General features: G+C 49.6%; 5 protein-coding genes and 1 long non-coding RNA gene across 23 annotated transcripts in view; 4 read left to right on the top strand and 2 right to left on the bottom strand.

The window, feature by feature from the left end:
- The first annotated feature begins 18,630 nt into the window (after nt 1-18,630).
- On the top strand, nt 18,631-57,637 carry AP1B1 (adaptor related protein complex 1 subunit beta 1). Of its 5 annotated transcripts, XM_007490509.2 has the most exons (23): nt 18,631-19,008; nt 37,135-37,198; nt 38,619-38,724; nt 40,805-40,940; nt 41,321-41,566; nt 43,056-43,246; nt 43,536-43,757; nt 44,353-44,473; nt 44,710-44,805; nt 45,858-45,973; nt 46,508-46,673; nt 48,843-48,941; nt 49,500-49,759; nt 50,345-50,546; nt 51,141-51,161; nt 51,662-51,691; nt 51,793-51,936; nt 52,806-52,951; nt 54,018-54,147; nt 54,380-54,464; nt 54,901-54,987; nt 55,200-55,354; nt 56,598-57,637. In XM_007490509.2, exons 2-23 carry the CDS (start codon nt 37,162-37,164, stop codon nt 56,670-56,672), a joined length of 2,871 nt encoding a protein of 956 aa, XP_007490571.1. In that variant the 5' UTR covers nt 18,631-19,008; nt 37,135-37,161; the 3' UTR covers nt 56,673-57,637. The 5 variants fall into 5 exon arrangements, with proteins under 5 accessions (XP_007490571.1, XP_056677514.1, XP_001364640.1 ...); XM_056821536.1 differs by having other exon boundaries at nt 18,823-19,008; nt 55,200-57,637; XM_001364603.4 differs by lacking the exon at nt 51,662-51,691 and having other exon boundaries at nt 18,846-19,008.
- A 5,739-nt stretch (nt 57,638-63,376) lies between these two features.
- Nucleotides 63,377-75,376, top strand: RASL10A (RAS like family 10 member A). Its single transcript, XM_056821537.1, has 3 exons — nt 63,377-64,905; nt 69,972-70,096; nt 74,228-75,376. Exons 1-3 carry the CDS (start codon nt 64,555-64,557, stop codon nt 74,496-74,498), a joined length of 747 nt encoding a protein of 248 aa, XP_056677515.1. The 5' UTR covers nt 63,377-64,554; the 3' UTR covers nt 74,499-75,376.
- GAS2L1 (growth arrest specific 2 like 1) lies at nt 75,371-82,372 on the bottom strand. 4 transcript variants are annotated; one of them, XM_007490505.3, is made up of 6 exons: nt 81,956-82,372; nt 80,129-80,827; nt 77,837-77,944; nt 77,669-77,765; nt 77,147-77,405; nt 75,371-76,848 (listed from the first exon to the last, which is right to left on the bottom strand). In XM_007490505.3, exons 2-6 carry the CDS (start codon nt 80,807-80,809, stop codon nt 75,690-75,692), a joined length of 2,304 nt encoding a protein of 767 aa, XP_007490567.2. In that variant the 5' UTR covers nt 80,810-80,827; nt 81,956-82,372; the 3' UTR covers nt 75,371-75,689. The 4 variants fall into 4 exon arrangements, with proteins under 4 accessions (XP_007490567.2, XP_007490565.2, XP_007490566.2 ...); XM_007490503.3 differs by having other exon boundaries at nt 80,129-80,830; XM_007490504.3 differs by lacking the exon at nt 81,956-82,372 and adding an exon at nt 81,453-81,778.
- A 1,390-nt stretch (nt 82,373-83,762) lies between these two features.
- LOC130458193 (uncharacterized) lies at nt 83,763-85,640 on the top strand. Its single transcript, XR_008917279.1, has 2 exons — nt 83,763-83,863; nt 84,073-85,640. It is a non-coding gene; the product is annotated as an uncharacterized LOC130458193 (long non-coding RNA).
- A 5,855-nt stretch (nt 85,641-91,495) lies between these two features.
- On the bottom strand, nt 91,496-119,274 carry EWSR1 (EWS RNA binding protein 1). Of its 4 annotated transcripts, none has more exons than XM_007490500.3 (17): nt 118,898-119,274; nt 114,033-114,069; nt 113,848-113,899; nt 111,301-111,424; nt 105,426-105,612; nt 102,982-103,149; nt 101,466-101,677; nt 100,304-100,493; nt 97,418-97,452; nt 96,873-96,905; nt 96,414-96,532; nt 95,569-95,698; nt 94,572-94,694; nt 93,853-94,015; nt 92,644-92,741; nt 92,139-92,391; nt 91,496-91,898 (listed from the first exon to the last, which is right to left on the bottom strand). In XM_007490500.3, exons 1-17 carry the CDS (start codon nt 118,908-118,910, stop codon nt 91,859-91,861), a joined length of 1,977 nt encoding a protein of 658 aa, XP_007490562.2. In that variant the 5' UTR covers nt 118,911-119,274; the 3' UTR covers nt 91,496-91,858. The 4 variants fall into 4 exon arrangements, 3 of the variants coding, with proteins under 3 accessions (XP_007490562.2, XP_001364505.2, XP_007490563.1); XM_001364468.5 differs by having other exon boundaries at nt 97,418-97,455; nt 118,898-119,243; XR_008917278.1 differs by lacking the exons at nt 91,496-91,898; nt 92,139-92,391; nt 92,644-92,741; ... (1 more) ...; nt 94,572-94,694; nt 97,418-97,452 and having other exon boundaries at nt 95,680-95,698; nt 118,898-119,243.
- Nucleotides 119,275-127,945: 8,671 nt separating this feature from the next.
- Nucleotides 127,946-138,668, top strand: part of RHBDD3 (rhomboid domain containing 3) — a 19,818-nt gene continuing 9,095 nt past the window's right edge. Inside the window, exons 1-2 of one of the 8 annotated variants that reach the window (XM_056821540.1) lie at nt 127,946-128,063; nt 130,080-130,333. In XM_056821540.1, coding sequence (XP_056677518.1) covers nt 130,174-130,333 — 160 coding nt within the window. In that variant the 5' untranslated portion in view covers nt 127,946-128,063; nt 130,080-130,173. Of the gene's footprint in view, nt 128,064-128,496; nt 128,748-130,079; nt 130,334-138,668 lie in introns of those variants that run through there. The other 7 variants (XM_056821541.1, XM_056821542.1, XM_056821539.1 and 4 more) reach the window with 7 other exon arrangements.

The following is a 138,668-nucleotide window of genomic DNA, read 5'->3' on the forward strand; positions in this document are numbered from 1 at the left end:
TCTTGACCCTTAGGCTCCCATGTGACTCTTTGTCACATGCCCCTGTCAATCACTTGAAAGTTTGCATTGCACAGTCCTTTTGTGCATTCCCCCCTTTTGCACAAAACAAAAATCGTGTTGGAAACCTGATTTTTGTATTTGTGCATGATCTAAAATACTTACCAATTACCTAAACTAAGAAATCTACCCAAAATAAAAAACAACCTACACTCAATTATCTTACTCTAACCAATGCTAACCTATTCTAGGGAATTTAACAAGGAAAAAGGAAAAGGATTAAATAATGAACAAGTACAAATGTCAAACAGAAGCAAAAACAAAACAGCAAATAACATCAAACAAAAGATGAACATAACTTCCCTGCAAACATCAAACTCAAAATTCTCTTATCAGCTAATACAGAAAATTGTACTATTATTACAGTGCATTAACATTAAACTTAGAGGAAAAAAATGTTTTAAATCCTTACCTTCCGTCTTGGAGTCAATATTGTGTATTGGCTCCAAGGCAGAAGAGTGGTAAGGGCTAGGCAATGGGGGTCAAGTGACATGCCCAGGGTCACACAGCTAGAAAGTGGCTGAGGCCAGATTTGAACCTAGGACCTCCCGTCTCTAGGCCTGGTTCTCAATCCACTGAGCTACCCAGCTGCCCCCAAGGATTTTTTTAAATTACAATAAACACAGCATTGCATAAGTTTTACACTGAAAATCAAATCAAACATTAAACTCACTTATGCAAATACATGTAACAATAGATGTAAGTGAGCTAATTACATAATTTATATATATGTGTGCAGTACATACATATACTACATACATGTATGTTATACATGTGCACACTTAATTCACACACATTTTACATGTCTATATACACTATAATACAATTAATTTACAATCCTATTTACACATATTTACATATTTGTTTACAATTTTGTTTGATATGTCATGTCATATGTTGTTTGTGTTGTGTAATGTATGATGTAGTGCAAGTCAGTATCTGATTTTCTTATCTTATTTTCCTTAATCCTACCTAACTAATCCCTATCTTTAAATACTTCTGTCTAACTAGATTTCTATACTTAAACTAAATCTAAGTATCTAACTATATTTTGTTAGTAACTAACTTATCTATACCTAATTATAACACTGTTAGTACCTAACTATACATTGTTTCACTCATTTAGGTAGTGATTCAATGTAACCTAACCATGTTTCTGTTTTGTTATGTTGTTATTTTTCTATGTCATGTTGTTTTGCTATTTTAATGTCAGTGTTACTGTTATATTAGTTTTATGTTACTGTTACTTGCAACATACTTACCCCTACTTCTGATCTTTCTTTCTCTTCTCTCTCCTCCTTCTTGAGTACTTATTCTTCTGCAATTCCATAATAGTAAATAAATTTGTGTTTGTATGTAAATAAATACTATGTTATTTTGTACTATAATATTACCCCAAAGTATTAATTCATTAGTCCATTTATCCTGTAATCCTCTTCATTGTAAATTTCTCAAAGTCTTTTAAACTTATAAATTTTCAGTCTTTTAACACTGTCCATTAATTCCTGAATTCTTCTTTTCTCCTGCATTGTCCTCTTCTATCCTCTTCCACAGGAATGGTCCTCTCCTTACTGATCTTTTTGACTGCAGTCTCAATTTGACTGATGATTCAAATTTTCTGCAATCTCATCTTCATTTTCTTTATCTTCAATGAATTTGTACATTTTCATTATTAATACCATGTGCTAATTTTATGTGAACAATGATACTCTACCCAAAACTTTTACTAAAGATAGAGAGACTAACACAATAGTGTAAGGACCTAACCAACTTTCTTGTGTTGCTGGTGTTTTAGCAAAATTTTTGACATATTTTATATCTCCTGGTTTGTAATTATGAAGAGAATAATCCAAAGGACCAGTTTGAATTAATACTCTCATATCATATAATTCTTTTAGTCTTTGTTGTAAATCACTTAAGAAAGAAGCAAGTTGACAATCTCTTCCTAAGAGAGAGATATAGATAGTCTTACAAGTTTTGTCTGTAGTGAAGCATGTCCAAAGAGCATTTCATAGGATGATATATGTAAATATGCTCTTGGTCTCATATGTAGGCAAAACAAAGCTATGAGAAGAATCTCTAGCCATTTGAAATGAGTTTCAGCACGGATCTTCCCCCATCATAGTCTTTTGTTCCTTATTTACATGCTCCACTTGCCCTGAACTTTGTGGATGATAAGGAACATGATATTTTGGTGTTATTCCTAGATTCTCATAGACTCTTTTCAGGATGTCTTGAGTAAAATGCAATCCCTTATCAAAGTCTATGGTTAGTGGTACTCCAAATGGAAAAGCTTCAGGCCATTTGGTTAATCTGTCAACAATTATCAAGCAAAACTTGTATCTTCCAGCTTTTGGCATGCTGATGTAATCAATCTGCAGACTCTCAAATGGACTCCCAAATGGCTAAAGGTCTATCACCTAAACCTTTCTGTCTGAATGCCCCTTGATTGAATTTTTAGCAAACAGAACAGCTTGAGCAGATGTTATTTGCTACAGTACTTATTTTAGGAGCTACCCATTGTCTCTTTACAGTGTCAATTACAGCTTGAGTACCAAAATGACCTTTTGTGTGAATGGCTTGACACAAATAAGTATACAGGTCTTTTGGTAACAGTGGCTTTCCAGTATCTGCTAGCCATATGCCATGTTCTTTTCTTGCTCCAAACTTCTCCTTTCATTTTTGTATTTCTGAGTCTACATAAGCTTTTTCTAGATCATCAGATTCTATAGTTGATAAGTTCATGACATACACCAGAGCATTTCTGGATGCAAATTTCACAGTTATATCAGTTCTATGATTTGCTTTAGCAATTGAGTCTCTGCCATAAGTATCTACAATGTAGAATCTACAATTCTACAATGGATTGCCACTAGCCATTTCGACTTCTGTTAACTTGGTTATTATTTCTGCATGAGCAATTGGTTTTCCTGATGCAGTAACAAAACCTCGTTGTTTTCAGATCTTTCCTATAGCATGACAAACTGAAAAAGCTTAACGGGAGTCTGTATACACATTTGCCCTTTTATCACCAGCCAGAAGACATGCTTGTTTTAAAGCAACCAACTGTGCATATTGAGCACTAATGTTACTAGGCAATGATCCATAACACAGTGTCTCAAATTCTATGACAACTACAGCACCTGTACATCAAATTCCATTACACAAATATGAATAACCATCTGTGAATAAAACCAAATCTGGATTTTCGATTGGAGTGTCTTTTAAATCCATTCTCAGCATATTCACTAGATCTACTACTTCTACACATTCATGTGATGGTTCATTGTTCTTTGACAAATCAGGAAGAAGTGTAGCTGGATTTAATACATCTTTTCAACTCAGTGTTTTCATTACCTAGAAGTATAATCTCATACGTAGATATTCGTTGGTCAGAATAAGTTTGAGTACAAAATTTCCTTATTAGTGCTTCTATTTGATGTGAACAGTATACAGTCAATGGACATCCCAAAATTAAATCTGATGACTTCTGAACTAACATCTGCAGCAGCTACACCCCTTAAACAAGGAACTTTACCTCAGAAATTGGATCTAGTATAGTATCCAATTGGAAGATAACTTTGTGCTAAAGTCTGTGTCAGTACACCAGATGCAATTCCTTTGGTCTCATTCACAAATAATTGAAAAGGTTTAGTATAGTTTGGGATTCCAAGAGCTGGTGGCGATAAAATCACTTCTGTAAGCTTACTTAAGGCTTGCAAATGTTCAGGTTTGAGTTTCAGAGGTTCTGGTTCTGTATTCCTGGTTAGGTCTATTAAACATTTAGTAATTTCACTGTACCCAGATATCCATTGCCTACAGAAACCAGTTTTTCCAAGAACAGATCTGAGTTGCTAGTTGGACTTAGGTGCACTCAGTTTCTGGATATCAGCTATTTTTTTCTGAACCTCTAATAACACAAAACCAAGATATTCGACGAGAGGCAATACCCACTGAAGTTTTGCCTTAGAGATTTTATGTCCACATTTATATAATTCAATCCAAAGAATCTTGTATCTCTTAAACACACTTTAGCAGATGGAGACGCTAGGAGGATATCATCAACAAAATATACTATTTTACTCTCTTTGAATGTTATTGTTTTAAGGTCTCTATTCAAAATTTTTGAGAATCGATTCAGAATATCGCAATACCCTTGTGAAAGACGAGTCCAGGTCCATTGTGTTTTCTTCCATATGAAAGCAAAGATCTTTTGAGAATCCTCACGAATTGGAATCAAAAAAGACGCTGAACAAAAATCTACCACAGTGAAATACCTTGCTTGACTTGGAATGGATGAGATTATAGCAGCTGGGCTTGGTACTATAGGATGTGTCTTTATTACATAATCATTTACAGCTCTCAAATCCTAGATGAATCTGTAGACAATTCTGCCATCTTGATCGAGCTTTTGCTTTTTTATTGGAAGTATGGGCTTATTGTATTCTGAGAAGCACAGTATTGTGATCCCTTGTTGAATTAGGGACTCAATGATAGGTCTTATCCCATCTATAACTTCTTTACTCAAAGGGTATTGAGGAACACAAGGAACTGGTCCTTCCTTGGTTCTCACTGTTATTGGAGTAGCTAATTCCAATAGGCCTACATCTGTGGAAGACTTTGACCATAAGTCTTCTGGTATATCCTCAGGTATAGGATAGATGGAATCCAACTCATTCTCTACACTGACTAAATCTAAGAACAGCAGTGGTTTAGAGATTCTTCTGGGAGTTCTAATGATATATCCCCAGTGTCAGTACATTGAATCATTGCTCATAATTTACAAAGCAAGTCCCTCCCGAGAAGGTTCATTGGACATTCTGGCATACAAAGAAATGCATGTTCCATAGATAAAGGTCCTAAAGTTATAATTTTAGGTTGTAATTTTGCTGTTCTCTCTGGTTTTCCAGGAGCTCCAATCACTTCCATAGTACCAACAGCTTTACAATCTTTAGGAAGACTTTGCAAAACTGATTTACTGGCTCCAGTATCCACCAAAAGATCATATATCTGATCTTCTATAGTTAAAGAAACATAGGGTTCAGTGCTACTTGGAGGTTGGAAGGTTTCAAGAATGATGCAAGCACAGTAACATCAGTACACAGCTCAGTCATTTCCTATCCATTCAAGTCAACATCTGTTTGAATTACATGACTTTCCCAGGATTTTGTATCATCAGCTTTTATATAACTCCCATTGGCCCTTAAATTCTCCATCTTAGTATCATTGTTCTCATTTATAATTTCATTATTATTATTTAGTTTATAGTCTTCATTAATTTCTCTTATTCTATATTCATTAGGATTTTCTATTAAATTTATATTACAATGTTCTTTCTCTGTACAATTATTCATACCAATTATATCCTCCTTTAATTCAATTAATTCATGTGTATCAACATCTATTTTATTTTTATTACTCCCAATTTCATTTATCCTCAACTCATTTTCATTTATACCACACTCATTTCTTGATTCATTTTCATATGTCTTAGGGGAAACCTTCATAAGGCACTTGCACTCTTGTTCTGATCATCTTTTACTACTTGGCTGTACTTTGGTCTAGCTCCAGAATTTACCCATGATTGCATAGTATCTAGATTTGGTGCTTGCTAGCCCTGGCAACAGACATTTTGGCATTAATTAACATATCTAGTTTGATTATTATTATTGTTATTACATATGTTGTTATTATTCCAATTATTGTATTGTCTATTAAAACCATTATTCCTATTAATTTGCCTTCTGACTTGATTTCTGGATCTGCAGTCTCTGTATAGATGTTCAACCTGATCACAAAGGAAACAGCGCCTAGGACCTGATCTCTTTTCACTAGGCCTATAGGTATTATTATATTTTGGCTGCACAGATCTCAAAGCAGCCACTGCCTTTACTTCCTTAATTTCACTTTGCTTTCAATTCAGTTTCCCTTAATTTTCTTTTCAAATATTCAACAATGGAATCTCTATCATCAGCTTTTTCTTCTGGATCATTTGTTAAATAAGTAGCCTTTCTCGTCAAGCTCTTCAAAATCTGGGTAATTTGACTTAAAGAATTGTCTGATCCCTGGAACTGCATTTTTCACAAATATACGCTTGATGTGGGCAATGGTGCCTTCTTCAAGTGTGTCCATTCACAATAGTTTCAGCTGCCTCGGTTATCCTTTCCAGGAAAACTGCAGGTGCTTCAGACACTTTTTGCTTTATGGCCTCAAATTTGGACCAAGCATTGGACCTCTTTGTATATCTCCCCATAACCTCCAGTATTGTGTCCCTCACTTTAATAAACATATCATATACCCCGTTGTCTGTAGTATCCAGCTTCAAATTCTCTGGCCATGATTGTAACAGAGGGTCTGATCTTGTATCTTCTATAAACTTATTTCTCTCTCTCTTAGTTAGGACCTCTTTTATTAGGAGAGCAAAATCATTAAAATCAGTATCACATAATTCAATTGCCCTACTCATCTCCTTAATAACTATTGGGCTCATCACTAAAATTTGGGGTTCTCCTTTTAATAGACTCAAGGTCCTCTGGGGAAAATCTTTTGTGTGTTCTAACTTTATGCACCTCATTCTTTGTAACCACTGGCAAATCTCTGAGGTGACAAAAATTCACTATTTCTGCTGCTTCTTCCTGCTCCAACCTATTTAACATTTTCCCATTATTGCTTATATTGCTATTATCATTTCCACATCCCAGGTTTATAATAATGCTATTCATAAAGTGTTCCATTGTATCCAATTGTTGTTCCATGTGCATGACCATAATTTTCAAATCAGAATCCCTTTTAAACCAAGCAACTAGATCTTTTAGCCGATTTCCACAAACATACAAAGAAACACAAAACATGCCCACAAATAACAATTAGGAGAACATAGGCCATTACATCACATAACTTAATGCCCATTACAGGCTTCATACAGTCCATTTGAAATAAAGAAAGACAAAAATTAGGGGAAATTATAAATATAGCATAAGGGATACACATTATATAATCACAGAACAAAATTAACATATTACTTAACATGCCTGATGACATGTTAGCATCTATTGGTACAGTAGAATTGAAAACAATATTATTACAATGTTCTTTATACATACAATGAATAAGATGTTACAATTTTTCAAATTAAAAAAACTTTTTCTAAGATGGCTGCTCCAAGATGGCTGCCATAAGTATGTGATGAAGTCCAAATAACCCCCCCCCCCCCCCGGGAAAGCCAAGCCCTCAGAATTCTATTTGGCAGCTCAGAGATGGTTTGGAATGTTGGCTCAAACTGAACTCCCTATGGCTACTTTACTAGAGTTAGTCAATATTATAAACATACAATGAACATACAATAAACCTGGCTGGCTTGCCAAAACTGTACTAATGAGATTTTGTTAGGGGAAAGAACAAGAACAAAGGAAACATATAAAAATCAGGTTTGTTTTTGGGAAAGGGAGGAGGGAAAGGATAAGGAAATTTATTACAATTAATCTTAAACCCTAATTTCTATAAACCTGTCTTAACCTAACTTTCTAAGCGAAAAAACATTAAGTTTCCCCAACACAAAATCTCACAAATGGAGTCCAGTCAATGGGCCAGAATCTTCAGATGAAAACTGTCCAAATCAGGTCCAGTGGGGAAGTGAGTCTTTAGTCCTCTCTTCTAGCTGCTAGCAGCCAGTCCAAGCAGGATTCTTCTCTCTTCACCTGGTATCACAAAAAGCCACAAACCTGATGTCAAACTTCCAATCCAAGGTCCTTCAGAAGAGAAGTGAAGTTTCTGTTGGGACCTTAGAATCTTTACCCAGATCTTGACCCTTAGGCTCCCATGTGACTCTCTGTCACATGTTCCTGTCAATCACTTGAAAGTTTGCATTGCACAGTCCTTTTGCAAATGTCCTTTTCCTATTACAGTGGGACAAATTGGGGATGGTCCCAGAGGGAAGGCCCTCAGGTTAAGGAGGACTAGGTATCCCCAGGGCCCAACACAGAGCTTGGCATATTTTGGATTTGGGAATGGAGATGAGATTTCCCTGGGATCGGGAATTCTGAGTGAGGAAGTATTAGCTACCAATAGAGATGAACATCTGCCCTACAATTTTAAACACTGAACATCAATTACTTGTCTAAGGTGACTCAGAGGCAGGAGGTCTTGAATTCAGGTCTTCCTGACTCCCAGCCTACATCTCCATCCATTACAACACTACTTCTTCTCCCCTAGCATACAGAAGACACTTAATAAATGTTTGGTTATGGATCACCTGATGGATTGATGCATTAAACGTGAATGTGGGGGGCAGCTTGGTGGTGCAGCAGGTTTGATGGGTGAAATGAGGGTCTCCTCCAAAGAACTGACTGCTCAGACTGACAATGCTAAGGGAACAAGCTTTATTAGGAGAGAATAGAGTGATAGCATAGCTACACAAAGCCCATTCCTGTTTAAAATATTAGAAGGGGGCAGCTAGATGGTTCAGTGGATTGAGAACCAGACCCAGAGACAGAAGGTCCTGGGTTCAAATTTGACATCAGATACTTCCTAAGCGTGTGACCCTGAGCAAGTCACTTAACCCCATTGCCTTGTCCTTACTGTTCTTCTGCCTTAGAATCAATACACAGTAAGGCAGAAGGTAAGAGTTTTAATTTTAAAAAATTAAAGAAAGTAAAGCAATAGGGGAAGCAATCACAGTTTAAATCTAGCCTTAGATACTTGCTACCTGTATGACCCTGGGCAAGTCACTTAACCTTGCCTTGCCATTAATGTTTTTCTGTTTTAGAATTGGCACTAGGGCAGAAGATAAGGAATTTTTTTTAAGTATAGGAATAAATGGAAGTTTCCTTAAAATGATAACTATCTATCTAAAAGCAAGAGCCAGCATTATCTGTAATGGAAATAAGCTAAAAGCCTTTCTGATAAGATCAAAGGTGAAGCAAGGATGTGCATTATCACCATTACTATTCAATATAGTGCTAAAAATGCTAACTATAGCAATAGTACTAGAGAAAGCAATTGAATAAGTGTAGATAAAGAGGAAACATGATTCTCGTCATTCTTGAGTCTTCTCTCCTCCCTCTAGACTACTCCACTTGATGATACCATCAGCTTGCACATATTTAACCCTCATGTCTGTTCTGATGATTCCCAATTCTACATCTCTTGCCCTAACTTCTCTTTTTTCCTCTCATCTCACATCTCCAGCTACCTTTCAAATATCTTCAAGTGGATGTCCAGTAGACATTTTACCCTCACTATGTCTAAACCAGAGCTCATTATCTTTCCCCTAAACCTCCTACCTCCTACCTTCCCTATTACTGTGTTAAAGGGATTTTCTTAATCTCTTCCTCTGTCTCTTTAAGAGGCAGGAGAGGGGGATTTCTAGGTAGAGCAGAGCTAACAGGAATCTGTGTGCCAGAGCTGAAGATTCCATTACCTAAGAGACAGGGGGATAAGGAAGGAATCAGGTGAAAGTCGGGGTCTTTTGCCTCTGGATCTTTTGAGCACAGGAGGTCTGTCTCTTAGTCTCTACTATTGGCAGTTAAATACTAACAGTTGGAGGACAAACCTGATTTAAGGAGTTTGTGGTGATGAATGTCTGTTTAATTAGGAAGATAGGTAGTTAGTGATTTTAGGTAGTGTAGGTTAGATAGGCCAGGTCTGGCTAAGCAAGAAGCACCTGTCCTCAGAAGACAGTTAGAAGTGGGGTTTTAGAAATTTTAGTTAGTATTAGGAATTTAGTCATAGGGTATTAGAATAATCTCTCTTTCCTCCTTTCTATTCCTATTTGTACTACTCAAATTAAACAAAGTGTTTTATCAAACTGTTCTCCTCACTTTTGTCAAACTCCTACCATTTAACCCTTACAACTGTCAAGGATGGCACTGCCCTTCTCTTAACCCCTCATGCTTCCAACCTAGGAGCCATCTGGGATTCCTCACTCTGTCTCACCCCTTGTTGCCAATGTCTTTCAGTTCCATCTCTCTCTGCATGTCTGGGAGTGGGAAGTGGGATTTGAGCTGGATCTTGAACAAAGCCAGGGAAGCAATGAGGTACAAGTGAGGGGGGAGAAAGAAACCAGGCATGGGAAACATACAGTGCAAAGGCAGGAAGATGAGAATTAGAAGATTGAGTTTGAGGAACAGCAATGAGGTCAGTATGGCTTGAATGTAGTCTGTGGAATGGAGTGTTATGTAAGAAGCTTAGAAAGGAAACTAGGTATAGGCCAACATCATACCACATTCCAAGATAAGTTCCAAATGGGTACATGATTTAGATATAATGGGTGACATCAGAAGCAAATTATGGAAGCATGGAAGAAACTACCTGTTAGATATATGGATCAGGAAAGAGTTCATGACCAAATAAAAGACAGAGAGGCTCACAGAGTACAAAATAGATCATTTTGATTACATAAAATTGAAAAGATTTTGCACAAACAAAACCAATGCAGCTAAAATTAGGAGAAAAGTAGGAACTAGTAAAAAATCTTTGTAGTAAGTTTTTCTTTGCCATCATTTCTTTTTTAAAACCTTTTTCTTCTGTCTTAGTATCTGTTCCAAGACAGAAGAGTGGTAAGGACTAGCCCAGGGTCACATAGCTAGGAAGTATCTGAGGATAGATTTGAACCCAGAACCTCCCATCTCCAAGTCTGGCAGTTTATCCACTGAGCCACTTAGCTTCCCCCTTTACTATAATTTCTAAGACATATAGGAAACTGAATCAAATTTATAAGAGAAACATCCATCCCCTAGTTAACAAATGGTCTACAGATATGAACAGGCAGTTTGAAGAGGAAGAAATCCAAGCAATTAATGGTGATATAAAGTTGCTCTACATCACTAATAATTGGAGAAATACAAATTAGAACAACTCTGTGGTTCCACCTGACACACATTAGGTTGACCGAGATGAAAAAATATAAAAGGAAAATGAGAAACTCTGGAGAAAGTGTAGGAAAATAGTTACAACAAAATGCCATTGGTGGGGTTATGAAATGGTCTAGCCATTTTGGAGAATTTGTTTATTTATTAGATTTGACACATTTTATTTAATTAATTAATTTAGAATATTTTTCCATGGCTACATGATTCATGTTTTTTCCATCCCCTCCTCCTGCACCCTTCCCATAGCCAATGCACAGTTCCACTGGGTTTTACATGTGTCACTGATCAAGACCTATTTCCATATTATTAATATTTGCATTAGGATGTTTAGAGTCTAAATCCCCAGTCATATCCCTATCGAACCATGTGATCAAGCAGTTGTTTTTCTTCTGTGTTTCTACTCCCACAGTTCTTTCTCTGAATGGGAATAGTATCCCTTCTCATAAGTCCCTCAGAATTGTCCTGGGTCATTTCATTGCTGCTAGTAGAGAAGTCCATTACATTCGGTTGTACCACAATTTATCAGTGTCTCTGTACAATGTTTTCCTGGTTCTGCTCCTTTCACTCTGCATCAGTTCATTGAGGTCATTCCAGTTCACATGGAGTTCTTCCAGTTCATTATTCCTTACAGCACAATAGTATTCCATCACCAACAGATACCACAATTTGTTCAGTCATTCTCCAATCAAAGGGCAGCCCCTTGTTTTTGGAGGACAATTTAGAACCATGTCCGCAAAAACTATTAAACTATGAATATCCTTTGACCCAACAATGCCACTTATAAGTCCACACCCCCAAGGAAATCAAAGAAAGAGGGAAAGGACCTATATATACCAAAATATTTATTGTTGTTCTTTTTATGATGGCAAAGAATTAGAAACTAAGGGCAGGTTGCCCATCATTCAGGGAATGGCTAAACAAGTTATTGCATATGAATGTGATGGAGTACTACTGTGCTATAAGAAATGATGAAGGAGATGGTTTCAGGGGAAACCTGGGAGAACCAATAAAAATGGATGCAAAATAAAATTTAAAAGGATTAAAAGACTAATTTATACAATAAAAAGCAGTGTTGTAAAGACAACTTTAAAGTCCTCAGAGTTCTGATCTAGACAATGAGTATCTATAATTCCAGAGGACTCATGATGATTCCACCTACTTCCAGATAGTGAGCCAATGGATTTAGAGGAGAATTTTTTTTGGTATGACCAATGGAAGAATTTCTTTTGCTTGTCTGTATGTGCTTGTAATGAGTTTTGTTTTTCTTGCTTTCTCAATACAAAAGAGACAGGTGAGAAAAAGGGAAGTGAGAAGGAGAGAATTCAGAAGTGAAAATAAATTTAAGTTGAATTTTATTATTAAAAATTATATTATTGTACAAGTGTTAATTTCCAGTCTTAATACCATTTTCATTGTCATTCTTTGCTTAGTATCTCAGATGTTTCTGGGGGGAAAAACAACTTCAAGTAAATCTGAAAATCATCTGCATAAGGATGGTTGTCAAAACTATGGAACTAACAGGATTACCAAGAAAAATAGTCTAGAGGGAGTAGAGAAGAGGGCCCAGGACAAAGTGTTGTGGAACCCACACTGTTAGAAGGTATGACATTAATCCCCCAAAGGAGACAGAGAAGAAGCTGTCAGAAAGGAAGACAATCAGGAGAGAGTGATGTCATGAAAGCCTAGAGAGAAGAGAGTGTTAGGGAGAAGGTGATAAGCAATGCCAAATGCTGCAGAGAGGTAGAGAAGAACAAGGACTGAGAAAAGGCCATTAGATTTGGCAATTAAGAAGAGATCACTGGAAACCTAGGAGACAGCCATTTCACTTGAATGATGAGAAGTCAGGCTAGAGTGAGAAAGCAGGCTGCAGAGTTAAGAAGGAAAGAAGAGAAAAGGAAGTGGAGGCACCTACCTGCCTTCTCAAGAAGTTTAACCACAAATAGGAAAAGAAGTATTAGATAAGAGCTATCAGGGATGGACAGATGGAACAAGGGAGGCTTTCTGAGGACGGAGGAGAAGTAGACATGTTTGTAAGCAGGAGGGAAACAGTCTGGAGACAAGAAGAGACAGGAGATGAGTGAGACTATGGGGATGGAAGAGAGGTCAATGTTCTGGAGAAGATGAGATGGAATGGAATTGCTTGTACAGTAGAAGGGTTAACCTAGGCAAGTAGAATGCCCACCTTATTACTTGCCTCAGTGATGAAGGAGGAACTAGCAGCAGAGGGCATGTGGATGAAGTGAGGAGAGGAGGAAGAAAGAAGAAAGTATTTAAATGGAGCCTACTTTGTACCAGGCATTTTACCAAGTATTTTTGCCAATATGATCTTATTTGTTCCTAACAACCACCCTGCAAGGTAGGTGCCCTTATTTACAGTTGAGGAAACTGAGGTTAAGTGACTTTCTCAGAGTTACACATATATTAAGTTCTTGAGGCAGGTTTTGAACTCAGAACTCCATGACTTGGAGCCTCGTGTTCTATCTACTGGGCTATCTCCTCTAAGGAGAGGTAGCTCTTAATGAATGACTTCAATCTTTTCAGTGAAATATTAAGCAAAGATCTCAGTTGAGAGAGTAAAGAGAAGAAAAGCCATGGGAGGTTGAGAAAGGATGAAAAATTTGGAAAAGTCGATGTAATGAATGGAACAACAATAGTAATAATAATAACTGTCACATAGTAGGTTTGTAGGGAATTTTACATGTTATGCCATATGTTCTTCATATGGCATAACAACCCTGAGTCTTATGCTCTAGCTGAAGCTTCTTGAAAAGAGAAGAGATGAAGTCAGACCCATGCAAAATTCTAAAATGACAGAGATCTTGAGAGAGAGAAAGGGAAAGGGAAAAAGGAAGGTAGGAAAGAAAGAAAGAAAGAAAGAAAGAAAGAAAGAAAGAAAGAAAGAAAGAAAGAAAGAAAGAAAGAAAGAAAGAAAGAAAGAAAGAAAGAAAGAAAGAAAGAAAGAAAGAAAGAAAGAAAGAAAGAAAGAAAGAAAGAAAGAAAGAAAGAAAGAAAGGAAGGAAGGAAGGAAGGAAGGAAGGAAGGAAGGAAGGAAGGAAGAAAGGAAGAAAGGAAGAAAGGAAGAAAGGAAGAAAGGAAGAAAGGAAGAAAGGAAGAAAGAAAGAAAGAAAGAAAGAAAGAAAGAAAGAAAGAAAGAAAGAAAGAAAGAAAGAAAGAAAGAAAGAAAGAAAGAAAGAAAGAAAGAAAGAAAGAAAGGAAGGAAGGAAGGAAGGAAGGAAGGAAGGAAGGAAGGAAGGAAGGAAGGAAGGAAGGAAGGAAGGAAGGAAGGAAGGAAGAAGAAGAAGAAGAAGAAGAAGAAGGAAGGAAGGAAGGAAGGAAGGAAGGAAGTGAAGAGATATCTTTTTTTTAACTTTTCTGTAATGTTTTGTTCTTTCCCAATTATATGTAAAAACAATTTGGGGTATTTCTTTCCTAACATTTTGAGTTCCAAATTCTCTCTCCCCCCACCCTTTCCTCCTTCCTGAGACAGCAATTTAATATTGGTTATACATTTGCTATCATATAAGCATATTTCCAGAATATCTGCTTTTTAAAAAGAAATAATCTGGTTATAATAGGGATTTGTAGTTTCATATTTTATCCTTTTAAAAAATGTTCTTTATATGTTTGAAATATTCATATTTGTTGATATTTGTCAAATTCATAATTAAAAGAAGAAAATTGGGAGAAAAAAAGGAAAAAAAGACCACCTGAGTTACTTTGGGCAAGTCGTTTATCTTTTCTGGCCTCAATTTCCTCCCTGAAAAATGGAAGAGTTGGACTAGAGGGCCTCTTAAGATACTAGCTCTAAAACTCTGGTCCTGTATGTAAAAGACCAATTTGTTGGTTATATGGATGAATTGAAAAGGGAAAAGAGTTGAGCCAGAGAGCCCAATTAGGTTATTGCAATCATCTGGGATCTATGGGCTGTGTGTGGGCAACTAACACCTCCAGTATGAGGGCTTCCTGAGCTCTTTTCCAGGCTGCTTATCCACTACTGGTGTCCACCTATCACCCAGATCTCACCTGTGGCTCCAAGAAGCTGTAGCATGTGCAGTGGCCACATCCCAGGAAAACTGCTCAGTCAGATGGACAAGTCTTCTTTTTGAGAGTAACTGACAAGTCTCAAACCCATCAGCCATCTGGGGGCAAATATCCCAAGCATGTGAAGACTTTCCCCAGTGGAATAAGTAGCTGAGAACAATTTGTTCCAATGGCCATAAAGGAGACGGAAGCAAGAGCTGTGGAGGACTTAGAACTTGGTCAGACACTGAAGGGGCAAAGTCATCCACTGCATCCCAGGTCATCACCAGTCCATGTAGACTTTTGTCTTGCTGTGGGACTTCAATGACTTGAAGAGAGAGGGAGGAGGATGACTTTGTGCAACTCTGCCTCACTTAAATCCAGTTCATAGCAAGTCAAGACATCATCCACAATGTCATTGGTCCTCTTGGAAAAGAAAGGACAGGGGGCAAGTAGGTGGCTCAGTGGAGAGTCGAGCCTAGAGACAAGAGGTTCTGGATTCAAATCTAGCCTGAGACACTTCCTAGCTGTATGACTCTAGACAAGTTACTTAACCCCCATTGCCTGGCCCTTACTGCTCTTATGTCTTAAGAGTTGTTACTAGGGGATCAGCTAGGTGGTTCAGTAGATTGAGAGTCAAACTTGGAGATAGACGGTTCTGGGTTCAAATCTGAACTCCGATACTTCCTAGCTGTGTGACCCTGGGCAAGTCACTGAACCCCCACTGCCTAGCCCTTATCACTCTTCTGCCTTGGAACCAATACACAGTATTGAGTTTAAGACAGAAGGGTAGGGTTTTTAACAAAATTTTTTAAAATATTCATTGACTCAGTTGATGAGTCCTCTGAGAGACAAACAGGCAGACACAGAGAGAATGTGTATGTATGGAAAGAAAAGAGCAGAGGGCTCAGGACAGAGAGAATTAGTATTATCTGTTAGTTTTTTCTGTAATGAGTGGCTATTAGATGATTGAATGAATGCACCCATATTTAGTCCCGTTGTCAAAATAATAAAACTAACATTTATAAAGAGTTTTGCAGCCCTTAAAGCACTATATAAATGCTAGCTATTATTATTACAATTATTTTTCTGACCCCCAACAGTTGGATTTATCTCTTAAGCAAGGGCTTATCCCTGTCATCATATGTATGTTGCCTGGAAGACAAGGTTAGGTCAAGTTCATGATCATCCCTGCCCAGTGTTGTCAAGAGTTTGAGGAACGTACATTTAAGGTAGGGAGATGTTGGGGGCTGTTATTGCAGGCTGACTTCCAGGGCATCTGGGTGGGGGGAGGATACAATTTAGGGAGAAAAGAGACTGAAGCCCCTCTGCTTCCTCCTCTCGCCTTTGCAAGCTATAATTACCAGCTGATGGGATTAGTATCAGCTCCCTCTTATTATCCCCTTATTTTTAGATTTCCTGCTCTGCTGAGCTTACAAGGAGAAAAGGAGGCTCAGTCCTAGAAGGGGTCTGAAAGCATTGAGAAGGAGGTGCTGCCAGGGCAGTGCTCACGTTTGGCGTTGGCCTGTTCTTTGTCCTTGGGCAAATTATTTATCTTTGGATTTTTATTTCCTCATCTATAAAACAAGAACCTAAAAGCAGCTTTCCATCCATCACAGGGTTATTGAGCTCATCAGGAGCACTGCTAACATGGACATAGTATAATAAAGTTTACCTGTTAAAAGTGCTTTCCATACACCAGCTTCTAAGTCACTAATAATTAGAGAAATAAAAAATAAACAACGTTGAGTTTCTGCCTCAAACCCATCTGATTAGCTGAGATGACAATAATGGAAAATGAAAGATGCTGGAGGGGCTGTAGAAAAACAGGTCAAGCCTATGAACTGGTCCAACCATTCTGGAAAGCATTTTGGAAACATACCCCCAAAGCTATTAAATTTTGCATATACTTGAATACAGCAATATGGCTACTACATCTAGACCCCAAAGAGATCAAAACTTTCTTTGAATTTCAAAATTTGAATTTCAAAAAAAATTTCAAAAAATTGTATACAAATGTATACAAAAATATTTATAGCAGCTCTTTTTGTGGTAACAAAGAATTGGAAATTAGATGTCAATCAGTTGGGGAATGACTGAACAAGTTGTGATACATGATTGTTGATGGAATACTATTGTGTAGGAGGATGGTTTCAGAAAAACCTGGGAAGACTTATATAAACTGATGCAAAGTGTCAGGAATGTTAGGGCAGAATCAGAGAATGCTGTACACAGCAACAGGCATCTCATACTATGATCAACCATGAATTAGCTATTAATCCAATGAACCAAGATAATTTATTTAAAAAAATAACAACCTTTACCTTCCATCTTAGAATCACTACTGTATATTGGTTCCAAGACAGTAGGGTCATGAACCCAAGACTTCCCATACCCAGGCCTGGCTCTCAATTCACTGAGCCTCTTAACTGCCCTGATCCAAGATAATTTCAAAGGACTCATGATGAAAAATGCTACTTACTTCCAGAGAAGGAGCTAATGAACTCAGGAGGAAACTGAAGATATCTTTTCTTTCTTTCTTCCTTCCTTCCTTCCTTCCTTTCTTTCTTTCTTTCTTTCTTTCTTTCTTTCTTTCTTTCTTTCTTTCTTTCTTTCTTTCTTCCTTTCCTTCTTTCTTTCTTTCTTTCTTCCTTTCTTTCTCTTCCTTCCTTCTTTCTTTCTTCCTTTCTTTCTCTTCCTTTCTTCTTTCTTTCTTTCTTTCTTTCTTTCTTTCTTTCTTTCTTTCTTTCTTTCTTTCTTTCTTTCTTTCTTTCTTTCTTTCTTTCTTTTCTTCCTTCCTTCCTTTCTTCCTTCCTTCCGTTTTATTTTATTTTTGTTTTGGACAGGCTAATGATGAAATTTGTTTTGTATAATGACATACAGAAATATATCTGTAATAGATATTGTTTTTCTTCCCTTCTCAATGAGCGAGAAAGGAAGAGAGAAGGGAAGAAACTTTGGAATGGAAAATAAAAATAAAACTGAAAAAAAAATGCAACTATCCAGTCCAGGAAAAATACATGCAAGAGCTCATTTTATTTTCACAAAAACCCTGTGATGTAGAGAGGGAAGTATGATATGGGGACGGGGGACGGGGAGATTCAATGAGACATCGTTGGAGTAAGGAACTGGAGAGAAACTTCTGTAACTATAAGCCAATTGTCAGTCGGAAGTCAAACTTGAACTCAGGTCTCCTCGACTCCAAAGCTAGCCCTCTAATTCGCTGTGACATACTGCCCTCATTAGGTAGGTATTATAGGTACTACCAAGCACATTTTATAGATAAGGAAACCAAGGTTCAGAGATCCAGGTCCACATAGCCAGCATCGGAAGCAGGATTTAAATCCAGTTCTTTCTCACTCCGAATCCAGCGCCCCACCCATTAGCCCACGTTCCCTGACTACTTAATTCTGGTCTTTATGTCCCCAGACCCTAGCCTTCCCTGCCCTTACTCTTGACACCTTCCTTCCCTAAGTATCCAGTTTATTCTGCGTCTTGCTTGCTTATGGCCGTTTGCTCGTAGTTTCCCTCTAAACTGGAAGCCTCTTGAAGGCGGGTCTTTCTCTTGCCTTTCTTTGCCACCCCTAGCACTTAGCACACACAGTAGGAGCTTGTTGATTGGATCCGAGAACCTGTCATCTGAAGGTGTACATGCTCCTGGAGGGCAAGAAGGCTTGTGATTTTTGTCCTAGGACTTCCGGCGCCCCACCTCACCCAGCCGGGTGGCTTGGCACCTTGCTGGGGGTGGAAGACAGCACCATCTAGACGCACGCCCTGCCCCTCCCCTCCTTTCCTCCCCTCCACTTTTGGCTCCGCCCTTCCGCCTCTGCAGTTCCTCCCTCCCTCTTTTTCGCCTCCTCTCTGACTCCACCCCCTTATCTCCGCCCCGCCCCGCGTCCAGCGTCCACCGGAAGTGTCCACGGCGCAGGCTCACTTCCGCCCGGCAGGTGACAGCCACGGTTCCCTGAGAGCAGCCGGCGTCGGAGCGGGTGGACTGACGGACCGAGCGGCCAGCTGAGCGGGCGCGGAGCCGAGACCGTGGACGTCGTGCAGCCTAGCCGAGGCAAGCCGAGAGGGAAACCCCCGGGGCCCCGCGGATCAGGAGCCGGATCCCGGGGTGGGGGGGCGGGAACCAACGGCCGTCTATGCCCGGGAGGAGCCGCGGAGCCGAGGAGCGAGGGTCACAGGTCACGGCGAGAGCGAGGCGGGCAGTGAGAGGCGAGGGAAGCGGAGTGCGGCCCCCCTCCTCCTTCCCTTCTTTTCTCTCCCCTTTCCCCCCATGCGAGGGGGGCGGCTCCTGCACCCCTCCATTCCTTCTCTGGCTTGGGCACAAGGGTAGGCCCTCAAAGGTCATCCAGCCCCCTGGAGAGGAAGTGCCTGCCCAGCGGGGTTACCCCGATAACACGGGACAGGTCGGGCGGCAGAACCCCATTTTACAGATGGTAAAACTGAGGCCTATAGAAGGAAGGAGCATGCCCCAGTCAGGCGGGTCCTAAGGCTAAGGGGCCATCCTCCCTCCCTCCCCCCACAAAGGAGAGCTGGATTTGGGGGATGCTCAGGCTCAGACCCTGCCTCTACCCCTTACTCCTTGGGTGACCTTGGCCAAGTCTCAAGCCCCAAAGTCTGCTTGTCTGCAGAATGACCTCTACTATCCCTTCCAGTTGTAATCCTGGTACTGGGGTATGACCCAGGTGAAGTGGCCTTCAGCACTGTCCTGGTTCAGAGGCGCTGGGGTAGAACACCCCCTGTCTAGGGATTTACATGAACTTTAGCCCCCACCCCCATAACAGAAAAGAACCAAGAAGGAAACTCCTGGAAGGCAAGATCTCCCTCCAGTCTGGTCTTTCTTTCCCCAGGACTTAGCTCAGTGCCTGACCCATACAGTCACTTAATCAGTGTTTATCAGATTTTGTTGTCGTGGAGTGGATGAAGGACTGAACCTGGAGTCAGGAGATCTGGGTTTCCATCCTCTCCTCTGAGGCTCCTTGTGGTCTTTGTGACCTTGGACAGGTAGCCACACATCCCTGGGACTCTCTTTCCTCATTTATAAAATGGGGATAATTAAACACCAGAAAGTGCTTTGTCAACTTTAAAACGCTGGAGAAATAGGCCTTTGTGGTTCAGAGCCTGGCAGATGAGGAGAGGACTTGGGGCTGGCCAGGCCAAGCACTGCTTGTTGGTTGGCTTCCCTTTTTTAAAATGTCCCGGCTCCTGACTGTGGCTCTCTATGGATGTTCTGGGCCTGTCGTTGACTCTCTGTAGAGGTAGATGTTTGCTCTTCAGAGATTGCCATATGCCACATGCTGGCTTACATAAAGTGCAGAGACAGGTAAAAACAGAGGAGAGCATCCTGTTAAGGTAACTGGGTTAGGTGTTGTGGCGGTTAGGAGTTTGGTGGAAGATACTAAGTAATCCCTGTTCTTGTACCTCCCTGGATCTGAGCACTATCAACTCAGGTTTTTATAATGCTTTAACACGTGCAGAGAATGTTTCTCATTTGTTGTTCAGTCATGTCCAACTCTTAATGACTCTGTGGGCCTTACTGGCCATGGAGTTTTCTTGGCAAAGATACCAGAGTGATTTGCCATTTCCTTCTCTGGCTTATTTGACAGATGAGGCTAACAGGGTGAAGTGACTTGCCCAGGATCACACAGCTAGTAAGTGTCTAAAGCTGCACTTGAACTCAGGTTTTCCTGACTCCTAGCTCTCTCACCACTGAGCTGACTAGCTTGCAGATTCTGAAATTGAGGCTTTGCAAGGTTAAGTGATTAGCTTATATTCACTTCTCTTGGGAAGTTCTGAGATGAGACTTGAGTGTACATCCCTTGGTTCCAAGGGCCTTACTTTAATCCACTCCCTTGAAGCTCTCATGAGTCTGCAGTCATCTGCCTGGACAAGATGAATATAAACCAAAGGACTTGGGCTCTAGCGCCCAATTCCACTCTGTCTGAATGAATTCTTTGACTTCCTTGGCAAGAGGGGAAAATAGGAAATGTGTCTTGTCTGCTGAGGGCTGGGAAGGTGTAGAAAAGGGTGTCAGCAAAGGTATTTCTAAGAATAGAAAGTAAGTGTGAGAGTAAGTGTGAGAAGGGATGCTGATTGGGGAGGCAGGAGATCTGAGTTCTTGGCCTGATTCTGCCAGGTGACCCTGGGTCAGTTATTTCACTCTCTGGCTTCAGTTTGCTCATCTATAAAAAAGAAGAAATCATAGATTCACCAATTTAATGATGAGCCATTGATTCTACGGCTTTGCAAAATGCCCTTCATGCTATGTCAGGAGTCACAGGACTCCATGGTACTACCCAGCCATTCTATGTCCATTTACAGATGAAGTCACTGACGTAGACAAGTTATTTATCTCTCCATGGTTATACAACTAGTGAATGTCAGAGGTAACCATCGAGCCTAAATCTTTGTGCCTCCAAATTCAGCATTTCTTCTATGCCTGACTACCTGCTCATTTTACAGATCAGGCCCCACCTCCAAAGCCGATTTCAGTTCTAGAAGAGGCCAGGGTTTTGCTCACACTCTTCTGTCTGGGGGTGATTGAGGTGCATAGGGAGTGGACTAGATGACCTCCGCAAGGCCTTCCACAGCTGCATCCTTTGATGTCTCACTTGTACAAAGGAGGGTCAGCATGACCTACTATAAGATGTCTGAGGGTCTTGTTTGTCTGAGGAATCACACTCCTTTTCTCCCTATGCTGTTAATGTGCAGTTTGCCTTGGAGGTCAGAAGGCCTTCATTTGAGCCTTGATGCTATGGCTGATATTCTCACTTTCTCCAACCGTGACTCGGTTTCTCACTTGGTGATATGGGGAATATCTGCCACCAGCTTCCCCCTTTGGGTGTTGTAAGCATTAATGAGTGTATGGGTGTTTCCACCTGCTCGTTAAGAAAGCTGTGATATAAATATTACCATAGTGCCTTTTTTTCCTAGGGATCTTTATTCCAAGTTACAACCAATTAACAAAAACTTGCTAATCATTAGGCATCCCCATTTGACAAGGGAGCATTTAAGATGAGGCAGCTTGGCCATGGGTGGCAGAAACCAGGTGAAACTCAGAGCTTCTGCCTCTTAAGCCTGTGGGGCATCCACCAGACCCCTCTGGCCTCTATTTGGCATTTGGACTAATCTCACCAGTGGCCCCAGAGTTGCTTCTTCCAGAGGGCACACATCTGTTGATAGAAGCTTCCTGTGGAGGGAAATGTCTATTTCTGCTCTGCCCCTAGGCCCAGCCGATACCTAGCATTTAAGGGAAGTTCATTCAGGCATTGCTGTTTGCCTTCTTCCTTCTTTCTTCAGAAAACTTTGTTTTGGGGGTTTTCTGAGATTCCCTGGGGCTTTCCAGTCACTATTTAATTCCCTTCTTATGGGTCTTCCAGAGATATACCACCCAGTTAGCCCTGCCAACACTTCTACTCTTGCTAACTCCCCAGGCCTACGGCTTAGAGGGTTTGTTTTCTGCTGTCATTCTCCATAGGACAGACACTTCACTTCTAAAACTGTTGGGCGGTTTGGCCTTTTGGCTTCTTAGGAAGACACCAAATTCATTCAGAAATGCTTGAGGTGCAGCCAGGGAGTAGATCTGATTCGTATTCATGTCTTGATCTTCAGTGTTCTTGTTAAAGCTGAATGGGCATCTGATTTCCTCAAACATCCATGGGCTGTTTAATTGCCCAGATCATACTTTGTGTCACAGAGAGATCATTTGGAGGGGAGGATGTTGACATGGTCTTTTTAATTATCAGTTCCCAGCTTCCTTCCTGTCACCTCCTTTATTCACAGAAGGGCACATTTTCCTCCGAGAATTGGCCATGCAAGGAAATAAGGGAATGTTGCCTAAACATAGGCATCTCATAAATATTTGCTGAGTGATTGAGTTGACATAGGGCCTGTCTCTTGGGGAGTTTAAAACAGTTAATAAACGTTCTATCACCTACCCTCGTGCCATTCCTGGCACAAGTAGATAGTCTGCCTTTAAAGCTATCTGGTGCCTTGGCCCTCATGCCACAGTGCTGCTGATGCCCCAGCACCAGAGGGGCAGAGAAGGACTGTCACTTGTGGTTCCTGATAAGGAGGAGGTGAGAAGATTCGTGGCTGCGCCATGATGTGGCACATGCAGCCTTCTTTGTGCCAAGGGGTGGCCTGGGTGACAGAGACCAGGATACCCAGGAAGCGGTACTAGCATATACTTGCCAGGCTCCCCTCTCCAAAGTCCAGGACTTGGCTTCCCTACTGAGCCAGAGAAGTGGCCCAAGTCATCATAACAGCTGGTCTTCTGACCCCCAACTTGCTTTCTTCACCTCTCCTCATCGCTGGATTCCTTTAGGGCTCTGGGCATTCTGCATCAGCACTTTCCCTGAAATTAGGAAGTGGGGGGTTGGGGGGAACAGTGTCCGTTCAGCTTCTACCAAACTGCAGCTGGCCGACTGCTGGGCAGGCCCTTGCAGTCACAGAGCCTGGAGTCACATTTGGCCTCTGGGCTCTTCTACAGGGGGTAATGGTGATTTGGTCTGGGACTAGGGTAGGCCCTTTGCAGGCTTCAGTATCTTCTGCAAAACGAGGCAACTAGCCTAGATAAGCTCTATGGGTGATAGGTACAAGCTAGACCCCTAGGCCCGAAGGCATGAAGATCTGCGTCAAATCCTGCCTCTGAAACTTAATAACTGTGTAGCCTCCTGTCTACCTCGGATCCTCATGGGGATAAGAATAGTGATGAAAAGAATATTGGCTAACATTTCTATAGCGCCTACTGTGTGCCAGGCAGTGTGCTCAGTACTTGATCCTTACAGCAATGCTGGGGGCCTGCAGCTGCTGATATTAGCTCCATTTTATAGATGAAGAAAGTAGGGGGTGACTTACCAAGTCACATAACTTGTCAGTGTCTGAGGCCAGATTTGAATTTGTGATGAGTCTGCCTGATTCCAGGCCCAGAGGTCGATCCACTCTGCCACCTGGCTGCCCCATAGCACCTACCACCAGATCGAATGTGTTAACATATAGAAAGTACTACGGAAACGCTGGCACCATTCATGCTGTATATTTATTAAGCGCCTACAGTGCACTGTTAAGCACTGGAAGAAGGCCTACTCCCAGGGAGCTTACCTTCTGATGAGGCAGTCAGGCAAGGAAATCCAGCATCAATATGAAGGGAATACCTATAAATAGACACAAAATACTATTCGGGGAGAACACTAGTAGTTGGGGGAAATCCAGAAATGTGTCATTGCAAGATAATAGCATTTATATAGCACTTTAAGGTTTGGAAATATCATTTTACCTTCTCAGCAATCACGGGAAGTAGATGCTATTATTATCCCCATTTTGCAGATGAGGAAACTGAGGCAAATAGGGATGAAGTGGCTTGCCAGGGGACAGACAGCTAAGACGGATTTGAGCTCAACTCTTCTGCCTACAGGTCATTCACTCCATCCACTGTGCATCCAACTTAAAAGAGGGAAGGACTCGGAGTCAGAAGGAAGGAGGGAGCTCAGTCCAGACCTGGGAGATGGGAGGTAGATGGAATGTCATATCTCAGCCTGTTCAAAAGCCTCACGTGTGAATTTCTAACCTCTTCAGCAGGTTGACCCTATTGGTTTGGGAAGGGATCTTACATACCTTGGCTTCAAAGATTTAAATGTAGTCAGGATGGTCAAAGCAGGCTTTAGCTGTAGCAGGTCATTAACCTCCTAGGCTTGGCTAAGCTGGGTGGCCTGACACTTTAGAGGAGAAATGGCAGGAATCTTGAGAGAGAGGAAGGCATCAAGGCCAGGGTGGCCTGTGCTCCTCTCTTCTGTGAAGCTTTTATTGAGGCAGAAAGGGCGGAGCAGCTGCCTCTGCTGGACTTTCAGGCCCATCCACCCTTTCGTCCTTCCTTCTTTTGTCCCTTTTATCACTTATTTACTTAGCTGCTGTCATTGATCAAAAAACTTGCTTGGGCACTGATATACTCAGTTTTAGTATCCTAAGAACTAGTCAGCAGTCCAAAGCAAAGGTGTCTTTGGACCTGCCTGAGTCCCTTTTGTTCCTTTTGGTGAATCTGGGAGTGGAAAGCCTGGACAGTTGCCCTCCCTCGAAGTTAGTTCACAAAATCCTGAGAGATGATTTTTATCTCTAGCTATCTGGTAGAAGCACTCTTTCCTAAGAAAACTGCCTACAGGAGAAAATGCAGATCCCTCCACTGCACATTCCAGGCCCTCCTGGAGCAGGCCTCTCCTGCCATGACGCTCTTATCTCCCACTGCTTCCCACTGTGAATCCTTTATGCCAGCAGGGTTAGGTTTCAGTTTTCCATGAACACAAGCATGCTTGCTTCCATCCTTTTTCTTTTTTTTCCCTTAAATCCTCACCTTCCATCTTAGAATCAATGGCTTAGATTGGTTCCAAGGCAGAAGAGCAGTAAGGGCTAAGCAATGGGGGTTAAATGACTGGCCCAGGATCACTCAACTAGGAAATGTCTGAGGCCAAATTTGAGCCCAGGACCTCCTTGGCTCTAGGCCTGGCTCTCCATCCACTGAGCTACCTAGCTTTGGCTGTTTGTTTCCATCCTGATGCCATGGTTTTACTCCAGCTGGGGTGCCCTCCATATAGCTAAATCCTACTCATCCTTCAAGGGCCAACCAAATTACTTCTCAGCTTCTAGCATCAGCATCATTGCAGTCAGCCAACCTTCCTTAACCTTTAATGACTCAAGCCCTTTACACTTTTGGTTGCTTTGCCTTAATAGCCTCCTAATTGGTCTTTGTGCCTCCTTTCCATTCTCCTCAGCAGCACCCTTAATGCCTGGCTCTGATCACCTCACTCTTCAGTTTCAAACCCCTCACTCTCAAGTGCCCACCTGGAGCCAAGGCCCTCCAGCCTGCTTCCAGCCTAATTCTATTCCCCATTCGAGCCTCAACTCATCAACCTTTGATCTGGCTCTACCCTGTCCAGTCTCCTGGCCCTTGCTCATACCTTCCACAGGACCTATGGTGAATTCCCCTCTCCCCTCACTGCTGCCTCATCCTATGAAAATGCCAATTTTAGAAGCGGGTAGGTGATTCAGTGATTGAGAGGTAGGTCCTAGGCTCAGATTTGGCCTAGCTCTGTGACCCTGGCCAAGTCACTTGACCCCCATTGCCTAGCCCTTACTACCCTTCTGCCTTGGAACCAATATACAGTATTAATTCTAGGACAGAAAGTAAGGGTTTAAAAAGAAAAAAGTAAAGGTCCCTTTCCTTCAAGTTATAACTCAAATCCTGCAACCTCCATGAAATTTCTCCGCCTCTCCTAGAACAGAACATGATCTTTCCTTCTCCAATTTCTCCTGGCACTCTGGGCACCTTCTTGGACCTTCCTTGGGTCCTAATTATCTGTGGATAGCTCAGCTGGATCTTATTTCATCTGTGTAGCAGTGGCCCCAAAACAGGGCTGCCACACAGGCATAAGAAATGTCCGTTCAGTTGGCTGCATGGTGATCATCACCATTTTTAACTTTGCTTGTTCACTGAGGCGCTTATACACAACAGCCCGGTGTGTGGGGTTAGCTGTATCACCTATGTGTGTGCCTGGTCATCCCAGGCAGGGTGTGAGAACTTAGAGGGCAAGGGCTGTCTTCCATCTCTTTTGTGTCCCCCTCAGTGCCTGGCAGGTAGCAGCACACAGAGTGGACGCTCCATACTTGTGGTTCACAAAACTTTACAAGAATCTGACAGAAATACCCCCAACTTCGGGTTGAGAAGTCTGGAAGCTAACTGGGATGTCAGTATTTGTTGGTGCCTTCTGTTATGTCCTGAGAAAGGGCAAAGGAAATGGGAACTAGGACATGGAGTCATAGGATCATAGTCCAACCTGCACATTTTCCAGATGAAAAAACTGAGGCTTAGAGTGGTTCGGTGATTTACTCCAAGTTGCAGAGATCATTTCAGAAGCGCCATTTGAACCTGGTTCTGCTGTTGTGCCCCTTTCCATTGCAGTGACCAGGTGGTTGGCACAGAGGCCCCGTAGGAAGTACAATTGACTGCTCGTTCTATTTCTAGGCTGCTGAGATGTTGCTCACTGATTAGACCATAAGGGATGCTTCAGTTCCCAGCATTTTTTTAACCCTTACTTTCTGTCTTAGTATCAGTTCTAAGCCAGAAGAGCAGCAAGGGCTAGGCCGTCAGGGGTAAGTGACTTTCCCCAAGTCACTCAGCTGGGAAGTGGCCGTTCAGTTGGCTGCATGGTGATCATCACCATTTTTTAACTTTGCTTGTTCACTGAGGCGCTTATACCCAACAGCCCTGTGGGGGGGTTAGCTGTATCACCTATGTGTGTGCTAGCTCTTACTACCCTTCTGCCTTGGAACCAATATGCAGTATTAATTCTAAGACGGAAAGTAAGGGTTTAAAAAAAACCAGATCTGTTTGACACATTTGAACCCAGGTCTTCCAGACTCCAGGCCTGGTGCTCTATCCACTGTGCTACCTGTAAACTGCCCTAGTTCCCAGTGTTGGTGGCCCTTTCCCCAAAATTGGTCTCCTTCCTTCTCTTTGCTCTGATTTTTTAGACATTTCTCATTCAAAGAGCAGTTAGGAGCTACAGTGTACTCCAGAAATGGAAATAGTTGCTGTTCTCATAAACAGTTTCTCCTTATCTTTTTACTTATAAGTATGTGAGAGTTCATGTATAGACTAGAATTTTAGAATCAAAGGAACCTTGTGGGTAATGTAACCCAACCTCTGCCCCACAGGATAAGCAACCTCCTCTCTTGCCTGCAGACTGGCTACTCCCCAATCCTGGATTCAACCCTAGAACCTCGGGGTTTTGTCAGAAACAAAAACAAGTCCAGAGAGCGTCTCCGTCCTCTTGCCTTTGACTTTTGACTTGTCATTTTGAAGCCTTTAGCTGCTCCTGTGCCTCAAGAGATCGATTTTAGGAGTAATCAGTTTTCATCCGCTCCCAGGAGGGACCAATAACTTGATAAACTGGCACAGATCTAGCACTTACCAGGTGTTACTAAATTTGGATTTTCCTTCGTTCAGACTAGATGGTCCGCCACCAAAATGAGGCTTCTTGAGGGGTTTCTTGCAAGCCTTGATAGCAATGCCTTGTAACAAGGAAGAGAGGAGATCGGAGTCCTCATTTCCGAACGGCATTCTCTGCTTGGGGAGTTCCTTGTTTGATAAAGAGGCATATTTGCGGCCTCAGCAGCCTCATCACCTGACTGACTGCCTTCTTACCCAGGGGGTGCTGGAGAAAGTTCACAGCCCAGTCCAAGGCCACTAGTTTCTACTGAGTTTCCTTGAAAGAGTCACCATTTTTCTTTTGCCTTTCTCCCACTTTTTGTTGTTGTTGTTACAAGGGATGGCTCCCTGGAGCTCAGGAGAGGGAAGGAGACTGCTAGAAGTAAAACATCAGTAACAAGAAGATTAAAAAAAAAAGATCCTTGTTTAAAGGCCAGAGAAGTGGAGACCACATCTTGGCCAGAGAATGGGCTTTTGCCAGCCAAGTGCATCGTCCCTCCCACTTTGAGGGGGGGGGGGATCTATATGGTCATGTCCAAGGTTCCACACAGGCCAGGCCAGCTGCTGAGCATCGCTGGCATGAGGGGAAGGGCAGTATGCCCGCCTCAGATCCCACAGAAGCAGGACCAAAAGTCTGGGACAAAGATTCAGGGTTCCCATTCCAGGGAATACTTTAGCCTTGTCCCCAGATGAGGCCTAGCCTTTTTTTTTTTTAAGAGCAAGCCTCAGCACCAGTTCCCCCAAATTAAAATTTTAAGTTAACACCTTTAGGGTTCCAAAGCATTCGATTTCGTTATCTGATTGGCCAGGATATAGAGCAAGAATGATTCTCCTCCCTCCCCCATTTTGCAGATGAGAAAATTGAGGCTCAGGTTATAACTTGCCCAAGAATTACACACAATCCAGGCCTTTGGATTCCATTCTCTGTGATCTCGTCTTCCAGGTCATAGTGACTGTAGATTTTGTGTCCCTATACCAACCCCAGGGCAGGGTTTAGGGAAAGAAGTAACCAGCTGGCAGCACCCAAGCAGCCTGGGGATTTCCAGTCTGACTGGAGGGCTGGATTGCCCCTGAGTCCCTCCTGCTTGGCCTCTTCTCAGACTTTTCATCTTCATAGATCCTCGTTGCCATTCATTTATTCAGCAAATTTCCTGGGGTGACTGCTGTATACTTTGGCATGAATAGCTAGGCATTTGTCATCTGACTGAGTTTTCCTAGATGTTGTGACATAAATCACTTCCTGAGACAGTCAATTCTCCCAATTGCTATTTGAGGAACTACCCACTGCACTTTTAATACCGCTGGGCACTGCCCTAGTCCCAGTGTTTTCTCCCTAGCAAAGAGCTTAAGTAGCATCCATTGTCATTGGGCACTTCAGAAGGGGGCCTCTTTCTCGTTTCCCTCTGCTACCAGAGATTCAGAAGATGCCAGGTGGCTCTGTTTCCTGTTGTTTGAAACCCCGGAGTAAAATCCCTTTGGGGGAAGGAGGAGAGAGGGGAAAGAGAAACAGACACACAGAGTGTGAGAGACAGACAAACCATTTACATTTTCTCTGCCTTTTCTCCTTGGGTCTCAAAAATAGGGAAAGTTGTACAGCCATAATGTTTACCCCTCAGGACCCTTGTGAGGAAGGTATGGGAAGTAATCTGGACAACATCCATGCCCAGCAATGCAAAGATAAAGTACTTGCTGAGCCTCAGAGCTGGACCTTCACCATTTGGGGGTCCTGCACCCCTTGGGCAGTCTGGTTGGTCAGCCAGTTTAAATGCCTACTATGGGCCAGGCACTGTGCTGAAAGGCAAAAACAAACCCTGCCCACCAGGAACTTCCAATCTAATAACACAACATGCCAACAGCCATAACTGAACTATAGCCTCAACGAAGGGAAGGCACTTGTATTAAAGGGGACTGGGCAGGATGACAGCTGAGACCTGAAGGAAGCCCAGAAATTGGGGATATCCAGAGGAACAGGGAGAGCATTCCAGGCAGGAGGGAAGCCTGTGGACTCCATCTCATAATCATGTCTCTGGATTCTTAAAAGAAAACGTACAGGGTCAGGAAGGAAACTAATTAAACTGAAATAGTCATCAAATATATATATTTTGTAATCCCTAAGTTCACAGCCCCCCCACCCCCAGGCTGAGACCCCTGCCCTGTAGAGATTTGGATGGTCAGTTTTTATTGCTAAAGAGTGCCTAGGCCCTGGAATTGGCACACACATCCATTAGCAGATGTGTGGCAGGCAGGTGGGCCTTGCAGGCCTGTGCACCATCCCTTGAGCCGTATGTAAAAGGGCTCTCTCTCACCTAGGTTATCGCTACCACAGCTACCTTCTCAAGAAGCTTTAGGTCCAAAAGAGCTTTCCATATCCTCTCACAAGAGGTACAGAGAGCTGGTATAACACCCCTCTTATAAATGTGGTAACTGAGCCAAGGGCCCGAATAGGGCTAGGGCAGTGCCCTCTCCACTGAGGCTCTTCCCTAAAACATTCTGGAAACATGTGCTCCTTAGAGAGAATGATAGTGGACTCCGGGCTTTTCTACTTGCTTTGGCCTGTGCTCGTACCCTTATGATGGTTGATTTAGAGCCCTGAGATTTAAGCAGTTTGCTCAGTCACACAGATAGTCAAAAGCAGAGCTGGGATTCTGCCTCCAAAGCCAGCTGGGCCAGGATACCTCTTTAGAGAGCTAAAGTCACTTTTAGAGAACATTAAAAAGAACCACCCTGACTCGCTCACAAACCTTGCCATTTTATGGGCTTTAGATCAGCAAGAAAAGATTTTCAGTTCCAGTTTTCCAGGAGTCTCCCCCCTTCCCCTTCCAAAGTTCCCAAATTAGGAGAAAACTGTTTCCCCATCCGTCCCATTTCTGGCCCCTGTGTCACTGTTTCCAGCACGTTGTGCTGCCCTTTGTCCCTTGCATACTGCTCCATGATTCTCTGAAGCCTTCCTTGACATTGAGAAATAGCTAGTAGAAATGATTCCATGCCTGTCTTCCTTGCCCAACTGGAAAGGGCTGCTATTTCCACAAGAGAAAAGCAGGACCAGGTGAGGTTTTCCCCTTTCTTTTCAGTCAGACAAGACTAGGCCTAAGGTTTGGGCAGCAAAGGTCAAGAGTCTTTGTCTAGACCTTCTGTGTGGGCTCGTGAAGCTCAGGACCAAGGCGGGCTCCAGGAGTGAGCGCAGCAATGAGGTCTTTCTCCTGTTTGATATTTTGTCTGCACCTTTCCCTTTGGGCAGTCCCAGGCACCCATTTGCCAAGATTCAGGTCCTTTCAACGGTAGTCACCTGGACCAGATCTGTACTACCACCCCACACACAGAGAGCTCTAATTGGCAGAGCCCCAGTCCCAGGGCATCTGCAGCCCTGAGCCTCAAGCCTCACACATTTTCCCATGGCCCTGCCAGGACCCCTTTAAAATATATATACATATCAGGGGACAGCAGAGCAAGGCAATGATCCCTCTGAGTTCTGCAGAGTAGAAGTGAAATCTGACAGGCTGCAGCCATGCCAGCCAAACAGCAGCGCTTCCTTTGGTCTCATTAACTTTCTAGGTTTCCTCTTCTCTGGGGAGGAAAAGGGAAAGTGTTCTCCACTGGTATCCAGGAGGCAGCATTGGGCCAGTTCCCCTCCTGCAACCAACAGAAATAATCACAATACTAGCTTATACTTTCCCTAAAATACCTCTTTTGATCTTCTTGGCAGTGCCAAGTGTTTTTCTGCAGAGGAAACTGAGACTCAGGGTTAGCCGTTTGCTTGAGCTTCCAGAGTAGCAAAGCCAGATTCAGGCCCCAGGTCTTCTTGGAGCAAGTCTGGGCTCTTTCCATGTTCGACTCCAACACACAAGGAAGGCTTACACGGTTCAGAATTCTCACAGAGGATGGTTTGGTGGTTACGTCTTGACTCACTGCTGCATGACAGGTTTCAGAAAGGGTGTCACTTTCTCTCTTTAAAAATGACTCTGTAATCTGACTTCAAAGGCCTAAGACTTCTGCAGCTGCTCCCTTTGGGATCTCTGCAGCAGTGATGGGGAAGAGTCTGCAGAATAGCAGGAAGACAGCCTCGGGTTGATTCTGTCACTAGCAGCTTAGCAGCCGTGAGAAAGGAGGATGAGATCTAAAGATAAATACTGCAGAAAGAAACATCAGGGGCCAGTGATGCTTTAATAACAGGCCCCTGAGCCTCTCTTTATAGTCCCCAAAGTGAAGCTGCTCTTTCCTTCCTCATGGTTGGGTGGGTACAAGACACTTGGAGGCCTGAGAAAATCTGGCAGCTGACTCATGTATCCAGAGCAGCACATTTCAGCTCAGCATAAAGGAAGCTTCTGATTGAAAATGAAAGGGGACCTTCCACTGTGAGGTAGGGAGTGAGTTCTCGGTCACTGGACTCCATATGTCCCCCTACTCCCCACACAAACCCAGACACACTGGCCTGCTTCTCCCTGACTCCTGGCCACACGTGGTAGGCATGTTCGCCCTTCTGCCCACGACGTTCCCCCTTACTAGGGCGCAGAGGTGGTTTTTGCCCCAGTATCGAGCAATCACCTCCTGTGTGCCTGGCACTGGGGATGCAAAGACAAGAGCAAGAAAGAATCTGTCCTCAAGGAGCTTATGGTCTTTCCATTGGGGGAGACTGCATGTACATATTAGAGTAGATACAAATGAGGCTGCTGAGTGGTGCCCTAGTGTGTGGAGCACCCAGCCTGGAGTCAGGAAGACCCAAGTTCAAATCCAGCCTCAGACACTCACTAGTTGTGTGTCCTTGAATAAAACCCTTAGCCTCCTTCAGCCTCGGTTTCCTCATCTGTAAAATGAGGATAATAGTGTCCACTTCCTAGGGTTATAGTGAGGATAAGTAGGACAATATTCAGGAAGTTCTTTGCAAACTCAAAAGTGTTGCCTAATTCCACTATTTTATTTACAAAACAAATACAAGTTAATGGGTGTGAGGACACCACTGGTTGTTAGGAAAGTAGCTCTCCTTTCCAACTGTTCTACCAGCCACCTACATCTAATAGGACTTGTGTCTGGTTTTAAGAAGCCATTTATGTATGTACTGGATCTTTTCCTAATGTACTTCCTGTTAGATTTATTTTTTTTTTAACCCAAAATGAAGTGGGTTGTAAAACCAGGAGGCAGGAGGTTCTAAGAGGAACTCAGATCCAAAAAAGTGTATTGGCCCTTGCAGACATGGGAAGGTTGAATTGCCTTCCTACTAACTTGGGGAAGTTGGCTTCTCTGCTGATTCTGGCATCATCATGACTTTGTGATTCCAGCCTTGGCTCTGTTTTACCTGTGGGACTTTGGGCAGGTCATTTCCCTTTCCTTGGGCCTCAGCTTCCTCACATGTAAAATGAGAGGGTGCACTAGAGACCTCCCTGAGGTGATGTTCCTATGGTAACTAGCTTAGTCACCTCTAGCAGCATTTGCTTCCTTCTAGCTTCAGCAGGGCAAAGTGGCCTTGGTTAAGGTGGTTTTCTTTTCTTGGGGTGGTCATCTGGACCTGTTGAGCACCAGAGGTTCCCCTTTGAGAAGCAGCGTTTCAGTAGTTGTCCTTTGGGTTCTCTTTGAGGTTTATATCTTGATGTCTCCCCATCCCACCTGGGCAGCAAGTCTAGGCCTCCTCCTAGGAAAGAAGAGCCTTTGGGTTTATCCATTGTGCTCTCAATTCAGTTAAATGCAGATAACACTGATGAATTGGTTGCCCTGGCCTAGCCTCCAGAGGATACAGAAATAAACAAGACCCAGAGTTGCTGGCTTTAAAGCATCTCTAATCTAGTTAGAGGTATCTAGGTAGTACAGTGGCTGGAGCTCCAGGCCTGGAGTCTGGAAGATCAGAGTTCACACGTGTCCTGAGACACTAGCTCTGTGACCCTGTTAGTCTCAGTTTCCTCATCTGTCAAATAAGCTAGAGAAGGAAACAGCCAATCACTCCAGTATCTCTACCAAGAAAACGCTAAATGGAGTCAGAGAGTTCTCGGGATATGACTAAACAACGACAGTTGCCACATTGTTGTCCCATCTGAAGTTGGGCTCTTCCTTCTTTGGTCCTATTCAGATTCTTTAGGAAAGGCCAGCAGGGAATGGGTGAGATAGAAAGCCTCCTTACGTAAGTCACTGAAATAGCCTGATGAGCACTTGACCAATAACAGTTTAAGAAGCATGGTCCCAATACTAAGACAAGCTGCATCCCTCACTTTTCACCTCCTAAAAATATCCTGTACTTCCCTGACTCTGTGCTGGAATTGACCCCCTGCTGCGCACAAAGGATAACCTCCCTTTCCCTCCATCATTCAGATGCCAGCCACAGGCCAGGATTCATCCAGCTCTGATGCCATCTCTTCCAGGCAGGCTCAAAAGCAGGTCCCAAAGGAGATCTCCTTCCTCAGGTTTTGCCTGTAGCACTGTTTCTGCTTAATTCAAGTTTCATTACCTCTTTTTGCCCCTGCTAGGTTAGAGGATTAGGACTTGGGTCTGCGTAGGATTTCACTAGTAGTAGAGGGACTTCCCAAAAGAGGACATTCCCCCCTCTGGGCAGGTCTGTGATGACAGGATCATCGTAGAGCTTGATCTAGACCAGATCTAGAGGTGTCAGATTGACTAGCCCACAGAACAGCGAAACAAGAGCAGTGTGTTTGGGAAATGTTTAACAAAGTAAATAAAAATACTACGCAACATAGGTAATGCTCATTTGTGGTTTTCAAGGCCAATATGCACCCCTCCCCTCAGCCATTTCTTTTTGAGTTTAGCCTGCCCTGGTCCAATGCACTGTGAGGTGAAGGAACTTGAGGGTCCCATGGCCAGGACTTGTTAGAAATGGGCCCTGACCCAGGTCTCCCTGCTTGGAGGTCAACTCTCCCCCACACACTCTGCTTCTCCTCTACTAAATCCTTGTTGTTTAGTCGAGTCTGACCCCTTGTGACCCCATTGAGAATTTTTTTGACAGGGATACTAGAGTGCCATTTCCTTTTCTAGCTCATTTTACAGATGAGAAAACTGGGGCAAACAGCTAAGAAGTGTCTGAAAACAGATTTGACTTCAAGTCTTCCTAACTTCAAGCCAGACGTGTTCTCTCTCTCTCTCTCTCTCTCTCTCCCTCCCTCCCCCCCATAGCACTATACTAGCTGGCCCTGTCAAATGGAGATTTGAACCCCACACTTCAATCCCCAGAAGTCCTTGGTACTTCCCAGAATTCCCTATAATCTCACCTGAGTCTCCACCTGGGCGAAATCAGCTCTCTAACAGGCTCGCTGCCTCCCAAGGACCTTTCTCTCTCTCTCTCTCTCTGCCTCTATTTGGTGATTAAAAGATGTAGTGAATAAAATCTGAATGGGCTAATCAGCCCTAGGCACATGGTTTATTATTTTGTATCCTTGATTTCTAATAATCTTTAATAAACCTCATAAAATATAATATTTTTATCAGTAGAGACTAATTTAATTTTTACAGCCCACAATGAGGCATTGCCTGATTTTTCTTACATAGAAGTAGTTTGTCAAAAACAAACCTAAAAATTTATGGCTTATAATCATGCAGTAAGAAACTAAGAGTTTCAGTCTGGAGAAGAAAGGCCTGTTGGGGAGGGGTGACGGTTGTCTTTGCATATTTGAAAGGCTGTCAAAGGAGGGGGCAGGGGCTTATTCTGCTCAGCTTCAGAAGAGAAGCAGATTTGGGATCAATAAAAGAAAAGGAAAACCTTCTCAACATTAGTGTCAAAGATGGAAAGGGCGGCCTCATAGCCTCAAAAATGTCTCAATAGAAGTCTAAGCAGAGATTAGATGAGCAGCTATTATGGTTATCAAAAGGTAATTTGTCAGGGAGCAGTAAATAGAGCACCAGACCTGGAGTCCAGAGGACCTGCATTCAAATCTGGTCTCAAGCACTGCCTAACTGTGTGACCCTGAACAAGTCAATTTAGCCCCCCTCGCCTAGCCCTAAGACAGGAGTTGTTTGTTTTTGTTTGGTTTGGTTTTTTTTTTTTTAAGGGGAATTTGGACACTTAGAACAAGGGTTCGCCTAGATGGCCTCCAAGCACCTTCCAGCACTCAAGAGTCTCTGATGATATGACAGTTAGTTCTGCCACATGGTATGCAAGAGCCTCGCCTGCCTTGGTAGACCTCATAGTGACCATCCCAGAGCCATAGGGGAACCCGCTTTTTGAGGATTGTTCTTAAGCTGTACCCATTGCCATTCAAACCAAGGACTGTTGTCTCTTCTGCATTGTGTTTCTAAGGAAATGCCACATCCCATTTTAGTTTTGCAAAGTTAAAAAGGAAGTCAGGGTTGTTTTGGTTTTTTCCCTTCTCTATATCATGGAACTGGGCGGATGTTTTCTGCCTTTTCCAGCAACAATGACTAAATAGCTACTGAGATGTACACAATGTGGATGTTGTTCAACTCTGAGACAGTCTCCGAACCATCTTCTTCCTCCTAGAAATCTAAAGAAAAACTCCCTTCTAATGGAGGGTAGGAGAAGGCTTCCCTTCTCAAGGCTTGTGCCATGATGTCTCCTAGCCATCGTTCTCCAAACCTAACCTCTCCATCCGGAAGTAATGGATTGAAAGATAGGAGCAGCAGCTGAGTCTTCTCTCCTCTTTCTTCCCTGAAAGTTTATGGAGAATGATAGAGACCCCAGGAAGACTTCCTCAAATTAGCCGTGTTCTAATGCTAACTCTATTTTCATCTGTCCAGTTAGGATCATAGGTTCATAGACTTAGAGCTGGCAGGACCCTTAGAGACCTCCCCTGCCCATTTTACAGATGAGGAGATTGACGCTCAGGAAGGTTAAGGGATTCTGGGGTCAGGCTTCTCCCGTCTGAGTCAGTGCCCTTTCCATCTGATTGCCTCTCAGTTGTTTGGGGGTCTTCCCTATTCCGGAAAGGCAGGGAGACTTTGATTCAAATCAATTGGAGTTATTCCTTACTTGTACTCCTGGTAGTGCTTCTGCCTCAGAGAGATGACTGAGGAAAGGAGCGAGGACATGTCTGAGGAGGTGTGTGCAATGGTTCTGTTAGGGGAGGGCAGTGGACAGTCTCTGTCTGTCTCACCTATTAGACCCCAGCCCTCTACAGACCACCTGCTGCGCTGCAGGAAGGGACGCCTCATCTCCAAAATTCTTGTCCCTTGTATGTCTTCCCAAGACTTCTTTCTCGTGGCTTTAATTAAAAGTTGCTGGAGATAAAGCCCTTCTTCTTGTTGTTCTTGCAGAGCTCTGCCCCCGATCCAGGGACCAAAATGACTGACTCCAAGTATTTCACCACTACCAAGAAAGGTACTGCCCTGGCACGGGGCCTTTGGGCCTGTTTTCACCCTGTGTAGTATGGGAGGAGGGGGGCCCCCAGAAAAGATGAATGTGTCTACAGCTGGAATTCTTTGGCAAACCTTGGGCACTCACATTTCATGAGTCCCAACACCGAAGTGGTGGAGAGGATGGGCAGGAAGAGTGCTCCTCTCTGGAAATTGGGCTCACTCCAGATAACGGGCCACCTGGGCAAAGTACCCGCCAAATAAGTTGGCTTCAGAGGTATCTGTTCAGCCAGATCGCCCCCTTCCTGCTAAGAGAGATGTGCAGAGTGTATGCCAAGCATAAGGGGGAAAGGGTCTGGTTAAAGCAACTGGTGACTGGGTCTGTCTCCCTTCTGGTCATGTGGTGATCTGGCCCATCCTCCTTTCACCTTCTCAGCTACCTTGGGGTGCAGAAAGCCAGGCATAACCCTAGTGAAGCAGCCTTTGCTGGCTACCTCAGAACCCCCTGGGGCTGCAAGGCATTATGGGAAAGGAGAGCAAGGCTGAGTGGTGAAGTGAGCCAGAGGCCTTGCTCACCAGGACAGGCTGGATTCTCACAGCAAGGGCTAGGCTTGGCCAGACCTGGATCATGTGGCTCTCTGGGCTCATTCTTCCTGACTGCCTTATGTAGTTCCCTCAGGCCTAGCTGAGCCACCTCGCTTGCTGTGTCCCCTTGGGTTTGTCCCCCCATTTGTTGTGTGTCAATCTCAAGTCTCACTGAAATACCCCCACTTCCCAGGGTCAATCTCAGCAGGAGACATTTCCTTTTCCTGCCTACCCCCTCCCACCAGAGTGCTGAGAGCCCCGCCTTTTGCCATCAGGGCATAGCACCCTTCCTTAGGAGCTTAGCACATAGCAACTGAGAATTCTCATGGCACAGATGGGAAACTGAGGTACAACAGCCCTGACTCCCCTACAGCCACACTGTGGCTACTCTCAGAGGAGAAGCCAGGAGTCCTGCTCAGCCCCACTGGTTAGCTTCCCCATTCCTTTGGGGTTCAAGGTGTCAATTCCCATATTCAGCACAAATAGCCGGATGGAGATTAGGAAGTGAAACCCTGACCAGGGCATTTAAGGAGCTATTCCAGGAAAAGCCCATCTGCAGAGATTGCCCAATGTATGTCAGATCTAGAAGCCATTATTCCTTAGCTCTGTATCTTGCAAATTGCTTAGGAAGAATTCCTGTAATGAGCCCTCATCATCTTTTCTTCCTTCATCCTCTACCTGGTCCTCAGCCTTCTCAGTCCTCCCAGCAAAGGCCTGGAAGTGAAAGGGCCCTCTTCCAGGATTATGGGAAATCCCTCCAGCTCTCCCTCCCCAGACCATGCCACATCTCTGCTCTTTGGAAGAAGTGAACCTGGCCATCCCTGATGGGACTAGCTTCACTGTTGCCCATTCTTTTTCAGGGGAGATCTTTGAGCTAAAGGCAGAGCTCAATAGCGACAAGAAGGAAAAGAAGAAGGAGGCTGTGAAGAAAGTGATTGCGTCCATGACCGTGGGCAAAGATGTCAGGTGAGAGAGGCCTCAGAGCCAGAGTGGGTAGGCGGGCAGAGGCCCAGGGACCTGTTAGTTTATTTCCCACCCAGCTGGACGAGCCAAGCACCCCCAAGCCCAGGACACACGTAGGGCTTTTGGCCTCCTTCTTTGCTCCTGGTATCACCCTCACTTCCCTTCTTCTCCTCACTTCTTATAATCCCAGGCCTTGCAAAGTGTGAAGATTAAATTTTCACACTGAATCTGCGTGAATCACACTTCCCTGAACTCTCATCCACCCTTCTTTATAGCACTCTGGTTATCTCTGCCATGCATTGACTTCTTATCCCTCTTGCATTGTCCATTTAATATTTTTGTATGTACGCCTCGTCTTTCCAACTAGATCATAAGCTCCTTGAGGGTAGTAACTATATTTCTACTCTGTTTTCTCTTAGGGCAAGACTTCTTCACCTTTCTTTCTTTCAAACCTTTACCTTCCATCTCAGAATCAATACTGTGGCTTGGTTCCAAGGTAGAAGAGCAAAAAAAGCTAGACAATGGGGGTGAAGTGACTTGCCCAGGGTCACACAGCTAGGAAGTGTCTGAGGCCAAATTAGAGCCCAGAACTTCCCTTCTCTAGTCCTGGCACTCTTTCTACTGAGCCCGCTTATCAAAATATTTTTTTAAAACCAGCTCACAAACCCCAGAATCTCTGCCCTGTGTTAACAGGCCTATGACAGATGGTTTCTGATTTGCTGACACAGACCAGTCAGTCCCCATGCACATACAAACACACACGCTTGCTTTTCCCTCCTCCCTGGGGATCTAGTGACTGGGCCAGCCGTGTCCTTGATGCCAACAGAGCAAGTCACCCCACAGAGGAAGGGCCCTGATCACCAATTAGGAGGAGCAGGGATTGTTCCCAAGCCCTCTGCCCACTCGTCAGCCAAGAGAATCGGCTGGACCTGCTTTGGGCCTTGCCCAGCTCTGCTGGGCCGCCTTCCAAATCAGCCTGCCTCTGTCTGAAGCAACATCACTTTCCTTAAACTGAATCTCCAGTGTCACCTCTTGGTGGAGGAAACAACTTTGTTATTTCATTTCAAATGATCTTGCTTTTGCTTCTGAGACAGGAGCAGAAGATTAAGTCAGGCCCATCAGCGTTTCCTCCTGCCTCCAGACCCTTTTTTCTCCATTAATGCAGGAGCTTCAGGATGATCTATCTGCTCCAGGCAGACCCTATCCCTGCAGTGGAAAGCTTGGCTCCCACCACCCCTCAGAGATGGATCATTTCAAGCCACAAAGCTCAGCATTCCCTTCCCCTCCCTGTATTTACCTTAAGAATTTGAGGGACATGAAAGTGAAGTGAAGGCTGCCTATGGAATCTTTGGGCAGCTCTTAGATAGCCTAGAGAACATTGAGCTCCCCATGTAGGCCTGAGGATAGCTAGGTGGCCTAGAGATGGGGAGAGTCCTGGGTTCAAAAGTGGCCTCGGATACTTCTTAGCTGTGTGACCCTAGACAAGTCACTTAACCTCCATTGCCTAGCTCTTAGCACTCCTCTACCTTGGAACCCTGGGACTGATACTTTGTATTGATTCTAAGACAGAAGTTAATAAGAAGGCATTCCTAAAAGGAAAAGAAAGAGGTCCCAAGCTGTAAGCCAGAAGGCATAGGGACCAGGAGCCAAGACTAAGACCAAGACTCTCCTTAGTGAGGACCCCTGGGCGTCCACACTCTTCCCATCTATTCTCATTTTCTCATCTTACCTCCTGAATCCAAGTTAGTGGGCATTTGTTCACAAAACAAAAACAGCCATCTTAGAAGGACCTTTGGACCCACAGGCTGCTTGGACGTCATGGCAGCCACAGAAATCAGAGTCCCTCCCTCCCCATCAGTGGGAATGTCTCTATCTGTCTGTCTTGTTTTCTCTTCTTCCTACTGTGCTCTCTCTCTTCCTCTCCTTTCTTCCCCTGATGGCCCCCCCCCCAACTTTCTTACGTGAACTTTCATCCTCTTGCACTCCCTGCCCAAGCCCAGGCAGCCCATTACTGAGGCTGCCTTCTTTGCCTTCTCCCCAGAAGGTCAAACCTATTGCTGATTGGTTTGCTTTGGCTCCCCAGTGCCCTCTTCCCTGATGTAGTGAACTGTATGCAGACCGATAACCTGGAATTGAAGAAACTGGTGTACTTATACCTGATGAATTATGCCAAGAGCCAGCCAGACATGGCCATCATGGCGGTCAACACCTTCGTTAAGGTGAGCAAGGCCCAGGCCCCAGTGGGTGGGAGGGGCTCAGGAGCCTCTCGACTCAAGGGGGCAGGGGGCTTCCCTCCTTTGCAGCCATGCTGATGCAACACATTTCAGCAGGAATCTTAAGGGGCTCCTTCTCTTTGTCTCTTACTTTCTCACACTCTACGTGTGTTGTGTGCAAGCTTTGGGGGTACCAGGACCCCCAAGATCCAAGTGGGAGCAGCTAAGAAAGAGTTCTGTTAAGCCAGTTAAGCTTTCTTACTCCTGGCAGTTGAATCCGAGGCTAGTAGGCTTAGTGGTGTCAGCTTGAACCCCACGATATAGTCTTTGGGCTCTCTGGAGGGAATTCTGAAAATGAGACGAGCGTCTGTGTTTAACGCCTTCAGGACTGCGAGGATCCCAATCCCCTGATCCGGGCCCTGGCCGTGCGGACCATGGGCTGCATTCGAGTGGATAAGATCACGGAGTACCTGTGTGAGCCCCTCCGCAAGTGCCTGAAGGACGAGGACCCTTACGTGCGCAAGACGGCTGCCGTGTGCGTGGCCAAGCTGCATGACATCAATGCGCAGCTGGTGGAGGATCAGGGCTTCCTGGATACCCTCAAGGACCTCATTTCAGACTCCAACCCCATGGTGAGTCTCACCCTCCCACGTTGGCCCAGCCCCCTCATCTAAGAGCTGGGCTCTTCCAGGCAGGCCAGCCACGATTAAACGTTGTTTAAACACCCCTGATGTTCCCTGCTGCTGCTTTCTCAGCTACAGGCCCCTCCAGTGTTTGTGGGAATCCGCTCTGGCACCCTTTGGTACAGTGGAACCTATTTGGGTCCACACCCGGGTTTCACTGATGGAGGGAAGTCCCAGTGTGGAAACCCCTTCCACCGATGCAGAGTAGCATCCTAACCAAGCTCGCTTGTAGAGAAGTGGTTCCTGGGCCCAGGGGTGGAGTCACTTGCCCAGGACTGCACAGCATGGGGCAAGGGCGAGGACTTAACGGCCCAGTCTTCCAGACTCCCAGGCTGGCCTCTGAGTGGTTATCTCCCTGGAACAGGAACTAGGACCCTGACTTTTTCTCCCCAGCGCTATCTGCCCTTCATTAGCCAGGAGAGTCGGGCCTGTTCCCTTGGGCCCTCCACTCCCTTTCAGTTTCCCAGAAGTGGAGAGACGTTCCCTGCCCCCTGTCCATCATAGGGTTGTTACGAGGAACATGTGGCGTAGTGTGTGTGAGTGTGTGTGTGCACGCACGTGTGCACGCGGGCTTTGGAATTGAGAAGATGCGAGATCACTCCTACGAGGTGGGCTTCAAAGCTAACCGAGCTCCTTTGTCACAACCACCCCGTGAGGCAAGCCGAACAAGAAGCATCCTCAATGATAGCCAGCGGACGGACGGACAGACGGAAAGGTGTCCCGACGCTGCTGTAGCCGAGCCAGCATAGGAAGACTCTTCTGATTCCAAGCCCAGGGGCCCCTCATTGCGCCACGCTGGTCTCTGTCAGCAGAGAGCCCCAGTCCTGCCCACGTGGGTGCCTCACGAGAAGCCCCATTCAAGAGAGCACACGCCTGTCCAGATGCCCTGGGAGGCAGCCTCTGGCGCTGAGATGGGGAGAGCAGGAAGGAGATTGTGGCCTTCCCCAGGCTCGGCCCAAGCATGGTGGCCAAGGTCTGCTGGGGCCTGGCTTACCCGGGACTGCTTGGAGACAGGGTCAGCCTGTGGCGGTGGGCAGGGGCTCTTGCCCAGGCACCACTTCCTCAAGAGAGCCCATTCAAGATTCATGACCCTCTCTTCCCCGGAGCTTTGCATGCCAGAGACATTTCTGTGACCATCCTGGTCTTGTGCTTATCTGATGGAGGGTTTGTGGGCCCATTTTACAGATGAAGGGGAATCGGTAGAGTCCAAGATCCCAAATGCTGCTCCCCAGATGAAGCTCCATGCAGTCAGCCAAGCTTACAGTATGTAATAAGCACTGCTATGTGCCTGGCACTGTGCTGATGGAGATGGAGCAATCCCTGCTGTCCGGGAGGTCACAGGGGAGAATGATAGGTGGGGTGCCTTCGGATCCCACAGATGTGATCTGGCGCCTGTGTCCCTGGAGGCCCCACTTTGATAAGAGCCCTTACCTTCCAGGTGGTGGCCAATGCTGTGGCCGCCCTCTCGGAGATAGCTGAGTCTCACCCGAGCAGCAACCTCTTGGACCTGAACCCACAGTCAATCAACAAACTGCTGACAGCCTTGAATGAGTGCACAGAGTGGGGGCAGATCTTTATCTTGGACTGCCTGGCAAACTACATGCCCAAGGATGACCGGGAAGCGCAGAGGTGAGAAGGAGAGGGCGGGGCTGCACCTCGTCCTGGCGGGTTCCCAAGCCTCCCATCCTACGGGCCTGCCTTCTAAGTTAAGTGGCTCCCCTGCACGTAAGGCTGAAGGGGGGCCTCGGGAGAGGACTAGTATGCTGGCCTCCTCGCCCGCGGGCTCTGGTGGAGTCTCCGTGGGCTCTGGGGCAGCCCACAGGCCCTGAAGCGCAGTGATTCTCTTCTCTGGCATGGAGGGTCACGTCTCCCCTTCTCTCTTGTTTGTTGTGGAATGGGGAACTCCGCTTGTCCTCAGCATCTGTGAGCGCGTGACCCCTCGGCTCTCTCATGCCAACTCGGCTGTCGTGCTGTCAGCGGTGAAGGTGCTGATGAAGTTCATGGAGATGCTCTCCAAGGACCTCGACTACTACGGCACTCTCCTGAAGAAGCTGGCACCACCACTGGTCACTCTGCTGTCGGCCGAGCCAGAGCTGCAGTACGTGGCCCTGCGGAACATCAACCTCATCGTGCAGAAGAGGTGACCGCCAGCCTGCTCCTATGAGGGCACCTCGGGAGGGAGGGGGTCAGGGACTGGGTCACAGCTGGCGAGGGCTCAGCTAATCAGAGATCCCTCTGGTGCCATCTCTGCCCTTCTCCCCAAGGGCTGGAGGAGCAGGCAGGGAAGGTTCTCCCTAAGTTGCTGCTGGAGGGGCTAGGGTTGGGGTTGGCCTCCGCATCAGGCTGCCTGCCCGTACTTGGATTTTGAGGTCCCTCTGGTTATGTCCAGCCCTCCTGACCACACCAATGATCAGGACCAGAAAGATAGCCATCGGTGTTACTTCAAGTCCCCCGAGGAATTCTGTAGACTTGTTTTCCCTCTTCTTCCCTTCCCTCCTGTGCCTCAGGCCTCGTGCCCAACTGCCCCCATGGATGTGGGTTCATCTCCTTGGCATTCAGGATAAACCTGCCGTGTTTGGTACTTTGTGGCACTCAGTTGTTACTAGACGATCTGAATGCAAAGACCCCGAGCCAGTTGCTTCGGTAGGACGAGAAAGACCCAGGAGAATATCTGCCTTTGTCCTGGCCGGAGTTTGCCTCCTGGGTCATTCTCAGGATTGCCTTCTCCCTTCTAGGCCGGAGATCCTGAAGCATGAGATGAAGGTCTTTTTTGTCAAGTACAATGATCCCATCTATGTGAAGCTAGAAAAACTGGACATCATGATCCGCCTGGCCTCCCAAGCCAACATTGCCCAGGTCAGCCAGCCCTGGCACTGGGGCACCCTGGGCTGCCTCGTGGGGAGTCTCAGGCTCCATTCCCAGGGCATTCTGGAAGGCACCCCAGCCCTTAAGCCCCTTCCTTTCCACAACCCCCAGGGGACCCTGGGTCCCTGCTCCCAGATTGCCCCCTACGGTCTCCACCTTTGTAAAGCCACCAGGCTGATCTCCTGCTCCTCTGACCAGCTGCGTCTCACTACATGGTTCTGTGGCAGGTGCTGGCAGAATTGAAGGAGTACGCCACAGAAGTGGATGTGGACTTTGTACGCAAGGCCGTCCGTGCCATTGGCCGCTGTGCCATCAAGGTGGAGGTGAGCATGCCCAGAACCAGCCCCAGGAAGCTGAACTCGTCATCCCAGACAATATCTGGCCCTATCCCGGGGAGTAGGAACCCTTGGGAGCCCAAACCCCTCATCTCCCTCAGGGCTCCCAGGTCCTGGTGGTGGGATTCACCTGTCCCTTGATGGCTCATCTTTCTTCCTGTTCCTTTGGGCACTCAGGTCATGGGTTTGGAGGTCACTCATGACTGTGTAGAGGAGCCGGACCCCCCTCAGATCACTAGAAACTGGGGGTTGCACTGCAGGAGCTCAGGCCAAGGGAACCTAGACAGCCAGACAGATGTGCCTGGCCAGCTTGCCTAGTGAGGCAGACCTTTCTGGGGCAAACTTCCTTTGTGGAAAACTCTCAGCAGCATGCCTGCTCACAGGTGACATCCCACCCTGGGCTTGCATCTCTCCAGGTTCTGTCATCCTCTTCAGGCTACTGCCTTCACTCTGTGGCCTCCTGGACCTAATCTACATCTGGAAAGGAAATTGGAGGCTGGCTACCTAGCTTAGTGTTCTCATCTTATAGTTGGGGAAACTGAGGGCCAGGGAAAGGAGGTCATTTGTCCAAGGCCACACACACAGGCAGCCCCAAGTGTGAGTCCAGGCCCTCTGACTGCAGGGTTAGTGCTCTGCCCCCACCACCTGCTCTGTCCTCATGCCAAGCCCTCTTCCTGACCCATGGCCTGCCAATGTGACACCCAAGCCTCTGATGAGTTGTCCTGGGGAGGGCTGGGCTCAGGCTGAAGGAGCCCTTGGGTATCTCCTCTTCCCTAGCTCCAAAAGTGTGGTGCTCTTTAGGGTTGACCTTTCCTTGAACCCGTCCCTTTTGTTTGAGTGCCCAGGGTGGCAGTTTTTAGCCACAAAGGTAGAGGACAGCCTGGGCTGTGGGGTGTGGTCCATCTTCCCCTCCCTGTGGGACTTTCTTTGAGTTATTCCCATTATCTGTTCCTGGGGAGGACATCCCCACAGCCCTGCCTCACTTCTCCCAGCGGTGCCTCATTCCTCTCTGACCCCTGATGCGGGCTCTGTTCTTGCAGCAATCCGCTGAGCGCTGTGTGAGCACACTGCTAGACCTGATCCAGACCAAGGTCAACTACGTAGTACAGGAGGCCATTGTGGTGATCAAGGACATCTTCCGCAAGTACCCCAACAAGTATGCACCCGACAGACCCAGAACCACCCCCCTCCCATCTCTGCCACCCTCACCTCCTGTGCCCTGCCCCATGCGGAGGCTATGGTGCCCAGGGAACATGACTGAGTTTTTATACTGTCTCCAGCTTCAGGCCTCAGGGACTCAGGAGGGCATTTGCCAGCAGCAAATAATCAGGGCCTTGTGCTATGGACACTGCTGTGTCACCAGAGGTGACCTTGAGAGCAGAGGAGTGTTGGGCACAGTTCAGCCGCCATGGCAACAGCTCCTGTTCCCCTGCTCATTTCTACACTCCTCCTTCCTGCTGTGAGGAGGCTCAGGGAAGTCCTGGGGCCTCCTTTGGGCACAGAGTGACCTCTCACATGCCACAAGCCCCTCTGTGCTGAGCTTCATGTTTCCCTTGTGACAATGCTGGGGCTGAAGATCCTTTCCAGTTCCGAGATCCTGGGGTTCTGCACTGCTGCAGAGCCAGCTCCTGGGAGGCTCCAGCAGCCTTCTCCATTGGCCCTGCTCACTCTGCTCCCCTATGGCCCACAGGTATGAGAGTGTGATCGCCACCCTATGTGAGAACCTGGACTCCTTGGATGAGCCCGAGGCACGCGCAGCCATGATCTGGATTGTGGGGGAGTACGCTGAGAGGATCGACAATGCCGATGAGCTCCTAGAAAGTTTCCTGGAGGGCTTCCACGATGAAAGCACCCAGGTAAGGGGAGCACCTGGGAGGGAGGAGTACTCAGGAGGAGAGAAGGACTCAGGGGAGGGCCATGTCCTATCCTCCCAGCACCTTACAGTGCCAGGGGCATGGGTGTGGTGGTGGTACTGTGGCCAGGGGGAGTTGCCCAAGGTGCCCTGAAAGTGTACTCCCTCTGAAGGCAAGTCTCCCTGGGCCCTCTGAGAGTCAAGATGAAAGAGGGACTGAGCAGCCTTACCCTGGTCTGAGCCTAGCTGGCTCGCCTGCAGGTGCACAACAGCTCCTCCTCCTGCTCCTGCTCCTGCTCCTACTCCTGCTCCACAGACTCACACACACAGAAAGAATTGGGGAGATCAAAGGAGGAGGCAGCTGGGAGACTCTTACACTTACATCAGCAGAGCTGATCATTGCTGTTCACACACCCAGGAAAAACCCAAGTAGAATTTGAGGGTTGGTATCGGGTAAAGGGAAATAGTGGCCAACAGCCCTGGGATTCTGGAGTCCCAGCCCAAGCTGATGTCATGGAGCAGCCTGTCTCGTGGAGAGAGAGGAGGGGCCTGTGTGGGGAGAGTCTCCTCTCTCACCCCACTAACTCTTAGCAGGCCATGGGATTGATATGGCCCCTTAGGACAGAGAGTCATTCTTCGGGGAACTGGGATCCAGAAGAGCCCAGGCCTAGGGGTCACCTAAGCCAGAGAAGGAGACCAGCCTTTGTGCAGGCAGCCCTGGCTCTCACCAGCCTCTTTGGGATCTGTCAGTCACAGCTTTAGTGAGCACCTACCATGGGCCAGACACGGGGGAGACCAGGATAAGAGATGGACGCCGTGTGCGCTCTAGAGGAGCTGGTCATCCTAGAAGCTAAGACTTTTGTCTCAAGCCAGGCCATGGTCTCCCTTCATAGCTGCAGCCCCCTCTAACAGCCTTTCAGGGTAGGCATCAGTACACATGGTGGTCCCAGGGACAGTCACAGAGGCTGGTCCATTCCCCACTTGCCCTTCTCGCTGCCTCCTAAGAGTGACCAACTCCAACTCCTGGACTTACATCCTCCACTCCTCATTAGCCAGCCATGTGGGCTGGGATAATTAAGCAGCTTATTTCTATAGGCATGATGGGGCTGACAGGCCCCTGGAGATGGCTGCACAGCTGCCTCTGCTCTCCTCCTCCCTCAGAGCTGCCCCAAGCCAGGAACTCAGTTTGTGGTGGGAAATCGTCCTGGGAGCCCTACGGTGGCCTGTCTCTCTTCATAAGCTTTGGGCATAGAGGGCCTCCCAGCCCTGACTCGGGAGAGTGAGCAGCCAGGCAAGAGGCCACCCATCCTGCACCCCACTGTGGGTGGCATCTCAAGTGGCTTCTGGGTGGTGTTCAGGAAGGGCCAGCTAAGCCTATGGAGTTGAGAGTCAGAATGGCCTTCGTCGCCCAGGCAAAAGCCAAAGAGAGGAAGTGACTTTGCCCAGGTCATCTAGGCAGGAGGTCGTGGAGTCAGGAGTCAGATCCCAGGTGTCGGCTCCCTGCCCCACAGCCACCAGAAAAGGAGGCCTGAGCTGTACGTCAGAAGACGGGGCCCTCGCCTCATCTCTGCCCTTTGGGGGTGTTTGTAAGACCTGGCTGGGCCCAATCATCACCTACTCTAAGCCTCCATTTGCTGTGGCCCACACAGGGTCTATAAGTGAGGACAGCTGGAATGACCACAGAAGGGCCCTGGCCAGGGGTCCTGGGCTTTGTCCTTCCAGAGTTTGAGTCTTGGGTATAAGTCCTGCCTCCACCTTGTTCTTGCTGTGACATCAGGCAAGTTATTTACTCTCCTGAAGACTCGACTTCCAAGGGTCACATTTGTTCCCTCTGCCTTTTGGGGCTATCCTAAGCAGAGTACTGGAGAGCCTACAGGTGCCATAGAAATGTGGGTTGTGGGCTACACATCACGGGCCTCTTGGTATGCCCTGCCTCAGTGAGAGGAGAGCCCTTGCCGGCCTTCCCCAGGGCTCCAGCCTACCCAGGCAAGATTGGCCTAGCTTGGGCCACATGCTCTCCTAGCCCTTCTCCCCACCATGGTGGCTTCTTGGGTCTTTTGTTGGCTTCTCGTGGAGATTGTGGCTCCTGGCTTCACCACTAGGGTGTGGCTAATGGGCTTCTCTGTCACCTTTGCCCTGCCTGCCCTCAGCAAACCCTCGTGCTTCTCCTCAGGTTCAGCTCCAGCTGCTGACAGCTATTGTGAAGCTCTTCCTGAAGAAGCCAACAGAAACCCAGGAGCTCGTACAGCAGGTCCTCAGCCTGGCTACCCAGGTGGGTCCCAAGGCCCACCCATGTCTTGGCAGGGAGTCGGCCAGCAGCAGCAGCAGCAGGACTGCCCTTAGCACCTTGGACAAGCCCAGCCCTGAGGGGACGTGGGAGAATGAGCAAGCCTTCCCCCTGCCCCAGTGAACTTACCATGTGGCTACAGAGGCCTAGGATTCAAGGACACCCCGCCATTGTGGCAAAAGGAATGTGTTTGGTGTGGTACAGTGTCCTGTGCCATAGCCATTAAGGGCAGGTGTGGATGACTTTGGGGCTTTGGTGTGGGAACAGGGAACAAAAGGGCCAAGGCTGGGGCAGAGGGCCCAGGACCCCAGTGTCCCTGCTGCTGCAGGGTCCTGCGTTTCTCCCGTCTAGAAGGTGAAACCCCCTTTGTCCATCACTGTTCTCCTTGGACAGTTTGGGGTTGGGGGGGTGAGTGTGGGGGAGAAAAAAATCGCAAGCCTCTGTGCAGTGAGGGCTGCCTTGAGGGTCTCAGCTGCTGCCCTGCTATGACCTCCTCTGGGCCTCTTTTCTCTGTCTACCCCATGCCCACCTCCTCCCACAAAGGACTCCGATAACCCTGATCTGCGGGACCGAGGCTACATCTATTGGCGCCTGCTCTCTACAGACCCCGTGGCGGCCAAGGAAGTGGTCCTGGCTGAGAAGCCGCTCATCTCAGAGGAGACTGACCTCATTGAGCCCACCCTTCTCGATGAGCTCATCTGCTACATTGGCACGCTGGCCTCCGTCTACCACAAGCCCCCCAGTGCTTTTGTGGAGGGCAGTCGGGGGGTGGTGCATAAAAGCCTGCCCCCACGCACGGGCTCGTGAGTACCAGGCCCATCAAGGAGGGAGCTGGCCAGGCCCCAGGGCATCCAGCCTAGCCAGTCAGCTCAGCGGAACAGCTCTGCTGCCTTTGAGATTCACCCACCCCTGGGATCAGAGGACCTGGTGGCTGTGTGTGGCTGGGCTCAAACAGGGAATGAGCCTTGCTGAATAGTCAGTGATCTCCCTGCTCTGGAGAGGGCGTCGTTGCCACCTGCTCTGCTAGGTTTTGGCATGTGACATTGTTTCAGAATGATCTGGGGTCCTCCTTCCCTCAGCTGGGTCAGTTCAGTTTAATGGTGATTGAGTGCTTGCTGGATACATGTCCCTGGTGGAAAAAGGGCACTGGCTTCAGCCTCCCAGAGACCTCTGGGAAGGAGTTCCAGAAGACTGTCCTCTATCCCCTCCAGGCCTGACTTGGTACCCAGGTGTGCTCTGCCAAGATGCCCAGAGGAGGCTGAGTTTTTCCTGTTGTTTCTAGCTTTATAACTCAGTCACATGAAAAGGTGGATTTGCTGCTGGGGCCTGAGACAGGCAGTCTGCCCTGCCCAGCTTACCGCTTCCCTTTCTTGTGTCTTCCGTGGCAGGAGTGAGAGTGCCGAGAGCCCTGAGGCCGCCCCGACAGGGGCACCCCCCAGTGAGCAGCCAGCTGTCATCCCTGCCCAGGGGGACCTCCTTGGTGACCTGCTCAACCTGGACCTGGGCCCCCCTGTGAGCGGGCCCCCTATGACCACAGCCTCAGTCCAAATGGGAGCCGTGGACCTACTTGGCGGAGGTCTGGACAGCCTGGTATGTCAGGAGGCTTTCCCTTGTATTTCATGGAAAGGTATCCCCAAACCGACTGACCTGAGCCATAGGGACCAGACCTAGGCTCCGTGTTCCATCTTTGGCCCCCAGACAATTCTTTTGGCCCTTTAAGGTCACGTATGTATGCGTCTTCAGAAACTGGGGGTGACTGTGGAGGGCTTGGGGCTTGGTAGAGCCTATAGCAGGTGTGCATGGAGCGGTGCCAAGAGGAGTTAGAGGAGAGGGGGAAGCCTTGCAGAGGGCCTGGCGTGGTCCAGAACACCTGGTGCTACCGCAGTGGTGGCTCCGAGATCCATTCCTGGGCTGCGTGTGGAGCTCCAGCATAGGGGGGAAAGACTGTCTAGATAAGTCTGTAGGGAAGGCCTTTCTCTCCAGGTTTGCCCACCAGGAATCAGATAGCAGCCCAAGGGCAGAGCTTTGGCCAGAGTAGAAATCTCTTCTGAATAATCTTATTTTTTCCCTCTTTCCCTTTCTTTCTCTTCCTTGTCTATGTCTGTGTCTTGTCTCTTTGCTCCTGGCTTCTCTCTCTCTGCATGTGGCTGACTGTCTCTCCACCCTGGCTGCATCTGCTTGGAGATGGGGGACGAGTCTGAAGGGGTAGGGATCAGGCTTCTTCTCCGCCCTTTAAAATCTCCCCAGGTGCCCGGGTTATGTCTCCCCTTCCCCCTCTCCTGTTTGACTGGTCCACAGCAACCTTAGGGAAGAGCCAGGCTGCTCCGCCTTGGGCACGTTGGGGTTTATAAAGTCAGAGTGGTACTCCCTCCTGAGGGGTGTGCCAGGCACCTGCTGCTGCCAGTGTCCCCAGGCTCAGGCACTTCACGGGATTTCTCTGTCTCTCCCAGGGCTGCTCTCTAGCTGGGGCTTCTCTGCATTCTCAGCTCTGGGGGAGTCACCTCGACTCCTTCCCTGAAGCCCCCTTTCTGAGCTGGTTCTAAATCCCTTTGGTGGATGTGTCTGGGGTGCCCTGCCAGTGTGGGTGTAGCAACTGTTGGCTGGGCAATCGCCCAGCTGGGGAGGCTTCTTGTAGCCTTCCCCAGGGGCAGAGGGGAGTTTCCGTCCTGGCTCTCCAGTTACTGGGCTCTTTCTTGTCTCTGCAGCCTAGAGGCGATGTGAGTGGAAGCCCTGCAGTGAGTACTCAGTCCCCACAGCTCCTGCCTCTCTTTCTCGGGCCTGCGGTAACATGCCCCCTCAGCTCGCTCTCACCAACTCTCTCTCTGTCCCTTTCTAGATGGGAGGCACCAATTTTGCTGCACCTCCTGCAGGAACGATGCCAGCCACCCTGAGTGCGCCCATTGGTGGTGGCTTGGGCGACCTCTTCGACTTGACCAGTGGAGTGGGAACCCTCTCGGGCTCCTATGTGGCTCCTAAAGCAGTAAGTCGTGGGCCCTGCCTCGCAGTCCAGGAGAAGCAGAGAGGAAGGCGGTGGTTCTTAAAACAAAGCCTGCAGGGCTTGCTCTGCTCACCGCCCACATCTTGGCCAGGGCCAGGTTTTGTGTCTTTCATCCCAGGATCCTGCTAAGGGCAAGACCCTGGGCTGGGTCATTGGCTGCCTGCCATGGCCGCAGGTTGGGCTCCAGGGCCCTGCCTGTGATGGCCTCCTCCGTGCCTGCCAGAGGGCAGTGGGGGATTCTGGGGGGACGTGAGTGTGGAGGCCCTTCCTGCCAGCATTCGATTCAACAACAAAACACATTTACCAACCGAGAGACTGTGTGTGCGGCGTGCGCACGAGGGTTGAAGGGTCATCTTGGCTAATGGTCCCATAGGTTTCCGCCTCTCCTTGGAGGAAATGGCACTCCAGCCCGGTCAGCACGGCGAGGTGGGCTTAGCTTGTGCATTCAGTGCGGTCCCTTCCAGAGCACCTTGTAAGACGCTGGTCTGCTCCTGCCTGACCACATGCTGACCAGGATGGCACGTGGTCACCAGAACTGTCCGGAGATCTGTAGGGACGGCCTGGGCAGGCTGCTGGACGAAGGCCAAGAGACCGCATCATTCCTCCAGGGCTAGAACAAGGACCCTTCAAGTTCAGCTTGGGGGCAGAGCCTGGCACCTGGGCACGCCTGTGTGCATACACTTGTATGTACACACATATATGCATGCCCCCACACACCACTGGCCTCTGGGAGCTCCAGGCAGAAGAGACAAAGCCGAGGCTCACCCGCTAGCAAGGGCCCAAGATAGGATTTGAACCTGGATCCTCCTCTAGGCCACCCACCCCTCCCCTCGGTTGGCCTTCTCTTGTAGGTCTGGCTCCCTGCCATGAAAGCCAAAGGCCTGGAGATCTCGGGCACCTTCACCCGCCAGGTGGGCTCCATCTCCATGGACCTCTTGCTGACCAACAAGGCCCTGCAGGTCATGTCTGACTTTGCCATCCAGTTCAACCGCAACAGGTAAACCCCACAAGCTGGCAACTAGTGAGGTTTCTGAGCAGGGCTGGGCAAGGAGGGGGCACTCACTGACTCCCCAGGGCCGCCCAGTGTGGGGGTGGAGGAGTGAGATGGGCTCCGGGGCGACCGCCAGTGGGCAGGACCCAACAACCTGGTGCAGCTGCTTGGCCCAAAGCAGCCTCTCGATGACTCTTCTGCCCCCAAATGGCACCAGGGAGGCCTGCACTGCTGTCTCGGTGGTTGGCACCTTGGTGCTGACTCTTCCCAGGGGCCTGCATTGCCCCACCCAGAAATAAAGGGTTGGCAGAAAGGACAGCCTCAGACTGGGCCAGTCAGGGATGAGTCTCAGGAGCCCTTTGGGCTGGAGCTGGTCCTCCGGGATGATGGGGGGAGGCGAAGCACAGCGCACAGTCGCAGACGGAGGGGGCCTCAGTGGCCCTCTAGTCGAGCCCATATAGCCCAGCTTCCCTTGGGAAATCTCAGAGGGGCTGTGAGCTGGGGCCAACAGTCAGCAGCAGGATGTGCTGATGGGGGGGGGGGGGGGGGTGGACACAGATGCCCAGAATGCTAGAACCAGAAAGAGCTTGAGCCCAGCACTCGTCACACCCAGCCCCTTGCTTGGGAGCATCTGAGAGCATTGCCCAAAGTCTGAAGCAAATGTGGGCCAGAGCAGGGCCTGAAGAGGTCTAGCCAGGGGCCCAGAGCAAGGGGTCTGGCTGATGCCCAGCGGGAGGGCCACAGCTCAGGGTCTGCTTCTTGCTCCACCTCCTGGGACTCCCCTGCCAAAGAACCAGAAAAGTTCTGCTCTTGGGGGGGACAAACGTCTGTCGGAGCCACTTCATCTACCTCAGCTTGGCTGCTGCTGGACATTTCAGCCAGGAAGCCTTCGGTGTGGGCCGCAGAGCTTGCCTCAGATCTCCCCACGGTAACGGCCAGATGCCCCCTGACCCGCCGTCCTCCGGACCTGGACTCCTCGCATGGGTCCCGGGCAGTGTGCCATCAAGCGGCCGGCAGCTCTGGTCCTCACTCTGGATGTTCACTCGGCATTCGCTTGTGTTTGCCCCATCAGCTTCGGCCTGGCCCCCGCGGCCCCGCTGCAGGTCCACGCGCCCCTGAGCCCCAACCAGACGGTGGAGATCTCCCTCCCCCTCAACACCGTGGGCTCCGTCATGAAGATGGACCCCCTGAACAACCTGCAGGTACGCCGGCCCGGGGCAAAATCCCGGAGCTGTTCCCGGCCTCCCTCACCCCTCTTCCAGGGGCGGCCCCAAGTGTTTGGCCAAGATGAAAGCATCGATGCTGCAGCCGTGTGGCCTGCCGGGAGGCCTGACCGCCAGACTGCCCTTCCCCAGGCTGGGCTGAGGAGGGCTGGAGGCCAGGGGCTGGGGCCGGAGAAGGCCTGGCAGCGCCTCATTCCCTTCCTGTCCCCAGGTGGCTGTGAAGAACAACATCGATGTTTTCTACTTCAGCACCTTGTACCCGTTACACATCCTCTTTGTGGAAGATGGGAAGATGGGTGAGTGCTGCGGGGGTGGGCCTTCAAGGCCTCCTGCTCCCCATGCTCCCGGCCTGAAGCCTCCGGGTGAAGGGAGCCCCTCGGGCAAGTTCAGGCCCACAGGCCTTGTGGTCCTTGCTCTGGGGGGCTGGACCGTGGGGGGATCGCCCGGGAGAGGAGTCCCGGAGGCGGCCCGGGCTCAGGAAAGCGAGGCTGCATGCAGAGGACCCTGAGACTCCCAGAGGGGGCAGCAGGCTGGGACCAAGGGAGAAGCGGAGGAGCGCGGAGCTCCCCGGGAGGGCCTCGAGACACGTCCGTCACCCAGACATGGGGGGGGGGCTCACCCCCCTTCAAGGGCACCCAAGTCACAGGCTTTCAGAGCCCACATTTTAGGCCGGAGACGAGAGACGGCAGCCAGCTGCGCTGGGTGGGCTCAGCTCGATGTCTCTCACCTCAGAGCGGCAGATGTTCCTGGCCACGTGGAAGGACATCCCCAATGAGAACGAGGCCCAGTTCCAGATCAAAGACTGCCCCCTGAATGCAGGTGAGCAAGCCGCAGCGGGCAGGAGGCGCTCTGTGCTGGGGCCGAGGGACCCACCCAAGGGGGCTGGCGAGGGGGCATGGCCGGGAGGGCCAGGGACGGCTGTTCTAGAGAAGGGGGGAGGCTGAAGAGGCGCCTTGCTCTCCTGGGGTGGGAGCGCCTGCTTGGGGCCGGAGGAGGGCACCCATCCGCTGTGTCCCCTTGCTGTCTCCCAGAGGCCGTCAGCAGCAAACTGCAGGGCAGCAACATCTTCACCATTGCCAAGAGGAACGTGGAGGGCCAGGACATGCTGTACCAGTCCCTGAAGCTCACCAATGGCATCTGGGTCCTGGCCGAGCTTCGGATCCAGCCTGGCAACCCCAACTTCACGGTAAGGTTCTTGGCAGCCCCCTGGAGGCCTCCTCATCAGCCGGCTCAGAAGCCCGGTGCCTGCGGCGGGCGGCCGGGTCGCCCACGCTCCCTCCCCTCCCAGGTGACTCAAAGCTGGCACCGCTCTCACCAACCTTGGATTTAAGTGGATTCTGTTCTCAGAAAACAGGATGAAAACCCGGAGAAGGAAATTCTTTTCCCGTCTCCCTTCCCTCCTGGAGGGGGCCGGGAGCATCGCCTTCTTTCCCCTCCTCGCGGGGGGCAGGGCCGCCCTCCCCTGCCAGCATCCAGCCTGGCGCTGCCATGGGCCCGAGTGGGCGTGTTTATTCCCACCTCCCCGCTCCCCATCTGTTTGGTCGCCTCCCCCGCAGGGTCCCTGCGCTCCCTCCCTCCTTCCTTCTGTCTTCCCTCTTGTGGACGCCCCCACAGCCGCTCCTCCCGCACCCCCCAGCCTTCGGCCTACTCCATTCCACGGCACCCTTAGGCTCCGGCCGAGGCCCAGGAGCAGAGGACGAAGGATGGGCCCGAACCCCGCGTTTCCCGACCCCACGGCCCAGCTCTCCCGGGGCCGCTCGCTCCCTTCTCGGCCGTTTCCCCATCTCTGAAATGAGGAAGGCAGGCGGGTCCTTCCCAGCTCTCGAATTTTCCGGGTCTGTGATGATGGTGGTGATGCTTGCTGCCCCGCCTCATGTGACCCTCACCATCCCGTGCCCATTTTACAGATGAAGAAACGGGCCGAGAGATGTTAGGGGACTCGCTCTAGCGTAAACCTGGGCCTTCCTGCCCCGCGTCACGGGCCGCTGCCAGGCAGCTTCTCTTTTCCCCGCGAGGTCATCCCTGGACTCTAGTGCCGGCTAGAGCCGGCATGCCAGAAGTCCCGAGTCGCTGGCAGGCCCCGGCTCCCGTCCCTCCCCCCTGCTCCCCGCTTGCCTCAAGCCTCCTGGGATGGGCTCCCTGACAACCTGCGGCTGCTGATTCATCCCCTCCTCTCCTGGCAGAGCCGGGCAGCCGGCTGGCAGCAGGTGTGTGGGCTGGAGGTATATTTGGGTCTCCGGGCCGACGTGGCGGAGGAGGCTGGCACGTCGCCCCCTGCTTCGTGCAGGCACATCTGCAAGCCTCCGGGCCTTGCTGGAGCCCCCTTTCCAGTCCCCTGCTCTGCGCGTGCACCCCCATCCCGTAAGAGACGGGCCTGGGCTCTTGTGCCGGCCGGCCCAGCAGCCCTTTCTCCGGTGTCGTCCCCACAGCTGTCCCTGAAGTGCCGCGCCCCCGAGGTCTCCCAGCACGTCTACCAGGCCTACGAGACCGTTCTCAAGAACTGATGGGCCCCTCCCGGCCCCCTGCCCCCAGGCCACGGGACCCCCGAGAGGCGACAGCAGAGGAGGCTTCCTGTGGGACACCCAGCTGCAGGGGCCCCGGGGCGCCCACTTCTGCTGGGCCCCAGCTCCCCGGGGAAGGGATGAGGGGCCTGCCTCGGTGCGGGGCGCCCCTCTGCTGCCGCTGAGGTTCAGCAGGGGAAAGAAAGTGGGAGAACGCTGGGGGGCATGTTGGGGGGCCATCTTCCAAGTTCAGGCCCCAAACAGACCCTGGGAAGGCCCTCTGTCTCTTGGGCTTTTTCTTGACTATCCAAGAACCCCTGTGGACCGGCTTCCCTCCTCAGCTAGATCTGCATTCTGTCCTTGGGAAGGCGGGAGGCAGGGCGGGGAGGGACGGCCTCTCTCCATCCAAGATGGCGGCCCCACGTCTTCTTCCCCCACGTTTGCTTTGGCTGAAACCTCCCCCAGTCCATCCGCCTGGGCCTCGCGGGGTCCCCACGGACCCCAGAAGCCGGGCGTTGGGCCTGCCGCTCGTCGTGCCCTCTCCCTCGGCTTCTTCAGATCCCCACACGGGTGCTCGCGGGATTGGAAATCCTCCCCATTCCCCACCGAAAGCTGCAGTCCTGCCCCTGGGGGGCTTCCTCCCCTTCCCTCCTGGGCAGCCGTTGCCCTGCCAGCCCGGGGAGCTCCTCGGGCTGGTGCTGCTGCCCCCATCCCCTGGGTCGGAGCTTTGGCCGCCGCCTCCTGCCGGACCTCCGAGCGCCTTTTCCTGCTCTTTGTTAATAAAGAATTATCGCTTCGGGCAACCAGTGACACTAATTTTTTTGTCCCCCCCAAAGTGCGCAGAGGGGTTGGGGTAAGACTTGGGCCCTTGCAGTAAATATATCTAATATATATAAATAAGAGGTATATATATTGTATGTTTACTCGTGTTTTCAGAGAGAGACAATAAAAGTGACATCTTGCCATCACTAGCATGTGTGGAGAGTCTGTCGGCCACTGCTTGTCCCCCTCGCACCGGGGCACCAAACCTGCAGTTTGGCCGTGAATTCCCCACTGACGTCTGGTCCGCCGGCTCCCTCCCGCCCGTAGCTTAGAGGAGGAGCTCTTCCGCAGTCGTGGGAAGGGAGAGGTGTGACCTTGGACAAGTCCCCTTGCCGCTGGGCCTGCCTTTTCTCCTCTGACATTGGGGTTCTGTCCCAGAGGCCCCCGGAAAGCCCTTCCCTTCAGCTCTCCCCAGCCGGGCCATCAGGGAGGCTCATGGGAGCAAGGACGGCCCTAGAGAGCTGCATGGATTTCCTGCGGAGCGTCCTCCGGACGAGCCCAGCGTGGTGGGCCGGCCCGGGTCCCAGAGCCCCTGGCAAAGCCCTGGAAGCAGCCGAAGACGCCGGCCAGCTCCGGCTAGGAAGCTAGGAAGGACGCTCTTGGGGAGCCCGAGCTGGCTGGGGCCTCGTGACCCCCCCATCAGCGGCAGGGGGGGGTGGACAGTGAAGAGGATGGTCTGTGCTTGTCTTCGCTGCTGTGGTTCTTCCCTGCTCCAAGCGGGAGACCTTCTACATGGGGGAGGGCCTCCCCTTTCCAATGGAAGACCTCGCGACGAGGGATTCCCTTTCTTCCCGGCCCCTGGGCTCCGCCGTGACCCACCACGCCCGCCCCTCCCCACGGGGGCCGCGGCCTCGCCATGGAGGCCGCCGACGGCCTCCTCAGCCCCACAGAGCCGCGCGCTTGCCAGACCTCGGCTCTTCATGGCGCCTCTGCACTCACCCAGCCACAGCTCCGGCCCGTCGCCTCCCGCCTGAGTGACGTCCCTCCTCCCTGATGGGTCCTCCTGCCTCCGGGCCCTCCTCCAGCCTGGTCACTCCCGTTTCTTCTCGTCCAATAAAACGCGGGCGTTTCAGATTGGAAGCCAGAACTTCCTGTCTCCAGGTGCCCCCGTGGCAAGTCCTGACCCCCGTGCGGCAGGCCCTCCTCCGCCCCCACACCCTGAGGAGCCAACACTCCCCACGGGCAGTGAGCGTCTGTGGGAACGGAAGTGACCCCAAAGCCTTATAAGAATGTACGCGGATACGTGCACGATAGAGCCTGTAACTGGGGAGGCGCCATCGCAGGCCCGGGGCCGAGAAGGGACGGCGGGTCAGGTGGGCAGGGAAGCCGGTTCGGAGGCTGTGCGATGGCCAAGGAGGCTGGAAAGGTAGCTTGGCCTTTGCCAGGGGACTTAAAGTACATTTTATCCTAGGAACTCTGACCTGGAACCAGAAGGCCCGAGTTCAAATCCAGCCTCAGACACTAACTTGCCGGGGAAACCCGTCGGCCTCAGCTTCCTCCTCTGTCCAACGAGCTGGAGAAGGAAAGGGTCCACCATGCCCATATCTGCCAGGAAAGCCCCCAACAGGGTCCGAGAGAGTAAGAACCAACTGAAAAGTTGGGGAGTCCACCAGATCTGAGCTTCTAGAACTTGGGGAGCCCCACCAGGAGAGGCGCTGCAGCGGAGAGGAGGCAGGAGGCCAGCCACGGGCCCGAGACAGTTTGCAGACAGCAACGGTGAGGCCGAGCAGAGCCCGGGGCGTGCGGAGATACAGATCAGAGAATGTCGGGGTCTTGGCCAGAGAGCAGGGAGATGGGGCATCTGGTAGAGGGGCAGCTGGCTGACTGCATGGAGAGCCAGCTGGAGACGGGAGCGCCTGGGTTCTGACCTGGCCTCAGACCCTTCCTCACCGGGTGACCCTCATTGCCCAGCCCGCGCCCCTCTTCTGCCTTGGAGCCGACTCACACACAAGGGAAGGGAAGGGCTTAGGAAAAAAGATGAGCCGCCTCCCAAAGCCTTGTAAGGGTCCAGGTGCTAGAGATGATGAGGCTGTCTTTGACGTGGGGAACTCCCAGTGTGGTCACTTCCTCCACCAACCAAATGATAGCCCTTTCAGGCCAGGGAGGTACATGGGGGAAGCCCCTCCTTGTCCTGGCTCCCGGCTAGGAAGTGTCAAAGGGAGGAGCTGAATCTAGGTCTTCCCAACACCAAGCCGAGCATTCTATCTAGCCACAGTGCCTGTGTGTTGATCCCCATGATGTTATTCATATATATGACAGGACAAGGGCCAGGCAAATGGGGTGAAGTGACTTGGCCAGGGTCATGCAGCTAGTTTGCCGTTTCCTTCTCCAGCTGATTTGACACATGAGGAAACTGAGACCAACAGGCTGAAGTGACTTGCCCAGGGGCACACAGCTACGGTGTGTCCAAGGCTAGATTTGAATTCAGGTCTTCTTAAGTCTATCCACCGAGCCACCTCGCTGCCTTCAACACAAGCATTACTATCCCCAATTTACAGATGAAGAAATCAACTGAGGCAGTTTAGCTTTCTCCAGATCCTCACTACACCCTGGGAGGTGCCGTTATTCTACCCATTTTACAGATGAGGAAGCTGAATGGGAAAGGGCCGCTCTGATCTTGTTTTGCTGATCCCAGATCCATGCTCTTTCCATTGCCCTAAAGGACCATGTGGAAAAACATGGCGGACTCGCCATCTAAACTCCCCAAGAGGCCTGGCAGAGCCGGGTCTCTCGCCTCCCTTCCCATCATCCTTCTCCCTCCCTGGTCATCAGCTCCATCCTCTGGCTTGGGAGCCGTTTCTGTCCAATTCCCCGTCCCTCTGGGCCTTCCCTGCCTCCTCTGTCTGTCTTCCCCATCAGACAGACTTTGCGGGCAGCGGCTGTCCCAGGGCTCAGCACGGGCCGGCACGCCATCATAGGCTCCTCCTCAGCCTCCGTCCTCTCTTGGCCCACCACGGCCTCCATCTGGCGCTGTGGAGATGGCCAAGGCTGCTCTCTTGCGGCCGATCCTGCTGCTGGGGGACAGCCAGAGAGAGCCGGCCTTGGCCTTCGCCCAGATGTCCTCGCCTCACCTGTGCCCTAGCCTCCCTTCCTACCTCCAGGCCTTTCCCTGAGCTCCTCCTCTGTCCCGCCTCTCCCTGCCATCTCCTTCCTTCAGGGCTGGCTCTGCCAAGGAGGAAAGAGCCAGAAGAAGAATCCGGAGCTTGACTTGGCTTGGTTTCGTTTCAGTCCCCGACATCCTAAGATGGCCACCTTAGACTCAACCCTGCCTATCGGTTCCAAGGCAGAAGAGCGGTAAAGGCTGGGCCATGGGGGTCAAGTGACCTGGCCAGGGTCACGCAGTGAGAGTCTCTGAGGCCAGATGGGAACAAGGCCCTCCCCTCCAGGCCTGGCTCTCCAGTCATTGGGCCACCTTGGGGCTCCCTTGGCTTGGTTTTGATGTGGCTTTCTTGGTATCCCAGGAGCCCGGCACCACAGTGCTTGGTAGCTGACTAACTGGTTCCTAGAGTCACAGGACCTGGGCAAGCTGCCTCAGCCTCCCTGGTCTGTTTCGGTGGAGGAGGAGGCTAGATGTTGAGATTCTGCCTTGTCGAGTGGAAGAAGGAGTAGACGTGTGCCACCAGGGGAAGGAATCTAGAGCTGGGCAGATGCGCATGGGACGTGAGGAGGAGGTAGTGAGCTCCCCATCACTGTAGGTCTCAAAGAAGAAGCACTTGGCAGGGATGAAGCAAACAGGATTCTTGGTCAGGTATAGTCTGGGCTTAACAGCAGGACCCTCCGCCCTCAGAGGTGCCCCCTCACACCAGTTTTCAAGTGCCTTAGACTTGTTCCTCACTGTGTTACCGAGTGCTTGAAATGATAACGATCGGGCCAGCAAGGGGGCTGGAGATTGGGAGCCAGAGGTCCTGGCTGTGTGACCCTGGGTGAGTCACCTCACCCCCACTGCCTAGCCCTTGCCACTCTTCTGCCTGGGAATGGGAGATAGAAAGACAGAAAGTTCAATTCTGAGAGAGAGCTGCTATCTGCTCAGAGCCGTGAAGGAGGGCAGAGCAGGAGGGAAGCCGGGAGAACCGGTTTGACCGGTCCTGGAAAAGCATGCAGGATAGGATGCTGGGAGGGGCTTGGAGGCCCTTGAACCTGGAGGCCAGGAGAGAGAGAGAGAGAGACAGAGAGACAGAGAGAGAGAGAGACAGAGACACACACAGAGAGAAGGGAGAGAGGGAAGGAGAGAGAGAGAGAGAGACAGACAGACAGACAGAGACAGAGAGACAGAGAGAGAGAGAGACAGAGAGACAGAGAGAGAGAGAGACACACAGAGAGAAGGGAGAGAGGGAAGGAGAGAGAGACAGAGAGAGGGGGGAGGGAGAAAGACAGAGACAGAGACAGAGAGAGAGAGGGAGAGGGAGAGAGAGAGAAGGAGAGGGAGAGAGACAGGGAGAGAGGAAAGGGAGGGGGAAGGAGAGGGAAAAACAGAGGAAGAGGAGGGAAGGGAGGAAGAGAAAGGGAGGGGGAGAGAGAGAGACAGTGAGAGACAGAGAGAAACAGACAGACAGAGACAGACGGACAGAGACAGAAAGAGAGGGAGAAAGAGAGGAGAGAGAGGAAGGGAGGAAGGGAGACAGAGAGAGAGAGGAAGAGGAGAGAAGGAGGAAGAGACGGGGAGAGGGGGAGGGAGAGAGTCCAAAAAGTTAGAGCCCCCCTTTGGCCATGTCAGTGCATCTCTAGCTGATGAATTCTGCCAAGGGCCTCCTCCAAGGTGAGGCACGCGGGGTGCTGGCCACCTCTAAGCATTTCTAGGACCTTCAATAGGGGAAGCCCCACTGCAGTCCCCCAAGACCCCGGACTCCTCCTCACACAAACGTCCTCTAGTCATGGCTGCCGGCTTCTCTGTGCAAGGCTGAATTTGGGAACTCCAAGGCAGGACTCTCCATTTCTCCCCCCAGAGCGTGGCCCCTCCAGCATGGAGCCTGAGGCAATGCTTTCCTCTCCGGGCAAAGAAAGGGGGCTGCGGGATCCTCCTCAGCCCCCCTCTGGCTTCTGTTGGAGAGGACAGAGGAGGGAGGGAGGGAGGCTGGAGTGGTCGGCTGACCTCTCCCGGATCCCTGAGCCCTGTGTGAGGCTTCTGGCTGCCAGTCTGTCTGTCTCGAGGGCATCGCTGGGCCCAGAGCGGCAGAACCAGCCACCCCTTCTGCCCGGAGGCACGAGGGAAGGAGGACCGATGCTTGGGTGGCAGGGAAGCCCGGCTCCCCGCTTGTGTTCTCCTGCTTTCCTCTTGGAAGCAGCAGGTGTCTGTGGGGTGCTGCAGGGGCCTCCCCAGCCTCCGCTTTTCCCCCTCCGAGGCCCTGACCTTCCTCCTCCTCCTCTTCCTCCCCTTGCCCCAGCACACAGCCCTTCTCCTCCCCATCCCACGCCAAAGACACACAAATGGATGGGGCTGGGGTTAAGCAGTGGGGAAGGGAGGGCGCCCCCTGGGAGGTTAGGGGGGCTGCCTTTCCCGCAGGGCAGCCACTTTCTCTTAATTCCCCCAGCAGCCCCTGGGAGACTAGGCTGGGCAGCCCTGCCTGACTTACACCTGGTCCTGACCCCTCTCCGGGCTCATCCCTTTCTAGCCCCACAATCTGGGTGCACTGGGCGCCCCCGGAGCTCCCTCTCCCTAGTCTTCCATTGCCCTTTCCAGGCCTCGGGTTTCTCCTTTGTAAATTGGGGGGGGGCTCAGGTGACCCCGAGGGACTTTCCAGCTCTGAATCACTGGGGAGCCCAGGGAGGAAGGGCCTGGGCCGGTCGGGAGATGGAGGAAGGCGCTCCTGGCATGGAGCGCCCCTCCACCACCCCACCCCCGACAGCCCCCCCCCTTCTTACTGAGCAAAGGCCCTGCGGCTGGGCGGCCACGAAGTCCCTGACCCCGGCTTCCCGGGCGCTCACTCGGGCCGTGGGAGGAAGCTGAGAGCTGGGCTGGGGCGGGGGCGCTGCCAGCCGGAGCGGGCCAGGGAAGGGGGCTCCTCGGGAATCGGGGAGGGCGGGGGCTGGGCCACCTGGGTTCCCGGGAGGGGGAGGGGGACGTGGGAGGGGCCGAGCGAGGAGCCGGCTGGAGCTGGGACCAGACAGGCGGCCGCCGGGGCTGGGGCGCCGAGGTTCGAAGGCGGAGTCGCCTTTGGGTGACCCTTGGCTGGCGGGGGGCGGCCGGCCTGCAGTTATCTCATCAGGCAAAGGCCGGGAGTCTGGGAGCTCGGCCGGGGAAGGAGGGAGGGAGGGAGAGAGGGAGGGAGGGAGGGAGGCGGCAGCAGCAGCAGCGCCGGCGGCGGAGAAACCGCGCCTCCGCTCCGCCTGAGCCCGGCAGCCCGAGCCGCCAACGAGGGCTCAGCCAGGCGGGACGCTGGGCCAGCCCTCCCAGCCGCCCGGGCCGTCGCTGCATCTGTGCGTCTGTCGGTGCGTCTGCCTGTCTGTCTGTCTGGCAGGGGGAGGGGCGGGGGGTTGCGAACCGAGGGGTCGGCGGCTCCCGGCCTGGGCGGCTGTCTGTCTGCCCGGGACCAGCGCGGGTCCGAGCGCGGGGAGATGGAGGGAGGCCTGGCTGCCCGGCTGTGACCTGGGGGGCCGCTGGCCGAGTCTGCCGGGCGGGGGGGAGCTGACTGTCTGTCAGGGCAGGGGCGGGGGGCGCTGTCCAGCCGTCCGAGGAGGGGCGCTATCCGCGTGCCCTTTGGGGGGAGGGGAGGGTCGGACCATCCGTCCGGCGGGAGGGCTGACGGTCTGTCAGGGCGGGGGAGCCTGTCCTGTCCGAGCGCGGGGAGGGCTATTCGCCTGTCCCGGAGAGGGAGGGAAGGGCTGTCCAGCTGTCAGGGCAGGACCCGGGGGGTGGGTTGTCCACCTGCCCTTTGGGGGGGACTGTCCGCCCGCCCGTCTCGGGGGCGGGGGCCGGCGGCCGGAGCCCCGGATGCGGCGGCGGGGGGGCCATGAGCCCGGGGGCGGGCAGCCGGGGCGGGCCAGCCCGCGGGGGGGGCCCTGAGCGGCCCATGCGGCGCCCCGGGGCCACGGCCGCCGGGGCCCGGGGCCCGGGCGCGGGCGGGGTATGGGGGGCACCCTGCGGGTGGCCGTGCTGGGCGCCCCCGGCGTGGGCAAGACGGCCATCATCCGGCAGTTCCTGTACGGGGACTTCCCCGAGCGCCACCGGCCCACGGCCGCCCGCCGCCTCTACCGGCCCGCCGTGCTGCTCAACGGCGCCGTGTACGACCTGAGCATCAGCGACGGCGGTCCCGGGCCGGCCCCGGCCCCCGCCGCCGCCTCAGCCTCGGCCGCAGCCACCGCCCCCGCCACCTCGGCCGCCAGCAGCGGCAGCGCCTCCGCCTCCGCCTCCGCCTCGTCCGCTGCGGCCTCGGCCGCCACCAGCGCCGCCTCCTCGGCTGGGGACGGGGGCCTCCAGGTGAGTGAGCTCGGCCGGCCCGGGCGAGGGGGGAGGGGCATGCACGTGGGGGGGGGGGCGAGCTGGGGGGCGGGGAGGGGTCAGAGGAGGCCTCGGAGCCTGGCCTGGGAAGGCTGCGCCAGCCTTGCTGGAAGCCCCGGACGGGGCAGCGACCCTGCCCGGCCTTTGGATGTGGGGCCTCGGAGCCCGCCTAGGGTCCGGAAAGCAGAGCTCTGAGGCGCCGGGGCAGCCCCTCCCCCCCCCAAGGCGGGACACCACAAGGCACCCACCCAGAGCGGGGTGGAGGGTGAGTGTGTGTGACTGCATGAATGTATCGTGTATGCGTGTGTAGATGGAGGCAGAGACAGGCAGAGCAGAGACCCCCTCTGGGGCCAGGAACTGTGCTGAGGGCTTCTCACAAGCACTCTCTCCTTTGAGCCTCACAACTCTGGGCCAGACTCTAAGATGCTATCTACTCCCCGTTTTACAGTTGGTGAAACTGAGGCAGACAGCAGCAAAATGACTTGCCCAAGGTCTCACAGCTAATGGGTGTCAGAAGCTAAATTTGAACTCGGCCATCCTGACTCCAGGCCCAGCTTCTATCTGCTTCACCCCTCTCCATCCCCCAACTCATACCATCTAGAGTCCGAAGGGCCACCAGAGCCCATTCTTGCTCTCTGGGGCACATCCAAGGTCTGGGGTTGGAGAGAATCAACTACAACTCCCATGACTCCCTGCTCCCCTGGGGAAGTCGGGTCAGAACAGCCCCACCGCCCCGGGGGGGATTCTTGGCCCAGAGGAGGGCAGTGTGTGTGTGTGTGTGTGTGTGTGTGTGTGTGTGTGTGTGTGTGTGTGTGTGTGTGTGTGTCTTAGAGGATAGAGTGGAAACATGGGAAGAAATCTCAGATCATTGTCCACTCCAAAATGCCTCCCCTCAAAATGGAGAAACTGAGGCTCAGAGGGGGAAGCAATTTGTCCCATAGGTCACCAAGCCAAAACTAAGACCTCTGCACTCCCTGAGGTCCAGACCTTTTCCTGCAGCCCCAGGAAAGACTCAAAGGCATGAACCACTAATGATGGGGCTTCAGGCAGTGGGACAGAAAGGGTTGTCGGGGTGTATGGGGGGCTCCCCATTGGCCCTCAAATTCCACCTGCTCCTTTTGAGCTGGGACAAGCGCTTAGGAAGAGAGCCACTGAGCGAACAGGCATATGGGTGAGATGCCAGTAGAACTAGAGTGAGTCATTGTGGAGTGCTTGCTGTATGTGGAGCGCTGTCCCAGGTACTCAATGCCCCGGGAGTTTAGCTCAGGTCGCTGTCCTCCTGGAAGGGAAAGGACCACAGTCCCCAGGGTGTTCCCCCCCCCCCCCCAGCCCTTCTTGGCTTTCTGCACAGATTTCAGAAACAGAAAAAGAGTTCCTTTATTTCCTTTCTCTTGGTTTTCCAGTAGATTGAAAGGGCTTCAAGGCTGGAACTATCTCACCTTTATTTCTCTATCCTCAGGGCTTAGTATAATGCCTTGTATACCATAGGTGCTCAATAAATGTTTATTGGTTGATTGATACACCCCATTGCCTAGCACAGGAGCTGGTACACAGAAGATGTTTCACGAATGTTTGTTAATTGCTTTATTCATTTCTTGACTGGGGGCTCAGAGTTAGTCGGCATTTATTAAGCCCTACCGTGTGCAATGCAGTGTGTGAGATCTGGTGATAAGTGCAGCTAGGTGGCTCAGTGGAAAGAGAATCAAGCCTAGAGACAGGTTCTAATCTGGCCTCAGACACTTCCTAGCTGAATGACCCTGGGCAAGTCACTTGGAATTGATAGCTGGTATCAACTCTAAAACAGTTGGTAAGGGTTAAAGAAGGAGGAGGAGGAGGAGGAGAAAAAAATGGCCACAGCCCAAGAAAAAGAGTTGTTATAGAACAGCCAGGATGCCAGCATCATTGGATAGAAGCACATGTGTCTGGCAAGTAAGGTGTGAGAAGACTCCAAAGTAGGAGAGGGTCAAGTGATAAAGGGCCTTGGATGCCAAACAGATCAATTTGTATTTGATCCTGGAGGGAATAGGGAGCCACTGGTGTTCTTTGAGTGAGGACAGTGACATGGTTTTTAGGGCCCAAATGGAGCAGGATGGGAATGGAGAGAAACTTGAGGCAGGCAGCGCCAACCAGCAGCTTCTGAAGCAGTCCAGTGTGATGGGATGAGGGCTTCCGTGGAGAGGGGAAGGGAGCAGTGAAGATGCTGCAAAAGAGAAATTGATGAGATGCTGCGGAGGTGATGTCGACAGAGTGTGGCAACAGATTGGATATGGGAAGGGGAAGATGGTGAGGAATCCAGGGAGATTTCTAGGGTTCCAGTCTGAGGGCCTGGGAGAATGGTGTTACCCTCTACAGTGACAGGGAAGGTAGGATGGAGGGAGGTTTGCTGAGTTCTGTTTGGGCCATATTTTTTAAAAACCTTTTTCCTTCCATCTTAGTATCAGTATTGCGTATTGGTTCCAAGGTAGAAGAGTGGTAAGGGCTGGGCAATGGGAGTTAAGTGACTTGCCCAGGGTCACACAGCTGGGAAGTGTCGGAGGCCAGATTTGAACCCAGGACCTCCCATCTCCAGGCCTGGCTCTCCATCCATGGAGACACTGAGCTGCCCCTTAGGCCATGTGGAGTTTAAGATGTCTGGTCTGAGATGCCAGAAGGAGTCAGGAGGAAGGTTGGGGTTGGATGAGAAGTTTAGAGAATCACCCGCACAGAGATAGTAGAAGTCATGGGACTCAGCAGATCACCTTGTGGAATGGCGAAGAGAAGAGGGCCAGGACAGCCCCGGGTGGGACTCGAATGGACAGAGGGCATGATCAGGAGGAGGAGGCAGAGAGGGAGCGGCCAGAGAGGTAGGAGGAGAACTGGGGGGGGGGGGTCCCAGAAATCTAGAGAGAAGAAAGCATCAATGAGGAGAGTGATCTGACGGCAACAGCCGCAGAGGCGGAGGGGAATGTGGAGGGAGCAAAAGCCAGGGGATTTGGCGAGCAAGAGCTCCGTGGGAGCCTTGGAGAGCCACTTGGGCGGAAGGAGGTGAGAAGCCGGGCTGCAGTCAAGGAAAGAGTGAGAGGAGGAGAGGAGGCATCACGTGCAGAGCGAGGGAGAGGGGCCCGGCCACAGCCCGGATGGGTGAAGCCAGCAAGGGTTCCCTGAAGCTGGGAGAGCCCCGAGAGGGTCTGTAGGCAGCAGGCGGCCAGAGACTGCCAGGGTGAAAGAGAGGGCAGAGGAAGGAGCAGGAGGGGGAGCCTCCACTTCAATGGTCCAAACAGAGTTCGAGATTCCTGATCGGGAACCAGCTTTCTAGACCAGTTCGGACCCTTTCTTTGGGGAAGCCAGTTCGACAAGCTTGATGGAGGCTCTGTTTCTCCATCTGTGCAATGGAGATAACATCCCCTGACTGTTTTCCTCGGAGGCTAGTGGCAAGGATCAAATGAGAGGAGGCCCCTAAGAGCCATTGGTGAGTTGTTCCAGTTGTGACCAACTCTCCGTGACCCTGTTTGGGGTTTTCTTGGCAGAGATACAGGCGTGGTTTGCCATTTCCTTCTCCAGCTCATTTGACAGATGGGTAAACTGAGGCAGACAAGGTGATGTGACTGTAGTGGTTTGCCTTCTCCAGCTCATTTGATAGATGGGGAAACTGAGGCAGACAGGGAGAAGTGACTGGTGGTTTGCTTTCTCCAGCTCATTTGACAGATGGGTAAACTGAGGCAGACAAGGTGATGTGACTGTAGTGGTTTGCCTTCTCCAGCTCATTTGATAGATGGGGAAACTGGGGCAGACAGGGTGAAGGGACTTGTCCACAGCCAGTCAGCATCTGAGGCCAGATTGAAGTCACGAAGATGTGTTTTCAAATGGTAGCCACCATCCAATGCAATAATGGCCATATGTAGAGGCCTTTGATTAGGGAACCATCGAGCATCTTCTAAGACCTCCCACCACTAACCCCCCACTATAATGTCAGGGGAAGAGAAGCCAGGCAAAGGGAAGATCCTCTGGGCCAAGGGAAATGGAGCCGGAGGCCCTCCCCACCAAGGCCTGGGTCCCTTGCAGAGGGAAAGCACAGGCCCCTCTTGGGCCAACCCCTTCCCCAACTGGGCCTTGGATTTCCCCTTCCACACAAGAGGCCGACGCCCTCCTGTTCCAGATGAGGAAACCAAGGCTCCGTCCAAGGTCAAGCAGGTAGAAAGGCAGAATTTGAACTCCATTCCTGGGTCCACATTTAAACCTGGAAGGGAGCCCAAGCTCATCTTAGGGAGGAGGGAAGGGGGCCCCGGAGCGGTTGAATAACCCAGAGAGCAAGAGTCAGAGCTGGGGCCGAGGTCAGGGTCTCCCAGGGGAAAAGCTGCACCCCCACCCAGAGACATGGCAGCGAAGGGAACGTCATTGATGGAGCTTGGCTCCCAGTTGGAGCCGGCCTGGGGCTCCTTCTGGCCCCCCCTCCCCCCCTCCAGGCACCCAGCCCAGGGCGGCACTGCATATTTGCCGGATGACTGAATGTCTGTGCGCGCTTGTGTCGGGACTTTCTGGGGGCTGCCTGGCATCGGCCCAAGAGTGGGTCTGTGGGTGGGGCCGGGGCTCACTCCGAGGCTGGGCCAGGGGGAGGCGCCCCCTCCATCCTGCCACGGGCCGCTGCCCTCCGTGGATCACCAAGGATTGGTGGCTTGGACCTCCAGCCTGGGAAAGTGACGGCTCCTGGGGAGTGCCCGGGCCGGTGGCATCCTTCCAGGCCCAGCCTCAGGGCAATCACGAGAGATCCCAGGGATACTCTGCTGTGACTTGGCCTAGAGGACCTGCATTCAGATCTTGCAATGCCATTTTCTCCCAAGAAGACCTTGGACAAGTCACTTCCCCTTTTCCGAGCCTCAGGTTTCCTCCCATAGTGTAATCTGGGGGACAGAGACGGCCCCCAAACCTCTAAACCCATCTGTGACTCCAGAGCAGCCTCGACAGTCTCCAGACAGGGCAGCGTGAATGCCCTCTGGTGGGCACTGGGGGACAGACATCCCCTCCCTGCCCAGCGGGCACTGACCCTCTGGCTCCTCCGTCCACCCCAGGAGCTGCCGGACCTGAAGGACTGGAGCCTGCAGGACATGGACGCCTTCGTCCTGGTTTATGACATCTGCAGCCCAGACAGCTTCGACTATGTCAAGATGCTCAGGCAGCAGATCGCAGAGACCAGGTGAGAGAGCTCTGGGGAACCCCTGAGGCGATGGATGGGCACCCTCAGGGAGAACCACCACAGGGACAAAGACAGCCAGGTGGCTCAGTAGCTAGTCAGGCCCAGAGATGGGAGGTCCTGGATTCAAATCTGGCCTCAGCCCCTTCCTAGCTGGGTGACCCTGGGCAAGTCACTTGACCCCCATTCTCTAGCCCTTATGACTTTTCTGCCTGGAAGACACACAATATTGATTCTAAGATGGAAGGTAAAGGGTTAAAAAAAGAAAGGAAGGGAGGGAGGGATGGAGGGAGGGAGGGAGGGAAGAAAGAAAAGAAAGAAAGAGAGAGAGAGAGAGAGGGGGGGGGGGGAAGGAAGGAAGGAAGGAAGGAAGGAAGGAAGGAAGGAAGGAAGGAAGGAAGGAAGGAAGGAAGCAAGCTGGCATGCCAGCGCCCATTTTCTCACCCACAAAGCAGGCAGAGCAGCCGCCTGGGGTGCCCAGCATGCTTGGTAGGTCTTTGCAAGCCTCCTGAAGCCGCTATTGTGACTCTATTATATAGATTCTGTGCTGTGTATTAGACTCGCTGCTTCTCCCCAGGGCTGAGCCCATTCCTAGGACTTGCTGGTGAGCTAAGTGGAAGGGACTCCAGGGTCCATCAAACCAGCTCCTTCATTCTGCAACTGGGGAAACAGAGGCAGGGGGCGGCCAGATAACTCGAGGTCCGAATGAGTGTGGAGGCCAGGCTCTTGAGTTCCAGATCTAGCACTGCCCCTGCCTCGGGGTCACATGGAAAGTAAGGGGAGACTGAGTCAAGATAGAGAAGCGGCAGGAAGCACATCCGGACTTTTCCACCCGACTTCCCCCACAAAGACCCAGAAAGTGTGCCAGGCTGCATGGGGAAAGCCAAAGAAGGGGCCCAGCAAATGGCTTCTGTGGCCAGTGAGCCTTCGCAACAAGGAGGCTTCAGACACCAGGTCTGGCCAGGACCCCTGGAGCTAAGAGCAGCCCTAGGGCAGGAAGAAAGGCCAGAGGATCCTTGAACAAGCGCAGTGTGGGGAGGAGGGGGTGCCTTCAGGCAGCAGGATCACCCCCTCCCCAGTTCTGAGCCAGACAGGGGCAGGAAGCATCTGCACCCAAGGGTGATGGAGACCCACAACAGCAGTCTTGGGTCCTGGCTGTTTACTGATCAAGGGATGGGTTCAGAAGCCACAGAAGCATGACTTGGTTCCCATCCAGCTGTAGAGAGGGACCTTGGTCTAGCCTGCAGCCCGGGACCCAGCAGAATCCCCAGAACAGGAAGCCCGGACCCTCAGAACCTGCAGAACCTCACATGGGGCTGACAGTGGCCAAGGCGACAGCAGGCTACTGAAACTCCCAGGCAGGGAGCCAAACTTGTCTTAGGAAGACACAGAGCTGGGGCAGCTAGGGGTTACAACAAATAGAGAACCAGGGCTGGAGATGGGAAGTCCCGGGTTCAAATCTGGCCTCAGACACTTGCTAGCTGTATGACCCTGGGCAAGTCACCTAACTCTGTTTGCCAACCCTTGGGAGTGCTTCTGTCTTAAAGTGTTACTAAGAAAGTAAGGGTTAAAAACATAAAAAGAGCATGCTGAGCTCATACCGGGGGGCAGTGAGCAGACTTCACCTTGGATGGCATCATTTTGGGGGCACTAAAAGCTTGCAGGCCCCTAGGCTGGGCTGTGAAAGCAGAAGATGGACAGAAGAGTGCATTAGCCCAGGCCAGAAATCCCAGCACTAACATCACATCCAAAGTCAAGACGGCTTGAAGAATGAACAACAACAAAATAGAACTCCCATCATAAAAAGCGGTGATCATGTCAGGGAAACTCAAGACAAATCCACAAGAAAGGAATGACTCGAAGACATCCTCAAAGAAAAAAAGAGTCTTCAAAAAGAGCTTAAAAAAAAAGAAAGACTAAAAAGCAAATGAGGTAAGCTAGGCCTGGAGTTAGGAGGTCCTGGGTTCAGTATAGCTTCCAATCCTCCCTAGCTATGTGACCTTGGGCAAGTCATGTAACCCTGATTACCTACCCCTCACCCGGGCTCAGAAGGAAGGGTTTTAATACAAACCCCCCAAAATGAGAGGGATAGGGAAGAAAATGAGAAAAGAGATATGTAAAGAGAAATAGCATTTTGGAATAGAGATACAAAATAATTCCTATGTAATCTGGAGTGATACTTGTATCAATTCTAAGGCAGCAAGTAAGGGAGGGGAAAGGAAAAGAAAGAAAGGAAGGGAAAGAGAGCGAGAAAGAAGGAAGAAGTGAAGAGAACGAAGAAAGGAAGAAATAAAGAGAAAGAAACAGCAAGAGGGGAAAAAGAAGGGAAGGAGGGAAGAAAGGAAGAGAAAGAAAGGAATATTAAATATTTAAAACAAAATCAAGACTCAAAAAATAGAAGAAAATGTGAAGTATCTCAAAGCAAAAACAATTAACCTGGAAAACAGATAGAGGAGAGATAATTAAGAATCATCAAACTATCTGCAAGCCATGACCAAAAAAAAAAAAGCCTAGACATTGTTTCTAAAAATTACAAAAGAAAACTGAACATTATTCTTAGAATATGCCAGGTCTAGAGAAGAAAGTTCTTAGTGCCAGGTCTAGAGAAGAAAGGTCCTGGGTTCAAATCTGACCTCAGACACTTCTTCCTAGCTGTGTCACCCTGCACTTAACCCCCATTGCCTAGCCCTAACCACTTTTCTGCCTTGGAACCAATATATGGCATTGATTCTAAAATGAGAGATAAGGGTTTAAAAAAAAAAAAAGAACCAGAGGACAAAGTAGAAACAGAATCCACTGTTCATCTCCTGAAAGAAGCCCCCAAATGAAAACTCCTAGCGATAGTTTAGCCAAAATTCAGAGCTCCCAGGTCAAAGAAAAGTAGAAGGAATTTGAGTACTGGAAAGAAACAGAATCACGAAAGACTTGGCACCTGCCACTCAGTAGGAAGGGAGAGCTTGGAACACAACCAACCAGATGTGAACGTGGGTTGTCTCTGGAGGTAGCTTAGTTTCCATTCTACCGGTAGGCTTTGTCAGCTCTTTCTCTCCTCTAGCAAGGACCCACATAGACCATGGATGGTGGAGGAATGGAGCTGGTGACTAACAATTCAGTAGTTTGCGCAGAGACTGAAGACCGATGCTTTCTCCCTGAATCAGTTTATAATCCCTGACACAAGGGGGTGCTGATGAGCCCCCCAAGTTTGCCATCTAGTCCCATCTGGTCCCCCTCAATGTGATTTGGGGCACTTCACTAGCAGGGGCCTGTTTCTTCACCTGTAAAACGAAGTTGGACCAAATGGTGTCAGAGGTGCCTCCCAGATACTTGTTGCTTATTCTCATCATCTCCTCGGGACAGTCACCCAGCCAGTCTGGTGGAGAGAGCCTAGAGACTTGGGCTGAGGACTAGAGGAGTGAGATGGGAAGCTCCCGGGTGTGCACAGTCCCTCCACTGATACAGAACAACTCCTTCTCCATCCCTGACTTCTAGACAGTTCCCCAGAGTGTTGCCCAGACCTGAGGTCATTCTCCCAGGGTCCCATTTAAACCCAAGTCTTTCCTGTCTCTGAGGCCAGTCTATCTGTCACGCTACACTTCTCAGGGGTTCAAATCCTTCCTTTGATCGAAAAAGAACAAAGCGGTGTGGCCTCTTTTTCTTTTAAAGCTTTACCTTGTCTTAAAATCAATATGAAGCGTCAGCTCCAAGGCAGAAGAGCGATAAGGACTAGGCAGTGGGAGCTAAGTGACTTGTGCAGGGTCACCCAGCTAGGAAGTGTCCGAGGCCACACCGGAACCCAGGACCCCCACATCGCAATCCCCTGAGCCACCCTGCCTGTAGGACCTCAACGATCTCTCCGAGCTTCAGCTTTCTCCTCTATAAAATGGGTGGGCTCTCGCAGGGGGTCTCTGAGGCAATAGTAAGCGCAGCATTTAGTTTACAAATATCTCATTTGATCCTCACAAGGGAGGCGTTATCTTATTGCCATTTTACAGTTGAGGAAACGGAGACACAGAGGTTCTGTGGCCTGCCCAGGGTCACCCAGCTCCTAAGTGCTGGGGGTCAGATTGGAACTCGGGGCTTCCCACTGCAGTGCCCCCCGCCTGTGCTAAGCACCCCTCCATCTTGTCCCCGCAGGCCGGCAGGGGCACCCGAGGCGCCCATCATCGTGGTGGGCAACAAGCGGGACCAGCAGCGGCAGCGCTTCAGCCCGCGGAGGGCCCTGGCTGTGCTGGTGAAGAAGAGCTGGAAGTGCGGCTACATGGAGTGCTCGGCCAAGTACAACTGGCACGTGGTCCTGCTCTTCAAGGAGCTGCTGAGCAGCGTCCTAGCGCGGGGCTGCAAGCACAGCCACCCGGCCATCCGCCTGCAGGGCGCGCTGCACCCCAACCGCTGCAGCCTCATGTGACCGTCCCGGGACAGGGAAGCCCGTCCGGATGCACCTTCGGCCCGAGCTGCCTAGCTGGAGCTGGGGAGGGGAGGCCGGACGCCGAGGGCCGGGCTGGGGAGGGGGGCCCCGCATGTGTCCTCAAGGGCTAGTCTTTCCTGCTCAGGGCCAAAGCGGACCGACTAAAGGAGAAGGAAGGCCCCGCGCCATCCCTGGGGGGTCGGGCCAGGAGGGACGGCCGCTGTGGACGGCTCAGGCTTGAGCCCCTCCTCCTCTCCTCGCCTCGTGGCCGTGGCCGAGGCCTGAACTGGCGGCCATCGAACCCAAGCCATATGAGAATAAGGCAGGCGAGGGAGCGCCCCGAGCAGCAGCCCCCCAGCCTTTGCTTGAAGCCCCCCGGATGGGCCCGGCTCTGACCACGTCCCCCGCAATAGAACCTAAACTCGCCTCTCCGCATCCCGGCTTCTGTCCGGTCCTCGGGGGCCCTGAACACGGCTCCCTCAGTCACCCCTGGATGACACGGGCTCGAAGCCCTTCTCTGGATGCCGTCCAGCTAACAGTGGCCTTCCTGACGACAGCCAGTGTCTCGCCCCCGTCTGAGCCTCAGTTTCCCCAACTGTAGAATGAAGGGGGTTCCCTCGAGCTTCAAGGCAGCGCCAACCAAGCTGGGGCGCTTCCCCTCGGGAGAGCCCAGTGAGAGGCGCCGCTGGGCAGCCCCAAAGCTGGCCGGCTCAGGCGCGATGACCAGGGCCCGCCTGGAGGCCGCTGCCCTCGCATGCCCCCCCTAGCATGCCTGCCTTGGATCCTGCCCGTCCCGCCGGCGGCCGGCCTCAGCCCAGGGTGGGGGAAGGGCTCCGGGCGCCCCGCCGCCCCCCAATAAACACACCGAGGGCCATGGACGTTGATGACTTTACTGTCTTCAGCTCGGAATCTCTCCGGGCCAGGGAGGGCGACCGGGCGGGGGGGGAGGGCTCGGGGGGGCCTCTCCTCTCTCACACACACTCTCTCAATATATTAATTTAAATACATCTGCTTTGCCCACTTATACAGTACAGGGAGGGACGGGGCGAGAAGGCAGCCGCGGGCTCCGCTCCCCTCTTTCCCTGACGTCGGTCCCTGCACTCCGGGAGTGGACGCCCGGCGGGTCGATGGACCTGCTTCGAACTAAGGCCACGTAGGAAGGAAGAAGGGGGGTGACCGCGAGGGCCCCGCTCACATCCAGGCGCCCCCTTCCCGCCCGCTCTCGGCCCTCGGCACCCGGGCCAGGGGCTCTGGGAAGCCCGCCAGGGCCGCGTGCGGCTGGCAGGGCCTCTGGGGGGCCCGCGGGGTGGGGATGCGGGACGGCTTTCTGGCCGGCTGGTTGTCCGCCCGAGGACGGGCGCGGGGTCTCGGCGGGTCCGCGGCGGGGGAGGGCCTCCCTGGGCCCCCCTCGTCGTCCCCCGAGCCCACGCCCTGCGCCGTGCGCCAGCCCGCCTCGGGCACCTCCCGCACGTCGTCGAGGGCGCCGAGGCAGTAGTTACTCTCGTCGGAGGAGCTGGAGAGAGCCGGGGCCCTGCGGCGGGCCGCGGCCCGGGCGTCCCACGTCTCCCCGGAGCCGTTGGGGACGGCGGGGACCCCGTTGGGAGCGGGGCCTCCCCCGGGCGCGCCGGGCTTGCTGAAGAAGCTGAGGGAGGAGGACGAGGAGCTGGAGGAGCAGTACGCCGAGTCGGGGGCCGCGGGCTCGGGGGCGCTCGGGGGCGCCTGCGCCAGGGCGGCCCTCTCGGCCTCCAGCGCCTTCGAGTTGGCCAGGAATTCCTCCTCCAGGCGGCGGTAGAGCTGCTGCTCCTGCTTGGGGTCCAGCTGCAGGGGGGCCCGGAAGGTGCGGGCCAGCTCCTCGAGCTCCTGGCTCAGGGTATCCACCGCCCGCACGGGCCGGGGCGGCTCCGGGGCCGAGGGGGGCTGAGGCCGGGGCCGGGGCGGCGCGGGGCTCCCGGCCCTCGGGGTGCTCCGGCCAGAGCCGCCGGCCCGAGCCATCGAGTGCTGCCCGTCCGGGTCTCGGCGGATGAGGAGCGGCTGGTCCTCCCGGCCCTGGCTCCGGGCCCGCCGGGCAGGGCTCGGGGCCGTCGGCCGGGCATCTCTGGCACCGTGGGCCCCTCGGGGCCGGCCTCGCTCCTCCCCGCGGGGGCTGGGCCCGGGGCCCCGATCTCGGGACTCGCTCCGGGGCGCCGGGGGTCTCCTGAGGGCGGCCGGGACCCTGGCGCCCCGCTGGCTGCTCCCATCCTTCCGGGGCCCCGGGGACCCCTCTTCGGCCCGGCAGCAGCCCAAGACGCCGCTCTGTGCGGAGGAAGCCGACGAGTCGCTGTCCCCGGAGCAGCGGCGGGACCTTGGGGGCCTGGGGAGACACGAGGAGCGGGGCGCCCCGTGAGGGAAGCCCCCCACCCCCAGGCCAGCCAGCAGGCCCCTCCCCCGCCACAGAGGAAGGGGGGCTGGGCTGTTAGCTTGGTTGCCGTGGAAACAGGAAGCCTGCCACACTTTTCCCTGGGAATGACTCATCGCTGGGCTGGCGGGCAGCTTCTCTCTTCCTTTGGCCCAGACCGGATGCGCGGCAGCTCGGCCCAAGTAACCCATTGAGGACCGGACTGGCCCGCGTGGGCAGCCCCCCCACCCCCCCAGCCCGCCCCCGGCCCTACCTGTGTGCACTGGACTGTCGCGTGTCGGGACCATCGCGATGAGCTCGGGGGCCGGCGGAGGCCTGGGGGGAGCCTGTTCCTCCGGCCCCGAGGCGGGCAGGGAGCCCCTCTGTCCGAGAGCCGCGGCGCTCCCCTCCTGGGCCGGAGCCCCCCGCGTCCGGCCAGCGCTGCGCCCCGGGGCTCGAGGCCCGGGGGCTGGGGACGGGGGACACCTTCTGTGGGGAGAAGGCCAGGGCCCGGGGCTGGGGCAGCCGGTGGGCTGCGGAGACAGAGGGGGGCGGTCATCCTGGGGAGCCCGGGGCACCCCTTTCTCAAGTTAACCCTCGTGCCAAGGGTTTCCTAGAGGCGGCCCCGAAGGCCGGGTGCTCCTGGGCAAGTCACCGAAGGAACGCAAGGGCGAGCCTGGGACCCCGAACCCCTTCCGCGCTGGCGACACCCACAGCCCCCCAGAAGCCGGGACCGCGCTCCCCCGTAACCCGAGAGCCCGAGGCCCGCTCGGAGGCCCGGGCCGGCCCTACTCACAGACAGAGGCGCAGCGGCAGGGGTCGTGCTTGTCCAGGTAGTGCTCGAGCGTGTCCCAGCCTCCTCCCACCCTGACCATCACGTGGCTGCGCAGGACCTGGGGGGAAGCGGCGGTTCTCAGCCCCCCTCCGGGACGCGCCCGGCCCGGCCTCGCGGGCTCGCACGTACCCGGACAAAGATGAGGGCGCTCGAGTCCCCGACGCGGTACTTGCCCTCCGACACCTTGATCATGGGGAACTGGTCCGGGCACGTGCAGCGGCCCAGAATCTCTCGCACCTGCAGGGACAGAGAAGCCGGGGGCAGCCCGGGGCCTCGACCTGCCTCTCCACCCGCCGAGCCCTCGGGAGCTCGGACCCCGGGCCGGAAGAGGCGTCCTGGGAGGGTACGTGCTGCCTCGGGGGTCTCATCTCCCCCCCGCCACATCAGGAGATGCCCCCGAGGGGACCAGGGAGGAACTACAGAACCTCAAAAAAACAGGGATCCCTGGGACCCCCCAAAGTCTATCTTCTGAGGAAGGAGGGGTAGGGAGAGGGGCTATGACTGTGAGGTGGGGGCAGGATACTGGCCTGGGTTCAGATCCTGTCAGGCACCTACTACCCTGTGCCCTCAGGCTCGCGCATTCTCTGGGCCCCCATTTCTTTCTTTCTTTTTTTTTAACCCTCACCTTCCATCTTGGAGTCAATACTGTGTATTGGCTCCCAGGCAGAAGAGCAGCAAGGACTAGGCAATGGGGTTAAGTGACTTGCCCAGGGTCACACAGCTGGGAAGTGTCAAAGGTCACATTTGAACCCAGGACCTCCCATCTCTAGGCCTGGCTCTCCATCCACTGAGCTACCCAGCTGCCGCCAGGAAACCCCATTTCTGCCCCTGTAAGACGCGGAGGCTGAGTGAAGAGGGGAACCACAAGGCCTCCGTTCTGGGCTCCTCTTTCCTAACTCGGGAAGGGGGCAGCTTCCCCTGTGACAGGTCCCCAAGCTCTTCCCCCCCCACCTGGAGCCTGGCGCCCCCTGGGGGCACTGGGGGCAGGAGGAAGCTGGCCCTGCCCTCCTAGCTTCAGAGCCCTCAGCCCAGTCAGGAAGTCACAACCTCGAATATTTACTAGCCGCCTGCCTCCACGGTCAAGTGGAGATAATATTGGCGACTGCCTGGAAAGGAGACACTTCTGAAGTGCTTGGACAGCGCCTGGCACATAGTAGGTGCTTCTCACACCTCCCTCCCTCCCTGCCGGGCTCCAGCCAGGCCCCCTACTCCAGAGCAAGGCTGGGGGCTGCCCTCGGGACAGACCCTGCCGCACCCCAAAGTGGCCTCGTCAGCCAGCGTGGCTCTGAGGGGACGCGGCTGCTCGTGGAACGAGGGAACGACGACGTCGGAGGGCAGGCCAGGGGACGGGCAGGCGATGCCCCCTTTCCTGGGCCTGGCGGTCAACCCTAGAACAGCCCGGGCCATCCCCACCCAGGTCCGGCCATCTCCCGACTCTCCTCAGCCAACGCCACCGTGGCTGGGAGAGAAATAAGCAGGTGGGGCCGTCTGGCAGCACTTCCCTGGGCCGCCCTCCTGGGCGCTGACACCATCTCCCAGCTTGTGCCAACCCTGCATTGCTGGGCGCTCGTCGGTCTGCCCTGGGCTTCTGGTCTCTCTTAGGTACCCCCCAAAAGGGAGCCGCTTTCCCTGGTGCCTGAGGGCGCAGCAGAGGACCCCAAGGAGCCCCCAAAGCTCAGGGCTGGGGCAGCTAGAAATACAGGCCTGGCTTTCTCCCCCGAGGGCTTCCTTGTAGCCCCACCAGCAGCAAAAAACCAATTCTGCCAGCCACCAGGAGAGCCCAGCCCTGGAGGTGGGCAGGAGGAGAGGCCAGGGCAGCGCTGAGGTGGCCCGGGGAGGAGGCCTTCCTTCTCTTCCTCCTCCTCCTCCTCCCTGGGCTCTCAGCCGGGCTCTGCTGGCTCCTGGTCCCTGGCAGGTGGGGAGGGCCCTCAGGCCAGGCCTGGCTCCTCTCTTAGTTAACTGGCTCTTCTCTAGGGGCCCCCAAAAGTTTCTAAGCTAAGAGTTGGGCAAAATACCCTCTGGGGGGCTGGCAGGGAAGGCCGTCGGCCCCCCTCTCCTTTTCTACTCCGAAAACAATCATCATAAAGCTGCCCAAAGCCATGCCTGGCTACAGTGCTGGGCCTGGAGTCTCCCATCTGATCTGGCAGGACCTCCTGGCAAGTCACTGCCCCTGCCTGCCTCAGTTTCTCTATCTGTACAACAGGGACAATAACAGCCCCTCTCAGGAAGGGTGGTTATGATTTTAAAGCCCTTTGGAAACCTCCAAGGGGGAGAGAAAAGCATTATTATTAGGGGCTCCAGGGCAGGGTGAGGGGGGCCTGGGCCATATTTCTTGGGGTTCAGAGCCATTTTCCTCCCAGGTCCTGGGGTCAGGCCTGCCCTCCCCCAAGCAGGGGCCCCCCAGGGCCCAGCACCTCTCACCAGCTCGTCCAGGTTCCGGAGATCACACAGGGTCATCCTGGGCCCCCGGCCGGGGCAGGCCCCCATCCCTGAGGCAGGGTCCGGCTGCCGGTCCTTGTCAGGGTCCCCAGCGGCAGTGGGCGGCCCCGGCTGCTGGGCCTGGTCCCTGAGCTCCTCCTCGATCTCCTCCTCCAGCTGGATGAGCATGGGGGCCAGCACCCCAAACTTGGAGCCCCGCCGGGCCACCTCGAGCAGGCACAGCACGAAGTTCTTCTCGTTCTTGCGCAGGACCAGGTCGTCGGTCTCGAACATGAGCACGTCGGGGATGCCCAGCTCGCCGCGGCACCACGCGATGAAGTTGGACACGTTGTCTCGGGCCAGGAAGGAGCCGGGGGCCACGCCGTGGGCCTGGAACACCACCTCCCTGGCAGGCAGCCGCAGGCGGGCCGCGGCCTCGGGCCGGGCGCCCGCGAAGTCCCTGGCGATGCCGTTGACGTTGTTGGCGTGGCGGCACAGCACAGCGCCCGTCTCCAGCGCCTCCAGGAAGCCGCCGCCGCCCCCGGGGACCGCCAGCCCGTACAGGGCATTCAGCCACTCGGCCAGGTCCTCCTTCATGGCATCCAGGTACTCCTCGCTCGAGCGGAAGGGCCGGATGCTCTTGGACGCTGAGCACTGGATGTTGCTGGTCTCCTTCTCCGCCATGGCTGGGGCGGGCCCTCACTGCTGCGGAACAGGAGGCTGGTGAGCCCGGGCCGAAGGAAGCCAGAGACACCCCTGCCAGCCCAGCCCCATTGGGGTGGCCTCGCCTTCCTGGGGAAGGCAGAAGCAGCAGGCCTACTGGCGATGGCCAAGGAGCAAGGCACAAGGACCACCAGAGCTGGGAGGGCCCAGGGAGAGGAATCGGTTCCACGGCCTTAGACCACAGGGAAATGACTGGTCCAAGGTCACCACCATGAGCGCCCAGGCTTTCCAGCTACCGGGCCCCCTTCCCAAGGTGCACCAGGAAGGAGGCCAGGGCCTGCCGACCCCCTGGCGCTACCTCTCCAACCCCCACTGGTGCCTGGGTGGGCTCACAGCCTCAGGTTTATTGATCGGCCTTTTGGGGGCGGGGCCTGAGGAGAAATGGACAGGGGCGGGGCTAGAACTGCTCCCAGAGCTGGAAGTGGGGGCGGGGGACGTCATGCGGGAGGAGCCGGGACTCGCCCACCCCTGCCCAGAGGAGGGGGTCTTCTGGGAAGTGTCCAAGTCTACTTAGCCCCAGTTTCTCTATCCCGGGTAGGTGGTCAGCACGGTATTCGGCCTTCTAGACAGCCTGGGCCCTTACTCCCCCCCTCCCTGGGCTCACCTGCCTCATCCTGCTCTCCCACCGCGATCTCCAAGCGCCGCCCGCAGCCCCGGGCGCATGGCCGCCCAGGGAGGGCCGGGGCGGGCCACAGCCTCGGGAAGCCCTGCGGGGGGTCGTCCGAGTGCCGGACTGCCACGCCCCGGGGGGCTGCTCTGGGGCTCCCTCCTCCAGGCCGCCCTCCGGGTCCCTCCCCAGGCTGGGCCCGGCCCGTGGCTCCCGGGCCGCGAGCAGAAAGAGGAAAGAAGGCCAGCCCCGAAAAGCCCCGGCTCCTTCCCCCTCCCTCCCGGCTCCTTTCGGATTTTTTCTCTCCTCCCCCCCCCCCCCCCCCCGGGCCTTGGAGCTGGACCAGAGAGGGCGGGAGCATCCCTTAAAGGGCCCGCGCCCTGCGCCGCGACTCCCGGCTCGAGGGCCTCCCAGCCCCACCCCGCGGGGGGCGAGGGCCGGCCCCCGCCCCTGGACCAGCAGGCGGGAGAGGGGGGCCCCGGGCCCGCGCCCGCGCCCACCTGCTCCTGGGGTGCCTGTGGATCGCCAAGCGCCTTATCTGTAGGGACCGCCACCCGAGGTGAGGGGATCCCCGGGGGATTGGACCCCGGAGTCCCAGCTCCCGGGCCCCGGGCCCGGAACCATGCCCCTGCGCCGGCGCCGCGCCTCCGTGGCTCTCTCGGATCTGGGATCTCAGTGCGCGCTCTAGAACGGACCCCGGAGAGGGCTCGGGGCGTCTCAGTCCTAGGAAAGGCAGCGAGTCTGGAGGCGCGAGGTCCCTGGCCGGGGCGGGCTGGGGGAGGCCCCGCAGGCTCTAACCACCAGCCGCCCCCACGACTAAGCCGGCTTCCACCTGAAGCCCCCGCCCTCCAGCCTCCCGGGAGGGGAGAAGCTCCGGGACCTTCCTCGGCCTTCAGGGCCCTTGGACCCGCCCCCTCGGGCTGAGGACTCTACGGCTTTAAGGGCTCGGGTGAGGTCATTGGGCCCCTCCCCGCCCCCTTCCCTCCCCAGGGCTGGATCCGGCGGGCTGTGTCTGGAGGTGAGTCACGCCCTGGGCCCCGGGCAAGTCTCGACGTTTAGCCGGCTCCGCCGCTGACAGCCAAAGGCTGGGAGGGCGGGGGAGACCCGAGACCCTGGCGGAGGGAGATCGTCAGAGACCGAGGCCGGCCTCCCCGCTGGGAAGGATGGGGCGGGACGGCCTCCAGGCCCCCCTCGGGAGCCCGGCTCACCAGGCACAGCCTGTTCCAAGTCCTCCCTCAGACCTGCTCCGGAAAAGATAGTTGGATCGGGATGGGGGGCCTTTCGTGGGGGCCGGTGGAGGCCGGAAGGGACTGTGCCTGGTCACCTCCTGCCCGGCCCTCCTTGGCCTTGGGAGGCTGATAAGAGCGGGAGGGCCGGGCAGGAGGGAGCTCTCCGAAGGCAAGCACAGTGTGCCAGGGGGCCCAGACCAGAGGATGGGGGAGGGGGACAAGTGCCCAGCGTTGACCCCCGCCTCAGTTTCCTCGTCTGTAAAATGGGGATAGGTGCAGCTAGGTGACAGCCCCAAAAGGCTGGCCTCAGCCACTTTCTAGCGGGGTGACCCACAGCGAGTCACTTCTCCCAGTTGGCCTCAGTTTCCTCATCTGTTCAATGAACTGGAGAGGGAAATGGCCAGCCTCTCCAGCCTCGCCTCAGACCCGGGGCCTGAGACCCCCGATGGGCATCCCGGCAGCCTCTGCTTCCCGAGTTGTTCCAAAGGAGCAGAAGAGCTAACCACTGCGCGCACCGTGCAGCCCGGCTCTGAGGATGGTTGCGATCCAGGGTTCGAGGCCTCGGCAGGAAATGAGAGCCAGCTGAAAAGGGGGTCGGAGGCTCTGCCGCTGGGCACCCCTGCGGAGGGTTAACCACTCCAGGGCTTATTTTCAAATAGAAAAGGAGGGACTAGCAGGCAGCCAACCAGCGCCCAGGAAACGCTGCCATGGGGGAGGGAGCCTGTGGGAGGATGCTGGGAGGAAGGGCGGCGGGCGTGGGGAGCATCCCGGGGGCTGCTGGGGGCGGGGGAGGTCCTGCGTGGGAGGGGCCTCCCGCAAGCCAGCAGCCTATGAGGGCTTTAGGCAGCCGGGTACCAGGGTGCTGCCCGACCTCTGCCAGATCCTCGCCTTCGGCCCTTTGTCTCCGTTTTCCCTGTGCCTGGCACGCGCTCAAAAAATGTGGGTCGGAATGTGCATTTGGGGGCATCTGGGTGGCCCAGTGGATAGAGAGGAGTCCGGAGAACCCGGCTCAAATCCGGCCTCAGACACTTCGATGCTGAATGACCCTGGCTAAGTCACCTGACCCCCATGGCCTGGCCCTGACTGCTCTTCCGTCTTAGAACTGATACTAAGACAGACAGCGAGTATTCGAAGGAGGAGGAAGAATGTTTAAGTGAAAATGTCATCCCCATTTTACAGGTGGGGAAACTGAGGCTTCAGTGGCTCGCTCTGATCACAGAGCTAATATCCAAGGTGGGATTTGAACCAAGGGCCCCAGGCATCGGGGCTTCCAAACGGGCAGCCCCAATGGGACCCTCCTGCTTCTAGATTCAAGTGTGGGCTCTCCTCCATCTCAGGCCCTCCCCATCTCCATCCCCCACCTTCTCTGGCCCTTGTTTCCCTCACAGCCCCCCAAATGATGTGCTTGCAGAAGCTGGACTGGCATGATGCCAGGGCATGCAGTGCAGGGCACTGCATCAGTGCTGACTGGCTTGAAGCAGATGAAATCCATTGTACAGATGAAGAAACTGAGGCCCAGAAACAGGCATCTCCCAGGGATGGAGCGGCCCCCCAAAGGCAGGCGGGGACAGAGCCGGGGCTCACTCTCTCCCCAGTGCGGCCAGCAGGCTCTAAAACCCGGGCCTGGCGGCTATCAGGGGCCTCTACGGCCTTCCTGAGGCTGGAAAAACAGGAGCCGTTATTAGTCACTGTTAGTCATGCGTGTGCCTCCTCCAAGCTCTGCCAGGGGGCCACTGAGCCCATGCTGGGCACCGAGCCACTGGCCCCACCCTCATCCGGGAACTTGACCCACCTGCAGGGGCGCCCCACCCGGACAGAGAGCGACATTAACAGACAGAGGGCCAGGGGGCGGGTGGGGGCAGGGCGGGAGGCCTTGGCCCCCTTCCCTCCCCACAGCCCTCTCCTAGGCCTGCCCTGAATCTCCTCACTGACCCACAAAATGCAGTCCTGTGGGCTCGGAGCAGGACTTTCTTCTGGAATTGCTCTTTCTGTGTCTTTAATCTTCTCCTTTCAGATGTCCGCTAGGTTTATTTTTGCCCCTCGCTTCTATTGTGCACTCATTAGGGCTATTTGGCATTTGTTCATCATTCCTGCATTTCCATTGTGGGGCGCCATTTTGACTGTTTACATCCGGGTACTTTGCACTTGTCGTCAGTGTGTCCATCTCTTGGACTGTTAGTGTAGCTGCACTGTGCGTGGCTGGCTCCCATTAGCGGTATTCACTATCTCGGCGTCTTTATTCTTTTTGCGCCTCCAGGCCCTTTGCCTGGCGCTGCTGCAGGACGGCTGGGGCAGAGATCCTAGAGCAAGACTGTCAGAGCCCCTCTGTGGGGATCCCCAAGGAGTGCCGTCTGCATTGGGGGGGGGGCGCGCTTCACCCCTAGACTCTGCGGGGCTCCCCTCGCTGTGGCTGTGGGAGGCTCTCCTGGTTCTGCTCGCTTCGCATCCCTCCATGGTAGTCTCAGATTTTCCACCATCATCCCCAAAGGGGGAGTTCTTTCTGGCAGCCCCGGGGACAGCTGGGTCCCTGGGGGTGGGGGGAGGCAACGTGGGTGGCTCTGTTGTGCAGTGGGAAGTGCTGACCGAGGAGTCAGAGAACCCAGGTGTAGATCCCATTTCCAGGACTGCCTGTGTGACCCTGGTCTTGTCACTAGCCCACCCTGGTAGCTTCCCCTGTGCCTGGGGGTCCTCCAGATCAGAGAAGGATCCAAGGCGGAGCCGTGCCCCAGGGTGAACCCGGCTCGTCACCGTCATGGACACCGGCAGACATCGGACTCCTCCTGGACCACTTTGGGTGGCCCATCTCCGGCCCAGGGGTGGAGGGGGGAGCCCGAGAGCTGGTCATGAGGGGCTGGCCCAGCCTACAGCTCCCGAATGGAGATTCTGTGTCATTCTTTTATCCTTGAAACCGCAGGGCCCAGCATACAGTAGGGGCTAAATAAATGCAGATTTCTACCATGTTTGTGTACTGAGTGCCTAATGAGTGCTGAAGAGGAGGCCTATGCAGAGTAGCCACGGAGGAAAGCCCAAAAGGCTCCGGGAGGAGATGAGGAGAGCTGAGCCTCCAAGAAAGATGGGGAGTCCAAGAGGCGGAGTATAGGATGGAGTATTGTCCAGGCATGGCAGCAACCTGGGCACAAGAGAGGGAGATGGAACCCGGTGGTCTGGCTCTGATGTGCATGGCAGAGAGCAATGACCCTGAAAGGACTGGCCAGTGCAAAACGTGGTTAGACTGTCATGCCTGGATCGGGAGGTCCTGGGTTCAAATCTGGCCTCAGACACTTCCCAGCTGTGTGACCCTGGGCAAGTCACTTGACCCCCATTGCCTAGCCCTTACCACTCTTCTGCCTTGGAGCCAATGCACAGTATTGATTCCAAGATGGTAGGGGAGGGTTAAAAAAGAGCGAGAAGAAAAAACAAGCAAAGAGGACTTTTTTAGGAATAACACTTTGGTGTGGGGCAGACTAGGGCGGAGAGTGGGAGAGCTGAAGTTAGGAAAACCTGAGCTCAAGTCCCTTCCTAGCTGCGGGACCCTCTATAAAGGGGATGATACAGTGGCCTCGTGGCCTCCCTTCCTCCTCTGCCCCATGAGCTGGAGGGTCTCTGCCCAGAGGAGCTGAGAGGCCTGAGCAAGTTGGGTGGGCCAGGGAAGGGAGGCTGAGAAGGGGACCCCCTGGGACTTTGGGGGGCCCTCTCTTCTGAGGCATGGGGGAGGGAGGGCTGTTCCCAGGAAAGGGCCTTGTAATGGGCCGAGCATCCTCCCAGAGGCCCCAAGCCTTTCCCTGATGGTAGCCCAGGCCAGGCGGAGCTCCTGGAAGGGAGTCACCCCCACCCAGCCCAAAGGTCTTCTCAGGCTCTCAGGGCTGCCCTCCTCCTCCCGGGGCCCCGCCTCTGGGAGTCTGGCACCGCTGTCACGTCTGTCCACAAACCCTTCCCTAGTCCTGTGCCCGCTGGGAGCTGCCCCTGGAACCTCTCTAACGGGAAGCCCTGTAGGCAGGGCGGGGGACAGTGAGCCGGATGGCCCTGGGCCAGTCCCTTCACTCTGTGTGCCTCCGTTTCCCCACTTGTCCAGTGAGCCGGAGATGGCCAGCCAGTCCGGTATTTGCTGAGAAACCCCAAAGGGGGTCCTGGAGAGCTGCACCACGGAACCCCACCACAGATGTCCTGTGGGCGCTCCCTTATCTCCCCTGGGGCGCCGCTTCTGTGTCCGCCTGGCCCAGCTCCGGGAGCCCTCGGGGTCTTCTCCGAAGATAGTGGGGGGCCGGCCATCTCCTCCGGCTCACTGCCCACAGGAGGCCCCGGAGGCCCGCGGGGTGAAGGGCCACCCCGCTAGGACATGGCCGAGGCCGCATGGAAACTTCCGCCCTTGAAAAAGCGCTTGGCCACAGGAGGATTCGTGCTCACCGCCACGGGGCCCCCTCCGGCCCCTCTTCCCATTGGGGACCTCCCGGCGCGGCCTCCATCTTGGAAGAACAGCGGGATGGCCGCTTCCTTGCCCTCCAGGCTTGCCCACTCTCCTCAGGGCTCGGGCCAGCCTGCGAAAGCTTGTCGCGGTGGGCGCGGGCGGGCGGCTCCCCCATTGGTTGGGCCAGCACCACGTGGCTCCTCGCGGCCCCGAGGGCACGGATGTCCGTCAGGGAAGCCCCGGGCCAGAGGAGGGATGGAGGAGGGATGGCGAAGCGGTGGAGCCCGAAAGCCCCTTCGCAAACCTGTGCGTGCTGGCTGGCCCGGTGCCGACCCCTAGCGGACGTTTGTGTGCACGGCCGGAGGCGTGAACAAAATGGCTCCAGGGCGCGCAGGCCCAGAGAGGGGAGGTCCTGGGTTCCAATGTGGCCTCTGATGCTTCCTGGCTGGGTGACCCTGGGCAAGTCACTTCACCCCACGGCCCAGGCCTGACGCTCTTCTGCCTTGGCATCGGGACATAGTCCTAACTCTAAGAAGGCTTTCTGGGAGGGAGGAAGGGAGACGCAGGTGACCCCAAAACAGAGAGCAGAAATGGGGTGTTTTCCGAACTCTCTGGAGTCAGCCAGCTGTTATGGCCCCACGAGGTGTGTGTGTGGGGGGGGGGGGGGTCCTGGATCCCTCCACAGCCTCCCGGCCAGCCCGCACCTGAGCCCAGGCCGAGTTCTTACCCGGGTCCTAAGTGTATGTGGGCCGAATTGGAACTCGGGTCTCGCCAGGGTTCGGGTCTCAGCCTTGTTTCCTTCTCTGTGAAATGGGGACAGCGCCTGCTTCGAGGGCCAGAAGGAGGCTGAAGGGCCAGAAGGAGGCTGAAGGACGAGGCGGAGGGAGGCTGCTCCAAGCTCGCAGTTCTGAGATGGCCCACGCTCCCCCTCCTTGTGGGCTTCCTTTCGGCCAGGACGGAGGGAGGCCTCGGGGATGCTGCCTGCACCCAGAATGCGGCTCAGCCCTTGCCCCGCAGAGGCTGCTGGGAAGAGATGCTCAAGGCGGGAGCGCCAAGGCCAGCATGTGATAGAGCCTTCCCGGCCCCGCCCCCCGCAGGGCACGGCTTCCATCACTGGCAGCTGAAGGGCTGCCTCCTCTCTGGGCACTACGGGGCAGCAGAAAGAGGCCTCCCCGGCTTCCAGGGGGCCAGCCAGCAGCCCCTGCGCCCCCCCCCCCAGGCTGCTTCTATGGGAGCCGGGATTGGGGGGGCAGAGCCCAACAGCTCCCCCCCCAACCACTCCCCCAGGCCCGGCATCCCATTCAAAGAGGACAGACCCTCCTGGCCTCTGGGGCTGCCAGGACTGGCGGGGAACAGCGCAGTGGGCGGGATCCTAGTGCGAGAGATGACGTCAGGTTGTTAGACTGGCTGGGCTCCGTTCAGGTTAGATCCGCTACTGTACACTCATTACATCCTCCGCTCTACAGGTCCCGGGTTCCAATGAGGCCCGACGCTGCCCAGCTGGGTGAGCCAGGCAGCGCAGGCCTCGCCACTCCAGACATCCCACCCTAAGATGGAAGAGGGGGTTTGCTCAAAGAAAAAGCCCAACAAAAGGCAGGGACTCCAGGAGGCCAGAGTGAGACCCTTCCAGGGAGGCGCCCATGGAAAGGGCCTTCTTTGTCTTTCTTTTCCTTCGGGGCAGGGAGAGTTCTTACATTTCTACATCCAAAAACAATGGCCCAAAGAGGCCTCTAGTGCACACCTGTGGAGGGGCGGCAAGAATGGTGAATCATGGGAAATGATCCTATTAGATTTTGAGATGGAATGTAAAGCCCTTCCCTTCGGTCTGAGAAGGAATACTGTGTGCCGGCCCCACAGCGAGGAAGTATCTGAGGCCAGACTGGAACCCAGGACCTCCTATAAAGAGAATTGTGAGAGAATCAGATGGGTCCCCGCTTGGATGGGGTTCAGGCTGGACTGTACTCGGTACTTCTGCTCGAGCCAGGAGCGAGCTTTCATCCGCTTGGGGGTCCGCGTGTGGATGGTGAGGTGAGACCATTTGGAGGGCATCCCGCAGGAGGCCTTTAGGGCTTGGAGTGTGCCCTGGTTTGCCCCTGGACGGGGCGAGCCTGCGTGCTGTGCTTCTGCCTCTCGAACGCTGCGATCTGCTCTCTCCAGACCTGGAAACACCGTCCTGTGCAATTCTCCAGGACAGACTCGGTGACTGAGGTCCGGGGAGGACGAGCCTCTTGGCGGCGGCTATGTGGCAGTCCAGGCAGCCTCTGGGCACTGCATGAAGATGGAGGGTCCTGGGTTCCAATGGGCCCTCCAGTGTCCTAGCTGGGCGAGCCTGCCTAGCCCCTGCCCTTCGGTCTTAGCGTTTTGGTAGGAAGCCAGAAAGAACACGCAGGGGCCAGAAGAGCTCTTCCGGTCAGACACAGCCGGGGCACCACATGAAAAAACGATCCCCAAAAAAGAAAAGGTGGCAGGCCTTGGGCCGGTTGGAATCCCGGCTCCTCCTCCAGGCCCCTGCGGCCAGGGCCCGGGATCAGCACTTGGGGGTTGGACAGCGACGGGACACCTGGTCCATCCCATTTCCAGGGTTCCACTTTCCCCACTAGGACAAGGGCACCCACGAGGGGACGTCCCCGTCTCTAAGGTACACATGGTTACAGGCGAGCCTCTCCCAGCCAGCACCCCAACTTCTCCCCGTGTGCTCCAATGCCAGGATGCCCTCTCATCCAGATCCACACCAACAGTGGAGATGGAAATGCCTGCGGAGCGGATGCCTCAGGCCCGCGTCACTCTCCATCTGTCAAAGGGGACCCCAAAAATGGAGGGACAATAGCCGAGGCGATGGGCAGAGCCCCTGGAGTCCCCAGTTTCTGAAGAACAGAAGGCCCAGAAAGTCTGGGAAGCGAAAGTGGACTCGCAGGCTCAGGCATGGGCCTCAGAAGTGGCATCAGAGTAGCCAGAGGGAGGGTGAAGGTGGCCCTCACATCGACCCTTTCCAGGTGGTCCTTCTGCGGTGGGGGCCGGCGCCTTCTCAGCTCTGATCTCTCCAGGCTTCTCGGCGTTGCCCAGGCCATTCCTCCCACCCTCTCCTGGACCAGCCCGGATCTCTTCCACCGGACCACACACCCCACATGACTCAGGCTGATGCACCATCCGTGTGAAAGGCCACCCTTCTCTCTGCTGGCGCCAGCAGCTTCTCCCACAGAATCCTGAGGTGGGCTCCTTCTGACCCAAGGACGAGGCAGCGAGCGCACCCTCGGGGAGACCGCAGCGGGTCCCCCATCTTTGGGAGGAAGCCGGCCGAGGCCCAAGGACCCCTTCCTTCCTTGAAGCCCCCCCTGCTGGCCAGTGGTCACGTCCACTTTAGATGCTTCAGAGATCCCAGAAAAGCACTCGACAAACTTGTTTTCTCAGTTGCCCATCCAAGAATCTTTCAAAGCTAACCGACAGGGTAGGCCATCCATGGAGAACGGTGCTCATTCAGGAGAGAACAAGACATGGCCGAGCCTGCATGCCACCCCCCGCACAGATGGGCCTCGGCCTTAGTCTCCTTTTGTGTCAGGGTGGCAGAGGGCCTGAACAAGAAGTGCCCAGGTGGAGTCGGGGGGACGTCTCCACTCGGCTCAATCACAGCATTGGGGTCTAAGTTCTACCAGATCTGAGGCCCTCAGACAGCCCGAGGTTTGGTAAGCGAATCTGCTTTCCTCCCACAGGCTCATTTGGGGGAGCCCCCCCCCCCAGCAGTGGGTTGAGAATGGCGATTTCTCTCCCTTTAAACACAAGGCGGGGCTCATTCAGATCTGTCTACAAGAGAGCCAGCTCCAAGAGTGCACTCAATGCAAGGCTGGTTAATAGTGGCCCATCTTCCCCAATACTCAGAAGAAAGCTCTTTGGGCCTATTCAGGCCCAGAGCCTGTAGGGCAGGAGGGAGGCATTTACTCCTCAGTCCATTCCTTCCTCTTTTTGCGGCAGGAGGGAACCCGCTAACAGCCAATCCAGAATGTGGCCCGGCCCGGCCCCCATCCCCAAATGAGCAGCCTCTTTCCTGGCTATAGAACGCACAAGTGGCTTTAAAAATCCATGGCCAGGAAACGATATCCTGAATCAAACCTAAAGCAGACTTGGGGAGCCGTGAAGGCCTCTAAAGGTCTCCAGCCCAACCCCAAGAGGACACTCCAACCAGGTTTTTGCCCACAGCCCCCACTGGCGGTGGAGTTTGGCATCAGCCCGCCATGCTGCCACTTTCTCGCAGATCAGCCCAGCTCACTCTTCCCACTGCAAAGACAACCCATTGAGAAATGTGTTGGGCACCACACGGAATTGGTCAGTTGAAAGCCCTTTCAGGGACAAATGCAGAGCTCGACTTCAGGTGGAGACACTGCAAATTAGTGCTGAACAGAGGCCGAGAGGTATTACGTTTATAAACATTTGGAATTTTATTTAAAAAAAAAAAACATCACAACCATTAACATCGTTACAGTTAGTTCTCCTCCTGGGTCTCCACACAATGATATTTGAGCATGCTCACAACAATGGTTTCTCATTGGTTTAGTCTCCGTTAAACAACCATCTTAAAAGAAGGAAAAGAAACTCAGGGCACTACCATTTAACTTGTTTTAATGTTTCTCCACAAATGGTGAAAAATACTAAAGTACAGACAAGGAATAATCATAATGTTGTGGCCAACATTATAAATATGGAATTATAAATTTAAAACATTTTCTGGTTTAAAAAATAAATCTGGTAGTAAATGCAGCTCTGCGGGGTTTCTGCGCCTAGTAGGGCCGGTCTCTGCGCTCCTGGCGATGCTCGCCTCTGCAAGGCAAGAAGCAGCCACTGTTAAAGGGTCCAGGCTCGGCTCTGGGCTGCCTGCACAGCACTTTCTATCTAGGAGGGAGTCCAAGGACAGACATTCCGCACCAGGGCGGCTTTGGGCCTCCTGCTCACTCCATTTTCCATTCTGGCTCGCTCACCTGGCACTTCCCCTTTGGTAATCTCCGACCTGCCTGCCCCCCCTGCTCCCCCTCCCTCCCCAATGGCCCTTAGCAAACATACTTATCCATCTTTCCGGGCCCGCCACGCCCTCCTCTTCTGCCGCCCATTTGCTCCATGAGAGGTCCAGGAGGACCCCCAGGGCCTCCTCTTCTTCCTCCACCAAAGCCCCCTCGGTCCATGCCTCGACCTCCCCGAAAGCCGCCTCTGTCTCCACCTCGGCCTCCTCGGAACATACCGCCAGGCCCACCACGGTCCATGAGGCCACCTCTGCCACCCCTCATGCCACCGGGGCCACCTCTGCCACGATCACCACCTAGGGAAGCGGCAACAGTCAGGGCTGAACCCAAGGGCCGCCCATCCTTGGAAGTTCACGAAAGGAGGGGACTGATCCTTCCTCGAACCCTTTGCAATTGAGGGACAAGATGGAAGATTCCACCCTCCCGACACCCCACCTTTGCGTCTGGCAAGACCACCAGTCATTGCTCATTAACAACCGAACATTAATTTTCACCCTCCTGGGACACCAAGCAGGGAAGTAACTAGAAAATGGCATCCTGATGCCTACCCGGAGGTGGAAAGGGTGGTGGCAGAAATCCCTCCGGCTTAGGGGCCTTGCACTGATTACACTCTGTTCTCCAGGCAAAATTCTGGTTTCCGCAGCCTCTGCACAGAAAGGGATCAAACAGAAGTCAGCAACACATGGAGCAGGTGAGGAAAATCAAGCCTCCACAAGGGATGCTCGAGGGCCCTCTGCACAGGCCGGGCCGGCCTTCACTGAACTGAGCCTGAACAAACCACAGGGAGCAGAACTGAAACACAAGGTCCCTCAAATGCACAGAACTACCAGAAAATGGGGTCCAATTCTCTTCCTGTACAGAACCATGGACAAAGTTCAGCATCTGACCAATGCCTGCTTTTCGTGGCCTGTCAGCCTCAAGTGCTGCCCTGTCTCTCCACCAATGCTTCTCACATCTCCTTCTCCCCTAACCTCCAAACTCTCCTCTCCCACCAGAGAGCCAGCGTTGTCTTAACTCCACCCAAAACAAGACCACCAACTTCCCTCCAGTGCTCCCCTACCTCCTTCTTCTTTCCTTATTGCCAGAGTGGGAATCACAATGCTCCCAGGCTCTGGGGCTCACAACTTGGGAGTCTCCCCTCCCAAAGCTGATGCAGACCCTTAGCCCCTCACCCCTGACCCCCGCTAGTGCAGGTGCAGAAGGCTCTGCCACCTCAGGGCTCCCCCCTCTCAGCTGCCTAAAGCTCAAGTATGAGCTCACCTCACCCTCCCATACAACCCACTCTAGTGGCTCCCACTTTCCACAGGAAGGCCCTTATTTGGCCCTTCCTGACCTCCAGTCTTTCTGCACCTTACTCTCCCCCACGTCCTCCGATGCAATCACGTGGCATCCTAGCTGTTCCCTACCCAAGAGAACTCAACCCAACAGTGGACATTTTCTCCCAACTGAGTCTCCCCCCCCCACTCTGCTTCCTTCAAATCTCTGCTTGTGAGCTCCTTGTGCAAGAAGCCTCCACACAGCTTTCTGTACAGACGTGTCTGTGCGTTGTCTCCCCCCCTAGACTGCAGGGACTGGACAGAGTAGGAACTTCCTGAACACCTTCTCTGTCTCCCCCCCTAGACTGCAGGGACTGGACAGAGTGGGAGCTTCCTGAACACCTTCACTACGGTAGCACACTCGAGTCTTCTGAATTGCTACTAACTACTACTGCCACAGAGTGGTAAGCTTAGTTTTATTTTACTGAAGAATATACATACGGATTAGGGCACTGCCAATCCCCTGCTCTGTGCTGGACATTTCCTCCTCCTGAGGGGTTTCCACGGGAACCCCTGGGTCCTCTTGGTGGAAAACCTCCCCTGTCTCCTCCTCTGCCTCCCATTCGACCCATGGGACCTCCTGGCCCCCCTGGTCCTCCAGGACCTGCAATGAAAACAAACTCTGTAATGTTTGCCTTTAGTAAGAAGAAAATCATGCTAAGCCTAGTCTTCCTTAGAACAAAGTATTTCCTAAGGAATAAGCCTGCTCTTCAGAGAAAATACCCACAAAGACAGCTACAATAATCACCCCCCCCCCCAGCTGTTCCACAAAATTTTGGAGACTATTCTGAACCTCCCTGGTGGCCCACCCTGCCGCCTCCTCTGCATTTCTCTTATACTTATTTTCTGGGGACCATGCAGACAAACCCCTGTTTCTATCCCAAATGGGAGGAGCTAGGTTGGAATTCTGATGCTGCTGCTTCAGAGAAATCCCAGGCTCCTGAGGCCATTTGGGGGTCCTGAAAATGAGGACAATGCCCCCGGATTTCCTCCCTCATGAGGCTGCCGTGAGGGAATCTAGTCATTGAAGTATGGGATAAACAGAACAATGCTATCCTATCATCTGTTTCATGTTAGCCTCCCACAATGGCAAGAGGAGCTCCTTCCTAAATTCTAAGTCTTTTACCCTCTCATGCCCATGCTAGGAGCCCACCCATTACCTCCTCGGAGAGGGGGAGGCATCCCTCTGCCTTCGCGGGGTGGCATACCACCTCGCATGCTATTCATTGGAGGTTTCTTCCGAGCAAGAGACACTTTGAGTTTGCTCCCTTGGAAATCTTTCCCTGCAATAAGACAAAAGGCATGCATTTTTCTTGTACATATTTCTGCTTCCTCCTCACAGTGAAGAAAGCAGGCTGGTCACCTGTACTTTAACATCATCATCATTTTAGACTAGAAAGAATCAAAAATGCCTTTTCAACATTTACCCTTCCTAAGAAAAAGCAGAGAGAGAGAGAGAGAGAGAGAGAGAGAGAGAGAGAGAGAGAGAGAGAGAGAGAGAGAGAGAGAGAGTCTCTCTGTCTCTCTCTCCCACTTGAACAATCTCTTTGGGTGAGGGCTCTCTATCAACCCAAGAACTCTGTTCACTTCTAGCATAAAACAAAAAGCAAGGAAGAACCAAGCTAGCCAACAAGAGGCTCGCTTTTAGTTCTGGTTCTTCTGTCCTTCTGGGCCCCCAAGTTCCTATGCTGTGTTCTCTTCCAAGCTGGGTAGTCTACAATCCCTGCTGCCCATTCTAGTATAATTCTACCACCACCCTCAAGTGGGCTGTCCTCTACAATAGGGGAAATTCCTCCATGGTTTCTCAATGGAGTGGGAGATGTGGCTTCCCTTGCAGAGTCCAAGTTTTCATTATGTGCCTCAACCAAAGAACCAGAGTGAGTTTCTAACAGGTGTCCCAAGAAATAATTGGTCATATGCAGAAAAACGCCTACACAGTCAAGATTTATTTTCATGGGTGGGAGAAAATCAGGGTGATTTTAAAATGGTTCTTAACTTCCTTCCCCTTTCAAAACCCACTGGAGGAAGTCTTGGTGACCATTTGCAGGATCAAAGCCTTAACCTGAATCAACCAGATTTGAGGTCAATTGTGCTTCTTCAACCCTCTCTACCCACAACCCAAGCAGGCCCAGTTCCAACCTAGGCCTCAGTTCTCACCATCAAACCATTCTACTGCAGCCTTTGCAGTAGGTGGGTCATCATAGGACACGGTGGCATCTCCTTTGGGTTTCCCGGTTTCCTTGTCTAAGTAAATGTTTATCATCGGCTGCCCAGTCCTTTTGTTCATCTAGACAAATAAGACAACATCTATGCAGTGGCCAAATAGTTCTCTTCTGGCTCAACGGCCAGGTCCCTGCACAACCAATGAGCACATCAAGAAAGACACAGCCCATGGCTCTGGGGCTCAGCCTGTCAGATACAGCAGGGTCACCCAGAGCAATGACTCCTCCAGGTCACATGCTACTGTGAACCCCCTTAAAGAGCCTTGAAAGCAGCTGTCTCCAAACTCAGGCAGTATTCTGCTCTCAGGAGAGGTCTGGAGGCATTGCTAACTGCAGTTTACAGATGGGGAGGAAGAGGCTGCTGGGAAGCAGCTACTGCCTTGGCACTCCAATAATTCCTGGCAGCAAGCCTTCAAGTCTGAGGATGTTCAGGATAATACTTCCATTGTGAAAAGGTGAAATTTTTTAAGACCGCAAAGAAGTGGAGAAATACATTTCAGGAAATTTTCCATCAGGACAAGATTCATATAGAAAAAGGATACTGGGCTTAAAAGAAATGAATTCATGTTTCCAGAAGGTATTCTCTCATCTTCCCTGCTCTGGTGCCAGCTAAATGACTTTCCACAGAGCAATACTGACCTCCACGTGTAAACTCCAGAAAGCCAAAGGTGCCCGAGGCAGTCCTGATCAATCTAAACCTCAGGTCCCGTCTTTCAAGACTTGGAAGCTTCCTTTCTCATTGCTGGGTGCACAGCAGGGAGAGAGCACATTTTTACTCACCTTGACAACCCCACACTGTTTGAAAAAGTCTGCCAGCTCGTCAGCAGTCACACTTTCATTCAGTCCCTGTACATAAATTGCACTGTTTTCGGAGTCTTCATCTGGATCTACAGGTGGGCCTAAAATGTAAAGAAGCCAACAGTGTCAGCAGACCTAGTTCCCATTGAAACCTGGGACAGAGAGCAGTAGGCACCTGCCTGTTGGCACTGTTTAGAAGAATTCTCAGTGCGGTGCTCATGGACTGCCTCAGGAGGGAGGGGTTGGACTGGATCATCTTTGAGGCCTCCCTCCAACCCTGAATGCCTGAATCTTTCACTCATGAGGAGGGCTGAGCCAGTAAAAGGAATACTAAGAAGCCCACGAGTGACCTCAAGAAGCAAGGACATAGGAGCAAAATTCACCATGCCACCAAACCCTGCACTAAGGAGAGAAGAAATAGGCCCAAAGAGTCCAAGTTACCTAAGTCAAGGTCTGGTCCTTCTTCCATAGGTCCTGCCAATCAGGAAAGAGCACACAGAGGCTCGTTAGTGCACGTCTTGCAAGCCGCACACCTTACAAACACACATCACTATCTACTACACCACCATGTGATGGGGCTTCATTAAACTCCAATTGACCCGCACTGCCAAAAAGCAGCAGTGTCCCTTTTAACATTGGTGATCAGAGGGCTAGGGCTTTTTACAAGTTTGCTTTTAAACCATTAACCGATATTACCCTGTTTAATGCTTAACGTGCCAATCAGTGTTAAGTTTAAATTAATTTTTTTCCTCCAAATAAACCAAATTGTAAAAATGTCTGTTCCCCCAAATTACAGAAGCAGTCGCTCAATACTTCAAGTTACCCTTTGTTCTGTAACCATAGGTTAACCTTATTACCCCTAATGCAATGCCGGCAGTACCCATTACAGTCTTGTTGTATAGGCCACTAACAAAAATCATATTTTTTCTAAGAACTGACTGCATTTTTTTTTTAAACACTATCCATTGTAATACTCAAAAACTTACCACCAGGCTTATTGAAGCCACCTCGCTCTCCAGCGCTGCTGGGGGGATAAACGAAGAAATGAAGGCCTTTCCCTTTACAAAGCCAGTGCCGCTCGGAGCCGTGGGGGCTCGTGGGGAAGAAGGGCACTGGCTAACCCCATCTCCAAACAATGCATCTTTCTCAGCTTGTCACTAGGCCTCGCTCCGGGCAGCTCAGCTCGCTCTTTATACACAACCTTGCTTGTCTGATCTTATACACCAGTCTGGCTGGCCCTTTCAGTTCTGGGGGTGGGTATTAATAGTGCAATACTTGGCAAATAAGGAAGACAAAACCAATCATTGGCCGGAGTTTAGAAGGGGCAAGAAACTTGGGACAACATTTTGCTGAACCCTCTCTTGCTGCCATGTACATAAAGGTGCACCCCCGCTTTCTCCAAATGGGGAGCGTCAACTGAGCCTCGGGGCTCCCTAACCAGTTAACAGTTGAATAAAGCAGGAGACAACCACATAAAATGCCTACAACACACATCAGAGGGCACTTCCATCAAATCTTCAGCATAAAGCCATACAATTCAGGTTATTGATGGATTGAACAGTCTTTGTGGAAGGAGAGTTTACAGAAAGGGCCAAGGCTCAATGGACTGGGGGTACAGCTTTACAGACATTTAGGTCCCAGGAAGTCCAATCTTTGTATCTTTGTATGGGGCAGCCTGAAGTCGCTGCTGTAATTTAAGGGGGGGAGGAGGAGGAGAGCAGAGTTGGGGCAGAGAAGCAGTTCTCGCTGCATACATTTTTCTAGCCAGTATTGCACCTTTAATACCGGAGGATTTTCAAAATACAATTCCAAGCTGTTGCATGCAGCTTTGTCTCCTTTCTTAAAAATACACACCATAAAATGTTCTCTCTTTTTAAACACAAAAGTTTACACTTTAATTTTACACAATGCTAGAGTAGTAGTAGTATTATACCTCCTCTGTTTTCATTACCAAACAACAAGTAGGCAGTTACCAAAGTTACAGAAGGATTCCATTTATACAATGAATACATTTTGTTTAAAATATTCTATGTATATTTTTTCCTCTCCATATGGACACCGTGTCTAGTCCCACTTTTCATTATGCTGCCGGCTGAGTACTGAGTACGGGTACTTTTTAAGTATTGAAGTGTATACAAGGCTCTCACTTTGTAACCTGTAGCATATAAATGCGACAAAGCATGTTAAAAAGTTTCCACGTTTAACAGCCAATGAAAATATCAAAATACTGAGGCAATGAAAAAGGGCATGTTAACAACAATGAGTGCCTTACCTGCAGAAGACACTGAAAGCCATCACCACACCACGAAAAAGGGGGGGAGGTCCCCTATCCTGCCCCCTAAGGTCCAACAGACTGCTTCAGTCTATTGGGAAACCCGGGGGAAAGCCATGCTCTTTTCTATGGCTTTGGTAGTAGACAAACTACATCCAGAAAGAGGGGCTCCCTTTATTAGTCAAGTCTACTTTACTTCTAATAGCATTAAAATGAAAAAAATAAGAACTTGAGAATTTTGTTTGCAATTAAAAAAAAAAAAGCACCAAAATTTCTAGGGGATTAGAGACGTGATGATGATAGTCATTTCAAGTGTCTAGGTCTACTTTAGAACATCCATCAGAGGTGAAACCTTTACAATGGAATATAATGAGGTTCCCCTCCACCACCCCCCAATTTGTAATCTTTTCCTTGGGTTCAAATTTGTCATTCCAAAATGTATGTGTATTCACACGAATATCAATGTTGCCTCCAATAAAGATTTCACCACAACCTTCAGATTTACTTTCTGTTCAAGTTATGCAGAATGCCACAGCAAACAACATTTTTTGTTGGCTTCTAACCATTGAGGCATTTACTCATTCAGATGTGTGGCAGAGCTCTTTATCCATTCTAATTGTAACGTCTATATCAATTTGGCAAGTAACTCAATGAGCCGGCATGAGAACTTTGGACGACACTCTGCATAACTTTTCACTAGTTTACGTAGGGACAGAACACACACAGAGCTAGGCCTTCTGTATATTAACATTAAGCACCAATATTAACGTACCATCCTCACCTTCATTAAAGCACAGACACCCGAAGGGGAAGGGGTGGGGTGTGGGACAGGGGAGGGAAAGGGGAGCAGGGCTATAGCATTATTGAGATAAACAAACCAGTTCTGCTAAATCAGATTGTGCCATCAATCAAGATGGCCCAACTGCTTCAGGATAGGCTACAGCTCCATTGGGGAGCAGTCCTGAAACTGACCAGACTAGCCTGCTAAGTTCTCGTGGGCTTTTTGGTCAGCACACTCCAACCAAATCTCTGCGTTTGGTTCATTCACCTGGTGCAACGTGGGCAGCGGGAGCTATCTGACCCAGAGGCACCCCCAACAACTCTTGTACTTTTAACACCAACGGATGGTGGGGACAAGCCTCCATTTCCAACAGGTGACATCAGAGTTCTGCAGCATCTATTCAGCTCTCTCTAAATACATATTATCTACACACATATCTGACATTTCAAGACAACCACTCAGAGACATCAGTTAAACCTAGAATTGTTAGAAGGTTTGTGTGTGTTCCATCCCAGATCTCTATTACCCGCAGAGGATATTTTGCTACCTCTGTAATTAACCATGAAGGGAACTGAAAGTTCTAGGTTCCGAACCATTCCTGCCCCTCCCCAACCCAACAAACTAGACTGGCAGGATAAACGCATACTGCCATTTCTGCCACCAAGATGCCATTTCCATGTTGGAAGATGACTTGAGATCAACAGATTGTCCATGGAAATGTAGGTTTAATTTTTTCTTATATCTTTCAGTCCCTTCTTTCCACTGAAAATCCTATGGATGAAACACAATTAGGTAAAAGGAGAAAAGGTTTGCTCTTACCCCATTCCACCGCGTCCTCCTCCTCCTCCTCCCCGCCCACCTCTGCTCATGCCTCCACGATCAAATCCCCCTCTTCCCCTGCCCCGGTTATCAGGGCCACTCATGCTCCGGTTTTCTCCAGGTCCGGAAAAGCCTCCAGACTCCTGCCCATATACACCCATGCTACTGGGATGGTCCTGCCGGAACGCACCTGAAGAGAAAGTCACACCAGTAAGGCTCAGAGCAGCCCCCCAGCACTGCCTGCTCTAGCTCACTGCCCCTCTTTAGAGCCAGGGAACTGTCACAACTGTGAAGGGTCAGGGGATTGCCCAGCTTAGGAGCGCTCATGGGACCAGCATGAACCTGCTCAGCTGGCTGGGAGGATACACAAAAACTGAAGTCACCTTCTTCCTCAGAAGGTACTACTCAGTCAGGACTTCAAACCAAGACAGTTTAGTCTCAGCATAGGGCAAGACAAGAAGTCATAGTTCCAAACCCTACAGACCCCAACATGAAGCTTTGGTATCACAAAGGGGGGGAAAAAAGCTGAGTGCAAAGGACACAGGGCAAAAAAACAAACTCCCAATATGGAAATATGGGTTTCCTATCACTTCAAGGGTGACTTATTCAGGAATTGGCGGCTATAGGCAGAACTAATAAGAAGACATAAAGGGGGAATACTCATGAAGATAGAATTTCACTTAAGAAGACAAAAACTACAGAGAGAAAAGTTTTTTACCAATGGGAATACTGAGTTATTTGTGGTTTGCAATGACATTTCCAACACGAGGAATCATTTGTTCTCCATGTTAATGCTGAACAAACCAACAAACAAAACCCCTTTGATAAAGTGACATGTGGGAACTTCTGCCCCAAATCTCTGTGGATTTTCAATGCCATCAGCCTTACAAATGTCCACACACCCAGGCTATGTAAAGCTTGACCTGGCAGGTGAGGTGGTAAAAAATGCTGGTTTCCTTTAAGCACTCTGGGCAACAATGATCTTTTTTGCCCTTTCTTTGCAAGTTATTATTCAAGCTAAGGGGATATTCTCTGGGTGTCATGTGAGGCAAGCACAGGATCCATGTTCTTGGGGCCACCTGAGTGACCACCATCAATAGCCAGCCCAGTCCAGGAATTGAAAACACAACCCTGGGACACTCATTTTCTCCAAATAACTCACTCTGCTGCCCGTAGCTGCTGCTCTGTTGGCTATATTGACTTGGAGCCTGGCTGTAGGATCCAGTTTGGGGGGGATAACTAGTGGGGGGCTGCTGCCCATAGCTGCTCTGTTGACCATAGCTACTCTGCTGTCCATAGCTGCTCTGCTGCCCATAGGTATTCTGCTGGGAGTAACTGCTCTGATCGTAACTAGTCGGCTGGGTAGAGGAATAGCTGAAAGACAAAAATTGAAAGCTTTTTAGGAAAGAAAGAAGCAGTAACTCCTAGAACAAAGGGAAATTTTAGGACCATGATCCCACCACAATGCAAAGGAAGGGGCAATCCACTAGTTGGACACTGAAGAAAACAATCTCCAGACCACCCTAGGGTCTCTATCAAGAAAAACTGGGAATCTGAAGCTGGGCCTGAGACTCATGAGGTTTCAAGCCAGACTTAGGGGTTCCAGTGGCTTCCAAAGTTGTTCAGTCCAGGAACACTAGGCACCAAGTAGAATTCTCTTTTAACTCCCTTGGATAGCTACATATGACCACCAAGACAAAAAAAAAAACAAATCCTCTTTCTTTGAAGACTCTCAAAAGTATTCCCTGCTACTCTGGCTCAATGACTTCAAATATTTGGATGTGCTTTAAAATTTTTAAATGCCAAGTATTTGAAAAAGAAAACTAGGCAAATAAAAAGAGTGGCAAGTACCAATTCCTTTCAGAAGTTTAGGCACAAATTCAGTATTTGGGAAGGGGAGGAGTGACAGAAACAAGACCTAAAAATTAATTAAAAAAAAAAAATTCCTTGTTCTCTGTTGATGAAGGAGGAGGGGGCGAGGGAGGGAGATGCTGTTTTCCCTTCCGAGGCAAAATCTCAATCAAGTATCTTACCAGAATTCTAAAAAGCAAAATTATTTGATTTCATTCATTTTCCAGGTTTTAATAATTTAATTTGGAAAAAAAAGAAGCACTGGTCTAGATTTTGGGTTTTTTAACCTGGGTCCATCAACCTCCATGAAGTCATCTGATTTCAGGGATTTTGTGAACCAGATGGGGGAAAACAAAAATAAAAATAACAACAAATTAAAATAAATCACACCTATGGTTCAATATAATTGTTCTCCTTTTTAATTTCTATGTATTTGAGTTTATACATTTAAGAACAATCTTCTGAAAGAGGGTCTATAGGCTTTTCCAGAGAGACAAAACTCCTGAACTAGAAGATCTCTAAAGTCCATTCCAATTCCAACAATGTTTGAACAGTGAAGTGGCCAAAAATTAGGCAAACAAGAGGTGAACAGGACAAGAACACCAGCTAAGTCTCTTTTTGGTGTTGTGTTTACATAGCAATTAAAAGTTGTCTCCCCACCCCTAATTATCATCATCATTAATCTTTACAACCCTATTCCTTTACTAAGGAATTATCCTTTTTTAAGCAAAGGCAATGGTGTCAGGCTCATCTTTTAGAAATTCATAGAACATGTCATCATCCCCAAGGATGAGATAAAGCACATTCAGTCACATCCCAAGAGTTACCTGGTTGGAGGATAGGATGGAGGTGCGGTGACTGGCTGCATGGGGTAGCTGCCCGGCACCTGTGGGTAACTGTAGTTGCTCTGCCCGTATCCTAGGCTGGGTTGGCTGTAGCCTGCTGTACTAGATTGAGGCTGACTAGTCTCAGCGGGCTTGCTACCATCCTGGGGTCTAAAAGGAGAAATGTACAAAGTAAGAAGCCAGCTTTCTTCCAGGAACACTTTACTATAAATCCCTAAGCACTCTCCACATATGAGCAGCACATATCCTTAGGACCATCTTGGAAATAAGAAGGCTCCTCAGAGCGAGTTTATAAATGCTTTTGCTGGAAGGGAATATTAAGGAGCGGGAGGGAAATGTTCCCAAATTTATCTCATTCAGTCACATTCCCCATTTCCCCTAACATAAAGGTAGTTAAGAGTTAGTTGGGTTGGGTTGGGGAGGTGGCTTGCAGGGGAGAGGGCTTTTTTCTCACTAGACAAGTGACAATGGGGAGAAGGGGATTTCACAACTTTTCAGTCACAGGAGTGTTTATGCAAACCCGAAGTTTGGTATATTTTAGTGTAATAAAAGCATCTGAGTGTATTCCTTGAAATATAGTTTTCATCTGTAATATTTGAAATTAGAAGTGTATACAGATGCTAACTTGATGATGGGTCATCTAAACTTGCCTCAAGGTGCACCTCATGGCAATACCATAGTGGGGCTGGGCTGTTTCTCCCCAAATCCTTCTAGAGCAGTCATGGAAACCAGGCAGTTGTTTACCAGCCGAGGACACAAAAAATAAAATGGGTCAGGTGAAGTGTGGACCATCCTCACGAGGAAAAGGTACCAATACAAAGCCTAGAAAGGCCAGCACATCAGCTATACATATGGCCTTGATGTTAGCCTCTCACTAGGGATGCAGTAGAAAGGGGTCAAACTATTGGAAGCGGGGCACTGACAAGCAGTGGCAGGCCTGAGAACTGCTGTGAAATGCAGGCCTGTCCAGGCTGAGTCCAACCTCAGGACTTTTTCCAGAGGGCCAAGAGATCATTCCACCATTTCCAGTACAAGGGGACTGTGGGGACAGAAGGGAGACTAGGAAAGCTGGCTTTTGTTTCGATGGCTGTTTTAAAAAGTATCAGGAATGAGAAACTATGAAGATAGTCAGCGACAAAGAAGGAACTGAGGCAGTAACTAATTGATTTCATCCCAATTCCTAGATAGTTCAGAGATAGGGTAGATATACTCTCTTGGTTGGATTGAGGCATCTGGCTTCAAAGGACTTACTGAAATGAGAAAGTACACTGAAAAATGGCCCGTTACAAACTGCCTGGAGTGTTGAAGTCGATTGCAATGGGGTGCCATAGGTCACCAGTCAGCTACTTGAAATGGTTCCTAGGGAGACCCAACGTGAAGAAACTGAACTGGCTCATGCTCCTCAGATATGAGCCACTCTGATAGGTCCTGATTACTCACTGTGTGTTTCAGAAGTAATTTCACCAGTCTTTGCCCGAGCTAATTTCTTACCTCTACAGCAGACAATAAGTCTAGGTTACAAGTCGATCTCTCCTTTATTCCCTACAAGCTTTTCTTTCAATTCAGTTTTACTTCCTTCAACGCTGTAGCAGCCACCAAGTACACTGGCTAAAGTAAAGACCTTCAATCCTCTGTTAAGCAACAAGTAATACTGTTTACCCACTGCTAACCAGCCAGGGGAGATTGAAATTGCTTACCCTATTGTTCAACATACACTATGGTACCCAGCTGATGACACACCTGATTTTGTGTCTCTTATCATTAAGGCCCATCTATAATTGTAGAGGAAAACTGTTAACTGCCAAGTCTAAAAACAAATGTAGTGAAGCAGCATGGCCTCCTAGAGATGTGGTGTTCAGACAACGGGGTCCCATGCTACCACCCCTGTTGCAGTTAGCAGTTTTCAGAAAAGAGAAAACCACATTATACATTGGTTGGTGAAACCAAACAGGTTAAAAGTACAATTTTACCAGTCAACCCAAAAATTCAAGACTCCTCTTGGTTCCAAATTATACATTTGGGTAAACCAGAGCAATACCCCACTCCCCCTAAAGCCCATTACCATTGAGGACAGATTATATAACTCATGAGCACTACACAATTTAGTCACTCAGTGGCACAAATCTGTGTTTTCTTGGAACCTAGACTTGGAAAAGCCCTTGTGGTGAGCGCAAGGCCGATTCATTTGCTTCTGCAAGTAGAAGGCACCTACTGTAATAACACTTGAGGGACGGATCCAGTGTTCCCAATATATGAATGGGAGAATACTTCTCTAAAAGAAAAGTCATATTCTAGGTTAAAATTCCCCTGGAATTAAACACTAGGTTTCTGCAAGGGTCTATTCTCTAGCCCCCAAAGCATGAAGAATTCTAACAAACTGACACTGGAGCCTGACAGAGACTAGCAACAGGTAAGCATGGCATTACCTTGCAGGGGCTGCAGTTGCTGGCTGCTGCCCATAGGTTGGGTAAGCAGGCTGGGTGCCATATGCAGATTGGGCTGCATAGGATGCTTGGGTGGTCGTAACTGTAGCAGTGGTGGTATCGTAGGCCCCCGTGCCATATCCTTGGACAGGCTGACTGTAAGCTTGAGGTGCGGTTGGTGTAGTATAACCTAGAACAAACAAGAGGTAATTAATTCTAGACTCCCCAGGAGGAGGAGGGCTGGCAAACCCACATGGCACAATGAGAAGGACCTCAGATCTAAATCAGAAAGACTGTGCCTCACTGAGAAAGTAAGGGTACTGGCTAGACTTAAGGTCCCTCCTGACTCTAAAGCTATGAGTAATGATCTATGATAGGCTTAGTGAACTGGGCTCCTAAATCAGCATACCAAGCCAGAAGCCCATTTTTAAGTGCCATTTTCAATGTTTACAATATTACCTGGTTAAATATCTTCTCTTACACAAACAATCCCAAAAGGTATATAGCCCCACAGGACGAAGCTCTTGAGTACTTTTGAATTTTTTCGCCCAGAATTTTGAGGTCTGTTTCTAAAACTATTCCTTGCGGGAAAACATTGGGTTTCTTTTAATTCTATATCCTCTTTAGTGATAATGCATGAAAAATGCTCTCTTAGTATCACTTCAAAATCACAACAGAATCAGCCTGTTTTAAACTTTTACTTTCTTGTCTATTCTGCACTTGCAAAGTACACTAACACTATATTTTCTTATTTAGCAACCTATTATAAAACAAACACATCTTTAAAAATGCCAAGCCTAGGGATGGGGGCAGAATGAATATTTACATAGGAAAGAAACAAAAGCCAAAATCTGGGTCACTAGTTCAAACATACATAGAAGGGCAATAACATTTCATTTTAACCGGCCAGATAGTTGCCCTAACAGCAATTTTAAATGAGTTACCCTAGAAATTCCAGAGAGCAAGTTTTCCATCAAATGTTAAGTGAAGAAATCAACTTAATTTAAACACACTAAAAACAGTGGCTTGGCTGTTTAGCTCCTATAGTAAAAAATAAATTCCAGAAAAAGCAGAGGTCAACTCAAGTCTGAGGAATGATGGGACAGAAAACTGAGCAACAGTAAAATATACACTGATGTTGGGGGGGGCTAAAGGTAAGATCATATGAAAAGGAAATTTAATAATTTAAAATAATGATTTTAAATCTGGAAACACACTATCAAAAAAAAGCAGATAGCCATCATCAAAAATCTTGTTTGAGGTTCCAGACTTATTCCTCCCAACTACCTACAATTCAAGTTTTTCTCTGCTGCTCACTAACACTTAGGGCTCACTGCTCTGAGGCTTCTCTAATTCAGGACTTCCTAGTCACATGGTAGTCAAGAAAGCTCGCCTCTCACTGGTGAGGTCCTAGTAGGGCCCTGTTTTTGCTACCACTTGGTCTTCTTTCTTTCAGTTACCACTCCCCTGCCTGTGACCGCTGTTCTCATAAAACAGATCCTGGCTCCCAGTGGATTGATGCCAAGACCTTGGTAGTCCCTTCCCCCCACTAAAAACCCCCACTGCCATCCTTGCTAAGCCCTACAAACCCAAGATCTACTTACTCTCCACTCACATTATTCCTTCTGACAGGCAAGAAGTCCCAGTGGCAATGTATTGAGGGTGGAGAACATAGGTACTAAGCCATGAGATCTTCACATAGCTGGCATGTTAGTAATGTGATCAACTCATTGAGTCTAGTCTTGGAGAGTCCTAAATTGAACCACTGTGAAGTCCAAATTGGTTTCCTTCTAGCCAGAACACAATCCCACTTATCGTGACACTCCTACAAGATCTATTCCCACCCACCATGACAAGTCCTCTACAAAATTTATAAGGCAAGCAATTTAAATAAATGACATTTTGCCAGAAACCAATTCATCATAGCAAACTGCACAGTAACAATTAGTGCCTTATTTTGCATAATGATTATGGTAAGAGACTAAGATAATTAATCATCTTTATTAATCTGTAGTATCTTGAAAAGCTGAGCAAAATGATTACAGAAAAAGATCAAAGACTAACAAACTGAAAAGACTTTGAAGGAAAGGAGTATAAGGAGCATTAACAAAAAAAAAAAATCAAAATAAGGTTAAATCTCTTATTTAGTAAAATGCTCCTAATTTTCATGTTCCATGAAAATTCCCTTTCAGTGTCTGGTAGAGAAAACCCTGAGTTAGGCCAATGGACCACAAGCTCTGGCTGGTCTTCCAACTGGAGAAGTTTTTTGCTCATGGATCTGGTAACTGACTGTGTATACCCCAAGGCCAGCCAGCTGGTTGGCTTCGGAGAGCTTGGTGTCAGAAGGATGGCCCCACTCACATGCTGGTTTGGTTTGCTTGGGACTTTTCAGGCCACACAACTTCTATCTGCTAAGGTGAAGAGAGGGGTGAGATTCTCTACCAGCAGAGGGAATAGTCATATAATGGAAATCCTGGATCTTTGGGAAAAGGTTTCAGATCTCCTTTCTCTTGCAATCTAGTCCCATTCTAACAAACTGCTCAAATACTTTCCTTGGCAACATGAACATTTTCTTCGACATGCTGGAAAATGGAGAAATCTAAAATGACCATCTCACTTTTAAGAAAACATTCAGTTTTCTTAAAAATCACGGTGACAAGACAAAAATGGTGAGAAAATGTGCCCAAAGGCACTTCTTGCCCTAACACCGGGCCAAATAGTGCAGTAATTTCTTGTTATTCAAAAGAAAAGACTAGGAAGGCTTCACTAAACCAAAGGGAAGGCTGTTAAATCTAATTAGAAACAAAATTAGAAGCCAAAGAAATAGTTAAAACTTGAGAGAGCCAACCAAAAACAGCTCGATTATGCCGTTATTCACATCCAATTAATATAACTAGCTAGCAGGGATGGGTCAGCTCATGAGCTACATGTAGTTAGTTCTTCAAGGCCTCTAATTTCTGTAAGGAGACTATCAGACCAGTCTCACCCTGGGGGGCTTTCAGCAAATTAAGACTTACACAATGGCCCCAGTCCTGTAAACAGTCCTCATCTTAAAGTCTTAACAGCTACCTTTCTCCTGAGGTTGGGTCCAATTCAATGTTCTCTGATCTCAGGCAGGCCCCTCACCCACTGGGTTGGGTAGTTATGATTGATACTTTCCCATTTTTCGCCAGTCTCAGATCCCTTCCCCCCACGGCTTCCTCTTTTCTTCTTTCCGTCTGCACCAAATCTCTTTTCTGATAAAAACCTTTGACATGGCTCTTCCTGAGGCAGAGCCCCCCAAACCTGGCCCTTAAACCCATTCCTTCCCATCTCTTTCAGGGGGGCTTGACTCCTCTTCAAGTCTCTCACTGTCTACATGCCATCCTTAGAAAACCCAGCAGTCCCTTTAAGCTTTTACTGAGTTACTACTAAGCTCTAGAGAATCAAGTCTATGGCATCCATTCCTCTTACTACCCAATCAGTTCTCTGACCTTTGCAATTGCCAGTGGGCCTTCTCGTCTCACCATCTGACCACTAGAGGTCTCTAAAGTTAGAGCTCTAACTCGCAGATAACTCAGCATTTTCTGTCTTGAACTCTTAAGAACTGAGCCCTCTAACCTTCTTCTTTTGAACTCAGGCAGCTAGTGCCACAGCCCCTCCTCCCTCTCCTCCCCTCCATCTTGGTTAGTGATCCCATCTGTTCCCAGGTGTTTCACGATCTCTACATTCATTAGTGACTGAAGTCTCCAGCTCTATTGTCTCCTGAAATCCAGCTCTTTATCAGCAGCTCCCCGTTGGCTCTCATCCTAGATGTCTTCCCATAGATACCAAATTTCTCATAACCAACAAAGACCCATCATTCTGAGCCCTTGCCTATTTCTGTAGTGGGCACCACCATCTTATCAGATACCCATCACCCTTTACCCTCTCCCTCACCCACCATTCATCCAAATTCAACTGAACACAAAAATATCATACTCGGATGACAAGTCAGGTGCCATGCTGGGGATCACAGCCAGCCTTCCACAGACAAGGGGAAAAAAAAGGTACAAAACAGACCCTGCAAATATCCTGAGGGAGAGGAAAGGCCCATCTCCAACAGTCTCCATCTCTTCTCACCACTGATACTGCTGACGTTAGGCCAAACCTTTGCCACCCTCTCACCTGCACTGTCAAGAGGGGTCAAGGTATAATTGGTCCCACTGGGCTTCCAGCCTTTCCTATCTCCAATCCATTCTCCCAGGAGCTGTCAGAGAGTATTTCTACGGCAGAAACCTGACCATGCCACCTCTTCACTGAAACAGTCCAGGAGCTCCCCACTAGCTCACTCAGCATTTAAGACCTTCTACCAATCTAGCTACCCAATACCTTTACAAATTTGACATCACATTTATATTATCCCCTACAGAAATTCTTCATTCCAAGCAAACTCAACTGTAAGCTAGAGCTATTTCCCCCGAGGGCATGTCCTAGGCCTATCCTGGTCCCTGCAGTTCACTGCCCTTTCCCTTTTTCCTTGTCTCTATCTGTGTACCTGAGAACATGCTGCACCAGCCCCTCAGAGCACTGTTTCCCTTTCGTCTTGGTAACCCTAGTGTCTGACACAGAGCTCAGCACAAAGAAGTACTTGAGAAAACACCAAATGGAAAACATATCTGAAGTCTAGACAAAGAGCTTTACCATTCCTATTCAAGTAACACTTCAAATAAACAGGATGACATGAAAAGTTCATTTCAGTTCTTTCTCCAACTGCAACTATCATTGGGGACAATTTTACAATGAATGTTTTTAATATTAATCAGCCACACAGCAATTAGGCATATTAGGGAGTGCTCTGCACTAATATACTATATAATTGGATGAATTATTTTAGGGTCCTCTCCCCTCCAAAATCTGAGCCCATTGTATGAATTTGGAGGGAAGCCTCTAAAATATTTTGGACATAAGGACCTTTTAAAAAGAGCAGCTAGAAATGTTACTTAAAAACTGAGCAGAATCAAATACCATGTGCGGTACATGTTTTCATTTATTCCTCTTTTAACCCAAATGTCACTATAATTTGATCTAATTACTGAATGCATTTTTAGCTCCCCCAAACAGCTGCGTATACGACTGAAGGTGGACTAGAAAATAAACTCACAAAGTTTATTAAGACAAAGTTAAATGTATGTCTGGACTAGAAATCACAGACAAACAAGGGCCATGCAGGGTGGTGATTGGATTCTCTAAATCATGTCTAACCATGCAGTTTGCCCATTAGAGAATAGAAATCAGTTGGATAATCAGCACATGGAATACCTTAGGGAAGGGGGCAAGCTACTATTATATTTAACAAGAAAACCCTCCCCAAACCAAACTGAAAACACCCAGGTCTGTAAATGGCACCTGCTAGGAGTGATGTGATGTTAGGTTTCAGGGATAAATACATGAAGACCTAAAAGGTGAATTAACATCACAGGGTTAGACAAGATGACGAAGCATTCCCCATGCAAGAATGAGCAGGAAAGTCAAACCTGTACTGGCCCCTTCTACTGTGGAAAGCACAAAACACAAAGTAGAGGGTGTACCATCAGAAGTCAGCAGTCAAGTTCACTAACCAGTTTGATTTTTAAAGCAGCCAAATCTAATCCAGCTCATTCTCCACTATCTGTGTCCAGGCAACTCCTTATAGCCTTGATGCCTTCTGCAGAGCTGCCCAATTCATTCCACAGTCATGAACCAGTACCCCAAATACTCAAGAAATATTTTTCAAGGGTGGGTTTCTCCTCCCTAGTTTATCCCCCCCCTTCACTTTGATCAGGGTATTAAAAAGAGAAGGGAAAAAAAGCTGCCGCCCCTCCTCCCCCCCACTCCTCCAAGACCCTCTTTTAACAAGCCTTTTCCTGCAGGGTCTTACCTGTTGGAGGCTGTCCATAAGAGGTTGCATACGCAGTCTGCCCATATGTCGCAGTTGTTTGAGCCTGTGTATAGCTGACATCAGTAGGCTGCCCGTAGGCTCCATAACTTTGTTGCCCATATGCCTGCCCAGGAGAAAAAGGCCACAGATTTAGTAGCAAGCCTAAAGCTGAGCAAGGCAGGTCCCTCTTCAGATTCTAAGCAACTACACAGAAGAACAAAGTCCAGGCGAGCTCTTTTCTAGGCAGGAGATCTCCAGGAGAGGCAGCACGTGCTGGCCAGTGGAACTTGAGCCCTGCCATTTAATCCATTCTCTGCAGCCCAGGCAAAATCTCAGAGGCAGACATGAACGGCTGCTTGTTATCCCTTACTCAATGCCTTACATTTTGGTAACCTGAGCCCCTGGCTCTTTCATCAGCAAGACTCCCAGCTAACTTGGAGACAGCCAAGGAGCCCAAAGGGAGAGTAATGAGGACCCAGGTGTCAGACGGTCAGAGCTGGATCAGGAGACACAAGCAAATGTTACATGAAAAGCCCAGAGAGGGAATCAGAATGACTGAGTCCACCAGAGGATATTTTGGTCACCTGGGCATGCAGACTGATTAAGCAGTGCCACACAGACTCCTACAGTTATAATGAGTATGAACATGCTAGAACCTTTGGGGGTAGCCAGGCCTAGAGTTGGGAGATCTGGGCTCAAATCTGGCCTCAAGACACTTCCTAGCTCTGTGACCCAGGGCAAGTCACCTAACCCCACCTACCTAGTCTTTGTCTTTCCGTTTTAAAGAGTTCTTACCAAGACAGAAAGTAGAAGTTAAAAACAAAAAAATAATACCATACTTGAGTCTCCTCTAAGGAGTCAGCTGGAGAGGCACTATCTTTTGAACTAGAACATTCAATAATACATAAAAACAGGCAAGGAATGAACTGTTCTTTGGCTCTGAGACTATTCATTCTCACTGGCTTCATCTGAATGACTAGTTATACAAGAACTGCCAGTCAGTGGATCATGGTGGTGGTACCTACAATAGGTTTCATGGCACAATATCAGGAATCGACTGGATGCCACAGGACAGTTCCAATTTGGTGTCAAACTTAAAAGCTGGGGAGGGACAGTTCTACAACTTATCTCCCATCAAGTTGTCTTCTGTTTGAGGACATTTTTTACTAATGGTTGGCTCAACAGTTAACCTTTCTTCCCAACACATACACTAGCCAAACAGAGGAGGTCCAACACTCTGAGACAAAGGAGAGGGAGAAGGCCTTTGCCAAGTAGGCACCTGGTTGGCCTTGCTGAAAGCGATCATTCTTGGGTGCTCAAAGAACCAAAAGGCACGACTGTTAAGCTTAGACTGACAGGGTCCAAAAAGATCTAAGATGTATGCAATATAAAAAGGACAGCCATGTCACAAGTGAAGAAGCTGCCAGCTTGTGAACCCCATCTGAGGGTTCTGACTGCAGGTCTGACAATTGATCTGCCACACCAAACTGCTTCTATGTTCAATCTTATACCCAGTCCAGGTCCTTCAACTTCACAAGTACAAGATGGGAGACACACAGTTGGTGACTGACAACTCAAAGAGCAGTGACAGGAGAATATGGCAACTGAAACAACTAATGTGATCTTAAAAACCGCATAAAAAGAAGCAAGCATCCAGGAAAAAAGTTAACAGTCCTGAGAAGCCAAGTGGAACATTGGACAATATTCTCCTATCTCCCCCATAAGTAAAATAATATCATAGCAAGCCCTTTGCAAACTTTTAAGACACTACCAGAATGTGTGCTGCACTTTAATAAGATGAGGAGTATCAAAAAAAGGGTGGCCAAGTCAGGTATCTAGAGGTCTTGTCAAATATTAGGAGTTGTGATTCTGAAATGTTACGACCCCCATTTTCCAGACAAGGAAACAAGAGGTTCAGTAGTTGTCATTTGCTTTTAGCTATAGACAAATTATCTTAACGCTTTTACAATGAAATCATTCTAAGGTATATCTATGACCACAGGGATATTACTAATTCAGGTGAAAAATGAATGCAGGAAAAGTTGAATGAATTTAGAAGCCCCCCATTTGTTTACCAAATCAGTCTAAGGAAAGATAATATGGGGGACCACTAGGTGGTTCAGTGGATAGAGCCAGTTCTGGTAATGAGAAGCCTGAGATTCAAATCTGGACTCATATACTTCCTCACTCTGTGACCCTGGGCAAGTCATTGCCTAGCCCTTGCCACTCTTCTGCCTTGGAATCAATACATAGTATTGATTCAAAGATGGAAGGTAACAGTTTAAAAACAGAAAGATCAGATATAATGTCAAAGTCTGTCTGCTCTGGCTGCTGTTTTTTTAAACCCTTACCTTCCGTCTCAGAATCAATAGTGTGTAGTGGTCCTAAGGCAGAAGAATGATAAAGGCTAGGTAATGGGGGTTAAGTGACTTGGCCAGGGTCTCAATGGCTTCTGTTTTTAAATGGCTTTTGGTAAAATAACCCTAGAAATGCTGACCTCTGGGTTTTATACCTTAAAATCTAAGTATATGGAGATATCAAAATTACCTGGGTGGTCTGTGCATATCCTTGAGCTGGCTGGGCTGCATAAGCACTGTAGCTGTAAAAAGAGACAGAACATATCAAAGGTCAAGATTCTAGCATTTCAACCTGTATGTGTCTGGACGAGAGGGAAAACTGAAAGCCAATGCTCGCCTCTCTTCCATGCTAATAGAAAGATGAACATTACTTACCCCTGCTGGGCTGCAGCTTGACTGTAGGTACTATAGTCTAGAAGAGAGAAGGAAAAGGAGAGGTTAATGCCAGGCCAAAAAAAAATTCAAAACAGGAACAAGCAAGTGATTCAAATGTCAGGAGGTAAACCGGGAACTTCGGGAGTGACAAAGGACAGAAGAGCCTCTTTCTTAGATACTGCACTAAAAGCAAGAGTTCAATTTCTAAGAGGCTAAAAATCAAGGCCACCAATATGGAAGTATTTTGCATGATAACACATGTATAACTCAGATCAGATTGCTTACCATCTCCAAGAGGGAGGAGGAAAAGCAGAAAATTTGGATCTTATAATTTCAGAAAACATATATTGAAAATTATTATTACATGTTCTTGGGAAAGTATCTCTGAATAAAAAAGGGGGAAAAAATCAAGGCCACTTAACATTTAAATATTCTGAATAAGTTCAAGTAGATAAACCAGTGCCAGCTTCTAAGGCAAAGGCCACCCCCCTTGTAGATTCCCTTGCTTCCCAGGGAAAAACCATTCTGACTAGAGATCTCAAATGCCTGCCTCTGGTCAGAGCCAGGACCCCTGAAAGAGCTCAGTTATATGGCACTCCAGGGTTTTGTAAAGCATTTTACAAATATTTCATTTGACCCCCAAAACAACCCTGGGAGGCAGGTGTTATTATGATCCCCTTTTTACAGACAAGGAAACTTCTGAGAGAAGTGAAATGTCCAAGGTCTTCCCAACTCCAGGACCCTACCCACTGTGCTGCCTCAAATTAAAAAAAACAAACAGATGAGGGGAAGCAGAAAGGAGTGGAAGAAACACTGCATTTTCAACCAGAGGACATGGTTTTCCAATCCAGACTCTGTTGCTTATTGCTTCAATGACACAGATAAAGGGCTAAGAAGAAGCCCAGAGAATTCATCAGGGAATAGAGCTGGGCCTGAAATCAGGGAGAGCCAGTTCAAATCTAGGCCTCAGATACTCTCAATTCATAACCTCAGGTGAATCACTTAACCTTTGCCTCAACTTCCCTATCTTTAAATTGGGATAATAATAGCATCTACCTCCCAGGATTGTTGAGAGAATCCAATGAGGTAATATTTGTTAAGGGCACAAGGCTTGCTTACTTCCTATATAGAGGGCAGCAGAGATCATAATTTTTACTTAACAAGACTTTTTGCCAATCTTTCTTTTGAGATGTTATAGAACATGTGGGGATCTGGAGAAAGACATTTCATTCTCAGTAACAGCAAAAGTCTTTTAAAACAACTGATAGTATGATCTCCATGTCCCTTGAAGCATGTCAATCTTTTTGGGGGGAAAAAACACTTTTTAGAAAAAACAAATCTTCCTAAAACTGCAAATAGTCTAGAGGTAATCATATGGGTAGTCATTCAGGAGAAACCTTAAGCAAATTATTCAGGGAATGAGGGTAAGATTTCTCCCATTCTGCCATATAACTGTCTCCATTCTTACTAGTGGTCAGTCTACAACCAGACTAGTGTTAAGAAGTCAATTTGCAATCCTTTCCCAACCTTACCAGAAAGCAAAGCAGTTCAATAAAGAAATTTCTACTGAGAAAAAAATGTCTTAATGGGGTGTTTATAAGTAGGAGGGAAACCAGAGAGGCCAAGGTAATAAATGTTAGTGGACTATAACAAAAGCGGAGTGTGGGAGTGGGGAGCTTAATGAATAAGCAAAGTTAAGAATCTCCACAAAAAAGTCCAGTCAAGCAAACCAGAACTCTCCTCACCAAGGCAGAAGGCACAGTTTGTTCTAAGGGGAGCACTGCTATCAGGGTGGAAACAGAAAGGCAACTCTTGGGAAAGTTTGAGTTCGTTCCTTTGAAGGCAACAGTTTTGCTCTTCACGTATGGATTCTAGAATCCACTCAGGCTCCTTTGCCCTTGAGTGAGAATGGTTTCTCAAGATTTTGAGGCTGCTTATCTTTCAATATGTAATGTGTAACTTTTCCTCTTTTCTACTTCAGGAACCCGGAGTTGTCATCACCAAATCATCTGCCTAAACTATCTACAATAATAGAAATCTAACTATTTAATCAAAACTCAAGCATTTCCAGTAACACTACCCATTATCCTTCCTAAGCTAACTTTCTTTCATGTGACCAAATAAGATAACCTAAAATGCAAATATTCTTACTTTAACCTTATTTAAAATTAACTAGCTTATGTGATATTTACTTCAGCATCATTTTGGAAATAACTGAATTATTGAAGTGCATTTTTTGCACAAGACTAGGGATTGGGGGATGTATGAAAGCAATAAATTAACTACTGAAATTACATCTGAAAATTCTCCCCTTCAATAGGAAAATTTAGTTAAACATGCTGAAAAGTCAATTCTCAAACATTTAATATTGTTTTCTCCCATAGGCATAAAATATCCCAAACAAAATGTCACACAGATTCTATGGTGGTTATGTACTACTCCTATTATACAGGAATCAAATCTATTGTGGTTTTCAGATTTGCCATCAACATAAGACTATTTATTTAATGTCCTCAGACAATAAATAGACTTTGTTATAACAAGTTACCTTGAGACAGCAAGGTGACCCAATGGACAGAATGGAGTTAAAAGTGAGCCTCAGACACTTCTTAGATGTGTGACCCCTAGGCAAAGCACTTTGCCTCTCAGTCTCAGCTTCATCTGGGAAATGGGGATAACAGAATACTTCTACCCTTGAAGGGTTGTGAAGATCAAACGAGATAATATTTGTGAAGTACTTAGCAGTGTCTGGCACATAGTACCTGCCAGTTATTTTTAAGAGTCTTAAGAAGACAACTTGGAGGGGGTAGCTAGGTGGCTCAGAAGACTGAGAGCCAAGCCTGGAGATGGGAGATCTTGGGTTCGAATCTGGCCCCATACATTTCCAGCTGTGTAACCCTGGGCAAGTCAAGACCTCCCATTGCCTAGCCCCTGATGCTTTTGTGCTTCGGAACCAATACAATATTGATTCTAAGATGGAAGCTAAAGGCATAAAAACAATTAAAAACAATGCCTAGAAAAACACATTAGGGCTAGAAGAGAATCTCAGAGGATCACCAGGGGCCCTTAATCTGGAATCCACATACTTTAAAAAACAACTTTCTTGGAATAACTATAATTGGCTTTCTTTGTAATTCTCTGCAGTTCGTTTTATGTACTTAACATTCTGAGAAGGGGTGCAAAGTGCCAACAGGGGCACAACAGAAAAAAAGGGCTAAACATTCCTGAGGGAATCGCAGAAGACCGTAAATTTCCCAGTGGGGGGAATGATTTCTAGGTCCCAAAGCTGGACGGTGTTAACGTCCAAGTTTACATACAGTAGCCACACTACTTTGTAATAACCAGATAAATCACTTTTCCAGCATAGTCCCTTCCCCCAACTCACTAACAAAGGTTGAGGAGAGCAAAGGAGGGACCTTAAATCAGTTGAGTGACCACTACCAGACCGGCTGAATCCCAGGACAACAAGGCCCTTTTGTTGGCTATCAAACTCTGTACAACATGCTGAGGGGGAAGGAGCCTTCAGGAATGTCTCTCCCTTCTCTGGATTTCAGCCCTCCCGAATGCCGATCTGAACCCAGGTTTCTTCCCTCTCCAACCAGCCAGGGAGCCTCTCGTCGGGGTCTACAGAAGCAAATTGGGAGGGTGGGGGTCCTGCCTATCGGCCGGGATTGCTCCCTCCTGAATGTACGAAGCCGTTCGCTGCGGTAACACACTAAGGCAGCGACTCTCCTTGAGCCCAAAAGCAGGTTGAGAAAACTCTCTCCTCCTCGCACAGCGGGGGTCGGTCAGGCGCCGAGATCACTCCCCCAGGCCAGCCCCGCACCGCCTTTTGTCCTGCTTAAGTGGAGGAAAACATCGCAGAGGGGAGCTGCCAGCCAGCCAACCCAGGCCCCACTGATTTGTTTATTTCAGAAACAGACTAGCGGAGAAGAGAGTCCCTGGCTTCCTCCAGCCCTGGCCCGCTCAACCTAGTTTCCGTCACTCCCGAGGCTCTCGGGGTCACACACGGCCTCTCCGCAGCGCCCAAGCATAAGATGCAGGATCAGCATTTCTCTTTTCCGCTTCCTACTCACTGCTAAACAGACCGGGCTAGGATTAAAGGAGTCCCCGCGGCCTAAGTCCCAGACCACCAGAGATGGTCACAAGCAGTCCCCAGACCGGACAAAGAACCCGGCCGGCGGGCTCCGCTCCTAGAGGAACTTTGGAAGCAAGGAGGGTGACCCCGGAGGGAGCCGCGAGTCATAATAACGTGCCCAGGCGCCGGGGCCCCAGACCGCTTTCCCGAGGCCAAACGGCGCCTACCCTCGAGGGGCTTCCGTGCCTAGGGCGTGGCGGCGACGGCGGCCCGGCCCACGTGGCGGGAAGGCGCGCGGGCCGCCGCAAGGCCTCGCCCGGGGACACAATGGAGGCGGCGGCGGAGGCGGCCGTGGCGGCGGACGGCGGCCGGGCCGGGCCATGGCTAACCCGGGCGCGAAGTGGCGGCGGGGGCGCGCGCGCGCGGCCGACCCCATCCTCCCCCTCTTACTAATCGCGCGCCCCCGTCGACGCGCGCCCCCCGCCCCCACTGCGCGCCCCCGACGCGCCCCCCAACTCCGACCAGCTCCCCGCCCACCCGCCCGCACACTCAGGGGGAGGGGGCGGCGGAAGGTTCCAGAATCCCACCCGCCCGCGGGGGGAGGGGAGGCCGCGGTAGGCCCCGAACCCGCCCCACGGCCAACCGGGCAGCGCCGCCGCCCCCTGCCGCCCCACAGCCCCCGAAGGGACCCCCACGGCGGTGCCCCCAACGCCTGCAGGCCCCGGCTCCCTCAACCGCCAACGCAGCTCGCCCCGGGCCGGCCCTACGACCCCGGCGCCATACTCACCCGTGGACGCCATTTTCTCTCCTTCCTCCTCCTCGTTCTCTCAACGTCCGTCTCTCTCTCCCTCGGTCGCTTGCCCTCTCGGCGCCGCACTGCGCAGGCGCGGACCGCACAACCCCGGGCGCTACCACTCGTATCGGTCCGCAGGGGGAGGGGAAAAGACGCTAGAGATGGACAGAGGCGAGGGGAGGGGTTTCCGATCCGAAGGCCGCCTGGGTCCGAAGGGGTGGGGTCCGGAGGCCAGGGGCGTCTAAGTGTCTCCGGAAGCGCCTCGAGCAGCTTCTGCGGCCTGGCCCCAGGGGTGGGGCGCTCTCGGAACCTACTCCCCAACGAGGCGGAGATTCGCTGAATGGTTCCGTCCTACGGATGTTAGGGGTCGTCTCACAATAGTCCTCCCCAAGGAAAAACGAAGACTAGCGGGAGCGTTGGGGGAAGGGACCCTGAGGCTGTGGCACAACTGCTGACTAATCCTAGTGGGGGGAGGTTGGGAGAGTCGCGGGAGGGGGGGGGCACACTCCTGTTTGGGGCTTCAATTGCACTTTGTGGATCAGTTTCCCGTTCCTGCCCGGGAGCTTTGTGCCTACCCTTGGTTCTGGCAGTCTGGGTGCCAGATCCAGAAGTCCTTGCCCCCTGCCCCTCCAAGGGAGACCACCCTCTTCCCAGAGAACTGATCTTGAGATTGGAGCAGGGAGTAACCGTGCTCTCCAAGGCCCTTTTAGCAGATGAAGAGATTGTGGCCCAGAGAGGCTAAGGGACTTGCCTAAATTTCCCCGGGGTCTTAATTTTAGGGTTAATCTGCAGCTGAAAGGGACAGAAGAAGTTTGAAACTGACAGTCCAAAGGGGAGTGATTTGCCCGTGGTCATGTAGGTAGTAATAAGGAGGGTCAGCATTTGCACCCAGGCCCCATGACCTTCCATGTGCATCATTCAGAGTTCTTTTCAGTCGACCCTCTAATGATGAGGGAACAGAGAAGGGGGAATGCCTCAAGGTCCCATTGCCTTGTTCTGGTGGCAGTTCAGTGACTCAGTGGATAGCGAGATGAGAGCCTGGAATTGAGACTCAGGTCCTTGGTTCAAATATAACTTCAGATACTTCCTAGCTGTGTGACCCTGGACAAGTCATTTAACCCCAGTTGCTTGACCTTTACTGTCCTTCTGTTTGGGAACCTATACTTGGTTATCAATTCTAAGATGGAAAGTAAGGATTTAAAAAAAAATAGTACCTTGTTCTCTTGGACAGGTAATATTCTGAAAAATGTAATACAGTGGAAAGTATCTGGAATATGGTCAGAAGACACAAATTCAAATCCCACTGTAATTTTGGCAACTCATCTAACTTCTCTAAGCTGGCTTTTAACAGTAACATGTAGGTTGGAGCACTGGATTAGCTGTCTTTTAGCTCTAAAATTTAAAATTTTTATTTTGTAAGATTTTATTTTATATGAAAATGTTTTATATGTAATATATAAAATTTAAATGTTATTTGCTCAGTGAACAAAAGTCCACCTCTCCCACTTGAACTCCTGCCCAATTGAAAAAAAGAAGCTTTGTAACAAATTATATTATTCATTGTCTTTTGAGATGTAGTTGTATCCCAGGCTATATTTTTTTTGAAAAATCATTTTTGTTGATATCTTTTGTTTTTATATCACCTACATTTCCCATAGATCCTTCCTCCTTTCCCCAGAGAGCCATGCCTTATAACAAAAAAAGTTAATTAAAAAATTTAAGGATACTTTATTTTCCCAATTAAATGTAATAATAATTTTTTTTTATTTTAAAGGAAGAGGAAAAATAAGTGAAACTAATTAACATATGGAAAGAACACCATGCTTTGGGCACTCATAGATCCTTACCTCTCTCCAGCATATTTGCAAAGACATAATGGTGGAAAGGAATATCATTAAATGTCTGCACAACAGAAGAGATGAACCAATCATGCTTGTTGAGCATGAGAAAAGTTTGATTTCCAGGGGATTTACTGCCACCCACAAAAATTAAAAATGCCCAGAGGAAAACCTCGAAAATATTTGATAAATGTTCTATAAGATGTGAAGGAAAGACCTCAATGGTAGCATCTATCTTGGCACACAGTAAATATTTAATGGATATTTGTTGATTAGATTACTATATCAGATTTATTTCTAGCCAACAAACATTAAGTGTTTACTATATGTAATTATAGGGCAGCTAGGTGGTAGAGTGGATAGAGCAATGGTCCTAGAGTCAGGAAAACTGATCTTCATGACTTCAAATCCTCCTTCCTAGCAGTATGACCCTAGGTAAATCATTTAACCCTTTTTGCCTCAGTTTCCTGATCTGTCAAATAAGTTGGAGAAGGAAATGGCAACCTCTCCAATATCTCTAACAAGAAAACCCCAAATGGGTTAAGGAGGAGTTGGACAGGATTGAACATTAATAAAATATACAAGGCATTTGGAATGCAAAAGACAAATGTGAGAGTCCTACCTGCCTGCTGGGAGCTTACATTCTACTGGTGATATAACAGGTACACAAGTGGTGTATTTATTTATTTTTTAAAACTCTTACCTTCTGTCTTGGAATTGATGCTAAGAATTGGTTCCAAGACAGAAGAGCAGGAAGGGCTAGGCAATGGGGTTAAGTGACTTGGCTAGGGTCACACAGTTGGAAAGTGTCAAAGGTCAAATTGGAACCCAGGTCTGGCTCTCTATCCACTGAACCACTTAATTGCCCAAGGGCTATGCTGGCTTTACTCACTGGGAAGATCAGGAAAGGCCTGGTCTAGTCTGAGGAAGTATCTATATAAAATTACTTTGATGGATGCTAAAGGTTGGGGAAAATGGGGGGGGGGCAATATTTTCTATGAGGGGAAAGTGAGAAGGGAAAAATTCTAGATCTAAGGGGAACCTGTGTAGATGTAAAGGGACAGAAGATTGGATGTATCCAACAGATGAATGGAGTCCATATCTTTTCTCCCATGCTGGTCTGGAACTTCTTGAGGGTAAGGGTTCTTATTTATTCATCCCCACTTTGCACTTGGTGGATCCTTAATAAATGTTGGTGGAAGGGGCAGCTGGGTGGCCCAGTGTATTGAAAGCCAGATCCAGAGATGGGAGGTCCTGGGTTCAAATCTGGCCTCAGACACTCCTAACTGTGTGACCCTGGGCAAGTCACTTGACCTCCATTGCCTAGCCCTTACCACTCTTCTGCCTTGGAACCAATACCTAGTATTGATTTTGGGATGGAAAGTGAGGGTTAAAAAAAATTTTTTTAATTGGTGGAATGAATATGTGAATGTTAATGAACTGTTATTAAAGGCCTTTTTTGGGGGGCAGGGTTCCTACTTGGTATTGGTTCCATATGCCATATTGAAATCTTGGAAGACCCTTGGAAGATCCACCAATATGGTGGAAAAGATGCCTAGACTCAATATCCTGGAGAGAAAGCTTCAGCTGGGCTGTTTTTTTGGGTAGCAACCTATTTAAACTAATTGTTCTTGCTAAATAGGAGCTGAGTTCTGTTGTTACTAGCTACCCAGGGCTGGAAAATATTCACTTTAAATTCAGAGCTTTTGGACAACCCCAGTCACTCTATTCTAGTGATGGTTATAGCAATATGAGTACAAAGGAAATGGAAGAGAATTTGAAGTTCATAGGATCTTAGTCCTAGAAAGGACCTCAGAGACCATGAAGGCTGACCCCCCCTTATTTTATGGATGAGACTGACCCACAGAGGTAAAATGACCTGCCCAGGATCACTAAGTTATTAAATGTACAAGGCAAGATTTGAACCCAAGTCTTCCTGACTCCAAGTCCAATATCCTTTGCACTTTGCAAAGCTGCCTCACAGATTAATGTCCTATGTTCTTTCCCCTGCATTATTTTCTTTCAGGTCCAATCCTCAGTTCTTTTCTATGACTAGACATACATTAAGGTCCCTTTGTCCTCTAAGTCTATGAATTTGGATGTTTAAGGGGTTTCAAAGGGCTGGGATGGCCAAGGAAGGAATTGAGAGATGAATTGGGTCTTGAAAAAGGAGAATGAGGGCTAATCTAGGAAGAGGAGGGAAGGGGTTAAAGAATCTGGATAAGGAATAGCAGTGTGAAGATAGGATTAACTCTCATCTTCACAAATCCCCCCTGTGATCATTTGGTAGACTAGTCAAATAGTCTAGCTCATGAAGCTAGATTTTTTTACTCTGTCCCATTTCTCATTTCTCTACTTTTACTCTTTCTATATTTTATAAATAAATTGCTAAAAATAATTTGGAATTAATTCTTGATGCCACACTTTGAGAAACATAGTCCAACCCTTTTCTTTTTACCCCTTACAGCAGGCGATAACTAGATATTAAATGAGAATTACCTATGTCCATAGAGAATAAGTTCAATAGTAAAGGGCACTTTGGAAGAAGAGAGAGCTCAAAGAGCACAAGAAAGAGGGATAGACTTGCCACCAAGAGCCTTCTTTGTCCTCTAAGAAGAACGTAAGATCCTTGAGGGCAAGAATTTTTGTCTTTCTGTCCCTGGTGCCTAGCCCAGAGTCTGGGACTTGGAAATTGCTTGATATGTTTGTTGAATTCTGTTAAGAAAGATCTAGGTTCAAGTTTGAGCTCTTACACTTTCTAGTGGAATAGGTGTGGAGTTTTGGTTCCCTTCCCTGTAAAAAGAAAGAATTAAACTAAAAAGCCTCTGATTTAAAAAACCCTTCACAATTTGGCTCCATCTTATTTCTCCAGATACATTTCCTATTTTTTCCTGTCTCATACTCTGTTTTCCAAGTAAACTGGCCCATGTATGCCTTCTATGTCATCTCCTTGTGACTTTGCCCTTGCTATCTGCCATACTTGTGGATTGGGAAGAGTTCCATTGAGTATTTCTCCCACTTGAAAGAAGCAATTTTTGCTAGTTAGGAACAGTTTTTGATTGAATCAAAGAATTCAGGCAATTAGTCAACAAGGGGCTAGCTAATTAAAGTTTACTGTGTGCCTGGCACTGGAATTAGTCAGGATTCAAAGAAGGACAAAAACAAATAAAAAGACAAACCATCAGAGAGTGTGAGCAGGGCCTGTACACCTCCTGGAATCAATCAAAGCCACCAAGTGTCTTAGTGGCTAAAAGGAAGAAGCCATCTCAGAACCAGGAAAGAGAAAGGCAGAGCATCTGGGTTAGAGAGATCAAAAAAAGTATGGCATTTCTCTTGCATCACTATGGAGCAAAGGGGGAAACCAGATCTGGTTAGCATATTAGGAATTTTCCAAACTGGGAGTTCAGAATAATTGTGACTGAACTTAGAATTTGTCATCTAAAATAAACTTCTTAAAATATAACAGGAGGGAACTAAATCAAACTCAAGGACCATTCTATTGCCTCTTAAGTGGAAAATGAGCTACTTGTTTGAATAGGAATGTTCTCCTTCTTCATCTCTTCCTTTCAGGACCCCTAACTCTCTCACAAGCCCAGTTTAAATGCCACTGACTTAAAGAATACTTTCCTGCCTGACCTTGAACCCATATTACATTCCACCTATTGATTCCCCACCAGAATGCTCTGCTACCTTTCCTCCTTAGCTTCCCCAGCTTCCTTCACAATCAGATAGAATCCCACTTTGTGCAGGAAATCTTCCTTGGTCCCCTTCCACTCCCTACTCCTTTTTCTTCTAAGGCAAGAGTTCTTACCTTTTAAAAATTGGTAACTCTATTTTAATATAATTTTTTTCTTTTGTAATGTATTTTATTTCATGCTTTGAAAAATAATTCAGAGAAGGGGTCTGTGGGCTCCATCAGACTTCCAGAGTTATTGTGGTAGTTAAACATCTCCTACCTCCTTAGTTTACCCTAGAACTCTGAGAGAAGCATTAATTTAATAATAAAATAATAATTATAATATTGTAAAAGGACCTCAGCGGGGATGAAAACAGTCAAAATCAGAGGTGTCAGAAGGAAAGGAGTTTGGAAGAAGGAAGAAAAGGGGGTTCTAAGGAAACTAAATGCCAATGGCCAAGAGCTAGAAAAGTGCTCAGAGACAGCAACTCAGCCCTTGGCACAACTGTGCTCAGGGGAAAACTAGCCCAACCAGGAGAAGGACCTCTTAGAGTAGCAGATGAGAGCTCTGCTTCTGTGTGACTGTGGGCTGCTGGATTTCCCACTCTGTGTCTTGGTTTCTCCATGTGCCACCTAACCCTTGAAAGGAGGCTCTCCAAGATGATGTATAAGTTTGTTTAGCTGCTCCCCTGTGGATGGGCATCTACTTTGCTTCCAGTCTTGGCTATCACAAAGTACTGATGTAAATTTACACTAAAATGGAGGACTTTCTTTTTATTAATGGTCTCTGTGGTTTATGTTAGGGCATAAAGCCCAGGGATAGAATCTCTGGGTCAAAGGGTATGGACATTTTAGTCAGTAACTTTATTTACATAAATTTCAAATGGATTTCCAAAATGATTGCTGCAGTACCACCAACAATGCACCAACATGGCTCTCTTCCCATAATTCCTCCAACATTGACTTTTCTATCTTTTGTCATTTTTGACAATTTACAGATTGTTTTGATTTGCATTTTTCTTGTTAGTAATTTGGAACATTCTTTTATATAGCTATGAATACTTTTCAATGATTCTTTTGAGAACTGTTTATTCATATCTTTTAGCCACTTATCTTTTTGGGAATGGCTATTAGTCTTTTACATAGTATATACCTATATTTTCATATATGTAAAAAAATGAAGACCCTTATCTTCTGCCTTAGAATCAATATTATATATTGGTTCCAGAGGAGAACAGAGGTAAGGGCTAGGCAATAGGGGTTAAGTGACTTGTCTAGGGTCACACAGCTAGTAAGTGTCTGAAGTCAAATTTGAACCCAGAACCTGGCTCTCGATCCACTGAGCTACCTCACTGTTCCACTTTTATATATGTATTTATTAATTGCTTATATATCTTGTACATTAAATCCTTGTCAGAGAAATTCAATACAATCCCCCCCCCCCTATTTTATTGCTTCCCTTAGGTACATAATTTTTGTGTGTGCAGAATGTGCAGAAGTGTTTCAGTTGCAAGTAATCAAAGTCATCTATTTTATCTCCTATAATTATCTCTGTCTCTTGTATGGTTAAGAATGTGTCTCCTGGGGTCAGCTGGGTGGCTCAGTGGATTGAGAGCCAAATCTGGTCTCAGATACTTCCCAGCTGTGTGACTCTGGGCAAGTCACTTGACCCCCATTGCCTATCCCTTACTACTCTTCTGCCTTGAAGCCAATACACAGTATTGACTTCAAGACAGAAGGTGAGGGATAAAAAAAAAAAGGAATGTGTCTCCTACCAGAGGAATATGATGTTTCTTTTCTAAGTTTTTTTAATAGCTTGTTCTTTAGTATGAAGGTCACATATCCAATATATTGTTGAATATGGTGTAAGATGTTGGTCTAATCCAAATTACTGCCAGACTGCTTTCCAGTTTTCCCAGCAGTTAAAAAAACAAACATCAAATAGGTCATTTTTCCCTAGATAATTTATGTTTTGCACTTTCTCCAACATTGCATTATTGAGTTCATTAGCTTCTGGAATCTCTCTTGTCTATTCCATTGATCTCTCTCTCTTTATTTTGTAATCAATACCAAATGGTTTTGATGACTGCCAATTTATACTATAGTTTGAGGTCTAGAAGTATTAGTTCTCCTGTGTTCCTGCTTTTCATCATTTCTGTTCCTATTCTATAGCTTTTGTTTTTCCAAATGAATTGATATTTTGACCAAGTTCTACAAAGTATTCTTTTGATGTTTTGATCAGCTATTATTATTATTATCCCCTTTTTACAGATGAAGAAACTGGGATTCAGAGGGAGGTCCCAGAGCTAATCAGTGTACCAATCAGGACTTGAACTCTTCCGTTTTGTTTTTCCTGTACCATTGTTCTGACTTTTTTTTAACCTTATAAATAATCTCTAGTTTTTTCCAGCTCAAATATTCTGTGATTTTGAATGTAGGAGTGAACATTGGCACCCTTTGAAACACAGAGCCTCGGGCAAGGGAGAGTTTGCAGTTTAGGAAACTCAAGACTTCTTAGGCCCTGAATTAATTTTTTAAAAATCACTAAATAAAATAAAAGTGCTTTCTTGAAATTGATGGTATGGCACATTATGCTCTAGATGGGGTTGATGGTGCAAAAGAACACCGATTTTGAAGCTGGAAGGAACCTCAGAGGCCAAACAAGCCATCTCCTTATTTCACAAATGAGGAAACTGAGGCCCACTGAGATGAAATGGTTTTGGTGCTTGTCAAAGGGTCTAACAATGCTCACTAAAGGTTTTTTAATCTATTCATCCATTGCTTCATGCATTTATTCACTGACTCATTCAGGTAGTTCTCATCTTCTTCTTTGATTAGTTTATATCTTCTTTGATTAGTTTATATCTTTTGAGCTACTTCACACTTCTTTGTTAAATTCACCTTTTGTTAGTAACTTAACTTTTTTTGGGGGATTAATTTACTCTTTATAGTTACTTAACACCTTTTTGTATTAAGATCTAAAAATAGATTTAGCGTAAAGTTCTAGCTGCACTATAAAGTAACAACTAAGTACCTTCATTGTTCAATCAGGAGATTATAATTTCATCTTCTCCACAAAGTAAAATCTAAGCAGGGTGGAGTAATCTACATTACACAGGAGACATGATTTGATCTCAGGTCTTCTAGAGTCAGGATTAGGATTAGATGACCTTGGAGAGTTCTTCCATCCCTGGCTTTGATGTTACTGTTTTAGGTCCCCATTTGGGGCTTTAGAGACTTGGCATAGGACCAGGTTTAGGGGTGGGGAGGTCTGGTCCAGGAAGACTTCCAGGAGGAGGTGGCATCTGAACTGGGTTTAGAAGGGTGGAGGATTGAGATAAGAGAAGGAGCAGAGAGGGGCCCAGAGACCCTCAGAGGCCGGGGGAGGGGGGAGGACTAGGCAAAGAGCAGCTCCAGGCGTTTTCAGGAGAATTCCTTTTAAAGGGAATTAAGAGGGAATTGCTTCCCAGGGTTCCTGGATCCTGGGGGGGGGGGGGGACGGTTCCTTTTCTTGGCTTGGCCTGTCTCTCTTTAGGATTAACATTCCTTAGGTCCCCAGCAGAGGTCAGGGGTCACCAAGGAGACCCTGAGGCCATTCTGGCTGCCCATGACCAGAAGATGCTGGACTTGCTGGGAAGCAGCTCAGGTGTGTGTGAGCCAGGCGCTGGGGCAGAGGCTGCACCCTCCAGAACGAAGGTGTCCCAGGTGCCCTCCTGCTCCAGGAGCCCCCCACCCACGGGTGCTCAGCCCTGGTGGCTTCCCTTTCTCTCTGCTCTTCCTCTCCTTCCCCTTCTCAGCGCTCTCCTTCCTTTTCCCTCTGGCTCTTTTCTCCCTCTTCCCCCTCCTCTCTCCCTCCCCTCCCCTCTTCCCCCTTCCTCTCCCCTTCCTTTTCCTTCTCTCTCTCTCCCCTTTCCTCCCTCTCCTTCTCTCCTCTCCCTCCCTGTCCCCTTCCTTCACTCTAACCCTCCCCTTCCCCTCTCTTCTCTCTCCTTCTCCTTCCTCCTCTTTTTTTACCCCCCTCTCTCTCCCTCTCGCCTTCCCCCTTTTCTCTTCCCCTTTCTCCCTCCCCCTCCACTCTCCTCTCTCCCTCTCCTTCTCCCCCGTTCCTTCCTCCCCTCCTCCTCCTCCGCCCTTTCCCTCCCCCTTCTCCTTTCCCACCCTCTGCGGCCTGCACTTTGCAGACGCTCCCTGACGAGTTGGCTGTCTCTGCCCTGCCACTGCCGCACCGTCGCCTTTGCCGACGCTCCCCGGCACGCCTGGGCTGAGCCAGTCTCTTCCCTCCCCCACGAGGGCTGCCGGGGGCCTCCCAGGCGGCATGGCAAAATGGCTGGTGTGTGCGGGGACTGGAGTGCCTGGCGGGGAGGGGGGAGACTTCCCGGAGCTGGAGCCCGAGGTTACCCAGGCGAGGGGGGCCTGCTATGAGGGACAGTTTGGGGGAACCTCCTCTGGGTTAGGCCCCCTGTGCGCCCCTCCCACACCCTCCTGGGCCCCAAGTCTTGATAGCTTTGGGCTTGAGGGGGGCAGCCTTTTTGGGGGGTCACGCCCCGGGGGCTCAGAGGATTAGTATAGCCCGTGGGATTGGTGCGTGAAGGAGACAGTCTGTTTTGGAGTCACTTCCCTGGGCCTTGGATGTTATATAGCATCCACTTTGGCATTGAGGGGGGCAGCCTGTTCCGGGGTCCCCCTTCTGGCTCCAGAGACTGATATAGCCCTAGTTTTGTGAGTAGGGGGGACAGTCAGGAAGTCCCCATTGGAGGTGAGGTGCAGTCAGTTTTGGGGTCCTTCCCCCATTTGGGGGCCCCCTTCCATTCCCTCCCTCCCCCTCCTGGGCCAGCTTCTCATGTCCCCCCATTCCAGGGGCAGTGACTCCCCACCTAGTTGTGTCCACTGAACCTCAGGATTTGGAAGCTTCCAGTTGGATGCCAGCAGCCTTCTAAGGGTGCTCTCCAATGTTTCATGCCTGGGGTTAGGGGGTCTTTCTGATCTTGGGGGGGGTACAAGAGATGTGCCCCGAGTGGGGTCAGAGGGCCTCCTCTCTTATAAAATAATATAAATTAATTATAAAAATTGATGCTTTATTAAAATATATTTTAACAATTGAATAAATAAATGAAAATTTAAAAAAAAAGGGGCTTGAGTCAGATAACCCCCAAGGTTTATTCCCTTTTTTTTTTTAAATCCTTATAATACTTCCAAGACAGACAAGAGGTAAGGGCCAGGCAGTGGGGGTTAAGTGACTTACCCAGGGCCACACAGCTAGGAAGAGTCTGGGATCACTCTATCCACTGAGCCACCTCAGTGCTTCCCAAGGGTTTCTTTTGAACCCTGATGCAGAGGATAAGCATTTGCAGGCTGTTAATAGTTGTAGTTCCTTTCCAGTGTTGAATGTACTGGATACTGCCATATGGGGACTTCTTTGAACCTCAGTTTCCATCACTGTAAAATGAGGAGGGTTGGGCCAGATGACCTCTGAGGCCCTTTCCAGTTCTCAGTCCTAGGATTCAGGATGTATCATTCCAGAATTTGAGAGGACCTTATAAGCTATCTTAAGATCATCTCTTTTTACAGAGGGAGAAAAAAAGGCACACAGGCTTGACTGGGGAGGAAGGGGAAATGATCTCTCTGGAGCTGAGTGTTTTGTTTTTTTCTTCTTTGCTTCCAGCAGCCAGCCCTGGGGCCTACCTGGCTCTGAACTGCTGGGCTAGGGGGTCCTTCCAGCCCTTCCTTCATCTAGCCATAATTGGATCTCGGGAGCCATGGCCCCTGGCAGAGAACGCCAGGCCCCAATGATGCAGATGATTCGGGGGTTGCCCCTTGCCTCCTCCCTTCTGTTGCTGCTTCTCTGCTGTCTATGGGTGCTGGGGGCAGGCCCCAACCTTGCCCTGGACCCAGACCTGCTGCTTGGACACTGGCAGGGTGAGAACTTGGTTTTCCTGTGGGCTGGGGAGGTCCCCCCCCCCCCCCCCCCCCAGTATTGCCTGTCCTACCTTGGTGTGAAGGGTCTGGGATATGAGCACTGAAAGAGGCCAAGAGATCTGGTCTCTAGGAGTGTGTCTATCACTTTTCTGGTTTGGGACTTTGGGGAAGTTAGTTGTCTCTGGTCTTCAGTTTTTTCTTCTGGGGTATTCTGTTCAATGCCACAAACAGTGGTGTCAGGCAGGCACTGGGCTGATGATGATAAAAACAACAGCTCCTGCCCTCCAGGAACTTATATTCTACTGGGGGGAACATATGAGTGTTTTTGAAAATAAATTTATTTTTGCATGTGTTAATAATCTGCCCTCCCTCCACTGAGTAACCACGGCAAGCAAACCCTCCTGAAACAAAATCATCATAGGCATGGAGAGTCCAGCCTTTACTGGACATGAAAATGAATGTCTTTCTCTGTATTTTTGCTTAAACCTTTACTTCCTGTCTTAGTATCAATTCTAAGAGAGAAGAGTGGCAAGGGTAAAGCAGTGGGGAATTAAGTGACTTGCCCAGGGTCACACAGCCAGATTTGAACCCCATCTTCAGGCTTGACTCTATCCCCAGAGCCACCAAGTTGTCCCTACCATGTTTTAACAATCACTGCTTTTTAGTACAGTGTGAGGTCTGGTATTGGTAAAGACTCACTTTTTTTCTTTATTACTCTTGAGATTTTTGAGCTCATATTTCTCCCTATAAGTTTTGTTGTTATAGGAGCTATATTATTATATTGACTTGGTGGTGCAGTGAATGAAGAATTGAATCTAGAGTCAGGAAGACCTGAGTTGAAATCCAGCTTTAGACACTTACTAGCTGTATGACCTTTAGCATGTCACTTATAACTTCTGTTTGCCTCAGTTTCCACACCTGTACAATGGGGTTAATGATAGTACCTCCTTCTGGGTTATTGGGAAGGTCACCTGAGATTCTGTTTCTAAAGCTCTTAGCCTAGTAGTTGGCATAAAGTGGACAGTATGTAAATACTAGCTATTATTATTATTTAGTTTTTTAGATCTACAAAGTATTCCCTTGGTTGTTTGGTATAGCAGTGATAAATAAATTAGATAGTTTTGTCATTTTTATAATACCTACTTGACCTGCCCATGTGCAATGAATACTTCTTCAGTTTTTTAGATATGTATTTCTGGAAAGAGTGATTTATTGGTTTCATATAGTTTCTGGGAGCATGCATTCTCAAATATTTTATAACTTCTGTAGTTACAATGAATGGAATTTCTCTTTCTAGTTCCTACTGTTGGGTTTTGTTGCTAACACATAGGAATGCTAATGATTTAAATGGACCCATTTTCTATGTCCTAAAATATTGCTGAATTAAATTGAAATTTTTTTTGTTGACCCTTTAGGGTTTTCTAAGTAAGTCATTATCTCATCAGTAAAAAGTGATAATTTTATTTCTTCTTTGCCTATGCTGATAACCTCCTGAATCTACATGGCACAGTGGATAGAATGCCAGTCCTGGGTTCAGGAAGTCTCACTTGAGTTCAAATCTGGCCTCAGACACTTAACTAGTTGTGTGACCCTGGGCAAATTATTTCACCCTGCTTGCCTCACTTTTCTCATCTGTCAAATGAGCTGGAGGAGGAGATGACCAACCGCTCCAGTGTCTTTGCCAAGAACACCCCAAATAGGGTCATGATGTGATTAAAAGGACTGAACAACAACAAAATTTCCAGTTTCTCCTTCTTGACTTAATGCAACGGCTAACATTTTTATTGTTCTGTTAAATAGTAATGGTGAGGATGGGCATTCTTACTTTACTCTAGATCTTATTCTCTGTTACATATCATTTTTATCACCTTTATTTTATTGACTTCCTGGTTTCCTTTAACTAAAATCCTACCTTTTCCTGGAAACCTTCCCTAACCCCTCTTAATTCCAGTGCCTTCCCTTTGTTGATTATTTCCTGTTTATCTTATATAGCTCTTGCTTTGTATATATTTGTTTGCCTGTTGTCTTCCCCATTAGATTGTAAGCTCCTAGAGATGTTTAATACTGATTGATTTTTGCTCCTGGTTTTAGATGGATATCATTTGCTAAATTAAAGAAATACTATGTATTGGCTCCAAAGCAGAAGAGTGGTAAGAGCTAGGCAATGTGGGTTAAGTGACTTGCCCAGGGTCACACAGCTGGGAAGAGGCCAGATTTGAACCTAAGACCTCCCATCTCTAGGCCTCACTCTCAATCTACTAAATTACCCAGCTGCCCCCGCTTTCTAGAATTTTTAATAGAGAAAGATGCTGGATTTTGTCAAAAGCTTCTTCAGCATTTGATTGATAATAATGTAGTTTTTATGATTTATATTATTAACATATTATGTTTGTAGTTTTATTTTAAACCTTTTAAAAGGGCTTTCAAAACCTTCTGCCTTAGTATCGATTCTAAGTATTTTAGTATCAATTCTAAGACAGAAGAGTGGCAAGGGCTAGGCAATCAGAATTAAGTGACTTGCCCAGCATCATGTAGCAAGGAACTGTAGGAGACCAAATTTGAACCCAGGACTTCCTATTTCCAGGTCTGACTCTCTATCCACTGATCCACCTAGCTGCCCTATTTATAGTTTTCCTTATGTTGAACCAGCCCTGCATTCCTGGTACACATCCAACATGTCAGTGTAAATTTCTTACATGTTGTTTCTCAATGCTAAAATTTTATTTAACATTTTTACATCAATGCTCATTAGAGATATTGGTCTATGTTGTTTTTTTCTTGTTTATCTCTCCCTGGTTTAGGTATCTATACCACATATGTATTATAGGAAGAGATTAGAAGGATACTTTTTTCCTTGTCATTGCAAACAATGTATATTTTTAAATGGAAATCATTTGTTCTTTGAAGATTTGATAGAATTCAATAGGTACTAGAGTAATTTTTGGTAATTAACTCATGGCTTGTTCAAATTATTTTTCTAATGCTGGTTATTTAGAGAGGCTATTGTTTCTTTCTTTTTTAATCTGAATATCTTCTAATTTTGTAAGTATTCATTCATTTCCTTTGTTATCAGATTTGTTATATATCCTTCCATTTCTTCTTAGTTATTAGTTTTGCTAGCATTTAATTGGGCAAAAGAATTTAAAATAATTTCTTTGATTTTTCTTCAGTCGCAAGGTCTCCTTTTTCATTTTTGATTTGAACACTGGTTTTCTCTCCTGTTCAGATTAGGTGTTTGTCTGTTACATAGAAAATTAAATACAAAATATATAACACTTAATTTTCATTCTCCTCCTTCTGGAAATGATGTGTTTCATAGAAAAGTTTTTTCTTTTCATTCATTTATCATGCCTTGTTTTTTGTGATGACAAGACAAAGGAAACAGTTGTTGCCTTTGGGAAGCATACATCCCATTGAATGGAAGGAAATAACATGTATGCAGAAAGAGGAATATAATATAAATAGAAAGTTTTACATATATACATGGAATTCAAGAAAAAGTATCTAGTTTTTATGAAAAAAGTTTAAAATAGATGATATATAAAAGTATAAATGTAAAAATATGAACTCAAAAATAAAATATAAATTATGAATAAAAGAAATATAGAAAGTATGAAATAAAATAAAATTATTAATTTTTATTATTATAAATTAAATTATAATTATAATTTATTTATAATATATTTATATACAATAAATAATATATAATTATATAGAATGTATATAATTATAAATTATTATTATAAATTAAATTATTAAAATTAAATAAATATGAAATTATAGATATATAGAAAATACAAAATTATAAATAATAACTCCTTTTTTCTTTTATGGTTTGCTTTCTTAAACCCTTCCCTTCTGACTTAGTCTCAATACTATGTACAGATTCCAAGGCAAAAGAGTGGTAAGGGCTAGGTAATTGGGGTTAAGTGACTTGCCCACAGTCACACAGCTAGGAAGTATCTGAGTCTAGATTTGAACTCAGGACCACCGTCTCTGGGCCAGGCTCTCTATCCACTGAGCCAGCTAGCTACCCCTTTTATATCTAATGCTGTTTTTTCAGGTGGATAACTGTGGAGTTGAATTAAACTCAAGATCCAGAGAAGCAAGATTGTGTAGGCTTCAGGCTTGGACGTCAGAGAATATTTGATCCATCTCCTTATTTTGTAGAAGAGGAAATTAGATAATAAACAGAAAAGACAGAATTTGAATTCAGACCCTTTTCTCACTGTGGGTCCCAGTTCATTCTACAATACTGTGTCTGGTTGTCACAAGGTCTATTTGAATCATGGATTTTATTAATGGCAAAACCCCTTGGCCTTCCCTCAGGGCCTCTTGACTTTTACTTTATACACAGTTCTAACAAGCCTAGAAATACAAGGTAGAGAAAAGCTAGAAAAGCTATTTTAAAAAGAACCAAGTTGGGTCCTAAGGATATAACCCGCCATCCTCACTCTTATTAATGCTGGTTGAGATTCATAGGAAGAGGTTAAATCACATGGGACAGTGTAAAATTATAATGCCACTTTTTATTTTTAAAAGTAGTTTTCTCTCTTTTTTTATTAAAAAAATTACCAAGGTTTCCCCCTGTATTCCTTCCCTTCCTAAGAGCCATCCCTTATAATGGGATTTATTTTAAAAGGAAAAAAAGAGAAAGAAGAGAAAAAAAAACTTTAAAAAAACCTGATCAATACATTGACAACCTGCCAACATATACCGTGTTCTATAGCTGTGGACCACAACCTCTGTAGATGAGTGGGGGAAGTACATTCTCATAGCTCTTCTTTGGGGTCCTGCTTGTTCTTTTAAAAAATATTTAGGGGGCAGCTAGGTGGCTCAGTGGATCGGGAGAGGGAGGTACTGGATTCAAATGTGACCTCAGACACTTTGTAGCTATGTGACCCTGGGCAAGTCACTTAACCCCATTACCTATCTCTTACCACTCTCCTGCCTTGGAATCACTATATAGTATTGAGTCTAAGACAAAAATGAAGGGTTTGACAATAAATAAAATTTTAAAAGTTTAATATTTTTACTTTTTTAAAAATAGATTTTAAAATTAATTTTTATTTAAAATGTTTATTTTTAAAAATTAATTTTACTTATTTAAAATATTAATCTGCCCTTCCCACTAGTTCTTCTCTAATTGAGGAAATAAAAAATAAATAAATTCCTCCCTAAAATAGTTACCTGGTTAAGCCAAACATTCCCAAATTAGTGCAAATATATATGTTCTTTTTCTGGCAGTTCTTTGGACTCATGCTTTATCGGTGCAGTGAAGAGAGTTCTAAAGTCCTGCAAATTTAAATTTTTAATTAAAACACTTTTAAATGTTATTAGATAAAAAAAGTTATTGGAAAAATTATTCTCCTTGTTCTATTCACTTCTCTCTGCATCAGTTCATAGAAGTTTTCCAGGTTTGCTCTGAAACTGTCTTTTGCCTTTTTTTTGTGGCACAATTTATCAATCAGTCAGTAAACATTTATGAAGTGTTGACTGTGTGCCGCTGTGCTGAATGCTGGGAACAAGACAAAAAAAGGCAAAAGATAGTCTTTGCCTTCAAAGAGTTGATAATCTAATGGGGGAGACTATCTGCAGGCAAATATATACAAAATAAGCTCTGAACAGGATAAATAGGAAAGAGTTAACAGACCTACTAGAATGAAGAAGGGATAGTGAAATAAGAGATGAGATTTTAGTTTATAATTTTGCCACATTCATTTTCTTTCTTTTTAAAAAGGAATTTCTATTAATATCTTTTGCTTTTACATTTAAAAAAATTTCCCCTTTTTCCTTCGAAAGAACCATAAAAAGAAATTTTTTTTCTTTATTTTATTCCAGTAACAAATTTACACATTCGACATGATTCATGTTGTCTCTCCTCCTGGAGTTGACGAGCAAATCCACTGGTTATACATATAGTATCACAAGTGATAAATCATGTTTTCTTTTGCAGGAGAAGAAAACAATCCATATATATATATATATGATAATACCTCCACAGCCACATATCTTCCACTTCTGAAAAGGAGTGGGCTGGGGGTATCTTTTCATATCTCCTTAAAAAATTCAAAAAATATTTATATTGCCAGTTATGTGGCCTAAATTTCTCCTCTTTCTTTCTTAAAAATGACAAACAAACAAACAAACAAAAAAACAACAACAAAAAATCTTCTTACCTTCTGCTTTAGAATTCATATGAAATATCAGTTCCAAGGTGGGAGACTGGTATAGGTATAAGAGACTTGTCCAGGGTCACACAGCTAGAAAATGTCTGAGGTCAGATTTGAACCCAAGTTCCTTTCATTTCTAGGCTTGGCTCTCCATCCACTGATATTTCCTAGCCCACTTCCAGAGAATTAACCCTTATAATAAAGAATATTAAAAAAGGAAAAGGAGGAAGAGAAAAAACAACCAGCAAAATTGATCAAAATATTGAGTAAATCTGATTGTAAATCAGTGTAGACTGATTCCCCCTCTGTGTACTAACTTTACAAAGAAGTGGGGAGAGGGACTCGTGAGGTCTCTTCTTTGGGGCCACTTGGTTCTCTGCAACTTTACAATATTGTTTTATTTTGATTTAATATAATCAAAATTATCCATTCTTTTATTCTGAGCACGGTCTTTCTAAACATTGAAATTATTGTAGCCATGATGAATATTGTTCTCTTGGCTCCATTTCTTCATGTTGCATCAAATCATGTAAATCTTTGTGTGCTTCTCCATATTTATCATATTCATCATTTCTGACAGCCCAGTCATATTCCATTATGTTTATGTACTACAATTTGTTTAGCCTTTTCCTTGTCAATAGGCTTCTACTTTTGTTTCTAGTTCTTGGCTACCACAAAGAAGGGTGACTATAAATATTTTATTTATATGGCTAATGTGGAGCCCTTTTTAACAGTGACTTCAGTGGGGATAGAGCTAGAAGTAGTATCTCTGGGTCAAAGGATATGGACATTTAGTCATTTTATTTGAATACTCCCAGCTTCCTTTCCTTTGAATGGTTGTACTGATTTGCAGCTCCACCAACAATGTACCAGAGCTGTTGTCTTTCTACAACAGCTCCAACGTTGATGATTTTCATCTTTTGTCCTCTTTGCCAGTTTTCTGATTGTGAGATGAAATCTCAGCTTTATAAAAAAATGTATTACTCTTATTATTACTGATTTGGGACATTTTTTCATATGGTTGTTAAGTTTCTTTTCTTTTGAGACTATCCATGTCCTTTGATTCCTTCTCTCGTGGAGTGGCTCTTGGTCTTAGCTATTTTTCATTAGTTGCCTGTGTATCTTAGGTACCAAATTCTTACCTGAGAAATTTGAGGCAAATGTTTTTTGCTTCTCTTCTCTTCAACTCATTAAGTTTATTGTGTTAGAAATTTTCAATTTCATACAATCAGGACAAATCTCTTTTTCTTGTTTGTATTCTTGTTTTCTCTTTGATCTCTGTCCCTTGTTTGCTTAAGAATACAGCAAGGAAAGGAATAGAATCTCTTTATTATCTCTTTTTTCTAATGGTTTGATCTTTAATATTCTGATTTGGTCTCCTTTTTGAATTTATCTTGGAATATGGTGTAAAATGTTGGGCTGAGCTTAATGCCCATCAGACTGTTTTCCAGTTTTCTCTGTTTGATAAGAATTACTATCCAGATGTTCTCACAAAATAGGAAATTCTTTTCAAAATAATTTGTTTTCCCACTTTATCAAACACTGGGTTACTTAGGAGGCTTATTTCTGATTTCACCCTGTCTAGTCTGTTTTGTTGATCGATCTTTTTTATTTTTTAACCAATACCAAATGATTTTGATGATTGCTGCGTTGGAATATTGTCTGAGTTCTAGAAGGAAGTACTTTCCCCTTCATACTTTTATTTTTCTCCTTTTCTAGATTTTTTGGTTCTTTCAAATGCATTTTGTTAATATTTATCTAGCTCCATAAAGAGACAATTTTTTTTCTTAAAGTCTATATTTTATTTTCCTTTTTTTAAACTACAAATACATTGTTATAGCAAACACTTCCCAATTAATCCACAAAGTAAGTTCATCCTCTAAGAAGCACCTTCTCTGAAAAGAGCTAGTCAGTTTTATTTTGTCTTTGTACGGGGTACCCTACTCAGGGCCAGGGGTGCAAGAAAGACAAAACCAGAGCCCACCCTCAAGGAGTTTACAATCTAATCTAAGGCAAAGAACTTCGTACAGACAAGATCTGACAAAGCAGACAAAAGGTAATCTGGTGCAGGGGTGGGAGTGGCAGCAGGGGGTCTTTGAGCAGAGGCTAGAGAAGCCACAGACTAGATTGGAAAAGGGAGGGCATTCCAGGCAGGGGGCCCC

Source organism: Monodelphis domestica, chromosome 3, assembly GCF_027887165.1.
Source record: "Monodelphis domestica isolate mMonDom1 chromosome 3, mMonDom1.pri, whole genome shotgun sequence".
Taxonomy (NCBI): Eukaryota; Metazoa; Chordata; class Mammalia; order Didelphimorphia; family Didelphidae; genus Monodelphis; species Monodelphis domestica.

Bases quoted from the DNA above. Each gene is read 5' to 3' on its own strand.
- GAS2L1 (XM_007490505.3), bottom strand. From the start codon at position 80,809: ATGGCGGAGAAGGAGACCAGCAACATCCAGTGCTCAGCGTCCAAGAGC. The intron at 77,766-77,836 runs GTACGTGCGAGC...GCTTCCCCCCAG, and splicing joins GCGCCCTCATCTTTGTCCGG to GTCCTGCGCAGCCACGTGAT. The intron at 77,406-77,668 runs GTGAGTAGGGCC...CTGTCTCCGCAG, and splicing joins CTGCCGCTGCGCCTCTGTCT to CCCACCGGCTGCCCCAGCCC.
- RASL10A (XM_056821537.1), top strand. From the start codon at position 64,555: ATGGGGGGCACCCTGCGGGTGGCCGTGCTGGGCGCCCCCGGCGTGGGC. The intron at 64,906-69,971 runs GTGAGTGAGCTC...CGTCCACCCCAG, and splicing joins CTGGGGACGGGGGCCTCCAG to GAGCTGCCGGACCTGAAGGA. The intron at 70,097-74,227 runs GTGAGAGAGCTC...TTGTCCCCGCAG, and splicing joins CAGCAGATCGCAGAGACCAG to GCCGGCAGGGGCACCCGAGG.
- AP1B1 (XM_056821536.1), top strand. From the start codon at position 37,162: ATGACTGACTCCAAGTATTTCACCACTACCAAGAAAG. The intron at 43,758-44,352 runs GTGACCGCCAGC...TCTCCCTTCTAG, and splicing joins AACCTCATCGTGCAGAAGAG to GCCGGAGATCCTGAAGCATG. The intron at 45,974-46,507 runs GTATGCACCCGA...TATGGCCCACAG, and splicing joins TTCCGCAAGTACCCCAACAA to GTATGAGAGTGTGATCGCCA.
- EWSR1 (XM_001364468.5), bottom strand. The intron at 103,150-105,425 runs GTAATGCCATGC...TTCTCCTTTTAG, and splicing joins GCAACTGCAGCCCCTGCAAG to ACCCCAGGATGGTAGCAAGC. The intron at 95,699-96,413 runs GTGAGTAAAAAT...TTATTTGTCTAG, and splicing joins AACAGTGTGGGGTTGTCAAG to ATGAACAAAAGGACTGGGCA.